Source organism: Oncorhynchus nerka, linkage group LG3 (assembly GCF_034236695.1).
Source record: "Oncorhynchus nerka isolate Pitt River linkage group LG3, Oner_Uvic_2.0, whole genome shotgun sequence".
NCBI lineage: Eukaryota > Metazoa > Chordata > Actinopteri > Salmoniformes > Salmonidae > Oncorhynchus > Oncorhynchus nerka.
Genome location: NC_088398.1, coordinates 50,400,649 through 50,544,827, shown reverse-complemented (window position 1 = coordinate 50,544,827; position 144,179 = coordinate 50,400,649). Strand labels below are relative to the sequence as shown.

The 144,179-nt window shown below is 43.1% G+C and overlaps 1 protein-coding gene across 1 annotated transcript; it reads right to left on the bottom strand.

The window, feature by feature from the left end:
* Positions 1 to 44,800: 44,800 nt before the first annotated feature.
* On the bottom strand, positions 44,801 to 143,525 carry pth2ra (parathyroid hormone 2 receptor a). The gene is made up of 13 exons (XM_029644094.2): positions 143,312 to 143,525; positions 138,360 to 138,459; positions 133,748 to 133,858; positions 133,415 to 133,542; positions 133,025 to 133,122; positions 104,618 to 104,801; positions 98,143 to 98,296; positions 74,909 to 74,969; positions 63,304 to 63,370; positions 58,674 to 58,768; positions 56,548 to 56,686; positions 46,852 to 46,893; positions 44,801 to 46,617 (listed from the first exon to the last, which is right to left on the bottom strand). The coding sequence occupies exons 1-13, from the start codon at positions 143,399 to 143,401 to the stop codon at positions 46,219 to 46,221; spliced, it is 1,668 nt and encodes a 555-aa protein (XP_029499954.1). The 5' UTR covers positions 143,402 to 143,525; the 3' UTR covers positions 44,801 to 46,218.
* Positions 143,526 to 144,179: the final 654 nt, after the last annotated feature.

Here is a 144,179-nt window from a genome sequence, read left to right as displayed (position 1 = left end):
TCGTTGTATCAAAGATAATTGCGTAATTATCGTATTTCGTCGTCTCCTATCTGTCGTCTCCTATCTGTCCAACACGTTCACCGTCTACCGTAGCACTGTAGTAACTATCACACTCAACTGAACGTCTTGATTAGTGTAGTGTTAGCTAGCTACATAGCTAGCTACATAGTTGTCTTTGCTGTCTTCGTATCCAAGATAATTGTGTAGCTTAGAGTGTGGAGTCTTAGAGTGACAATTGCGTTATTATCGTATTTCGTCGCCCTCCTATCTGCCTAGCAGCTAGCCAGCTAGCATACGTTCACCGGCTACCGTAGCACTGTAGTAACTATCACACTCAACTGAACGACTTGATTAGTGTAGTGTTAGCTAGCTACATAGCTAGCTACATAGTTGTCTTTGCTGTCTTCGTATCCAAGATAATTGTGTAGCTTAGAGTGTGGAGTCTTAGAGTGATAATTGCGTTATTATCGTATTTCGTCGCCCTCCTATCTGCCTAGCAGCTAGCCAGCTAGCATACGTTCACCGGCTACCGTAGCACTGTAGTAACTATCACACTCAACCGAACGACTTGATTAGTGTAGTATTAGATAGCTACATAGTTGTCTTTGCTGTCTTCGTATCCAAGATAATTGTGTAGTTTAGAGTGTGTAGTCTTAGAGTGATTATCTTAATTCACCGAGGTCAGCTAGCCAGCTATTTTGTCGTCCTTAACGTAGGAGACACTCCTAGCTAGCCAATAGCCAGCCAACGTCTACTGAATAGAACTTTCGCATTCCGGTCGCATTCGCGTCGCTCCACAGGTAGTATCACTTTTTCATTTCATTTCATTACAGTCCCAACGGTGTGATTTGTTTGATCGTAGCTAGCTACATAGCTAGCTACATAGCCGTCTTTGTTTCAAAGATAATTGTGTAGTCTAGAGCGATTTTCTAGGTTAGCTAGCCAGCTATTGTCGTTCTCCTAACGCAACGTAATGTAACCAACACTGCTAGCTAGCCAGCTAGCTCCCGATAAGCAGCACTGTAGAAACTTCACACTCAACGGTACGACTTGATTAGGGTAGTGTCAACAACGCAGCTAGCCTACCCCAGCAGTACTCTATCATTTTAATCATTTTAGTCAATTAGATTCTTGCTACGTAAGCTTAACTTTCTGAACATTCGAGACGTGTAGTCCACTTGTCATTCCAATCTCCTCTGCATTAGCGTAGCCTCTTCTCTAGCCTGTCAACTATGTGTCTGTCTATCCCTGTTCTCTCCTCTCTGCACAGACCATACAAACGCTCCACACCGCATGGCCGCAGCCACCCTAATCTGGTGGTCCCAGCGCGCACGACCCACGTGGAGTTCCAGGTCTCCGGTAGCCTCTGGAACTGCCGATCTGCGGCCAACAAGGCAGAGTTCATCTCAGCCTATGCCTCCCTCCAGTCCCTCGACTTCTTGGCTCTGACGGAAACATGGATCACCACAGACAACACCGCTACTCCTACTGCTCTCTCTTCGTCCGCCCACGTGCTCTCGCACACCCGAGAGCTTCTGGTCAGCGGGGTGGTGGCACCGGGATCCTCATCTCTCCCAAGTGGTCATTCTCTCTTTCTCCCCTTACCCATCTGTCTATCGCCTCCTTTGAATTCCATGCTGTCACAGTTACCAGCCCTTTCAAGCTTAACATCCTTATCATTTATCGCCCTCCAGGTTCCCTCGGAGAGTTCATCAATGAGCTTGATGCCTTGATAAGCTCCTTTCCTGAGGACGGCTCACCTCTCACAGTTCTGGGCGACTTTAACCTCCCCACGTCTACCTTTGACTCATTCCTCTCTGCCTCCTTCTTTCCACTCCTCTCCTCTTTTGACCTCACCCTCTCACCTTCCCCCCTACTCACAAGGCAGGCAATACGCTCGACCTCATCTTTACTAGATGCTGTTCCTCCACTAACCTCATTGCAACTCCCCTCCAAGTCTCCGACCACTACCTTGTATCCTTTTCCTCTCGCTCTCATCCAACACTTCCCACACTGCCCCTACTCGGATGGTATCGCGCCGTCCCAACCTTCGCTCTCTCTCCCCCGCTACTCTCTCCTCTTCCATCCTATCATCTCTTCCCTCTGCTCAAACCTTCTCCAACCTATCTCCTGATTCTGCCTCCTCAACCCTCCTCTCCTCCCTTTCTGCATCCTTTGACTCTCTATGTCCCCTATCCTCCAGGCCGGCTCGGTCCTCCCCTCCCGCTCCGTGGCTCGACGACTCATTGCGAGCTCACAGAACAGGGCTCCGGGCAGCCGAGCGGAAATGGAGGAAAACTCGCCTCCCTGCGGACCTGGCATCCTTTCACTCCCTCCTCTCTACATTTTCCTCCTCTGTCTCTGCTGCTAAAGCCACTTTCTACCACTCTAAATTCCAAGCATCTGCCTCTAACCCTAGGAAGCTCTTTGCCACCTTCTCCTCCCTCTTGAATCCTCCTCCCCCTCCCCCCTCCTCCCTCTCTGCAGATGACTTCGTCAACCATTTTGAAAAGAAGGTCGACGACATCCGATCCTCGTTTGCTAAGTCAAACGACACCGCTGGTTCTGCTCACACTGCCCTACCCTGTGCTCTGACCTCTTTCTCCCTCTCTCTCCAGATGACATCTCGCGTCTTGTGACGGCCGGCCGCCCAACAACCTGCCCGCTTGACCCTATCCCCTCCTCTCTTCTCCAGACCATCTCCGGTGACCTTCTCCCTTACCTCACCTCGCTCATCAACTCATCCCTGACCGCTGGCTACGTCCCTCCCGTCTTCAAGAGAGCGAGAGTTGCACCCCTTCTGAAAAAACCTACACTCGATCCCTCCGATGTCAACAACTACAGACCAGTATCCCTTCTTTCTTTTCTCCAAAACTCTTGAACGTGCCGTCCTTGGCCAGCTCTCCCGCTATCTCTCTCAGAATGACCTTCTTGATCCAAATCAGTCAGGTTTCAAGACTAGTCATTCAACTGAGACTGCTCTTCTCTGTATCACGGAGGCGCTCCGCACTGCTAAAGCTAACTCTCTCTCCTCTGCTCTCATCCTTCTAGACCTATCGGCTGCCTTCGATACTGTGAACCATCAGATCCTCCTCTCCACCCTCTCCGAGTTGGGCATCTCCGGCGCGGCCCACGCTTGGATTGCGTCCTACCTGACAGGTCGCTCCTACCAGGTGGCGTGGCGAGAATCCGTCTCCTCACCACGTGCTCTCACCACTGGTGTCCCCCAGGGCTCTGTTCTAGGCCCTCTCCTATTCTCGCTATACACCAAGTCACTTGGCTCTGTCATAACCTCACATGGTCTCTCCTATCATTGCTATGCAGACGACACACAATTAATCTTCTCCTTTCCCCCTTCTGACGACCAGGTGGCGAATCGCATCTCTGCATGTCTGGCAGACATATCAGTGTGGATGACGGATCATCACCTCAAGCTGAACCTCGGCAAGACGGAGCTACTCTTCCTCCCGGGAAGGACTGCCCGTTCCATGATCTCGCCATCACGGTTGACAACTCCATTGTGTCCTCGTCCCAGAGCGCTAAGAACCTTGGCGTGATCCTGGACAACACCCTGTCGTTCTCAAATAACATCAAGGCGGTGGCCCGTTCCTGTAGGTTCATGCTCTACAACATCCGCAGAGTACGACCCTGCCTCACACAGGAAGCGGCGCAGGTCCTAATCCAGGCACTTGTCATCTCCCGTCTGGATTACTGCAACTCGCTGTTGGCTGGGCTCCCTGCCTGTGCCATTAAACCCCTACAACTCATCCAGAACGCCGCAGCCCGTCTGGTGTTCAACCTTCCCAAGTTCTCTCACGTCACCCCGCTCCTCCGCTCTCTCCACTGGCTTCCAGTTGAAGCTCGCATCCGCTACAAGACCATGGTGCTTGCCTACGGAGCTGTGAGGGAACGGCACCTCACTACCTCCAGGCTCTGATCAGGCCCTACACCCAAACAAGGGCACTGCGTTCATCCACCTCTGGCCTGCTCGCCTCCCTACCACTGAGGAAGTACAGTTCCCGCTCAGCCCAGTCAAAACTGTTCGCTGCTCTGGCCCCCCAATGGTGGAACAAACTCCCTCACGACGCCAGGACAGCGGAGTCAATCACCACCTTCCGGAGACACCTGAAACCCCACCTCTTTAAGGAATACCTAGGATAGGATAAAGTAATCCTTCTCCCCCCCCCCCTTAAAAGACCTAGATGCACTATTGTAAAGTGGCTGTTCCACTGGATGTCATAAGGTGAAAGCACCAATTTGTAAGTCGCTCTGGATAAGAGCGTCTGCTAAATGACTTAAATGTAAATGTAATGTAAATGTAATGAGTTAAACAAAATCTCCATCTCTGAGCATTTCTATCAGTATATATACAGTGGGGCAAAAAAAGTATTTAGTCAGCCACCAATTGTACAAGTTCTCCCACTTAAAAAGATGAGACAGGCCTGTAATTTTCATCATAGATACACTTCAACTATGACAGACAAAATTAGGAAAAAAATCCAGAAAATCACATTGTAGGATTTTTAATGAATTTATTTGCAAATTATGGTGGAAAATAAGTATTTGGTCACCTACAAACAAGCAAGATTTCTGGATCTCACAGACCTGTAACTTCTTCTTTAAGAGGCTCCTCTTGTCCTCCACTCATTACCTGTATTAATGGCACCTGTTTGAACTTGTTATCAGTATAAAATACACCTGTCCACAACCTCAAACAGCCAAACTCCAAACTCCACTATGGTCAAGACCAAAGAGCTGTCAAAGGACACCAGAAACAAAATTGTAGACCTGCACCAGGTTGGGAAGACTGAATCTGCAATAGGTAAGCAGCTTGGTTTGAAGAAATCAACTGGGGGAGTAAATATTAGGAAATGGAAGACCACTGATAATCTCCCTCGATCTGGGGCTCCACGCAAGATCTCACCCCGTGGGGTCAAAATGATCACAAAAACGGTGAGCAAAAATCCCAGAACCACACGGGGGGACCTAGTGAATGACCTGCAGAGAGCTGGGACCAAAGTAACAAAGCCTACCATCAGTAACAAACTACACCGCCAGGGACTCAAATCCTGCAGTGCCAGACGTGTCCCCCTGCTTAAGCCAGTACATGTCCACGCCCGTCTGAAGTTTGCTAGAGAGCATTTGGATGATCCAGAAGAAGATTGGGAGAATGTCATATGGTCAGATGAAACCAAAATATAACTTTTTGGTAAAAACTCAACTAGTTGTTTTTGGAGGACAAAGAATGCTGAGTTGCATCCAAAGAACACCATACCTACTGTGAAGCATGGGGGTGGAAACATCATGCTTTGGGGCTGTTTTTCTGCAAAGGGACCAGGACGACTGATCCGTGTAAAGGAAAGAATGAATGGGGCCATGTATCATGAGATTTTGAGTGAAAAGCCCCTTCCATTAGCAAGGGCATTGAAGATGAAACGTGGCTGGGTCTTTCAGCATGACAATGATCCCAAACACACAGCCCGGGCAACGAAGGAGTGGCTTCGTAAGAAGCAGTGTGTGGAGACTTACAGAAAACATTTGACCTCTGTCATTGTGAAGACTTACAGAAAAAGTTTGACCTCTGTCATTGCCAACAAAGGGTATATAACAAAGTATTGAGATAAACTTTTGTTATTGACCAAATAATTATTTTCCACCATAATTTGCAAATAAATTAGTTAAAAATCCTACAATGTGATTTTCTGGATTTTTTTTCTCATTTTGTCTGTCATAGTTGAAGTGTACCTATGATGAAAATTACAGGCCTCTCTCATCTTTTTAAGTGGGAGAACTTGCACAATTGGTGGCTGACTAAATACCTTTTGCCCCACTGTATATACAAAATAATAATAATAAAGCTCAGCATTTGTGTTACTTAATTTATTGACTTTTTTTGCTCATCTTTATCAAAGGTGCCAATAGTTTTGAATCTAACTGTATATGCGCCATTTAGCATTTATCCTAATCAATTTACAGTCATGTGTGCATACATTTTACATATGGTCGGTCCAGGGAAATGAACCCACTATCCTGTTGCAAGTGCCAAGCTCCACCAACTGAGCTACAGAAGAACGAATAATTCAGTTGCTTACGTAAGCAGACAGCTAGAGATTCATGATTTGTATAGACAAATCTATTAATTCAATTATGTTCTTCAGTTTATATAAATTAATCATGATAAGTACATGTGCTATTCTGTCTGTCTGTGCTCATGTTTTTTCAAGGGTTTTTCAAAGCGTGCACAAATTGATCAACTTCAGGTTATTTTTGCGCACTCATCCAAAGACAGGCAAGATTGTCTGTGTCTGTCTGTCATTTTGTCAAAAATCATTGAAAGCATTTCTCAAGGTCATGTTAACACAACTTTTACATTTCTGTATGTTATCAAATGCTGCATCTCAATTCCTTCTGCTCTAACTCTTTGAAGTTCATGAAAAGTACAAGAAACATTTAGATGAAAACATGCCTTCAGACAATACAAAGTATTCTATCTCCATAGAAACAGTACCTATAGCCCCGTCTATGGTATTTTACACTTGCCCATGAGGGCCAATCTCTACCCTTAACCTTGTTCTGAACACCTCCAAAACAAAGGTCATGTGGTTTGGTAAGAAGAATGCCCCTCTCCCCACAGGCGTGATTACTACCTCTGAGGGTTTAGAGCTTGTGGTAGTCACCTCATACAAGTTCCTGGTGAGTGTGGCTAGACCGTACACTCTCCTTCTCTCAGTTAAATCTAGACTTGGTTTCCTCTATTGTAATCACTCCTCTTTCACCTCAGCTGCCAAACTAATTATTATTCTTGCCCTTTGTGCTGTTGTCTGTGCCCAATAATGTTTGTACCCTGTTTTGTGCTGCTACCATGTTGTGCTGCAACTATGTTGTGTTGCTACCAAGTTGTTGTCATGTTGTGTTGCTAACATGCTGTGTTGTCATGTGTTGCTGCCATTTTATGTTGTCGTCTTAGGTCTCTCTTTATGTACAGTCGTGGCCAAAAGTTTTGAGAATGACACAAATATTAATTTTCACAAAGTCTGCTGCCTCAGTTTGTATGATGGCAATTTGCATATACTCCAGAATGTTATGAAGAGTGATCAGACAATATTGTAATTAATTGCAAAGTCCCTCTTTGCCATGCAAATGAACTGAATCCCCAAAAGATATTTCCACTGCATTTCAGCCCTGCCACAAAAGGATCAGCTGACATCATGTCAGTGATTCTCTCGTTAACACAGGTGTGAGTGTTGACAAAGACAAGGCTGGAGATCACTCTGTCATGCTGATTGAGTTTGAATAACAGACTGGAAGCTTCAAAAGGAGGGTGGTGCTTGGAATCATTGTTCTTCCTCTGTCAACCATGGTTACCTGCAAGGAAACACGTGCCGTCATCATTGCTTTGCACAAAAAGGGCTTCACAGGCAAGAATATTGCTGCCATTAAGATTGCACCTAAATTAACCATTTATCGGATCATCAAGAACTTCAAGGAGAGTGGTTGAATTCTTGTGAAGAAGGCTTCAGGGCGCCCAAGAAAGTCCAGCAAGCGCCAGGACCATCTCCTAAAGTTGATTCAGCTGGGAGATCGGGCACCACCAGTACAGAGCTTACTCAGGAATGGCAGCAGGCAGGTTTGAGTGCATCTGCACGCACAGTGAGGCGAAGACCTTTGGAGGATGGCCTGGTGTCAAGAAGAATCTAGAAGAAAAATAAATGCACACCTATTTAGGCGAGGTGCTGGCTAGCGGAGTAGAAAACTTGAAAATAAAAGAGAGCCGCACAATCTAGGAGCTCAGATGCAAAAATTTAATTACCAGTAATTAAATTTCTGCATCTGAGCTCCTAGAGTGGGCGGCTCTCTTTTATTTTCTGGTGTCAAGAAGGACATCAAAGAAGCCAATTCTCTCCAGGAAAAACATCAATGACAGGTACAGAAGGTACCGGGATTGGACTGCTGAGGACTGGGGTAAAGTCATTCTCTGATGAATCCCCTTTCCGATTGTTTGGGGCATCCGGAAAAAAGCTTGTCCGGAGAAGACAAGGTGAGCGCTAACATCAGTCCTGTGTCATGCCAACAGTAAAGCATCCTGAGACCATTCATGTGTGGGGTTGCTTCTCAGCCAAGGGAGTGGGCTCACTCACAATTTTGCCTAAGAACACAGCCATGAATAAAGAATGGTACCAACACATCCTCCGAGAGCAACTTCTCCCAACCACCCGGGAACAGTTTGGTGAAAAACAATGCTTTTTCCAGCATGATGGAGCACCATGCCATAAGGCAAAAGTGATAACTAAGTAGCTCGGGGAACAAAACATCGATATTTTGGGTCCATGGCCAGGAAACTCCCCAGACCTTAATCCCATTGAGAACTTGTGGTCAATCCTCAAGAGGTGGGTGGACAAACATAAACCCACAAATTCTGACAAACCCCAAGCATTGATTATGCAAGAATGGGCTGCCGTCAGACAGGATGTGGCCCAGAAGTTAATTGACAGCATGCCAGGGCGGATTGCAGATGCACTATTGTAAAGTGGCTGTTCCACTGGATGTCTTAAGGTGAACGCACCAATTTGTAAGTCGCTCTGGATAAGAGCGTCTGCTAAATGACTTAAATGTAAATGTAAATGTCTTGAAAAAGAAGTGTCAACGCTGCAAATATTGACTCTTTGCATCAGCTCCCTGTAATTGTGAATAAAAGCTTCAGTATTCCATAGTAATATCTGACAAAAATGTCTAAAGACACTGAAGCAGCAAACTTTGTGGAAATTAATATTTGTGTCATTCTCAAAACTTTTGGCCACGACTGTAGTGTTGTGTTGTCTTTCTTGTCATGATGTGTTTTGTCCTATATTTGTATTTAATTTATTTTTATTTTTAATCCCAGCCCTCATCCCTGCAGGAGGCCTTTTGCCTTTTGGTAGGGCATTATTGTAAAGAAGAATTTGTTCTTAAGTTCTTAACGAACTTGCCTAGTTAAATACAGGTTAAATAATAATAATAAAATAATTGGATACTCTGTGTGTTGATCTTTGGACCCCAGCCCTCCCTATTAACTTTGTGGTGAATGACTGGAGTCTGAAAGATGAAAGGGGAGCGGGCCAGAGCTTTAACTCAAACAGCCTGGACAGGAGAGGACAGGGAGAGAAAGGGAGTGGAAGGGAAGCAGAGAGGGAGGAAGAATAAGAGAGAAGAGGGAGAGGGATAGAAAGAGTGTGAATGAGGTGAATGAATGGCTGATGAAATGACAGGAGAGGCTCACAGGTGCGCCTGAGGGAACACAGCTGGGGTGTCATTCCACCGACTCGGTGCATTTTGAGAAGTGTAACCCGGTCAAATAAAGAAAATCATTTCACATCATTTTAACATTCTGCCATGAAGAGCACATCTTTATATAAAAATAAAAAAAATTCCATCTCAAGAGGTTAAATGTAAAAAAATCTATAGTAAGTGCCTATTACAGTGTAAGTGCCACATGAAGTAACAGGGTTGACGATTTCATCTTATATAAGCCATACATCCTCTCATGACAAACTGCTGCTCCAGTTTCAACTGACCTGAGCCCTAGGACCGTGCCCCAGGACTACCTGACATGATGACTCCTTGCTGTCCCCAGTCCACCTGACCTTGCTGCTGCTCCAGTTTCAACTGTTCTGCCTTATTATTATTCGACCATGCTGGCTGGTCATTTATGAACATTTGAACATCTTGGCCATGTTCTGTTATAATCTCCACCCGGCACAGCCAGAAGAGGACTGGCCACCCCACATAGCCTGGTTCCTCTCTAGGTTTCTTCCTAGGTTTTGGCCTTTCTAGGGAGTTTTTCCTAGCCACCGTGCTTCTACACCTGCATTGCTTGCTGTTTGGGGTTTTAGGCTGTGTTTCTGTACAGCACTTTGAGATATCAGCTGATGTACGAAGGGCTATATAAATACATTTTATTTTATTTTATTTTATTTTATTTGGCAATTGAATGCAAGCTTCACAAAACAAAAAAAAAATCTAAAAGATTTGTAGACTCTCTATGTGTAACAAGGTTAACGTGTTTTGCTTGACCTGCTCAGTTTTCCACCACAAACACCAGAAAATGGCCAAAAATAGTAGAACCAGCTGACTTGCTTTTACACTATGATTTAACTATTGGATGTTAGAGTTCCCTCTATCCCTATCTCTCTCCGTAGCCCTCTGTGACTCTGTCTCCTCCCCTCTCTCTTTCTCCTCTCTCTCCCTCTCCCTCTCTATCTCAAGTGCCATAGCATACCTTCCTCTGTACCCACCTTATCTTTCATTATCTTTCATCAATCCAAATGAGTGTTAGGGCTGTTTCTGTTTTGGTTCATTTTGTTTTATTTTTGGTTCTCCACCAGCTGTAAGGAGCTGTGTGGCTGTGATAGGAGCATCTCGTCACGGTGGTGATGCTAATTCAATGGGGGAGAACTGGGAAGTGATTTTTGGAAGAGAGGAAGGAATGATGCATTGGTGTATTGGGGGAGGTTTCAGGGAGAGGAGGCTGGGGGATTACGATGGGGTGGGAGTAGTCAGAGACTTGATCAGGAGGACTCCCATCTGCCAGCGGTCCTACACTAACCCTGTTCCTGGATGATAAGGAAATACTTGCTTTCTGTGGAACAAAAAAATTACATATCTTTCAAAAGTCTAGCTGTCAAAGAGTGGAAAAACAGTTTGAAGTGCGTTGTTCTTGAGGAGAGAGAGGAAACCCTAAGGAATTAAAAAGATGTGAAACTGCTTATCAGCTTCTTATCAGCTTCTTATCTAAGGGTTAACTGAGGAACTGTAAATAATAAAGGCTATACTTATTAATAATGTACTTTGAACTTTGACGAAAAGCTCGGCACACGCATACTCAGGCTGACTGGGTCTCGTTCAGGCAAATGAGAAATAAGGGCACTCAGGCTATCCGGAAGGCCAAAGTTAGTTACTTTATGGAGCAGTTCTCTCTCTGTGGGTCTAACCCCAAGAAGTTCTGGAAAATGGTTAAAGACCTGGAGAATAAACCCTCCTCCTCACAGCTGCCCATGTCTCTTAAAGTTGATGATGTGGTTGTTACTGAAAGGAAGCACATGGCTGAGCTTTCTAATCACTGCTTCATTGAGTCAGGATTCCTATTTGACTCAGCCATGCCTCCTGGCCAGTCCAACATTTCCTCTTCTACCACCACTTCTAATGCGACTATCCCTGATGCTCCTCCCTCTTTTCCCCCTGCCCCGTTACAAAGTTCACTGAGTCCGAGGTGCTAAAGGAGCTCCTTAAACTTGACCCCAAAAAACATCTTCTTTAAGTTTAGACCCTTTCTTCTTTAAGGCCCCTATAATCATCATGCCTATCTCTGACCTTTTTAACCTGTCTCTCCTCTCTGGGGAGGTTCCCATTGCTTGGAAGGCAGCCACGATTCATCCTTTATTTAAATGGGAGATCAAGCTGGTCCTAACTGTTATAGGCCTATTTCTATTTTCCTCTGATTTTCAAAAGTGTTGGAAAAACGAAATAATCAACTGACTGGCTTTCTTGATGTCTACAGTATTCTCTCTGGTATGCAATCTGGTTTCCGCTCAGGTTATGGATGTGTCACTACAACCTTACAGGTCCTCAATGATGTCACCATTTCCCTTGATTCTCAGCAATGTTGTGCTGCTATTTATATTGACTTGACCAAAGCTTTTGATACGGTAGACCATTCCGTTCTTGTGGGCCGGCAAGGAGTATTGGTGTCTCTGAGGGGTCTTTGGCCTGGTCTTCTAACTACCTCCCTCAAAGAGTGCAGTGTATAAAGTCAGAACATCTGCTGTCTCAGCCACTTCCTGTCACCAAGGGTGTACCCCAAGGCTCGATCCTTGGCCCCACACTCTTCTCAATTTACATCAACAACATAGCTCAGGCAGTAAGAAGCTCTCTCAACCATTTATATGCAGATGATACAGTCTTACACGTACTCAGCTGGCCTCTTCCCTTATTTCGTGTTAAACGCTCTACAACAAAGCTTTCTTAGTATCAAACAAGCTTTCTCTGCCCTTAACCTTGTTCTGAACACCTCCAAAACAAAGGTCATGTGGTTTGGTAAGAAGAATGTCCCTCTCTCCACAGGTGTGATTACTACTTCTGAGGGTTTAGAGCTTGAGGTAGTCACCTCATTCAAGTACTTGGGCGTATGGCTAGACGGTACACTGTCCTTCTCTCAACACATATCAAAGCTGCAGGCTAAAGTTAAATCTAGACTTGGTTTCCTCTATTGTAACCACTCCTCTTTCACCTCAGCTGCCAAACTAACCCTGATTCAGATGGCCATCCTACCCATCCTAGATTACGGAGATGTAATTTATAGATCGGCAGGTAAGGATGCTCTCGAGCGGCTAGATGTTCTTTACCATTCGGCCATCAGATTTGCCACCAATTTTCCTTATAGGACACATCACTGCACTCTATACTCTTCTGTAAACTGGTCATGTCTGTATACCCATCGCAAGACCCACTGGTCGATGCTTATTTATAAAACCCTCTTAGGCCTCACTCACCCCTATCTGATATATCTACTGCAGCCCTCATCCTGCAACAAACACTCAAACTGGACAGTTTTATTTCAACCTCTTCATTCAAAGACTCAATCATGGACACTCTTATTGACAGTTGTGGCTGCTTTGCGTGATGTATTGTTGTCTCTACCTTCTTGCCCTTTGTGCTGTTGTCTGTGCCCAATAATGTTTGTACCCTGTGCTGCTACCATGTTGTGATGCCATGTGTTGCTGCCATGCTATGTTGTTGTCTGAGGACTCTCTTTATGTAGTGTTGTTTTGTCTCTCTTGTCGTGGTGTGTTTAGTCCTATATTTTTATTTAATACATTTATCTTTTTAATAACAGCCCCCATCCCCTGCAGGAGGCCTTTTGGAAGGCCGTCATTGTAAATAAGAATTTGATCTTGACTGACTTGCCTGACTAGTGGTGTGGGTGCTGTGCTTTGGCAAAGTGGGTGGGGTTATATCCTGCCTGTTTGGCCATGTCCGGGGGTATCGTCGAATGGGGTCACAGTGTCTACCCTACCCCTCCTGTCTCAGCCTCCTGTCACGACTGCTGCCGAAGTCGATGCCTCTCTTGTTCGGGCGGTCCTCGGCGGTCGACGTCACTGGTCTTCTAGCCATCATTGATCCATTTTTCATTCTCCATTGGTTTTGTCTTGTCTTCCTACACAACTGGTTCCAATCCTATTCATTACATGTTGTGTATTTAACCCTCTGTTTCCCCGCATGTCCCTGTCAGAGATGGTTTGTTTGTATATTTGTGTATTATGTATTGGTGCGCGACGGGTTCTTGTACCACTTTTATTTTATATTGTGTTTTTGATTATGGAGTTTTGTCAAGCCTATTAAACGACTCCATTTATACCAAGTTCGATTCTCCTGCGCCTGACACAGCCAATCTCCACCTGGCACAGCCAGAAGAGGGCTGGCCACCCCTCATAGCCTGGTTCCTTTCTAGGTTCTGGCCTTTCTAGGTAGTTTTTCCTAGCCACCATGCTTCTACACCTGCATTGCTTGCTGTTTGGGGTTTTAGGCTGGGTTTCTGTACAGCACTTTGAGATATCAGCTAATGTAAGAAGGGCTTTATAAATACATTTGATTTGATTTGATGTGTAGCTTCACCATTGTTTCTGTGTACGTATGGTGCCTTGGCACTGTAATTTAAATCAATGCTCTGTCCCCCTGTTACCATTACTTTCTTCCTAATTTCAGTATAGTTTCTGTCTACCTTACTTTTACTTCTAATATAGTTTCACCATAATTTCCACAGTATGTACCTACAGGGCAAAGGCACTGTATACTAAAGCAATGCTCTTCTCCGCAGTTACCGTGTTAATTACCATTAATTTCTTTCTAATGTCATCATAGTTTCCGTGTACCTTACTGTTAGTTTCTTTAGATTTTCTCAGATAGATCAACACCACAATAACAAGTCATTTTGTTTGTTATCTCCATAGATAATACTTTCTACTTAAGCACAAGAAACATTCATAATATACTCCGTTAATATAATGGCAATTCACAACACTTGAATAAAAGGATTGTACAGTACATACACTGAGCAAAAATATTAAGCACAACATGTAAAGTGTTGGTCTCATGTTTCAAGAGCTGAAATATCAGCCTATTTCTCACACAATTTGGGCACAAATTTGTTTACATCCCTGTTAGTGAGCATTTGTCTGTTGCCAATATAATCCATCCACCTGGTGTGGCATATCAAGAAGCTGATTAAACAGCATGATCATTACACAGGTGCACTTTGTGCTGAGGACAATAAAATACCTCTCTAAAATGTGCAGTGTTGTGACACAACACAATGCCACAAATGTCTTAAGTTTTGAGGGAGTGTGCAATTGACTGCAGGAATGTCCACCAGAGCTGTTGCCAGAAAATGTCATGTTAATTTTTCTACCATAAGCCGCCTCCAACGTTGAGAATGGTGTGTAGAATTTGGTTTCTAGAATTTGGGGTGCGGAGTCAATCACCACCTTCCGGAGACACCTGAAACCCCACCTCTTTCAGGAATACCTAGGATAGGATAAAGTAATCCTTCTCACCCCCCTTAAAAGATTTAGATGCACTATTGTAAAGTGGCTGTTCCACTGGATGTCTTAAGGTGAACGCACCAATTTGTAAGTCGCTCTGGATAAGAGCATCTGCTAAATGACTTAAATGTAAATGTAAATGTAATATGGGGTGTAGGCTATGATAGACAGTCTCTCCTGGACAATTTGGCCGACTACAATTTTATTTACTTTTTTTATCGGCAATTACTGGCTAACGAAAACCCTGGCGCATTTTCCCATCAGAGTTGTGTTTCCATCAAATTGACGGAATTGCGGAAAAGAGTCTGTGCATAAATACATACTGCAAATAAAATGAACTTTTGCAGTTATATTCCCATGAACCAAATAAAAATACATGTTAAATAGGTTTCCATCGCATTTTAAACTCCAGGCCTACTGATGTTCCGTAGGTATAGCGAATGTGCCAACTCTGGTATTGGCACGTGCGCTCGAGCCAACAGCTCGTAGTGCGGGTAGAAACTCCTGCAAGCGGTTAGACAAGTGAAAATTATGGTCAGTAAAGAAAACTTTAAGCTCGTCTCTCAATTTTAAAAAACGTGTCAATACTTTGCCTCTTGATAACCAGCGCACTTCTGTATTTTGTAAAAGCATTACATGGTTGCTGCCCATATCATTGCATGGTACAGAAAATACACGAGAGTTCAGGGGCCTTGCTTTAACAAAGTTAATCATTTTCATTGTAGTGTCCAAAATGTCTTTCAAGCTGTCAGGCATTCCATTGGCAGCAAGAGCCTCTCGGTGGATGCTGCAGTGTTCCCAAGTGGCTCGGGAGCAACTGCTTGCACGCTCATTAACGCTCCACTATGTCTCCCTGTCATGGCTTTTGCGCCATCAATACAGATACCAACATGAGCAGCAGCTACGTTTGGCTACATACGGACCGTTAGTGGATTTCTTGCAAGAGAGTAACGGTTAATGTGATTGGATGTTAATTATTTGACTAGGCTACCTGTATTTGACATTGTGCTGTTATTTCGCTGAACACTAGATGGTTTAATTTTATTTTTGCAGTGAAACGAGGCTACTTAGGCGAGAGAAAAACCTCCCCCAAATGTGTAGCCCCAACTGTTTGCGAATGTGAAGAATCACATTTTTATTTGGCATACCCCAGACGGCATACCCAAGTTTGGGAATACCTGGCCTAATGGACCAACTTGAAAAAAATCAGCTCCTGCACTTCTTTCATCCCAAGTCAAGCACTGTTTAAGTAAGTTACAACAGTGGCCAACTAGGACACTGTGCCTTTTTAAAATCTATTAAACCTTTATTTAACTAGGGAAGTCAATTAAGAAGAAACTCTTCTTTTCAATGACAGCCTAGGAACAGTGGGTTACCTGCCTGTTCAGGGGTAGAATGACAGATTTGCACCTTGTCAGCTCAGGGATTTGAACTTGCAACCTTGTGGTTACTAGTCCAACACTCTAACCACTAGGCTACCCTGCCACCTATTCAAGTGGCCTGCCCTAAAAACAATGGAGAAAATACATATCATAACATTTTAACATGGAAATAGCTGTTCTATCATTCAGCCCACAGTAGCAGCCAATGTGTGGTGTTCAATGTAGGCCTACATTCCATGAGATTTTAGAAAAAAACATTAACCTTTTTATTCACTTGTACTTCCTTCAAGGCGGTGACTGAAAATATTGTGTTGTTTGATGCAAGAAACCCTTTACAAAATAAAATAAATTATTATTCCCATACCATAATACAGAGAATCAGACAAATGATGCTACCCTCTACCTATAGACACTGTTCCAGTACACGACACACTGAGGTCACGTACAGATACGCATGACTCTTGGCTGCCGTAAGAAAGCCATTGCCGTCTGTGCCCATTCAACAAAATGTACGTTTGTATTACTTTTGATTCTTGCTTGAACAGTCGCTGAGATTATATTTGGTTGTGATCTTCGCTAAATAACTATTTTGGATGCACCACTTGTTAGCTAGAATGCTAATGCTCATTGACATAGGCTGTAGCAAAAGCTAGCCATAGAGCCATTTTACTGGTTGAAGTTGAAGTGTTTTTTAAGTATAATGCAGTTGATTTGCGATGTTGACCCAAACATTATATTAGGCAGAACATTCATACGAGCCTTAAAATCCAATTATAATCCAAAAGTAGTGTGAAATGCACTCGTAAGCAAGATGTAAATAGATGAATTTTTTTGCTGGCGTTCTATAAGAACTCCCCCGTGTTCTGCCACCAACGTGTGGCAATGTTTGCAAACACAGAAAGGGGTCTATTGGCTACATAGCTGATTCAAGCCTGTCTCAAAATACAACACTGCCCCATTCAGACAGAAAAAAAGCTCTTGACCTGACTTGCTTTTCAAAGATGGCTAAAAATGCACACGTTTTGTGCTATGTAGGAAGCAATCACTCCCCCATTGCTGACAAGAAATTAGCTATAACCTGGCTAATAACTCACTTACTAGCAAAGAATATGAACAAATGTATACACGTGGCGACATGCAGCTCTTCCTGTAAACACAAATTCAAAGTGAAATGCACAGAACAATATATGGCAATGGTCTATTTGCATAAAGGGATACTCCAGCTCTGATTGGTTATGGTCCAACTGTCTGTGTAGAGTATGGTCCTGAGTCGTGCCTGTCAATGCAATAGAATCCTACTCCAATGCGCTCTGCCAACAAGAAAATCTATTTGTTTTGTTTTGGTGTGTTGCGTTGAAAGTGTCTCATATTGCGTTGATTTGATTATGAAACGTTTATAGTGTTATCTAAAGGGGAAAACTAGAAAGTTGAGTGAATTTCAATCTCATGCTTTTTTGCACAGTCCTGGGGACATTGCTCTCAGCCCAGGGGCAAAATGTATGAATTTATGGTTGGATCAGAATCATTTTTATAATCATTGGCTGGTACGAGTAATTAAGTAAAACCACAAGTCTTTTCATCCATGGCTAATTTAAGAAAGGGACGAGTTTAGCTAGCTAACTAACCACCGGAGGATAATGTTAGAGCAAGATGCAACAATGCAACTTTTTTTTTTTGCTGAATCATCAAGTTTGCTGACAACATAACAGTGGTAGGCCTGATTACCATCAATGACGAGACAGCCTATGGGGAGTAGGTGAGAGCTCTGGCAGAGTGGTGCCAGGAAAATGATCTCTTCCTTAACATCAACAAAATAAAAGAGCTGATTGTGGACTACAGCAGAGAGAGCAAGCTCCCATCCACATCAACGGGGCCGCAGTGGAGAGGGTCAAAAGCTTCAAGTTCCTCTGCATGCAAATCACCGAGGACCTGAAATGGCCCCTCCACACCGACAGCATGATGAAAAAGGCGCAATAGTGCCTCTCCAACCTCAGGAGGCTGAAGAAATTTCGCTTGGCCCCTAAAGACCTCACAAACTTCTACAGATGCATCATCGAGAGCGTTCTGTCGGACTCATAGAGATAGATAGAGGACTCATCTTTGTATCTCTGCCATTATACCGTCTATGAAAGCATTGGAACACCATTGTGACGATCTCCATTTTCTTCATAATTGGCTGATCCCTCCTCATGACCCCAGTTGGACATGACTCTAACAAGGTCACCAGGAGGGATCAGCCAATGAAGTTGGAAGTCCCACCCAGTTGACTACTGGGCTCTGCCCATGCCAATATGTCCTTTTGGCACTAGAGGCCTCTATCACTCTCTATGGTCGGGCTGTATCATCACCTGGTAAGGAAACTGCACCGTACACAACCGCCGGGCTCTCCAGAGGGTGGTGAGGTCAGCCCAACGCATCATCGGCCAAGAAGATCATCAAGGACCTCAGCCACCTGAGCTACGGCCTGTTCACCCCGCTACCATCTAGAAGGCGGAGACAGTACTGGTACAGCAAAGCTGGGACTGAGAGACTGATAAATAACTTCTATCTCCTGGCCATCAGACTGTTAAATAGTCATCACGGCCCAGTACCCTGCCTTGAACCTAAGACACCGTCGCTAGCCGGCTACCACCCGGTACTCTACTCTGCACCTTAGAGACCGCTGCCCTATTAACAAAGAGTCATTGAACGCTGGTCATTTTAATAATGTTTACATACTTTATATGTATATACTGTATTCTAGTCAAGGCCCATCTTATATACTGTAAATACTGCTTTTTTATTCATATACTGTCCATACTGTCTATACACACCATTTATATATATTTATATTCCGGTCTCTGACATTGCTCATTCTGATGTGTCTTAATTTCTTTTTTAAATTATTATTATTTTAAAAAATTACTTTTGGATTATGTGTGTATTGTTATTATATTTCTAGATATTACTGCACTGTTGGAGCTAGAAACACAAGTATTGCACTGCACCTGCGATAACATCTGCAAATCTGTGTACGCAACCAAAAAACGTTGATTTGATTTGATTTTGTGATGTGATTGGCTTCCCTTGCTATTGAATTCAATGCTATGGGTGGCAACAATGCAACAAACGTGCTTGGCTCCGCCTGATTATACAATCCTAGCAAGCAATGTAAAAGTAAACCCTTCCAATGACCGGAAGCCACATAGTGCTGGTGACACCCTGAGTTCCCCTTCCTGTCAGTGGATGTAACCCCCTGTGACTCTGGGCCGTCTGCAAAACACTCAGCATGCCCCCCTATACACATGATCATTAAATCAACCTTGGGGTGAAGGAGAACATTACAAATAGCTTGCTGTGAGACAGAGAGAACAAGAGTGATGCACAACCTCTTATCTGTCATGGAGTGACAGCTCATTTTTCATTACAGCCCACTCCAGTTCAATCACAGTAAATGGGAATGAACAGGAGGAGTAGCTGTCTGTTTTGACATTGAAAAGACTAGATCACAGACACTAGATAGGTAATCGAGGACGCAGAAGCAGCTCCTCTGTCATTTATCCTTGCCTAACGCTCCACTGTTTCCTGTAGGTGCCACCTGTTCCTCTATCTCCTCATACCTGTCAGTCTAGCTCAATACACATATTTAGTCTCGGCAGGGGAGATGATGACAACCATGCTCAGACACAAGGTTCATGGAGAGGAGAGTCTTGGGGGTATCAACATGATCTCCACACTCAAGGAGGAGATAGGAGAGGCACGTTCTTCCACTCGGGCTGCCCACCCCAGGGACTGAGTATGTGCATTTACACTGGCAGCTCAATTCTGATACTTTTCTTCCTAATTTGTTTTTTGAACAATCAGATTTTCTCTTAAAAAAAAGATCTGATGTGAAAAGATCTGATGTGATTCGTCAACGCAGCCTTAGTGTTTTCCAAACTGTAAGAAAATGGTCTCTGATTGTATTCCGGAACCACAGATTTCCATGAACCTCAGGTATCCAGTTTACTGGAGGATAGGATGCTTGGGTTCCTGTATGAGTTTACAGAAGTTATTCAGGATTAGTTTCTAAATGCATACAGTGGCTCCGGAAAGTATTCAGACTCCTTTACCTTTCCCACATTTTGTTAGGTTACAGCCATATTCTACAATATATTAAATAGCATAATAATTCAGCAATCAACACACAATACCCCATAACGACAAAGCGAAACAGGTTTTATACATTATTGCAAATGTATTCAAATTAAAAAACAGAAATAATATTCAGTAACTATTCAGACCCTTTGCTATGATACTTTAAATTGACCTCAATTGCATCCTGTTTCAATTGATCATCCTTAAGATGTTTCTACAACTTGCTTGGAGTCCACCTGTGGTAAATCCAATTGATTGGACATGATTTGGAAAGGCACACACCTGTCCATATAAGGTCCCACAGTTGACAGTGCATGTCAGAGCAAAAACCAAGCCATGAGGTCGAAGGAATTGTATGTAGAGCTCAGAGACAGGATTGTGTTGAGGCACAGATCTGGGGAAGGATACCAAAACATTTCTTTAGCACTGAAGGTCCCCAAGAACACAGTGGCCTACATAATTCTTAAATGGAAGAAGTTTGGAACTACCAAGACTCTTCCTAGAGCTGGCCGCCTGACCAAACTGAGCAATAAGGGGAGAAGGGCATTGGTCAGTGAGGTGACCAAGAACCCAATGGTCACTCTGACAACGCTCTAGAGTTCCTCTGTGGAGATGGGAGAACCTTCCAGAAGGACAACCATCTCTGCAGCACTCCACCAATCAGGCCTTTATGGGAGAGGGGCCAGACGGAAGCCACTCCTCAGTAAAAGGCACATGACAGCCCGCTTGGAGTTTGCCAAAAAAGCAACTACAGACTCAGACCATGAGAAACTAGATTCTCTGGTCTGATGAATCCAAGATTGAACTCTTTGGCCTGAATGCCAAGCGTCACATCTGGAGTAAACCTGGCAACATCCCTACGGTGAAGCATGGTGGTGGCAGCATCATGCTGTGGGGATGTTTTTCAGTGGCAGGGACTGGGAGACTAGTCAGGATCCAGGCAGAGATGAATGGACCAAAGTACAGAAAGATCCTTGATGAAAATCTGCTCCAGAGTGCTCAGGACCTCAGACTGGGGTGAAGGTTCACAATCCAACAGGACAATGACCCTAAGCACACAGCCAAGGCAACGCAGGAGTGGCTTCGGGACACGTCTCTGCATGTCCTTGAGTGGCCCAGCCAGAGCCCGGACTTTAACCCGATCTAACTTCTCTGGAAAGACCTGAAAAGAGCTGTGCAGCAACGCTCCCCATCCAACCTGACAGAGCTTGAGAGGATCTGCAGAGAAAAATGGGAGAAACCTCCTAAAAACAGGTGTGCCAAACTTGTAGTGTCATACCCAAGCAGACTCAATGCTGTAATCACAGAGCTTGAGAGGATCTGCAGAGAAAAATGGGAGAAACCTCCCAAATACAGGTGTGCCAAGCTTGTAGTGTCATACCCAAGCAAAAACTACTGAGTAAAGGGTCTGAAAACTTAGGTAAGTGTGATATTTCTATTTTTATTTTTTATAAATTTCTAAACATTTCTAAACCTGTTTATGCTTTATTATTATGGGACATTGTGTGTAGATTGATGAGGGGGAAATTCATTTAATACATTTTAGAATAAAGCTGTAACGTAACAAAATGTGGAAAAAGTCAAGGAGCCTGAATACTTTCCGAAGGCACTGTGGATTGTAAAGCAGCAAATATTATGCTCGATCGGCACTCATACAGGAACCCAAGGGGGAAATCAAACAGCGGCTCCAGTGAAGGAGCAGCAGGCCACCTCTACCGTCTGTGATCCTATGCAACACACGTTCTCTGAAGAATAAAATGAGCTCCGACTCAACACCCGAGCATGCTCTGAGTACAGTGAGTCCTGCATCATGACATTTACTGAGACTTGGTTACATCAAGACATCCCTGACTCTCTTATTAAAGTAGAGGGGTTTACGCATGTTTTTTGTATTTTGTATTTTACTAGGCAAGTCAATTAAGAACAAATTCTTATTTTCAATGACGGCCTAGGAACAGTGGGATACTGCCTGTTCAGGGGCAGAACGACAGATGTGTACCTTGTCAGCTCGGGGATTTGAACTTGCAACCTTTCGGTTATTAGTCTTGTGTATTGTAAATAGAATCTGAATTTGGGAACATTCTTATCTGCTCTGGGTACGCCAGCCCAAGTGGCCGACTGTGTCCATCAACAACTACAACGCACCACAGCAGCCTATATTTTCATTTTGGGGGACTTCAATAATTGCAAACTGGAAATGTACCACTACCTGGGTATGAACAATATGTTAAATGTGACACTCGAAATAACAGAATTCTTGATAAATGTTACGGAAATGTTAAAAATGCATACACAGCTTGAGCCAAACCATCCCTGTCTAACTCTGATCACAACACTGTCCAGCTCATTCCCACCTACCGCTCAGCTCTCGAGCAGTAAACCACTTGTGAAATCTGGGAATGTGTGGAAAGCATAGAATCACCTAAGGGATGTTTTTTGTTTAGAGATTGGGACATTTTTCATGAGTTAGATGTGTACAAGTCAACACAGATTTTCACAGTCTTTATACATTTCTGTGTTGGCTCTGTGATAAAAAAGACAGTAACGGCCATTCCCAAACAACAAACCATACATCACCAGGCAAGCATAGAAAAACAAGGACAAAAAGGAGCTCAACCAAAATCTCACGAAGACAAGGAACCAATGGGAAAATAGTTCCTTACAATGAATTCCGAAGAACTGTGGGAGTCGATGAGAACAATTACCAGCATGAACCCTGCAAAAATAATCCTTGCACACACCAGATGAGCTGACCAAAGACAATTCATTATATGTTTTTTCGCGATATTTGATGTACATGACTTCTCTGTTGAGTGTGATAATGTGATTGACTCCATTGTTATTGATGGTTGTGTTCATAGGTTCGAAATCAACCCTATAGTTGTCACTAGAGTCTTCAAGCACACCTGTATGAATAAGGAAACAGGTCCTGATGGTATCTCTGCTTTTCTTCTAAAAACATGTGCAGTGGAACTGACTCTGGCTTGGTGCCCTTTCTTTCAGAGGTCTGTAGACTCCCATACTGTCCCATCTCTGTGGGAAAAAGGCCATTATCACTCCAGTCCTCAAAAAGCCTTGTCCACAATAAAGTAATGACTATAAACCTGTTGCCCTGACCCTCATCGTAATTAAGTGTTTTGAAAATATCATGGTGTGTGAGCTCCGTTCAGATGTGAACCCTGTGTTAGAGTCTTTGGCTATAAGCAAAGTCGTGGAACTCATGATGCAATCAACACTATTTACAATGTTGCACCTTATTGTCATTGGAAAATGTGCTAGACTGTAATATATTGATTTCAGTTCCGTGTTTAGCACAATACTACTCAGCCAGTTAAAGCAGATGGACGTTAACCCCTATAACATAAAGTGGTACCACTCGTTCCTGACTAGCCTACTCAGCAGGTTAGAGTTAACAGTACCCTCTCTGAGTCTAGAGACAATTGCACAGGGGCCCCGCAGGGTTGTTTGAGTTCACCCATCTTATGCACTAGCAGTAATCCTGATACCTATATTGTCAGGTTTTGTGATGATACCACCATTCTTAGTCTGCTGTATGTAAGATGGGTGAGCTGTAAGATGCTGATACTACTGTGTACAGGGCAGAGATTCAAAAGGTTTGTCAAGGGGTGTGAAGAGCACCATCTCATCCTTAATGTAAAGAAAACGGAGGATATGATGTTTGACCTCAAATCTGTCGGCGACCACAAGCCTGTGGCTGTCCACAATGCCAACATAGCGCAGGTTAGTCCATATAAGTACCTGGATGTACACATGGACAATGTGCTGAGCTGGAGGGTCCAAGTAGAGAGTGTCTGCTGCAGAGTTAAAACGCCTCTATTTCCTACAGAGTGTCCTGAGACACGGCATCACAGTCTGGTTTGGCAACGTATCAGTCCAACTGAAATCCCAAATTGCTCACCTGATACAAACTGCCATGAAGGTCATGAGTGTGAGGCAACATTCATCCCTGCAGACTATTTTTGAACAAACCGTTATCAGAAGCAGAAAATTATTTCAGATCACTATAGGGTCATTCCTCCCTTCAGACAGATGCTATATGGTCATTCCTCCCTTCAGACAGACGCTATAGGGTCATTCCTACCTTCAGACAGACGCTATAGGGTCATTCCTACCTTCAGACAGACGCTATAGGGTCATTCCTACCTTCAGACAGACGCTATAGGGTCATTCCTACCTTCAGACAGACGCTATAGGGTCATTCCTACCTTCAGACATACGCTATAGGGTCATTCCTACCTTCAGACAGACGCTATAGGGTCATTCCTACCTTCAGACAGACGCTATAGGGTCATTCCTCCCTTCAGACAGACGCTATAGGGTCATTCCTACCTTCAGACAGACGCTATAGGGTCATTCCTCCCTTCAGACAGACGCTATAGGGTCATTCCTACCTTCAGACAGACGCTATAGGGTCATTCCTACCTTCAGACAGACGCTATAGGGTCATTCCTCCCTTCAGACAGACGCTATAGGGTCATTCCTACCTTCAGACAGACACTATAGGGTCATTCCTCGCTTCAGACAGACGCTATAGGGTCATTCCTCCCTTCAGACAGACGCTATAGGGTCATTCCTCCCTTCAGACAGACGCTATAGGGTCATTCCTACCTTCAGACAGACGCTATAGGGTCATTCCTCCCTTCAGACAGACGCTATAGGGTCATTCCTACCTTCAGACAGACGCTATAGGGTCATTCCTCCCTTCAGACAGACGCTATAGGGTCATTCCTACCTTCAGACAGACGCTATAGGGTCATTCCTACCTTCAGACAGACGCTATAGGGTCATTCCTCTCTTCAGACAGATGCTATAGGGTCATTCCTCCCTTCAGACAGACGCTATAGGGTCATTCCTCCCTTCAGACAGACGCTATAGGGTCATTCCTACCTTCAGACAGACGCTATAGGGTCATTCCTCCCTTCAGACAGACGCTATAGGGTCATTCCTACCTTCAGACAGACGCTATAGGGTCATTCCTCCCTTCAGACAGACGCTATAGGGTCATTCCTCCCTTCAGACAGACGCTATAGGGTCATTCCTACCTTCAGACAGACGCTATAGGGTCATTCCTACCTTCAGACAGACGCTATAGGGTCATTCCTCCCTTCAGACAGACGCTATAGGGTCATTCCTACCTTCAGACAGACGCTATAGGGTCATTCCTCCCTTCAGACAGATGCTATAGGGTCATTCCTACCTTCAGACAGACGCTATAGGGTCCATCCTCATTTAACATTTACATTTAAGTCATTTAGCAGACGCTCTTATCCAGAGCGACTTACAAATTGGTGCGTTCACCTTAAGACATCCAGTGGAACAGCCACTTTACAATAGTGCATCTAAATCTTTTAAGGGGGGTGAGAAGGATTACTTTATCCTATCCTAGGTATTACTGAAAGAGGTGGGGTTTCAGGTGTCTCCGGAAGGTGGTGATTGACTCCGCTGTCCTGGCGTCGTGAGGGAGTTTGTTCCACCATTGGGGGGCCAGAGCAGCGAACAGTTTTGACTGGGCTGCGCGGGAACTGTACTTCCTCAGTGGTAGGGAGGCGAGCAGGCCAGAGGTGGATGAACGCAGTGCCCTTGTTTGGGTGTAGGGCCTGATCAGAGCCTGGAGGTACTGAGGTGCCGTTCCCCTCACAGCTCCGTAGGCAAGCACCATGGTCTTGTAGCGGATGCGAGCTTCAACTGGAAGCCAGTGGAGAGAGCGGAGGAGCGGGGTGACGTGAGAGAACTTGGGAAGGTTGAACACCAGACGGGCTGCGGCGTTCTGGATGAGTTGTAGGGTTTAATGGCACAGGCAGGGAGCCCAGCCAACAGCGAGTTGCAGTAATCCAGACGGGAGATGACAAGTGCCTGGATTAGGACCTGCGCTGCTTCCTGTGTGAGGCAGGGTCGTACTCTGCGGATGTTGTAGAGCATGAACCTACAAGAACGGGCCACCGCCTTGATGTTAGTTGAGAACGACAGGGTGTTGTCCAGGATCACGCCAAGGTTCTTAGCGCTCTGGGAGGAGGACACAATGGAGTTGTCAACCGTGATGGCGAGATCATGGAACGGGCAGTCCTTCCCCGGGAGGAAGAGCAGCTCCGTCTTGCCGAGGTTCAGCTTGAGGTGGTGATCCGTCATCCACACTGATATGTCTGCCAGACATGCAGAGATGCGATTCGCCACCTGGTCATCAGAAGGGGGAAAGGAGAAGATTAATTGTGTGTCGTCTGCATAGCAATGATAGGAGAGACCATGTGAGGTTATGACAGAGCCAAGTGACTTGGTGTATAGCGAGAATAGGAGAGGGCCTAGAACAGAGCCCTGGGGAACGCCAGTGGTGAGAGCGCGTGGTGAGGAGACAGATTCTCGCCACGCCACCTGGTAGGAGCGACCTGTCAGGTAGGACGCAATCCAAGCGTGGGCCGCGCCGGGAGATGCCCAACCGGGAGAGGGTGGAGAGGAGGATCTGATGGTTCACAGTATCGAAGGCAGCCGATAGGTCTAGAAGGATGAGAGCAGAGGAGAGAGAGTTAGCTTTAGCAGTGCGGAGGGCCTCCGTGATACAGAGAAGAGCAGTCTCAGTTGAATGACTAGTCTTGAAACCAGACTGATTTGGATCAAGAAGGTCATTCTGAGAGAGATAGCGGGAGAGCTGGCCAAGGACGGCACGTTCAAGAGTTTTGGAGAGAAAAGAAAGAAGGGATACTGGTCTGTAGTTGTTGACATCAGAGGGATCGAGTGTAGGTTTTTTCAGAAGGGGTGCAACTCTCGCTCTCTTGAAGACAGAAAGGGACGTAGCCAGCGAGGTGAGGTAAGGGAGAAGGTCTCCGGAAATGGTCTGGAGAAGAGAGGAGGGAATAGGGTCAAGCGGGCAGGTTGTTGGGCGGCCGGCCGTCACAAGACGCGAGATTTCATCTGGAGAGAGAGGGGAGAAAGAGGTCAGAGCACAGGGTAGGGCAGTGTGAGCAGAACCAGCGGTGTCGTTTGACTTAGCAAACGAGGATCGGATGTCGTCGACCTTCTTTTCAAAATGGTTGACGAAGTCATCTGCAGAGAGGGAGGAGGGGGAGGGGGATTCAGGAGGGAGGAGAAGGTGGCAAAGAGCTTCCTAGGGTTAGAGGAAGATGCTTGGACTTTAGAGTGGTAGAAAGTGGATTTAGCAGCAGAGACAGAAGAGGAAAATGTAGAGAGGAGGGAGTGAAAGGATGCCAGGTCCGCAGGGAGGCGAGTTTTCCTCCATTTCCGCTCGGCTGCCCGGAGCCCTGTTCTGTGAGCTCGCAATGAGTCGTCGAGCCACGGAGCAGGAGGGGAGGACCGAGCCGGCCTGGAGGATAGGGGACATAGAGAATCAAGGGATGCAGAAAGGGAGGAGAGGAGGGTTGAGGAGGCAGAATCAGGAGACAGGTTGGAGAAGGTTTGAGCAGAGGGAAGAGATGATAGGATGGAAGAGGAGAGAGTAGCGGGGGAGAGAGAGCGAAGATTGGGACGGCGCGATACCATCCGAGTAGGGGCAGTGTGGGAAGTGTTGGATGAGAGCAAGAGGGAAAAGGATACAAGGTAGTGGTCGGAGACTTGGAGGGGAGTTGCAGTGAGGTTAGTGGAAGAACAGCATCTAGTAAAGATGAGGTCGAGCGTATTGCCTGCCTTGTGAGTAGAGGGGGAAGGTGAGAGGGTGAGGTCAAAAGAGGAGAGGAGTGGAAAGAAGGAGGCAGAGAGGAATGAGTCAAAGTCCTCCCTTCAGACAGACGCTATAGGGTCATTCCTCCCCTCAGACAGACGCTATAGGGTCATTCCTCCCCTCAGACAGATGCTATAGGGTCATTCCTCCCCTCAGACAGACGCTATAGGGTCCCTCCTCCCCTCAGACAGACGCTATAGGGTCCCTCCTCCCCTCAGACAGACGCTATAGGGTCCCTCCTCCCCTCAGACAGACGCTATAGGGTCCCTCCTCCCCTCAGACAGACGCTATAGGGTCCTTCCTCCCCTCAGACAGATGCTATAGGGTCATTCCTCCCCTCAGACAGACGCTATAGGGTCCTTCCTCCCCTCAGACAGATGCTATAGGGTCCTTCCTCCCCTCAGACAGACGCTGTAGGGTCCTTCCTCCCCTCAGACAGACGCTATAGGGTCCCTCCTCCCCTCAGACAGACGCTATAGGGTCCCTCCTCCCCTCAGACAGATGCTATAGGGTCCCTCCTCTCCTCAGACAGACGCTATAGGGTCCCTCCTCCCCTCAGACAGTCCCTACATGTAAGTTCAACAGGTATATGCACTCCTTCATTCCCATGTCCATCAAATACCTAAACAGCAATCAGTAATGCTGAGCTGTGTTAGTACGCCTCTGACAGAATAAGGGAATATGCAAAGTTTTATGTATGTGGCTAAATGAAAAGGGTATGATGATAAGGATAACATGCAATGCATGTATTATGAATGTGTAATGTAGTTTCTATACTGTAAACAGCAGTACTGTGTGTCCAAGACAATTTCCCCATTGGGACATTAAAGTTCATCCTATACTATCCTATCACAGACATCACGAAATGGTCTACGTCCCAAATGGCATCCTATTCCCTTTATAGTGTAACACTATGTCCAGGGACCATAGGGGCTCTGGTCAAAAGTAGTGAACTATACTGGGAATAGGGTGCCATTTGGGGCGCACTCATTTAATTTGTTGCTCTAACTCCTCCTGACTCCTGCTGCCACACTTTGCCTTTCTATCACTGTTCCATCTCCAGCCTTGTTTACCTCTCTGTGTGTCTGAGACTTAATTGATATACTTTAATATCTTCTGCTCTTTGCTCCCTGCTCTGTATGACTTTCCGAGGCCTCTATAAGTGGCTGTTGTTGTCAGCGTGGGAAATGGAGATGATGTCCATTATGGATTTATCGTCATGATCGTCTTACCTTACGTCAGCACAGTTGTTGTTCTGTTTCCAAGAAACAGCTAATTAATGGCATAGTCTGTTTTTAGATGGCAGGCACGTCCATTTGAGTTAGCATGGCTTTTTACATTTTTTTCAATGCATGTTAATTGAGATGAAAACATGCATGAATGGCATTGTGTTTTGATGTGTGTAATATGTTCCATGTTAACAAGTAGCCTAGATGGGGATGCGAAACTAAACACACTTGATTAATGATTGTGTGATGTGAGAGGATGTTATGATTGCTATTGTGAGCGTGGTAGAGTACTTCTCTAATCACACACATACAGTTCCCTACATATTTATTTGGACTATTCATTTAGTTCTATACTCCACCAGTTTGGATTTCAGATTAAATGTGGTATGTAAGTCGACATTAGAGAACATCATGTTTTGTTTGACGGTATTTTCATACATATCTGTTTTACCATTTAGAAATGAATGCACACTATGTGTCTACTCCCCCCATTTGGATGTGTCTTAAGTATTTGGACAAATTAACTACTATTCTATTACATTTCGTTAAAAGTTTAGAATTTGGTTCCATGTTCCTAGCACACAATGACTACATCAAGCTTGTGACTCTACAAACTTGTTGGATGCATTTGTAGTTTGTTTTGTTGTGTTTCGCATTATGTTGTGCCCAATAGAAATGAATGTAAATGTATTGTTGGTACTTATATCCAAGATGGCGTAGCAGTTCAGACGTCTTAATGTCAATATTGTCCTCGTCTTGTCGTGTCCCGTATATATATATATTTTACAACTTTTTTTCACATACATTTTATTTTTATTTTCCATCAACTCATCTTCAAAACACTCTCCTGCAACCCGCCTCACCAATTTATATTTATAAAAAGTATTATTTACCTCAAATCTGTAATCCTGCAAGAAGCTAGCCAGAAACTCCAAGAAGCTAGCCAGAAACTAGCCAGAAGCTAGCCAGGAGCTAGCCAGAAGCTAGCCCAGAAGCTAATCCAGAAGCTAATCAGAAGCTAGTTCAGAAGCAAGTTAGCTTCTTTACTGACAAATCGTTAGTATTCAGCTAACCACGGTTTGTGGTCATCAGCTATCCTTTAGCTCGAAAATCTATCGCCAGTTTTGTACGGCGCGGCTCGGAACGGAACATACTGGACCAATTTTTCTCTCCATGTCTCTGGATTTCAACTGCTCTCTGGACATTCATACCTGGATCTCACAGCTAGCTAGCTGCTATCCGTGTGACTATCGGCTTTCGTCGATTCCGGAGCAAACATCAATTATTCCGGAGCTAGCCAGCTCCGTCAATCACTCCTGAGTTCCATCAATCACTCCTGGGCTGCAGTCACCTATCCGGACCCGTTTTACTGCCTACGCGGAGCCCCACCGGGCCTTCACAACTGGACTGCCGACGTTATCTACCCGAAGGAGTTATCCGGCTGGCTCCTCCGTCGCGACGTTACCTGAACGCCCATCTGCGGCCTGCTAACTGTTAGCTGTCTTACCGGCTGCTATCTGAATAGACAATCGGACAATTTATTTATTTATTTTTTATTATTATTATGTTTTCTTCTTGGGCCTCTATAACTATATCTATTGTTTTTATTTTTGTTGTTGTTGTGTGATTTGGATTAATCCCCTCTACCACACAGAACCCCACTAATCTACTGACGGAACGCAAGAGGTGGCTAATAACAGACCTCCATCCTATGCTAGCTTGCTACCGATGGCCTGGCTAGCTGTCTAAATCGCCGTGACCCCCAACCAACCTCTCCACTCACTGGACCCTTTTGATCACTCGACTAAGCATGCCTCTCCTTAATGTCAATGTGTCTTGTCCATTGCTGTTCTGGTTAGTGTTTATTGGCTTATTTCACTGTAGAGCCTCTAGTCCTGCTCACTATACCTTATCCAACATATTAGTTCCACCACCCACGCATGCAATGACATCTCCTGGTTTCAATGATGTTTCTAGAGACAATATCTCTCTCTTCATCACTCAATGCCTAGGTTTACCTCCACTGTATTCACATCCTACCATACCTTTGTCTGTACATTATACCTTGATGCTATTTTATCGCCCCCAGAAACCTCCTTTTACTCTTTGTTCCAGACGTTCTAGACGACCATTTCTTATTGCTTTTAGCCGCACCCTTATTCTACTCCTCCTATGTTCCTCTGGCGATGTAGAGGTGAATCCAGGCCCTGCAGTGCCTAGCTCCACTCCTATTCCCCAGGCGCTCTCTTTTGACGACTTCTGTAACCATAATAGCCTTGGTTTCATGCATGTTAACATTAGAAGCCTCCTCCCTAAGTTTGTTCTATTCATTGCTTTAGCACACTCTGCCAACCCGGATGTTCTAGCTGTGTCTGAATCCTGGCTTAGGAAGACCACCAAAAATTCAGAAATTTTAATTCCAAACTAAAACATTTTCAGACCAGATAGAACTGCCAAAGGGGGCGGTGTTGCAATCTACTGCAAAGATAGCCTGCAGAGTTCTGACCTACTATCCAGGTCTGTACCCAAACAATTTGAACTTCTACTTTTAAAAATCCACCTCTCTAAAAACAAGTCTCTCACCGTTGCCGCCTGCTATAGACCACCGTCCGCCCCCAGCTGTGCTCTGGACACCATATGTGAACTGATTGCACCCCATCTATCTTCAGAGCTCCATGGAGAATAAGAACACCTCCTCCCAGCTGCCCACTGCACTGAAGATAGGAAACACTGTCACCACTGATAAATCCACCATAATTGAGAATTTCAATCAGCATTTTTTTACGGCTGGCCATGCTTTCCACCTGGCTACTCCTACCCCGGTCAACAGCACTGCACCCCCAACAGCAACTCGCCCAAGCCTTCCCCATTTCTCCTTCTCCCAAATCCATTCAGCTGATGTTCTGAAAGAGCTGCAAAATCTGGACCCCTACAAATCAGCCGGGCTAGACAATCTGGACCCTTTCTTTCTAAAATTATCTGCCGAAATTGTTGCCACTCCTATTACTAGCCTGTTCAACCTCTCTTTCGTGTCGTCTGAGATTCCCAAAGATTGGAAAGCAGCTGCGGTCATCCCCCTCTTCAAAGGGGGACACTCTTGACCCAAACTGCTACAGACCTATATCTATCCTACCATGCCTTTCTAAGGTCTTCGAAAGCCAAGTCAACAAACAGATTACCGACCATTTCGAATCTCACCATACCTTCTCCCGCTATGCAATCTGGTTTCAGAGCTGGTCATGGGTGCACTTCAGCCACGCTCAAGGTCCTAAACTATATCTTAACCGCCATCGATAAGAAACATTACTGTGCAGCCGTATTCATTGATCTGGCCAAGGCTTTCGACTCTGTCAATCACCACATCCTCATCGGCAGACTCGACAGCCTTGGTTTCTCAAATGATTGCCTCGCCTGGTTCACCAACTACTTCTCTGATAGAGTTCAGTGTGTCAAATCGGAGGGTCTGCTGTCCGGACCTCTGGCAGTCTCTATGGGGGTGCCACAGGGTTCAATTCTTGGACCGACTCTCTTCTCTGTATACATCAATGAGGTCGCTCTTGCTGCTGGTGAGTCTCTGATCCACCTCTACGCAGACGACACCATTCTGTATACTTCTGGCCCTTCTTTGGACACTGTGTTAACAACCCTCCAGGCAAGCTTCAATGCCATACAACTCTCCTTCCGTGGCCTCCAATTGCTCTTAAATACAAGTAAAACTAAATGCATGCTCTTCAACCGATCGCTACCTGCACCTACCCGCCTGTCCAACATCACTACTCTGGACGGCTCTGACTTAGAATACGTGGACAACTACAAATACTTAGGTGTCTGGTTAGACTGTAAACACTCTTTCCAGACCCATATCAAACATCTCCAATCCAAAGTTAAATCTAGAATTGGCTTCCTATTTCGCAACAAAGCATCCTTCACTCATGCTGCCAAACATACCCTTATAAAACTGACCATCCTACCAATCCTCGACTTTGGCGATGTCATTTACAAAATAGCCTCCAATACCCTACTCAACAAATTGGATGCAGTCTATCACAGTGCAATCCGTTTTGTTACCAAAGCCCCATATACTACCCACCATTGTGACCTGTACGCTCTCGTTGGCTGGCCCTCGCTTCATACTCGTCGCCAAACCCACTGGCTCCATGTCATCTACAAGACAATGCTAGGTAAAGTCCCCACTTATCTCAGCTCGCTGGTCACCATAGCATCTCCCACCTGTAGCACACGCTCCAGCAGGTATATCTCTCTAGTCACCCCCAAAACCAATTCTTTCTTTGGCCGCCTCTCCTTCCAGTTCTCTGCTGCCAATGACTGGAACGAACTACACAAATCTCTGAAACTGGAAACACTTATCTCTCTCACTAGCTTTAAGCACCAACTATCAGAGCAGCTCACAGATTACTGCACCTGTACATAGCCCACCTATAATTTAGCCCAAACAACTACCTCTTTCCCAACTGTATTTAATTTATTTATTTATTTTGCTCCTTTGCACCCCATTATTTTTATCTCTACTTTGTACATTCTTCCATTGCAAACTACCATTCCAGTGTTTTACTTGCTATATTGTATTTACTTTGCCACCATGGCCTTTTTTGCCTTTACCTCCCTTCTCACCTAATTTGCTCACATTGTATATAGACTTGTTTATACTGTATTATTGACTGTATGTTTGTTTTACTCCATGTGTAACTCTGTGTCGTTGTATCTGTCGAACTGCTTTGCTTTATCTTGGCCAGGTCGCAATTGTAAATGAGAACTTGTTCTCAACTTGCCTACCTGGTTAAGTTAGGGATGATGCGAATTTTCGCAGCTTTTTGTTAAAAATCGCGCAACATTTCAAAGTCCTGCTACTCATTCCAGGAATATAGTATATGCATATGATAAGTATGTGTGTATAGAAAACACTCTGAAGTCTCTAAAACTGGTTAAATCGTGTCTGTGGCTATAACAGAACGTGTTTAGGAGTAAAAATCCCTGGGAAAACTGTTCACCAAAAACACAAAAAAAATATTCATCCGCCAGTCAATGTTTTGTCTAAGGCGATAGAAAATAGATGAGGTTCCCATTACAATGCCTACAGCTTCCACACGATGTCGCCAGTACTGGCATTTCATGGCTGGTTTATCCTTGGTGAGATGACGTATAGGCACTTCCTGTCTTGGGGCGCACCGGAGGAAGTTATGAAAGTGGAAAAATGGACGATGATTTCAAGACTTGCTGCTATCGAATACAGATCGCCCCGTGATCAATTTGATCGATTATTAACGTTTATTAATACCTAAAGTTGGTTTACAAAAGTAGTTTGAAGTGATTTGTAAAAGTTTATAGGCAACTTTTTTAATTTTAAAAAGTGACGTTGCGTCTTGTAAAGGTGAATTTTCCTGGATCAGACCGGCCTTCATAAAATGACATTTTGGCTATACAATGACGGATTTAATCGGGAAAAATACCCAATTGTGATGTTTATGGGACATATAGGAGTGCCAACAAAGAAGCTCGTCAAAGGTAATGAATGTTTTATATTTTATTTCTGCGTATTGTGTAGCGCCGGCTACCGCAAAATCTTTTGTTTAGGTCTCGTTCAGCTATTTCGGGGGGTGCATGCTATCAGATAATAGCTTCTCATGCTTTTGCCGAAAAGCATTTTACAAATCTGACATGTTGGCTAGATTCACAACGAGTGTAGCTTTAATTGAGTATCTTGCGTGTGTGTTTTAATGAAAGTTTGTGCAGGAACCAACATCCCTAACAGGTTTTAAATAAAGGTGAAATATATATATATATTTTTTAATTGTGTCATTTTGGAATCATTTTTATTGTAAATAAGAACATAATATGTTTTTGATCACTTCTACATTCATGTGGATGCTACCATGATTATGGATAATCCTGAATTAATTGTGGATAATGATGAATGAGAAAGTTACAGATGTAAAAAGATGATGCTTGCCGTGTCTGAATCCTGGCTTAGGAAGGCCACCAAAAATTCTGAGATTTCCATACCAAACTATAACATTTTCCATCAAGATTAGAACTGCATAAGGGGGAGGAGTTGCAGTCTACTGCAGAGATAGCCTGCAAAGTAATGTCATACTTTCCAGGTCCATACCCAAACAGATCGAACTACTCATTTTAAAAATGACTCTCTCCAGAAATAAGTCTCTCACTGTTGCCGCCTGCTACCGACCCCCCTCAGCTCCCAGCTGTGCCCTGGACACCATTTGTGAATTGATCGCCCCCCATCTAGCTTCAGAGTTTGTTCTGTTAGGTGACCTAAACTGAGATATGCTTAACACCCCGGCAGTCCTACAATCTAAGATAGATGCCCTCAATCTCACACAAATCATCAAGGAACCCACCAGGTACAACCCTAAATCTGTAAACAAGGGCACCCTCATAGACGTTATCCTGACCAACTGGCCCTCCAAATACACCTCCGCTGTCTTCAACCAGGATCTCAGCGATCACTGCCTCATTGCCTGTATCCGATACGGAGCCGCAGTCAAACAACCACCCCTCATCACTATCAAACGCTCTCTAAAACACTTCTGCGAGCAGGCCTTTCTAATTGACCTGGCCCGGGTATCCTGGAAGGATATTGACCTCTTCCCATCAGTTGAGGATGCCTGGTCATTCTTTAAAAGTAACTTCCTCACCATCTTAGATAAGCATGCTCCGTTCAAAAAATGCAGAACTAAGAACAGATATAGCCCTTGGTTCAGACCTGACTGCCCTCGACCAGCACAAAAACATCCTGTGGCGGACTGCAATAGCATCGAATAGTCCCCGCGATATGCAACTGTTCAGGGAAGTCAGGAACCAATACACGCAGTCAGTCAGGAAAGCAAAGGCCAGCTTTTTCATGCAGAAATTTGCATCCTGTAGCTCTAACTCCAAAAAGTTCTGGGACACTGTGAAGTCCATGGAGAACAAGAGCACCTCCTCCCAGCTGCCCTAGGTAACACGGTCACCACCGATAATTCCATGATAATCGAAAACTTCAACAAGCATTTTTCAACGGCTGGCCACGCCTTCCTCCTGGCTACTCCAACCTCGGCCAACAGCCCCCCCGCAGCTACTCGCCCAAGCCTCCCCAGCTTCTCCTTTACCCAAATCCAGATAGCAGATGTTCTGAAAGAGCTGCAAAGCCTGGACCCGTACAAATCAGCTGGGCTTGACAATCTGGACCCTCTATTTCTGAAACTATCTGCTGCCATTGTTGCAACCCCTATTACCAGCCTGTTCAACCTCTCTTTCATATCGTCTGAGATCCCCAAGGATTGGAAAGCTGCCGCAGTCATCCCCCTCTTCGTAGTGGGAGACACCCTGGACCCAAACTGTTACAGACCTATATCCATCCTGCCCTGCCTATCTAAGGTCTTCGAAAGCCAAGTCAACAAACAGATCACTGACCATCTCGAATCCCACTGTACCTTCTCCGCTGTGCAATCTGGTTTCCGAGACGGTCACGGGTGCACCTCAGCCACGCTCAAGGTACTAAACGATATCATAACCGCCATCGATAAAAGACAGTACTGTGCAGCCGTCTTCATCGACCTGGCCAAGGCTTTCGACTCTGTCAATCACCATATTCTTATCGGCAGACTCAGTAGCCTCGGTTTTTCTAATGACTGCCTTGCCTGGTTCACCAACTACTTTGCAGACAGAGTTCAGTGTGTCAAATCAGAGGGCATGTTGTCCGGTCCTCTGGCAGTCTCTATGGGGGTGCCACAGGGTTAATTTCTCGGGCCGACTCTTTTCTCTGTATATATCAATGATGTTGCTCTTGCTGCGGGCGATTCCCTGATCCACCTCTACGCAGACGACACCATTCTGTATACTTCTGGCCCTTCCTTGGACACTGGACACTCATTCCGTGGCCTCCAACTGCTCTTAAACGCTAGTAAAACCAAATGCATGCTTTTCAACCGTTCGCGGCCTGCACCCGCACGCCCGACAAGCATCATCACCCTGGATGGTTCCAACCTAGAATATGTGGACATCTATAAGTACCTAGGTGTCTGGCTAGACTGTAAACTCTCCTTCCAGACTCATATCAAACATATCCAATCTAAAATCAAATCTAGAGTCGGCTTTCTATTCTGCAACAAAGCCTCCTTCACTTACGCCGACAAACTTACCCTAGTAAAACTGACTATCCTGCCGATCCTCGACTTCGGCGATGTCATCTACAAAATAGCTTCCAATACTCTACCTAAAAACTGGATGCAGTTTTTCACAGTGCCATCCGTTTTGTTACTAAAGCACCTTATACCACCCACCACTGCGACTTGTATGCTCTAGTCGGCTGGCCCTCGCTACATATTTGTCGCCAGACCCACTGGCTCCAGGTCATCTACAAGTCCATGCTAGGTAAAGCTCCGCCTTATCTCAGTTCACTGGTCACGATGGCAACACCCACCCGTAGCACGCGCTCCAGCGGGTGTATCTCACTGATCATCCCTAAAGCCAACACCTCATTTGGCTGCCTTTCGTTCCAGTTCTCTGCTGCCTGTGACTGGAACGAATTGCAAAAATCGCTGAAGTTGGAGACCTTTATCTCCCTCACCAACTTTAAACATCTGCTATCTGAGCATCTAACCGATCGCTGCAGCTGTACATAGTCCATCGGTAAATAGCCCACCCAATTTACCTACCTCATCCCCATACTGTTTTTATTTATTTACTCTCTGCTCTTTTGCACACCAGTATCTCTACCTGCACATGACCATCTGATCATTTGTCACTCCAGTGTTAATCTGCAAAATTGTAATTATTCGCCTAACTCCTCATGCCTTTTGCACACAATGTATATAGACTCTTTTTTTCTTTTTTCTACTGTGTTATTGACTTGTTTATTGTTTACTCCATGTGTAACTCTGTGTTGTTGTCTGTTCACACTGCTATGCTTTATCTTGGCCAGGTCGCAGTTGTAAATGAGAACTTGTTCTCAACTAGCCTACCTGGTTAAATAAAGGTGAAATAAAATTTAAATGAATAAAAATGCCTACAAAACATGCTAACCTCTCACCATTACCAATAACTGGGAGGTTAGCATTTTTTGGGGGGTCTGACATTTATGATTATAACTTTTCACTCATCATCATTCACGATTCATTAATGGTTATCTGAAACACAGCCAAAACAAACTGCAAATGAATCTAACAAGTTTGTAGAGTCACAAAGTTGATGTTGCCATTGCGTGTTTGGAATATAGGACCAAATAGTGAATGTGACTACATTTAACACACTATAAGTGAATTTGTAAAAAATACTTATGATACTTTCAAATGGGGGAACTAAATACTTGTGAAGTGCTTTCATTTCTAAACATTACAATATGAAAATACCTTCCAAAAAGGTGACATTCTGTACTGTCGCCTCATATAAAACTTTTGATCTCAAATTCAAAATGTTTGAGTATTCAGACAAATTAAAAGTTTTACCTTCACTGTCCAAATAAATATGCAGGGGAGTGTATTTTGTCCTCATGTCCATTGTTTAAGGAGAAAAAATATATAGTAATTGTATGGAATTTCTACACTACACTAGTTTCACAGAACAGAAAGTGGTATTTTAAATGCATTTATCACAATTTTTGTGAATTGTATTGGAGCATTTCCATGTAAAAGGACCCATGAGCACTAACATGTGAAGTTCATAGGAGCACATCAGATTTCTTGTCAAATGAAAGGTAAAAGTTTATATTTTCTAGAGAAATGAAGGCATACAGTATAGACATTTTCAACCATTTTCCACCCTAAACATTTGGAATAAGCAGGCTTTTGTTTCTGGTCAAACAGATGGAAAAGGGGTTTAAGAAAACATCTAGCAGAAAAAGTCTTAAAAGGTATTAGATATGATTTAAGGATAAATGATATCAATCCACATCTCTCCTGATTGACCTTTGATACCTTTAGGATGGAATACAAATTCACTCCAGGGTTGTTGAACCTCAGCTAACGGGTCAAGTCAACGTGCTCGGCTCCGCTTGATTATGCAATCCTAGTGAGCAACGTAAAAGTCAACCCTTTCAACGACTGGAAGCCAGATAGTGTTGGTGACACCCTGAGTTCCCCCTATCCTGTCAGTGGATGTAACCCTTTGTGACTCTGGGCCACCTGCAAGACACTCAGCATGCCCCCCTCTGCACATTAAAGAGGTAAAAGCAAAACGGCGCGGAGGCAGAGGCTGCACGTCCCAAATGACACCCTATTCCCTCTATAGTGCACTACTTTTGACAAGGCTCTGGTGAAAAGTAGTGCACTATGTATTGAAAAGGGTGCTATTTAAGACACAGACATAGTTTAATGACTGAGAATATCAGGCAGTAAATGTCGCTAAAAGCCCTTTAAAAGCTGCCACCAATTTACCCGTTGTATGGTGAAATTCTAATACAACACGTTGAATCTTCACGCTGAGTCTCCTCCTGTGACTATAATAACTACTATTAAAGGAAGCATGACCAAGCTTTTAAAGTTTAATCATATGTTTTGTTGTTGTTTTTTCCCTGGCTCTGACTTTCATAAAATGTTCCTCTGTGGGGAATTAAGTTGTCTACACAAGCTACAGGCGGCTTAGGCTTACAGTAGCTAAAATATGGTAACACTTTACTTGACGTCCAGCGTTATAACACATTATGACACGATCATAACCATGTCGTATGTCATAACAGGTGACATAACTTGTGATAACACTGGTATTGTGATTACCATCATAACCATACAAGGCAGATAGGCCTATCAGGTACATGCCGTAATACAAAAGACAATATCAGCATGTAAAGTACAATATATTTACAAAAGTATGTGGACACCCCTTCAAATTAGTGGATTCGGCTATTTCAGCCACAACCGTCGCTGACAGGTGTATAAAATCGAGCACATAGCCATGCAATCTCCATAGACAAACATTGACAGTAGAATGTCCTTCCTGAAGAGCTCAGTGACTTTCAACATGGCACCGTCATAGGATGTCACCTTTCCAACAAGCCACTTCATAAAATTTCTGCCATGCTAGAGCTGCCCAGGTCAACTGTAAGTGCTGTTTTTGAGCATGGAAAACGTCTGGGAGCAACAATGGTTCAGCCGCAAAATGTTAGACCACACAAGCTCACAGAATGGGACCGCCGATTGCTGAAGCACGTAGTGTGTAAAAATTGTCTCTTGAAGCAACGTCAGCACAATAACTGTTCGTCTAGAGCCTCATGAAATGTTTTTCCATGGCCAAGCAGCCACACACAAGCCTAAGATCACCATGTGCAATGCCAAGCGTTGGTTGGAGTGGCGTAAAGCTCACCGCCATTGGACCTCTGTGCACAAAGCGAGGTCCATACAGAAAAGGTTTGTTGAGATCGGTGTGGAAGAACTTGACTGGCATGCACAGAGCCCTGACCTCAACCCCATCGAACACCTTTGCGATGAATTGGAATGCCGAGTGTCAGCAAGGCCTAATCGCCTAACATCAGTGCCCAACCTCACTAATGCTCTTGTGGCTGAATGGTAGCAAGTCCAGCAGCAATGTTCCAACATCTAGTGGAAAGCCTTCCCCAAAGTGTGGAGGCTGTTATAGCAGCATAGGGGTGACGAACTCCATATTAATCCCCATGATTTTGGAATGAGATGTTCGACAAGCAGGTGTCCACATACATTTGGTCACATATTGTATACTGTATAGCCACCCTTCCCCCTTCAGTCTATCGCACCAGAAGATGTTGTAATCAGCAATTTCAATGTCCTTATCCATGATACAACTCTTGAGCACAGGAGGTTGGTGGCACCTTAATTGGGGAGGACGGGCTTGTGGTAATGTCTGGAGCGTAATTGGTGGAATGGTATCAGATACATAAAACACATGGTTTCCATGTTTGATGCCATTCCATTCGCTCCTTTCCAGCCATTATTATGAGCCGTCCTCCCCTCAGCCCAAGATATGATTTGAAAACCAAGGGGGTCACCGTTTTTGTTCAATTCACAATAGAACTAATAGCACTTGTTGAGTTCATCACTAGCTGCCGGATTGGCAGAGGTATTCAGGGGAGTTAGAAGAACATAAATGAGGGTACTTACATTATCCACACTTGTACGGGACATAACATGCTTTCCATGTCCTCTGTTACTAATTATAATAGGGAGGACTGGAGCGCTAACAGACCCGGACCATCCGTCTCTAAAACAGTTTGCAATGTTGCTGGAAATATTCCTGGAATCCCTGCGGTTAGGGTGAATCGCGTCTCTTTAAAAAGCGTTGGTTGTTCCCATAGCAAAATAAAATTGTCACAAAAGGAAACATTCTTGTTATTGCAAAGTTCCTTGAGGTATTCATTTTAGGGCAGCGATCCAACTCCTTCGAGAGCACGGGAGGGGGCCAGAGATCATTCGTATCTTCCCTGTGCTAATGAGGGTGTTTAAAAGAGCATAACAATTGTTGACTGCTGAAAGTTGTTTGTCATAGAGTCGCTATAACAAGCTTCAGACCTCATACACTTTCCCTACTAATGGGTCACTGCGGTGAAGAGAGTACAGGAATTATAGGAATGTCAGTGACCTAGTCCTGGGCGCTCCACTTGTCTCCAAGTGACTTCTTTGTGGCATGAGTGTTTCATACACAGCAGTATACCGGAGCAAACAGGTAACCAATTAAGCTCATAATTGACACAAGAGAGAGCTGTGCTCCTTGCTGCCAAAGAGTAGATCCCTTCCTCTTTTTCTTTCTCTCTCTTTCATCTCTTGTCAATGCAATAATGGGAGGTCGGTACCTCAGCCCCCACTTTCCAGGGAGAGCAATTGGCACAGAACCCATCAAAACAGACTTGACATCGAGAGAGGTGAACCTTGCATGTGTGCTGTGTTGATGCGGGTGCTGCTTGCCAATGATGACAAGCAGAATTTGATGGCATTTGCATTTCTCTTTGATGTTGTGAAAACATATTTTCTCTCATTTTTTTACACGTATATATAGCTTTTTATCTCTGCCCCTACCGATGAAGGCTTTTGCCATAATGCTTGAAGAAACAGATACGTTTTTGAACAAAAGAGAACTTTGGTAAAAAGGCCTGGTTCTGCTTGTGCCCCCTAACCAGACATATTCCATGTCATGACGTTGGCCTGTTGGGGGAGGTTTATGACCCTCATAAATACCTTTCCCCTTTTCTCTTTCTCTACTTTATAGAACTGACTCTTGTAAAGCCTTTGTAACATAGAGAGTCTGGTAACATCAAAAGGTGGGAAACGGAACCATATTTTGGTAATCCAACCAGTTGAAAATATGCATTGGTACTTAATGAATATGATCTCAGATCAGTTGTTGCCTGAGACATTACTACTTACTACTACAGAATGACATAAACTGTATCTTGGAAAGTCGACACATTCTAGTTATCAGATTCACATGGAATTGTTGTGCAGTTTAAATGTTTAAATATGAAACTATTTGTGAAAATATGAAATGTAATTTTAGCTTCTTAAATGAGAGAACGGTTTGTCATAGAGAAACTCTGCTCACTCAGAGGCCCCGCCTAAGTGAACAGACATTGGTTGTAAACTATGAAAGACGCCCTTCTTTCACCACTATATATACCGGTTGACAAAAATTCTACTTTCTGTTCCAAGTACGAGAGGACGGCGGTCCCCACGTTAAAAGGACAAGATCACCAACAGAACTAAGCTAACCTCAGCGTGAGCTCTGGTTGAACGACAAGAACCTAACGAAATTAGCATCGAATTTCAACGTGAAGATGATGAGGACAAGAGATCCATGCTGGACAACCCGGCATTCTATCTACAACGAATCTACTGAAGCTCAGAGTAAACAATTATTGCATTTTCCTTTTTCAAATGGGCGGTTATTTAGAATGCATAAGATACTGTATTTAAGATAGCATAGCTGCCTACGGCCCGATGGAGACACAAAATCTTTTTGTTCCTCAGTCTTCCAGCTCTTTCATTCAAATCCCAAACCCCTTTCTTTGTGTAACCAGCCGTCATATCTGTTCCGTCCGCCAGGAACGTTTTCCTTTATGACATCATTTGTAATTAATGTATGATCCATTCCGTGTAGATGTAATTCTGTGTGATTATTTAGGTATTTAGTAAATAAATAATTAAACCAAATTTTGTATTGCTGATTCAACTTGTTAGCCAGGGTTCGTGAATATTACCAAGAATATACAACTTTCAGATGAGACTGAATAAGGTGAGGATTAAATATTGACTGCTACTGATGTAAAAGATTACTGGGTCTTTAAGAGTTTATTCGGAAGATAACAGCTCTATAAACATTCTTTCGTGGTGCCCCGACTTTCTAGTTAATTACATTTACCTGATTAGCTTAATCAGGTGATATTAATTACAGAGAAATTATTTTATAGAATAGCATGTCATATCACTTAATCAAGCATAGCCAAAGATACGACATCACGGTTCCCATTTTAGACATGAATGTAGTCTATTGGTTAGACCATAGAGAGATGTAATTTTCCAAAAGCCAAGGCTGTTTGGCTTTTTAGCTTAGCCTTTGGATCAATTCCATGCAATCGGTTCCAAGCTAAACTTCTTCTACTGTTATAGAAAACATTGATTCCATCCATTGTTCCTCTAGTCACACCGTTTTGGCTGGGACATTACTATTGTTCATTTCACCACAACTCCCCATGATTTTAGAGGTGCTGGTTCAATTACACTCACAGTTGGAGGGCCAGTGGCGCCAACCACTGTAATTGCGCATGGTGAACCACCCTAATCATAGCCTATTTTTCAGGATTTGTGGAATATTTTGCTGCATATGTTCAAAATGTGACTTTTGTGGACGTGGCATACCTATCGTCAGTGTTGACTTAAACACTTTGTGAAAACGTCATTGAAATCTGCTCACTCCAGTTTGTCCTTGTTGAACACACTTTTGTTTTTCATTTACTAAGTCCCTGTTATTTTCTATTTTTTTACAGTCAGGCGATATGGCCTCAACAGGACTTTACCTGTAAGTGCCCATAAACGAACTACCATTATTGATCCATTGGGCTTCTCTTGGCACCCTGTTAAATTGAGGGCCATATTTTTACAGGAACTAATATAGAATAGCTTTTGGTTTGCTTAAAGCAGGGGGTTCAATTTGGCCCTTGGGTGGTTTGAGTAAAAAAATATATAAAAAATAAACCAACTCAAAATACTTTAAAATTAGAAATATATAAAAATATACAAAAAATATCAGTGCAGCCCTCTGGACCTCATTGGAGACCGAATGTGTGAAAATGAGTTTGACACCCCTGAATGGACGTGCTCATACACATATACACTTACTAACATGATTAAACCATTTTGGCTTGTTTAGGAACTGTACAATTGAGAACCATATCTATATTGATGCATATAGGAATCAACCTTGGCTCGACTAAAATGACTTCCAGGAAATAGAATAGAATAGCCTTGTCTGTACAAACACAGTAATAGAGGTTTGATTTGATGAGACCCTCGTCTGTAAGAACGATAAAGTAAATACACAATACAGACCTGAGGGGGGAAAAAAGAGCCGTCTACAATACACAGTAAATTTACCAATCTCTCTGTACGAGTATTCTTTAAGGAATACCTAGGATAGGATAAAGTAATCCTTCTCACCCCCCCCCCCCCTTAAAAGACTTAGATGCACTATTGTAAAGTGGCTGTTCCACTGGATGTCATAAGGTGTTTGTAAGTCGCTCTGGATAAGAGCGTCTGCTAAATGACTTAAATGTAATGTAAATGTGAGTGACAGTAATGTAAGAAACTTTAAAAGACAGAAAGAATCGAGAACAGGGAGCAGTGAAATAACATTTATCACAAGTTAACAGAGAAGAGAACAACAAATATCACTGAGACATGACTGTAATCACTTAAGCCAACAACAAGCCAGACTCTGAGAGAAATGTGCTTTTTTTAAAGGTATTTTTCTAGACTGGATAGAACTCAGCTTGACAAGGGGGAAAACAAAATACTGTTGGCATCCAGACATCTGTTAGTCAGTCAAATGTAATTTTGGATTTGAAAAAAATCATGCTTTGCAGAAACGGACACATGATGCAGTCAGTTCCTCTAGCCCTTAGTACTGACTTTAGCCCTCACTTCCCCCAAAGGATGGAATGTCTGATTGTCAACAACTGGGGAGTGTTTGGCAGAAAACATGGATCCTTGACCCAAAATCACATGGATAAAGCAATAAACATTTGTATTTTTTGCTTGAAAATGTCATGCATTGGCTACAAAAAGGTCAGTCCATGATTTTGTACAAAGATGAGACATGTGTTTTATTGTTTGTTGTCTTACCCCTCAACTGTGGAGTGTTTCTGTGTGTTTGAGTCTGTAGCCTGCATATAGATCCACTGTATGTATCCTGTTCCTGATTCAAACAGTTGCTGTATCATTTTACTGCAAAAAATGCTTAATTCTGCAGGAGTTAATATTAAGGCTATGTGAGAGGTTATAGACCTACAGTCAGTGTCCAGATTTCCTTTTCCATTTAACCCATCTGAACAGTAGGCTACCATTCCATTGATGTGTCATAGGGCTATTTGAAGTCCCCATCTTGTGACTGTTGAATTTGTATAGCGGCTCACAATCATCACACAACACTGTTATCATCCTCTTTTACCACTTCACCAAATCTTTCCAAACATGACTTTTCTGGCCCTACCTTCTCTTTATTTTTAACTCTCCCCTGTGCAGCTTTTCTCTTATTGAATTAAAAAACTCTGACATTGTCCTTTTTGCCTCAGTGGATCGAGTTAACTTTCTCTGCCCGTTTCCAAAGGTTTTTGGCGATTGGTATGTAAGTTATGTGGCACACCTACAGCTTAGGTTTACGCACTAATTCCAGATTGCCTAAAATAATGAAAGAAAACCCTCAATGTAGCCTATAGATATAAATTGCACAAGAATGATACATTTATGGATTTTTCAAGGTATTGTTTTCTCTTTATTCAACCCGCCCGCAACCTACCCGCCCTTCATCCACACAATAATTAAGGACCCTAAACCCACCCGCCTTGCGGATATAACCGTGGGGGCTGCGGGTTATGAGTCAACCTGCACAGCACTACTACATTTGTATCTCTATGAATGTACATGTGGTTCCAAGCCTAGGGCCAGGAGTCTTTGGTCCCTATCCCAAAGGCCTGGTGTTTTTCCCAGCCAAGATATATATTATAAAGATTCAGGAAATCCTCCCATATCTCCCCTTGTCTACAGCGTCTCCTCATCATCATCTGCGGTCATGCTACTGTTGAGTACAGGCAGTGTCTCCTTCAGAGAGATGTCATCCACCTGCTTGGCACTGTCCTCCTCTGGTTCCTCAGGGATGGAGGGGTGGAGGCTGTCTGGGTCTGAGTTACTAATGACGTAGCCAGGCAGGGTGGCATGGGTGCTGAGTGTAGGGGGTCCGTTGCTCCGGTAGACCCGGCTGGAGAAGAGGGTGGTGGATCGGGTGGCAGGGCCAATCCCGGCCAGCTGGGACTGGCTGATGGTGCTGTTGTTGAGCACTGTGAGCACCGAGCCGTAGCGGTACCTGCCACACACCACCGGACCTTTCCAGTCAAACGCCAGGTTCCAACGAGTCCACGTCTTTTTGATCTCTGCCTGGACCTTTGGGGGAGATGAGGAGAGGGTGAGGGGGAGAAAGAGGGTGTAGGTGGGGTGGTTGGGGAGGAGGATGGGAAGAAATAGAGAGGAAAAGGGTTGGGGGGAATCTTAGCCCTTGTTTCTCATATGTCGAAAGAACAGAGATCTAAGGAGCCGCTCTAGGGATGTTCTCAACCTAGAGATGTCTTATGTTGAAGTTACACAACTTATACAGAGTGTAAAATCATCCGCACTCACCTCTCCATTGCAGTAGCAGTAGATGATGGATACAAAGAACCCCTGGAAGAGACAGAAGAGTGTGAGGTGAGAACCAACGTCATAAAGAAGATCAGTTTATTTCTGGGTTGCAGGGGCTTTGCAATTCAATGTTCATATTGTAAATCAATGGAAAGTGTATAGCATTGGGGCTGCAGGTAACCTAGCAGTTAAGAACAGAATAGGTGAAAAAATCTGTTGGTGTGCCTTTGAACAAGGCACTTACAGTAACCCTAATTGCTCTGGATGAGAGCATCTGCTGTAAATCACAAAGCCTTTGTCAATCTGGTGACATGTACAGTGCCTACAGAAAGTATTCCCACTCCTTGACTTTTTCCACATTTTGTTGTGTTACAGCTTGCATTTTAAATTGATTCACAGTTTTACTGCAGTGGGCTAAATCAGGGACACACAGAGTGATTCTTGGTAGTCTTAAACAAATCTACTTTGCAACAAAAGTATATACCTCACACACATACAGTGGGGCAAAAAAGTATTTAGTCAGCAATTGTGCAAGTTCTCCCACAGTTCTCCCCAAAAAGATGAGAGAGGTCTGTAATTTTCATCATAAGTACACTTCAACTATGACAGACAAAACGAGGGAAAAAAATCCAGAAAATCACAGGATTTGTAGGATTTTTAATACATTTATTTGGAAATTGGCTGCATCATGTTATGGGTATGCTTGTCACAGGTTTGACTTAAAATCGTCTTGAAAATCTATGGCAAGACCTGAAAATGGCTGTCTAGCAATGATGAACAAGTAACTTGACAGAGCTTGAATAATTTAAAAAATAACAAATGGGCAACTATCGTACAATCAAGGATTGCTGTAATCACTGCCAAAGGTGATTTTAACATCTATTGACTCTGGCAAGACCTGAAAATGGCTGTCTAGCAATGATGAACAAGTAACTTGACAGAGCTTGAATAATTTCAAAAAGAACAAATGGGCAACTATCGTACAATCAAGGATTGCTGTAATCACTGCCAAAGGTGATTTTAACATGTATTGACTCAGGCGGTTGAATACTTATCTAATCAAACTATATTAGTATTCTATTTTTCTATACATTTTTCTATTAATATTATTATTTTTCTATTAATCGATTTTCACATTACAGAGTATTTTGTGTAGATTGTTGACAAAAAATGACAATTTATTCCATTTTAATCCCACTTTGTAACACAACAAAATGTGGAAAAGTCATGGGGAGTTAATAATTTTGAAAGGCACTGTATTCCAGGGGGGAAAAGTGCCCTTCTCCCCTTTATTCTCTCTCTATTCAACACAACACAGACTTCTGAAATGCCATAAGAATGCATGAGATGTTTTGATAGGATTCATATGTTGATTTCAACCTTCATTTCTCAAATCATCATTTATAAGAATCATCAATCATAAGAAAAGGTCTTGCATTGATCGGCATCCCTTCTGGTATATCTCACAGCCCATTATATCTGTCCGTCTCTCTTTCAAATCTAGCCCTTTTCTCCACTCTTGCTTTCTTTATGTAAGCAGCAGCACCCTTTTCTGTTAAGGTTGCAGATCTATTGCAGTGGTTGGCTTTGCTGTAGACAGAGCTGAGGCATGCATGTGACTTGCTTAGTAAGCAGAGAGCACTAAACTTGCAAAGAACACATGGGGTAATTTACACTCCTTTATCTCATCACCACATTGAGCTGATAAATAGAGAAACGGAATGATGAGTAAAACTAAAATATTGTCACACTGTTAGTTCTCTGCTGTCAATGACTGGAACGAACTGCAAAAATCACTAAAGCTCTTACCTCCCTCACTAGCTCAAAGCACCAGCTGTCAGAGCAGCTGACAGATCTCTGCACCTGTACATAGCTCACCTGTAAATTAGCCCATCCAATCTACCTCATCCCCATAATGTATTTATTTATTTATCTTGCTCCTTTGCACCCCAGTATCTATACTTGCACATGCATCTTCTGCACATTCTACCATTCCAGTGTTTAATTGCTATATTGTAATTACTTCGCCACCATGGCCTATTTATTGCCTTACCTCTCTTATCCTACCTCATTTGCACATGCTGTATATGTAATTTTCTACTGTATTATTGATTGTATGTTTGTTATTTCCATGTGTAACTCTGTGTTGTTGTACGTGTCAAACTACTTTGCTTTATCTTGGCCAGGTCGCAGGTGTTAAGGTTCTTCCGATGAAGGAGAGGAGGACCAAAATGCAGCGTGGTTTTCTTCATACATCTTTAATAAAGATAATGACGAACAATACAAAAAACAATAAACGTAACGTGAAAACCCGAAACAGCCCTATCTGGTGCAAACAAACACAGAGACAGGAACAGTCACCCACGAAACACTCAAAGAATATGGCTGCCTAAATATGGTTCCCAATCAGAGACAACGATAAACACCTGCCTCTGATTGAGAACCACTCTAGGCAACCATAGACTTACCTAGACAACTCTACAATACCACAATCCCATAACCTACAAAAACCCCAACACAAAACACACCACATAAAATAACCCATGTCACACCCTGGCCTGACCAAAACAATAAAGAAAACACAAAATACTAAGATCAGGGCATGACAGAACCCCCCCCCCCCCAAGGTGCGGACTCTCGGCCTCACACCTAAACCCATAGGGGAGGGTCCGGGTGGGCATCTGTCCATGGTGGCGGCTCCGGCGCGGGACGTGGACCCCACTCCAACATAGTCTTAGTCCACTTGCATCGCGTCCTTAGATTGGCGACCCTCGCCGCCGACCTAGGCCTAGTAACCCTAACAAAGGGCCCCACTGGACTGAGAGGCAGCTCCGGACTGAGGGACAGCTCGGGACTGAGGTAGCTCGGGACTGAGGGGTAGCTCGGGACTGACGGGTAGCTTGGGACTGAGGGGTAGCTTGGGACTGAGGGGTAGCTCAAGACTGAGGGGTAGCTCAGGACTGAGAGGAAGCTCAGGACTGAGAGGAAGCTTAGGACTGAGAGGAAGCTCAGGCAGGTTGATGACTCTGGCAGATCCTGGCTGACTGGTGGCTCTGGCAGATCCTGGCTGACTGGCACATGATGCCACCTGTACATCTTCACGGTCCGGTCCATCCAGTGGCAGATCCTGGCTGAATGGCGGATCCTGGCTGACTGGCGGATCTGGAAGATCCTGGCTGAATGGCGGATCCTGGCTGAATGGCTGCTCCATGCTGACTGGTGGCTCTGGCTGCTCCATGCAGACTGGCGGCTCTGACTGCTCCATGCAGACTGGCTGCTCTGGCTGCTCCATGCAGACTGGCGGCTCTGGCTGCTCCATGCAGACTGGCGGCTCTGGCTGCTCCATGCAGACTGGCAGCTCTGGCGGCTCCTTGCAGACTGGCAGCTCTGGCTGATCCTTGCAGACAGGCAGCTCTGGCTGATCCTTGCAGACTGGCAGCTCTGGCGGCTCCTTGCAGACTGGCAGCTCTGGCAGCTCCTTGCAGACTGGCAGCTCTGGCAGCGCTGAACAGGCGGGAGACACCGGCAGCGCTGAACAGGCGGGAGGCTCCGGCAGCGCTGGACAGGCGGGAGGCTCCGGCAGCGCTGGACAGGCGGGAGGCTCCCAGCAGCGCTGGACAGGCGGGAGGCTCCGGCAGCTCCGGCAGCGCTGGACAGGCGGGAGGCTCCGGCAGCGCTGGACAGGCGGGAGGCTCCGGCAGCGCTGGACAGGCGGGAGGCTCCCGGCAGCGCTGGACAGGCGGGAGGCTCCCGGCAGCGCTGGACAGGCGGGAGGCTCCGGCAGCGCTGGACAGGCGGGAGGCTCCAGCCGACTAGCACGCACCTCAGGGCGAGTATGGAGAGCTGACCCAGGTGGCATCAAATCCCCGACACGCTCCGTCGGGCGAATTCCGTGCCTCATGCACCAACACAGCAACTCCCTCATAACGCTCTCTTCCAATTTCCCCATTAACTCCTTCACAGTCTCTGCTTCGCTCACCTCCAACACCGGCTCTGGTTCTGGTTTCCTCATTGGCTCCTTACAATAAACAGGGGGAGTTGGCTCAGGTCTGACTCCTGACTCTGCCACACTCTCCCTGTGCCCCCCCGATGACATTTTTGGGGCTGACTCTCGGGCTTCCATCCGCGCCGCCGTGCTCGTCTCTCCAACTCCATTCTCCTATAACCTTCCTCGCACTGCTCCAGCAAATCCCAGGCGGGCTCCGGCACTCTCCCTGGGTCGACCACCCACCTGTCTATTTCCTCCCAAGTCGTATATTCCATACTTCGCTGCCTGTCACCACGCCGCTTGGTCCTGTTGTGGTGGGTGATTCTGTTACGGTTTTCTTCCATCGAAGGAGAGGAGGACCAAAATGCAGCGTGGTTTTCTTCATATATATTTAATAAAGATAATGACGAACAATACAAAAAAAATAATAACCGTAACGTGAAAACCCGAAACAGCCCTATCTGGTGCAAACAGAGACAGAGACAGGAACAGTCACCCACGAAACACTCAAAGAATATGGCTGCCTAAATACGGTTCCCAATCAGAGACAACGATAAACACCTGCCTCTGATTGAGAACCACTCTAGGCAACCATAGACTTACCTAGACAACTCTACTATACCACAATCCCACACCACACAATGTCACACCCTGGCCTGACCAAAATAATAAAGAAAACACAAAATACTAAGACCAGGGTGTGACAGCAGGTTGCAGTTGCAAATGAGAACTTGTTCTTATATTTCCCTCACTAACTTTAAACATCAGCTATCTGAGCAGCTAACCGATCGCTGCAGCTGTACATAGTCCATCTGCAAATAACCCACCCAATCTACCTACCTCATCCTCATACTGTTTTTATTTACTTTCTGCTCTTTTGCACACCAGTATCTCTACTTGCACATCATCATCTGCTCATTTATCCCTCCAGTGTTAATCTGATAAATTGTAATTACTTCGCTACCATGGCCTACATAAACCACAGGATCATACTCAAACGTACAATATTAAATGGGCGGCAGGTAGCTTAGCGGTTAAGAGTGTTGGGCCAGTCCCTGATTAAAATCCCGAGCCGACTAGGTGAGAAATCTGTCATTGTGCCTTTGAGCAAGGCACGTAACCCTAATTTCTCATGTAAGTCACTCTGGATGAGGGTGTCTGCTAAACGACTAATGTTTTAATGTACAGAGGTTTCCACACTTCATATTGTGCTGTATGAAGAATAATGCCTCAGGGTAATGCAGCTATGATGTATGTAGAAACCGGAATAATATGAATGCCCTTTGCTAACTGGAGACAAGGGAAGGGAAAGATATTACAAAACACATCACAAACAAACGTGGAAACAAAAACAAATGGGAGGACAGCTCTTATCCTCTGGGCAATTCCATAGAAAGACAACCAGACAAATAAGACAGTTCTACATTGTGCGAGGAAACCCACGCTTTGTAGTCAAATAAAGTGTTTTTCCTTTTGCCTGTAGAACTACTATTAAAGATATAACAAGGAGGCTAAGATGCAATGAGCAGCTTATGAGGATTAACCAGAGATTTCTAATAATGCAGCTACCAAGCTGTCAGATGTAGCATTGCTCGTTAAAACAACAGTTTGGTGTCTCTATAATGAGCCACTTAAATCATTCAATTCAAAAGCATAAAAGTATGTTTTGAAGCTGAAATATTTCATTAGTAGAATGAGATGAAAATGCTTGGTGGTGAGCCACTACTAAGGCGTCCCACACACTATTACACTGTCTGGCACAGCTGTGAGAAACTGACTGAAAACAGAAGGCTCTCATGTCTGACAGAGTAAAGCTGATCCGAGTGAATTTACCAAGAAGGCATTGAATGTTCCTGAGTGGCCTAGTTGCAGGTTTGACTTAAATTGGCTTAAATCTATGGCAAGACTTGAAAATGGCTGTCTAGCAATGATCAACAAGTAACTTGACAGAGCTTGAATAATTTTTTAAAGAATAATGGGCAAATATTGTACAACCCAGGTTTATAAAGTTCTTAGAAACTTACCCAGAAAGATTCCGAGCTGTAATCACTGCCAAAGGTGATTTTAATCTCTACGGGATGGGGTGTCCCTGTCCTGGGATGGTTGAGCTAACATGCACTAATGTGATCAGCATGACAGTTGTAAGTAACAGCAAACTTTCCAGGACATAGACATGTCTTATATGGGCAGAAAGCTTAAATTATTGTTAATCTAACTGCACTGTCCAATATACAGTAGCTATTACTGTGGAAAAAAATACCATGCTATTGTTTGAGAGTGCACAGTTATGTACTTGAAAATGTATCAATTGACCAATTGGGCACATTTGGGCAGACTTGATACAACATTTTGAACAGTAATACAATGGTTCATTGGATCAGTCAAAAAATGTGCACATACACTGCTGCCATCTAGTGGCCACAATCTAAATTGCTTCTAGACTCCTAAGTGATATAATAGCCTTTCCCTTGTATTTCAAAGATGATAGAACAAAAAAGAAAATAGAAAATGCCTGTTTCTTTTCTTTCTATTACCTTTATCAGATCTAATGAGTTATATTCTCCAACATGAATTTCACATTTCCACAAACTTCAAAGTATTTCCTTTCAAATGGTATCAAGAATATGCATAGCCTGAGTCCTGAGCTACAAGCAGTTAGATTTGGGTATGTCATTTTAGGCCAAAATTGAAAAAAAGGGTCAGATCCTTCCACAAATCAGGCCTTTATGGTAGAGTGGCCAGGCGGAAGCCAATCCTCAGTAAAAGGCACATGAAAGCCCGCTTGGAGTTAGACAAAAGGCACCGAAAAACTCTCTGACAATGAAAAACAAGATTTTATGGCCCGCTTTTTCAGCAGCAGGAACTCTGAGACTAGTCAGGATCGAGGGAAAGATGAACAGAGCAAAGTAGAGAGAGAACATAGATGAAAACCTGCTCCAGAGTGCTCAGGACCTCAGACTGGGACAAAGGTTCACCTTCCAACAGGACATTACCCTAAGCACACAGCCACGACAACGGAGAAGTGGCCTCGGAAACAAGTCTCTGAATGCCTTTGAGTGGTCCAGCCAAAGCCTGGACTTGAACCCGATCGAACATCTCTGGAGAGACTTGAAAATTGCTCTACAGCGATGCTCCCCATCCAACCTGACAGAGCTTGAGAGGATCTGCAGAGAAGAATGGGAGAAACTCCCAAAATAAAAATGTGCCAAGCTTATAGCATCATACCCAAGAAGACGTGATTCTCTGATTGCTGCCAAAGGTTCTTCAACAAAGTACTGAGTAAAGGGTTTGAATACTTATGTAAATGTGATATTTCTGTTTTTAATTTCTAAAAACCTGTTATTGCTTTGTCATTATGTGGTATTGTGTGTAGATTGATGTTGAGAAAAATTGATTTAATACATTTTACGATATGACTGTAACGAAACAAAACCTTCGAAAAAGTCAAGGGGTCTGAATACTTTCCGAAGGCACTGTAACTGTGTACCACTCTTCATACTTTCAAGCATGGTTGTGGCTGCATTATGTTATAGGTATGCTTGTCATTGGGACTAGAGTTTTTTAGGATAAAAAGAGAAGAAGCTAAGCACAGGCAAAGTCCTAGAGGAAAACCTGGTCCAGTCTGCTTTCCAACAGACATTGGGAGACAAATCCTCCTTTCAGCAGGACAACAACTTTAACCACCAGGCCAAATATACACTTGAGTTACTTACCAAGACGGCATTGAAGGTTCCTGAGTGACCTAGATACAGTTTTGACTTAAATGGCTGTCTAGCAATGATCAACAAGTAACTTGACAGAACTTGAAGAATTTAAAAAGAACAAATGGGCAAATATTGTACAATCCAGGTTTACAAAGTTCTTAGAGACTTACCCAGAAATATTAAGAGCTGTAATCACTGCCAAAGGTGATTTGAACATGTTTTAACTCAGGCGGTTGAATACTTATCTAATCAAATTATATTCATGTTTCATTAATCGATTTTCACATTAGAGTATTTTGTGTAGATTGTTGCCAAAAAATGACAATTTAATCCATTTTAATCCCACTTTGTAACACAACAAAATGTGGAAAAGTCATGGGGAGAGAATACTTTCAAAAGTCACTGTATTCCAGGGGGGAAAAGTGCCCTTCTTCCCTTTATTCTCTCTCTATTCAACACAACACAGACTTCTGAAATGCCATAAGAATGCATGAGATGTTTTGATAGGATTCATATGCCTATTCATATGCCATATGACAGACAGAGTGCAGCTGATCCAAGTGAACCTGATCTGTCACTAGCACTTGGTCCGGAGAAAGACCTTCCCTGTCTTTATTGGCCTCAGCTAGACAGGCAGTAGCAGGAGGGAAGGGAATCTCCCCACCTGCCTGAGGACCCTGTCAAACCGCACCAGTCTGAGTGAACTCAACGGAGCGAATGATACGTAGCGAATGCTACACAGCAAAGTAGCTTTCACTGGTTCAGGTCAAACTCCTGTTCCAACTTATTTTAGTGGGATACAACTTCAAAGCTTTCTTTAAAAATTGGATCCTACTTTATTTAATTGGATACTGTTGTATCAGCTTTCGTAGCTACATGTACATTCAACCTTGAGGACCGGTTCTATTGTAGAATTCAAACTGTGTTCTTCAAGAAACAAAGAAAATGTGTAATATTTTTCCCTAATTTAATTTAGCGATTTGGCTTCAACTTTCAGGATATAGTGGCTTATTCTGCCACATTAGCAATTAAAGTAACTATTATGAGCTAGGCCTACAGAACACAGTAAATACCATCTTCCATTCACAGTGGATGCTATTCAAAAGGAATTATTTAGTACAGAATGTGATTATAGGTGCCAAAAGAGGGTGGGACCCATACGTTATTGACACCACATTTTAGCCATTCTCATCCAGAGTGACTAACAGTGATGCATAATTGTTCATACTTTTGTGTATTGGTCCCCTGTGGGAATAGAACCCATAACCCTAGCGTTGCAAGCGCCATGTTCTACCCAACCGAGCCACACAGGACTTATCATATGATTCAGAGCCCATTATTAGCATTACCTGTGGGCCAGGGTTACTGTAAGTGTTGCTACTAGAGTACACTAAAGCAGCCTCAATTTTATCAGTCCTAGTAGATTGGCCTTTCTTCAGGGAGAGGAATGCAGGACTAGAATAGAGTAAGAGTAATCTTTCACTATCACCTCAGTAGGAGTATCTCTAGTAGAAACACATTTTCCTCATTTTCCCCCAGGTACTGCATCATTTCTCATACAGGTCTAGACAGTGAGGGCCAGGGAGAGCCAAGGACAAAGATGATAATATAGAAAGTACAGTAGCAATCAGTTGTATTGATCCTCTCCCAATGCTTCTGGCAGAGTTTTGAATCGATTAAGTGTCACCGACCTGTGGTGATAGATAAAAGTAGAGTTGAAGAAGCTAAATCATAATTTCATTGCCTGATTATTTGTGATGAATGTTGGTGGGACCACAAACAGCCTCACTTTACAGAATAAAGTTCAAGGGGTGTTGAAAAGTAAAGTTCTCCCTGAAGTTATTGAAGTCTCCCTGAAGTTGATCAAAAATGTATTCAACAATATAAGTGAAATACACAAAAAACAAAGTAAAAGTATGCCAGCTTGATAAACCTGAGGGATGTGTACCTCATATCATACATGTCAAGTAACAAATAACTAATTTTCAAAAGATAGTTCGTTACCTGGAAGGAGTTGAAGAAGAGCTCGAAGTACATCCTGACCTCCCAGCTGAGGCCCTGGAAGGTGTGAGGCATCCCCACAAACACAATGTAGTGGACCCCAAACACCAGCACCAGCACTAGGGTGGACTTAGCTAGCTTCCTGTGGATACAGACAAAAACAGAGGATAGGAGGGGATCAGTTTGAGCAAGACAAGACGAGATGTAGAATTGCTGAATCTTTATCTCATAATAGGTCATTATCTGGGATGGAAGGTGACCAGTAATTGTGCGCAGCCCGACTTCAATGCAATTGTTTTTCTCACAAAAAACAAAAGCTGAACATCACCAGTCTTTATATCACAGTGGATTCAGTCATGACATCGACACTCACCAACACTGTTTCAAGTTTCACAGATGGCCATTAGTCATTTCACATTTGCTGCCTTCTGATCTCCTCTCCAGAGGGGTCTCTGGTGGTTCTTCCCCTCAGATCTGTTCTGCATTAATTATCTATCCAACCAATCTCCTGACCCATCAGTGAAAATGCCAATAAGCAACAAAATCTACCGGTAATTATAAAGCATTTTTAAATAGCATGTAGGCCGACGTTCCGAACGGAGAATGATGTAAATGGATTGTAAAAATGGCACATTTAGTTCAGTGCCTCGTATCAACAGCCATCATCAGTCATGCTACAGTTCAGTGAACACATGACTGACTCCCACAGCAGGGTTGACAGTCTCCAGCAGAGTGATGTTATCTGCGTGTGTGTGTTGTGCCTGTGCATGTGTGTAAACGTGCATGTGTGTGCCTGTGCGCTCCTGTGTGTGTGTGTGTGTGTGTACGTCGGCCTCAATGCCTGTGTTGTGTGTGTGTGTGTGTGTGTGTGTGTGTGTGTGTGTGTGTGTGTGTGTGTGTGTGTGTGTGTGTGTGTGTGTGTGTGTGTGTGTGTGTGTGTGTGTGTGTGTGTGTGGATGTGTGTGTGTGCAAACATGAGACATCCCTGGCATCATGTCAGCTGTTAACCGGCCACCTGGTGCCCAGCACTGCACTGTGGTACGCTGCTCAGCAGGGGAGGAGAAGCAGAACCAATTGATCACTGACTATTATTAAGCCTAGCAGTGACGTGGGGTTTGGCCCAACTGCGACCCTGGTGGAAACACTCTGGATCAGTCCCAAATGGCATCCTCTTCCCATTATAGTTCACTACTTTTGACCAGAGATTATGGGCCCTTGGCCAAAAGTGGTTGACTATATAGGGAATACTAGAGTGTCATTTGAGATGCACGCTCTGAACGAACCCCTGAATAACTATTACCTCCCCAACACACAGCCCTATCATTACAGCGGCTTTCAACATCCACTGTGGATGTTGTTTTTTACCATCATGGGTAATAACAACAAGGCTGATGAGTACATTTTCTAAATGTAAGGATATAGTTAGTACTGAGTATAGGAATTCAACATCCAAATATTATATGGATAAATATGGATAAAATCACAAGGCTTTGGGCCAGGGGCAGACTTTCTCAAAGCATAATGTTCAATTAAGCTTAATTGGTTTTGGTCAAATATACACTGGTACCATAAGTTCCCTGAGGCCTAGAATAAAGAAGTTGAAGGCATGGATCTTGCCTGAGGCATGGACCTTGCCTGTGCTCTTCTGTATGCTTTATGACCTATCATCCTATTTTGTAATGTTAAGGGGGCACAGAGGAGATTTCAGACAGAACATGAATTGTAAACTAGAGGCAAGACATTTTACACCCTAGACAAAATGTACACCTATCAAGTTATTTTCAAAAGGGAACATGAAAGGAGGAACTAAAGGTCAAATCAAATACAAAACAAAATGCAGAGCAGAGTAAATAGCATATTTAATTTCAAATGTGCAACTCTACAGCCTAAAACACATTGTGCATTTAGAAATAATTCAAGGTAGAATGCCTTCTCTACAGTTGACTTTCATTGGGAAATTCAATTTCACATTTGAATCCATAGCGATTCAAATAACTAGTAGGTCCTTACAGACATCTTACAGAAATATTTGCACTAACTGTAAATCGCTCTGGATAAGAGTGTCTGCTAAATGACTAAAATGTAAATGTAAATGTAAATCTTTGCCAATGTCACATTGATCTACCCACCTGTACTGCTTTCTTGTGTCGTATCTCCCTGCATTGGTCTCCCTGATCTTTGTCGCCAGCACTCGCACAATGTTCACAAAAAGGATAAAGTTGAGCTGAAAGGACAATTGGAAAAAGTTCTAATTAGCCGAGCCAGAGATAGTAGCCACTTCATTGCAGAGAGTACAACTCCTCTGCTTGAAACTAATTGCCTCACTTCTTTAATCTCTTCTCAATTCTCTGCATTCTTGAGCTCTATCTGAAAAGCCTATTTTCTTAGCACTTAATATCTCTTCATAATCCCATTATAGAGAAAATGGGTTTAACTGTCAGGAGGCAGTTGATAGATTATAGACCATACAGTGGCTGCACTGATAACACAGGTTCTATCTACCATGTTAATGTACAGTGCAGTACCTTCGGAAAGTATTCAGTCCCCTTGAATTTTTCCCGTCACAGCCTTATTATAAAATGTATTAAATTGTTCGTTTTTTTCCTCATCAATGGACACACAATACCCCATAATGACAAAGTAAAAACTGATTTTTAGAAATGTTTGCAAATGTATGGAAAAAATCAAATGAAATTTCACATTTACGTAAGTATTAAGACTCTGTACTCAGTACTTTGTTGAAGCACCTTTGGAAGCAATTAGAGCATCAAGTCTTCTTGGGTATGATGCTACAAGCTTGGCACACCTGTATTTGGGGAGTGTCTCCCATTCAGCATCACTGGACAGCTATTTTCAAGTTTCTCCAGAGATGTTCAATCGGGTTCAAGTCCAGGCTCTGGTTGGGCCACTCAAAGACATTCAGAAACTTGTACCGAAGACACTCCTGCATTGTCTTGGCTGTGTGCTTAGGGTCGTTGTCAAGTTGGAAGGTGTACTTTCGCCCCAGTCTGAGGTCTTGAGCGCTCTGGAGCAGGTTTTCACCAAGGATCTCTCTGTACTTTGCTCCGCTAATATTTTCCTTGATCTTGACTAGTGTCCCAGTCCCTGCCACTGAAAAACATCCCCACAGCATGATGCTGCCACCAACATGCTTCACCGTAGGGATGGTGCCAGGTTTCCTCCAGACATGTCACTTGGAATTCAGGCCAAAGAGTTCCATCTTGGTTTCATCAGACCAGAGAATCTTGTTTCTCATGGTCAGAGTCCTTTAGGTGCCTTTTGGCAAACTCCAAGTGGGCTGTCATGTGCGTTTTACTGAGGAGTGGCTTCTGTTTTACTGAGGAGTGGCTTCTGTTTCACCACTCTACCATAAAGACCTGATTGATGGAGTGCTGCAGAGATGGTTGTCCTTCTAGAAGGTTCTCCCATCTCCACATAGGAACTTTGGAGCTCTGTCAGAGTGACCATTGGGTTCTTGGTCACCTCCCTGACCAAGGCCCTTCTCTCCCAATTGCTCATTTTGGCCGGGCTGCCAGGTCTAGGAAGAGTCTTGGTGGTTCCAAACTTCTTCCATTTAAGAATGATGGATACCACTGTGTTTTTGGACTTTCAATACTTTTTTTTGGTACCCTTCCCCAGATCTGTGCCATGACACAATCCTGTCTCGGAGCTCTACGGACAATTCCTTCGACCTCGTGGCTTAGTTTTTGCTCTGACATGCACTGTCAGACAGGCGTGTGCCTTTCCAAATCATGTCCAATCAATTGGATTTACCACAGGTGGACTGCAATAAAGTTGTAGGAACATCTCAAGGATGATCAATGGAAACAGGATGCACTTGAGCTCAATTTCAAGTCTCATAGCCAAAGGTCTGGATACTTATGTAAATAAGGTATTTTTGTTTAGTTTTTTTGTATACATTTGCAAAAATGTCTAAAAACCTGTTTTTGGTTTTGTCATCATAGGGTATTGTGTGTAGATTGATGATGAAAAAAAGTAATTTGATCAATTGTAGAACAAGGCTGAAATGTAACAAAATATGGAAAAAGTCAAGGAGTCTAAATAACTTTCCGAAGGCACTGTATATCATTACATAAAGCAATTCAGCACAAGAACGAGTGTGACTTATAGAACTCCACATCTAATATAAGGGAGACTATAGGCTTTGTAATGGGCTTCAAGGAATGTTCCGAGTGTTGAGGCAGCATTCGATTCCAAACTCAGAAATATACCTGACTCATAAACGGAATCAGGTCAATGTTCCATTTATGATGAATGATCGTTTCTCTTTGAGGAAAACCTCTCAGTGACTGGTGAGAATAGCGTTAAGAAAATGATTACTTTGGACATATGTGGCAATCAGTTGAATGCCTTTGCCACAATAGAATTAAATAATTGGAAAAATGCAAATTGTCGTTTATGTATTTAGGCATTTGGTTCTGAGAGGGCTTTTGGATTGGGGTTTCTAATGAAACCTAACATCCATTAAACACCATTCTATCACTTTGCATGAGAAACATCATGGCAATATGAATACAAAATACATTCAACAGTAGTCTCATTTTAGAGTGATTGGTTATTGTGCCATCCATTGCAGTGGGAACAGACTGCAATGGATGGAATTTTAATTTGATCATCTCAACCATCTTGGTGAGACTGTTGGGGCTTAATTTGTTTCACCATTCATGTAGCGTGTATATGTGACTAATGACATCTAGACAAGCTATATGATAGGCCTTTGACAGCTCATTCTCACCATATGAGTGAGAATGTTTTCCAAATCCCATACTGGAGAGCTAGCCAGCCCTGAACTAACACACTTTCATTCAAATATTCAACTTCTCTAACTATTTAACTAAAAAGTATTCTCCCTGGACCATAATTAAATGACGAGTAGCAGGGCTGGACGGAAAGCCTTCAGACCCAGATCCAGTATATTCTCAGAACAGATATAATCTTTTCAGACAACCAATCTCAACCTCAGTTCATTCCTTCCAGACAGATTATTTTAGTACGTCCCAAATGGCACCCTATTTATTTGATAGTGCACTACTTTTGACCAGGTAAAAATGGAACAGGGTGCCATTTGGGATTTAACCTTGATCTCTTATTCATTCCACCTTACTTATAGATTCAGATCACCCTCCTCAGATCCCAATCACTTCATACTCCTTCATTTCAAATCAGTGTAATTGTATACATTCCCTCCAGTCTCAGACCCAAAGGGAACAGAGACTGAGACCAAAGCTGCTTACTGGCAGGAAGGATGGGAGAACAACTGATTAAAACAGACAGTCACGAGGCAAAATTCATTTGAATGTAACATTTAACAACGCACCTGCTTTAGAATACATAGTAAGTGAAATGTGAACAGAAACAACATAAGGATTTAAATGATGTACAGTATGTTATTAATCCCACATGATCCGATCGGGCATTGTGAACTCCCATCGCAAAGGATAACACTTCAAAGTCAGTCAGACAGTCAGTGGAGTGGAAGCTGCAACTGGCAAATTGGCTCTTATGATAAGATACTGTAAGTGTGCCTCCAAAGGAGTTACAATTGCTCACATGGCAGTCTGCATATGATTTCCCAGAGTTAACACAGAGTTAACACAGAGATGGCGGGGAAATGGGGGGCAGAGTTGGATGTTTAAACTCCATCAAAATCGATCATATTTTGCCAGAGTGCAATTTTCTTCCAGTTAAAGATTCTCAAATTTCACTAGCGGGCTTCATTCATGCGAGAGACCCCCATAGACAGTGTAAGAAGCAGACATCGTCATACTGTGTCTGTTTCTTCAGCTTCCGAAACAACTTCGCTTGGTGATGTGTCTCAGCAGGCAGGTCTGTGTGTCTAATCTTTAAAGCTCCCGATAACCCACACACTGACAAAAAAAGTAGGTCGTCTTAACTAAATAAATACTGAGGCTGTAAACATACAGTATATACTTCATTGGTTGTCTATATTTTCTCCCAAGGATTTGTGTGCACTGTAGTCATAATTATAAAGTAAGAACAACTCTATAACAAAGGTTTGAACCAATCAGTGAATCAAATTACACAACAAGACTTACTAAACATCATAATCATTATGTGTATATTATATACTCATGCCTACGATAGACCTAAAGTCCCATTATATTCTGGGAATTCGAATGATCTCTCATCTCCATTTCCTGCCTCTCTCTGGCCTCTGTCCTGTAGTGTTCGCAATTGTAACACCATGGTCACCAAGGTCATTAGAGACTGCTGAGCTCATGTTGTCCCTGTCTGACATTCATTAGATGCTGCTCAGCTCCTTGTATGGATTTGCATATTAGTGACAATGTTGTTGTTATTTTTCTGGTAATGATATTATTAGACATTCGATTCCAACTGTCAGGGAAAGGAGGTGTATTTTTATACTTCATTGTGGGTGTTATCTGCTGAATAATTGGTGGGATCGTCAGATAAGCACATGCACACATGTATACATGCACAAATGTACGCCCACACATACCCACACATAAACAGACGTACACCTGCACACGCGCACGAGAGAGAAAGAGCAATTATCATGTGAAATGAGTTTGCCTTTCCTGCTCTCATATCAGTCCGTGTCCCTGCCACAGGGGTGTTCAGCTGTGTATTATGAAACAGAGAGAAAAGTTAGGGGGGATAGTTGATCTATTTTCCTGAGGAAGCGTGTCATCCTTAAGCTGCACCAACCCTGAGACTGAGATTGCAGGCAAAAAGCAAAGCATTTCTCTGACTTACTCCGATGGCTGTCAGAATGGGAACCTGGTATATCCACTTAATGTTCCCAGCACTTAACTCCCAGCACCTAGAAAATAGGAGAGTAAAATAGATGGTTAGAAAAAGACAAACCATCAGGATAAAGTTAGAGGGAGTGAAGGAATAAATATGGGGTGATCAAAACAAAGAAACGGAAAGAGAAGTGGAGGGATGGAGAGAGTGAAACAGGTGAAGAGAGAGAGAGATGCAGTGAGCTGGAGAAAGAGGAGAACTGCACTTAACATTCCTGGGATAGGATAATGAACTCCATTAAGAGACTCCTCCATATTCATTACAGTGACAGACAGGGCAGTTAAAGAGAGCTCCATTGAGTTCCATCAGGGCCAATGGCAAAGGCTATGCCTGCCTACCCATTCAATGTGAGAACGTGTTTAGCTTATTCTGTCAAAGGTTTGTTTACCCGCTATTTGAGCACACTTAATCCGGTTAGGGGTGTTTACATCATGAATCGCAGAACGACAAGCTCTGAAAATAAAACGCCCATCCAAAGTGGAGTCATGCTGAGAACCAAGGGAGATTCTGGGTAGACATTCTGCAAACATGATTTGGAAGGTTTTTGAACACACATTAGATAGGAAGCTGTTTGAAAAAGTCTGCAAAGGTCTTATTTTCACTCCAAAAATGTGCCACATTTAGGTATGATAGCTGGCCATAATTGGTATGATAGCTAGCCATAATTGGTATGATAGCTAGCCATAATTGGTATGATAGCTAGCCATAATTGGTATGATAGCTAGCCATAATTGGTATGATAGCTAGCCATAATTGGAATTTGTAGGCGATTTGAGGTATTCAACCTTGCAGTTGTGTTTTTTTCTGCACTGAGCAGCAGTGTGTCTCAAATGGACAGAGTTGACACTTGATTTAGAACTAGGCGGTCTCATTTAAAACTGACAGTGAAGCTGGCTGCAAGTAATCCATGACAGAAAAATCCTTAAAGATGGAATCCGCAGTAGGGGGAAACAGCGCCACTGGCCGCCCCAACACAAACAATGATGTTCGAGGGGGAAAACAGCGTTTGTTGTTTGCAGTAACTTCGTTGTTGTTGTAATATCGCAAACAGATGTGGCTGTTTCACTACTAAGGATTCTATCTTTAATGTATTGTTAACTATGATGATACATCTAAAAAGTTGTGTATTAAGTACATCATCTATAAACATACCAAGAATACAGAAATTAAAATGATCCATTTACACAGCCTTGTTCAAAAGCTGGCTCTTTTTTCTAAATGATTGCCCTTTCTACAAATGCTTACTCTCTTAAGGTTGCTTACTGAGAGAATAATTGATGAAAAACATTGAGAGAGAGAGAGAGAGAGAAAAAAATAATATAGCCCAGGGTGTCATTTAGGTTTAAATAAATATAAAGCAAGCACTTTCAGATTTCCTCAGCTAACATTTGCAGCAGGCGGCCAATTCCCAGCTCCGGTCCTTAATTAAGGAAGGTGCTAAGTAACAACAGGGGGAAATTAATTTCCATGACTAATAGACAAGCAGAATAGGATTCATATTCCTTTTGGGACATTTATGTAAGCTTGTGTGATGATAACTGCCTTGACACTCACTGTAGGGCACAAACCAACTATTTTGTTTAGCTAATTGGCTACAGGTAAACTGTGTGACCCTTAAAAGGGGGCTTAGACCCCTCAGTTGAAACTTTTCCGACTAGTTTTATGTTCCTATATGTCATTTAGCAGATGCCCTTATCTAGAGCGACTTACAGGATCAATTAGGGTTAACTGCCTTGCTCAAGGGCACATCGACAGAGCACACACACCTTGTTGGCTCGGGGATTTAAACCGGCGACGTTTCAGTTACTGGCCCAATGCTCTAACCACTGGCGTGAAATCTGTATCTCCACTGCGCTGTATCAGCACCATGGACAGAATGTGGAGTGTGTGCGTGTGTGTATGGGTGCTATGGAAAGTCACTGGGTGGTTAGGTATGACTCCTTTTGGTTTTCATAAAAAGTGAGAAAAACGCTGGTAGGCTATGTGAATAATGTGATATAATGCATCCACCTGTAATTATCTTTCTTTAAAAAGCATTAGCTCTAAGAACCTACAGCACCCGATGTCACATGAAGGCCAAAAAGATCATCAAGGACATCAACCAACTGAGCCACGGCCTGTTCACCATCCAGAAGGCAAGGTCAGTACAAGTAGTCAAAGCTGGGACCGAGAGACTGAAAAACAGCTTCTATCTCAATCAGACTGTTAAATAACCACCACTAGCCGGCAACCATCCGGTTACTCAAACCTGCACCTTAGAGGCTGCTGCCCTATATACATAGACATGAAATCACTGGTCACTAGTTACTTCAATAATGTTTACATGCTGCTTTACTCATTCCACTCCGACATTGCTCGTCTTAATATTTATATATTTCTTAATTCCATTCTTTTACTTTTAGATTTGTGTGTATTGTTGTGAATTGTTAGATACTACTGCACTGTTGGAGCTAGGAACACAAGCACTTCGCTACACCCACAATAACATCTGCTAAATACGTGTATGTGACCAATAATATGTGATTTGATTTGAGAGCAATGAACAGCAGTAGCAGCATCAAACCACCAAAGCCTCTGCCAAGCCCAGCAGCGATGAAGCTGTTGAGCTCCAGCTAGCTCTGCGTACCACCCCCCATTATCCTGGCGCTGCCAGGATAATTGCAACACAGCCCCCTCCGCCTCCAACCGTTCCTGACGATCTTGGAACAGAAGAGCATCCTACCCTAGCTACATGTTTTCTGTCCAAAAACATTTATTAGCAACCGATTCATAGGAAGAGAGTGGCTGGAATACTCGCTTTTTGCAGATGCAGCACTTTGTTTCCCATGTCGAAAGTTCTGTATTGGGTCCAATGCAAACACAGACAAGGCCTTCACCCAAGCTGGGAATTCTAACTGGAAGCATGCGATTCATATTACCAAAGCATTCGCTAGGCACGCATAAAGCCAGGAGCATTTGTAATGCACTGCACTATTGAAAGAAAAACAAGTTCAAAGTGCTGTGGGAACTGAGGTATCGACACTTGTTAAGGTTTGGGCAACTGGCAAGAAATTGCATGCATTTGTCGGCGATTGTGGACATTATTGAGTTCCTTGTTTTAAACCAGCAACCAATGAGGGGGACATTGGACGTGATAGAGTCCAGAGGGGAGGCGGACAGGGGACTTTCTATGTCTACGTCCAATCATATTCTCCTGAAGGAAATTAAACTCGCCCAACGGGCCAATGGATGCCAAGCCCTACATCAGAAGCCCCGCCTTCCTGGCGATAATACCAGGGCTCGCATTAATTTCCTCAATTCAGTACCGCTCTTCAGTGAGACCAAACCCCTGATGGCGCAGGGCAAAAATATGTTAAACCTCGTTCCATCCTTCAGAGTTCTATTCATAATTGTACCTTCGCTTTCAGTCGGTCACTCATTATAACATACTATGGGGACGTATAATCACGCCCCAAGCTGACTCAGAGGGTACCAAACTAGGAGGCCCATGGCAGCACAAGCACATACAGGTTCTACCAGCTCCAAAAAGTGGTTACAGAAGCCACTTTTCCCTAATACTTACCGGAGCAGCCTGAACTGTCAGAGCCCCATATAGGGAACCATAACCTTCTGCAACTTGGCGCACGGACACACTCCTACTGCAGCCCAAGTCCATAGACCCTACGTTTACAACAACAATCACAAGTCAGAACAGAACATCGTGACTTGGTAAAATATACAGGCGTAAAGAGCGCACCAGACACAGGTCACGCAACCCCTGCTATTCACTAGAAGCAATTGGAGGAGGTGTGAAAGGGAACAGCTCGAAAGCCAGGGCGTAACCTTGGAAGAAAGAGCTGCATTAGGACATAACATCACTTTGGAGTCGCCAAGCGCAAACTCCAAAGAGGAAGGGTGTACTGATAGCACGTGGAGATCCCCAACGTGCTTGGCCGATGCCAAGGCCATGAGGAGGACAGTCTTGTAAAACTACACACGTCAGCTACTACAGTGACTGAAATGACTGCAACACTTAACACTACACACGTCAGCTACTACAGTGACTGAAATGACTGCAACACTTAACACTACACACGTCAGCTACTACAGTGACTGAAATGACTGCAACACTTAACACTACACACGTCAGCTACTACAGTGACTGAAATGACTGCAACACTTAACACTACACACGTCAGCTACTACAGCGACTGAAATGACTGCAACACTTAACACTACACACGTCAGCTACTACAGCGACTGAAATGACTGCAACACTTAACACTACACACGTCAGCTACTACAGTGACTGAAATGACTGCAACACTTAACACTACACACGTCAGCTACTACAGTGACTGAAATGACTGCAACACTTAACACTACACACGTCAGCTACTACAGCGACTGAAATGACTGCAACACTTAACACTACACACGTCAGCTACTACAGCGACTGAAATGACTGCAACACTCAACAAAGAGCTGCAGTTGGTTTCAGAATAGGTGGCAGGGAATAAGTTATTCCTAAATATTTAAACTTAAAGCATTGTATTTGGGACAAAACACTCACTAAACCCTAAACCTCAACTAAATCTTGTAATAAATCATGTGGAAACTGAGAAAGTTGAGATGACTGTCATGGTCAAAACATATTGATGCAGTTGTAGCTAAGATGGGGAGAAGTCTGTCTATAATAAAGCGATGCTCTGCCTTAACAACACTATCAACAAGGCAGGTCCTACAGACTCTAGTTTTGTGGCACCTTGACTACAGTTAAGTAGTGTTGTCAAATTGCAATTGGCTCAGAACAGGGCAGCACGGCTGGGCCTTGGATGTACACAGAGCAGAGGTCAACCGATTATGATTTTTCAACGCCAATACCTATTATTGGAGGACCCAAAAAAAAGACGATACCGATTAATCGGTCGATTTATATATATATGTTTGTAATAATGACAATTACAACAATACTGAATGAACACTTTGAACTCCTCCGCTCTCTCCACTGGCTTCCAGTTGAAGCACGCATCCGCTACAAGACCATGGTGCTTGCCTACGGAGCTGTGAGGGGAACGGCACCTCAGTACCTCCAGGATCTGATCAGGCCCTACACCCAAACAAGGGCACTGCGTTCATCCACCTCTGGCCTGCTCGCCCCCCTACCACTGAGGAAGTACAGTTCCCGCGCAGCCCAGTCAAAACTGTTCGCTGCTCTGGCCCCCCAATGGTGGAACAAACTCCCTCACGACGCCAGGACAGCGGAGTCAATCACCACCTTCCGGAGACACCTGAAACCCCACCTCTTTCAGGAATACCTAGGATAGGATAAAGTAATCCTTCTCAACCCCCCTTAAAAGATTTAGATGCACTATTGTAAAGTGGCTGTTCCACTGGATGTCTTAAGGTGAACGCACCAATTTGTAAGTCGCTCTGGATAAGAGCGTCTGCTAAATGACTTAAATGTAAATGTAAATGTCTTGTAGGAAAGGATCTTCAGGTCTACAGACTCCAATGGATCAAACGGAGGCTTACACAGAGCATCCAGGACCAAAGCCATGTCGGTGCCATAGGCACCAGAGGATGTGAACCCGGGGTAGAGCCATTAATCCTTACATGACATGTCGAGATGCCTGCCATATAAACCTTCAATGTGGCGAATGAAAGGCCCTTCAATGTGGAAATGAGCTCTTGCAAGAAAAGCCAAATGTCCACCAAAGAGCTTTGAAAAGGAGATACTCCTTTAAAACCTTTTCACCCGTGAGTTCCAAATATCTCTAATGGTTGCACCAGCCGGAGTTTTTTATGCACGTTATGTCGGAATGCACTCATTGTACTAAAATGTGATTGTTACGCAACAGGACAGTTAACCCACACGGCCCTCAAACCAAGACACACTGCCTGCTAATGTTTCAACTTGTCCATTTCAAATGATTCTTTTTTATAACAGTTTGAATTGAAGTGTCTTCCGCCTCCTCATTAATCCACTTAGAAGTAGCCCATTTCACTGTTGCAGACAATTTATGTTTGAGGCGTGCGTTACTGAGCCAGAAAAACTTCTCTCTTCCATGAAAGCCCAAGCACTTCCCCAGTGGTTCCCCAGATCAAGTATGCAGACATTTGCACATTCTTGCAAAAACATTTTCCCACCGGCAAATTTTCCGGCTGGCGCTCAGATTGCCTTCATTGTTGTTTTCTTTACAAATAATAACTTTGGACATGTATGCATGCCTATCAAAGTAAGTTAATCATTTTCTGTGTATCGTGTTGTCATTCCTACTGTAGCATACCTACCGTATAATGCATAATGTATTCACTGTTTTTTTCACGTTTTCAAGTACTGATTACAATGGACACATATGTGTGTAACATACTTTTTTGCAGGTTGTACTGATTATGATGAGCTAATGCTAAGATATTTGCCAGCTATGTGTGGAGCCATGTTTGTTAACATTATGCAATGCATTCGTGTTGTCATGTAAACGTCTGTTAGAACAAAGATGCTATAACAAAATGAGGTGAAGGGATCTTTCGAGTAAACATCCGGAAGTGAATGAAGGGAAGTGAATGATGGTGTCACGTCTACTCCCGCTCCCCTGCGCTCAACATTGCCGGTCTACTAACCACCGGTCCTGGCAACCCATCTTAACGCACACCTGCGTCTCATCATCAGTCACACCTGGACTTCATTACTTCCTGATTACTTACCCTTTATATAGCACTCTTTTGTTATCAGGTAGTATTGGTTATTTTTTCTTGGCAGATGTTTCACTTGTTTTGTATCGTTCTATGTTCGTTATGATTAAATTCACCAATGGCAACTGCTTCCTGACTCCCTGCGTCGACATTAAAGATGGGAGAAGACACACCCCCATCAATATGAATACTGCAGACCAAACTCATCTTGTCTCCTCTTATCTTCATTTGACATGAAAAAACAAATATGGTGGCAAGCACACACTATCTATCGTCAAATTACTTTCGAATTTTTAGAAAGTGTTTTACTCAATTATTTTTTATTAATGGTGAGCTCACCCGTGATGATATGAATTGTAAATAGTAATTGCTATTAGCTAATTCATATGGTTTCTGTCAGCCGAACAAGAATAGACTGATGGGTTTCAGAAGAAAGTCCTTTGTTTCTGGCCAATCGAACCCATAAATGCTGATGCTTCAGATACTCAACTAGTCTAAATAAGGCCAGTTTTATTGCTTCTTAAATCAGGACAACATAATTGCAAAAGGGTTTTCTAATGATCAATTATCCTTTTAAAATGATAAACTTGGATTAGCTAACACAATGTGCCATTGGAACACAGGAGTGATGGTTGCTGATAATGGGCCTCTGTAAACCTATGTAGATATTCCATTAAAAAAATAAGCTACATTAACAATGTCTGCAATGTATTTTCTGATCAATTTGATGTTGTCACATTCATAGTATTGATGAGACCAAGGCGCAGCATGATATGAATACATACTTATTTTAACCTCTTCAACCTATGGGGGCGCTATGTCATTATTGGATAAAAAAAAACGTGCCCGTTTTTGTCACGAAAAGATGCTTGACTATGCATATAATTGCCAGCTTTGGAAAGAAAACACTCTGATGTTTTCAAAACTGCAAAGATATTATCTGTGAGTGCCCCAGAACTGATCTTACAGGCGAAACCAAGATGAAACTTCAAACAGGAAATGAGCAGGATTTTTGACGCTCTGTTTTACTATCGTCTCCTTATAAGGCTGTGAATATGCTGTGAACGAGCTTATGCGCTCTGCCGTTCGTCCAAGATGTCTGCAGTATTGTGACGTGTTTGTAGGCATATCATTGGAAGATTGACCATAAGAGACTACATTTCCTGGTGTCGAAATTATTGCGTAATCTGTAGGTCCATGCGCGTTCCATTTCTTCAGAAGAGAAAGTCAACTGCCACGAAGGATTTATCGTCGATAGATATGTGAAAAACACCTTGAGGATTGATTCTAAACATCGGTTTGCCATGTTTCTGTCGATATTATGGAGTTAATTTGGAAAAAAGTTCGCGTTTTAATGACTTAATATTTTCTTTTTTTTTTTTTTTTTTCTTACCCAAACGTGATGAACAAAACGGAGCGATTAGTCGACACAAATAATATTTTTTGTAAAAACGGAACATTTGCTATCTAACTGAGAGTCTCCTCATTGAAAACATCTGAAGTTCTTCAAAGGTAAATGATTTTATTTGAATCCTTTTCTGGTTTTTGTGAAAATGTTGCATGCTGAAAGACAGGCATAATCCTATGCTAGGCTATCAATACTGTTACACAAATGCTTGTTTAGCTATGGTTCAAAAGCATATTTTGAAAATCTGAGATGACAGTGTTGTTAACAAAAGGCTAAGCTTGAGAGCAAATAGATTAATTTCATTTCATTTGCGATTTTCATGAATAGTTAACGTTGTGTTATGCTAATGAGCTTGCGGATAGATTTACACAATCCTGGATACAGGTTTTTTTCGTAGCTAAACGTGACGCAGAAAACGGAGCGATTTGTCCTAAACAAATAATCTTTCAGGAAAAACTGAACATTTGCTATCTGAGAGTCTCCTCATTGAAAACATCCGAAGTTCTTCAAAGGTAAATGATTTTATTTGAATGCTTTTCTGGTTTTTGTGAAAATGTTGCCTGCTGAATGCTAAATGCTACGCTAAATGCTACGCTAGCTATCAATACTGTTACACAAATGCTTGTTTTGCAATGGTTGAGAAGCATATTTTGAAAATCTGAGATAACAGTGTTGTTAACAAAAGGCTAAGCTTGAGAGCAAATAGATTCATTTAATTTCATTTGCGATTTTCATGAATAGTTAACGTTGCGTTATGGTAATGAGCTTGAGGCTGTAGTCACGATACCGGATCCGGGATGGCTCGACGCAAGAAGTTAATAAAGAAAGAACACTAAACAAACTAACAAAATAACAAAACGAACGTGAAGCTATATAAACCGAGTGCTGACAGGCAACTACACATAGACAATAACCCACAAAACCAAAACAATAAACAACTGCCTCTGATTGGGAACCAATTCAGGCCACCATAGACCTGCATTACCTAGACATACAAAAAAACATAAATATACAAATATACAAAAACCCTAGACAGGACAAAAACACACATACCCACCCTCGTCACACCCCGACCTGACCAAAATAATACATAAAACATAGATAACTATGGTCAGGGCGTGACAGATGTTATTATAATTGGCTTTTCTTTCAAAAACAAGGACATTTCTTAGTAACCCAAAACTTTTGAAGGGTAGTGTATATATATTTTACCCCCTTTTTCTCCCCAATTTCAATCTTGTCTCATCGCTGCAACTCTATAACGGGCTCGGGAGGCAAAGGTCAAGTCATGCATCCTTGGAAACATGACCAGCCAAACCGCACTTCTTAACACCCACCCGCTAGCTGCATGTGTTGACGGAAACACTGTTCAACTGACAACCGAGATCAGCCTGCAGGCGCCCAGCCCACCACAAGGAGTCGCTAGAGCACGATGAGCCAGGTAAAGCTCCCCCTCCAGCCAAACCCTCCCCTAATCCAGATGACACTGGACCAATTGTGCACCACCCTATGGGACTCCCGGTCAAGGCCAGTTGTAATACAGCCCAGGATTGAACCCGGGTACGTAGTGCGATGCAGTGCCTCAGTGCCGCTGCACCACTACGGAGGCTGGAAAATTAGTTTTTTTATTTCATGCTTGTTTTCATATCCACCACTCTTGACAACCATGTGTCTGAACGTGGGGAATGAACTGTGTTTATTATTCCCACACCTAGATGATACTGCACTCTCGATACCCCTGAATAATCTGCTTTCGTGGTACTGCCGTTCTGATCCCCGGCCCACACTGGGTTTGGGGACTTCGGCAACTAGTAACTTGTCCCCATTGACCGAGCCACTTGTGAGCACTGTTGCCACAGTTAATGCTTGGGCAGGAAGGCCCAGAGAACATGCCCCCTCCCCTGGCCTCCAGCTAGGGTCGCAAGGTCTGCTACACTCCCCGCACCATGGAAGAATCTGCTTTCACCATGCTCTCCTTCAACCCAGACATATGCCGTTGCCCAGAAGCACCAAGATGGTCATAAACTGACCTCGAAGCCACCCCCTGGCCCGGGGAAACCCGCTTCTGGCCTGGACCTTTTCCTTCATGCCTCGGGAACTGCCGAGATGTCTCCGCAAAGGATTTTCATGGGAAAAGTCACGGAAGAGCTGCGTCCTGTTTATGTTTCTCCTCAAAATGGACAGTAAGTACTCCATAGCCGAGCCAAACAACCTTGCTGGGGAAACTGGCTCATTCAAATATTGCAACCCCTTCTCCTCCATACCCTCTACATTCATGAACTCGCCATAACCTGGTAGCACCAGATGGCTAAATGAAGGGATTCCCAGGAAATATTTTTGAACTTACTCTTACCACTGGCCATCTTACTCAAGCACTGGCTACGCAAGCAGAGCAGAAAGTAGTGAGCTTTTAACAAACACAAAAAACAATACCAAGACCAAACTCGCAACATCTAGGGGGACGAGTACGCTCTCCCCACTAACAAACACCTAAGTCGGAGCTGAATCTAGTCTTCGAGTACTTAAAAAGTGTTTAAATTGCTCGACACATTCTTCCTTCAGGCGAGCTGAAGAGCGAAGAATTAAGGTAATGAATTATAGCCAGGAAGGCGGGGCTTCAGAGGGCAGGCTCAGCATTGAATGGCCTGTTGGGTGTGATTTTAGTTTTCCTCAGGTTTTGATAATTAAATATCATTCCAATGCAAGAACCCCAAAATATTGTGCCCACTCGCAGATTTCAACTGCTCCCTTAGTCACTATCCTGGCACCAGGTCTGAATAAAACCTGTTGCCCAGCCAGCAGAATTTGTCTCGTACATATGTTGTTTCGCACATGGCCCTGACCTCACTCTCCGAGGGTGTCTCAGGGGGAATGGGATATGCACTTGTACATGTGTGAAACAGGACAAATATAAGCACCCCTAATTGACCTTTGATGACTCAAAGCATAAAATAGTTTGTCTAGATTCATCCAACATATCATGCTGGTACAGATGATCAAATGAAGGCTGAGGGTGTGACATGGCAACACCTGGAGCGGAGAGCAAAATAATGAAAGGGATGGAGGTGATACATCGATGGCCTATGTTCCACAAAGAACAAAAAGGCCTATATAAGTAAGTACAAAATGCTCAAACCAATATAATTATCTAGAAAGCTATGAAACAGGTAAATCTATTTACTACGGTGATGTTAATTTAAATGTATTCACTATTGTGATGTTGAATATTATGATGTTTTGCATCCCAATTCCTTGGAGGAGATATGGTGCACTTGCTACTGGTAAGGGCACTCTACATAAATTCATATTTATATAGTGCATATGAAGATGTATAATGGAAGCCTGCCAAGGTGCTTGCAAGGGCCATAGCTGGAGGATTCCATCTGGTGAGAAGATCATTGAAGATAGTTATTAGATACTGTATCTACATTAATTACCTAAATACTGAATTTGGACTAGTGTCTCACTCACCTTCCATCTGCCAGTGTTGCCCGGACAACTGCCCATGTTGCCACGAACAGAGCTGGAAACCCTGAAATTGTACATGAGGAAAAGAACATCATCTCTCTACAAATGTTCTAAACACTTACTAAACATAATGCAATTACTTAATTACTTGTTGCATTATTCTGTTCTTAGCTCACTAATAGCATCTCTAATACCTCAGGAACAGGCTAGTTAGACAAACAATGAGTTACTCAACTCAGAAATGGCACTCTGAGCATAATATTTGAAAGCAGGATAATTGAGTGCGTAGGATTTCTCTTCCAGTGAAGGTATTTTAGAGCCAGCTAGAAAGCAGGAAGTTGTGACTCATACTCAACAAATATGTCTCTCTTCCCGTTGGAGCTGAAACGTGCGAATAAGGACAATGCTAGGCCTAAATAGTTATACGATTAGAGCATAAAGGTCTAAGTCATTTTTTGCATTAGAACAGCAAGTATTTATATAATGCGAGTGTAAAAACTATTGAAAGAGAGAAGATTTTCAGAGGACAAATTTAATCTTGGAATCTTACATAAGCAATCACATTTGCATTTTTTTAAACTTCAAACAAGAAAACATGCCGCTCTGCTGAACATAACAGTTCCATCATAACTTCTTTACTCCAATAACCTCATATTTCCTTCATATAAATGTAATTACATGGTTCGCTGGATTGACATGGATTGCAATTTTGTGGTTTAACCAAAGAGACAAAATCACACTGATTGACTGTGATAGAAAGGATTGTTTGTCTGTTTGTTTGTTTTTGTGTGTGTGACTGTGTGTAAGTCAGTGTAAGTGTTTGTGCCTGCCTGCTTGCCAGCTATCTGCATGTGTTGGGTTTGTCAACAACAGGGTTTTCGAGGGCCACAGATTTTTTTCAGACCAATTTGTTTGTCAAAACAATAGAAAATATATATACAGGTCCATTATAACTTCTACATACTGGAAATCTAAACTCAGTAAATATTTGTATGAACATAACAAGATTCAATAACTGAGACATAAACTGAACAAGTTCCACAGACATGTGACTAACAGAAATGGAAAAATGTGTCCCTGAACAAAGGGGGGGTCAAAATCAAAAGTAACAGTCAGTATCTGGTGTGGCCACCAGCTGCAAGTACTGCAGTGCATCTCCTCCTCATGGACTGCACCAGATTTGCCAGTTATTGCTGTGAAATGTTACCCCACTCTTCCACCAAGGAAGGTCCAAGCCCTCACCCTCCGATCCAACAAGTCCCAGATGTGCTCAATGGGATTGAGATCCGGGCTCTTCGCTGGCCATGGCAGAACACTGACATTCCTGTCTTGGTGGCATTGTCATGCTGGAGCGTCATGTCAGGATGAGCCTGCAGGAAGGGTACCACAAGAGGGAGGAGGATGTCTTCCCTGTAACGCACAGCGTTGAGATTGCCTGCAATGACAACAAGCTCAGTCCTATGATGCTCTGACACACCGTCCCAGACCATGATGGACCCTCTCTAACCAATGTGAAATGGCTAGCTAGTTAGCGGTGGTGCGCTCTAATAGCGTTTCAGTCGGTGATGTCACTCACTCTGAGACCTGAAGTAGTTGTTCCCCTTGCTCTGCAAGGGCCGCGGCTTTTGTGGCGCGATGGGTAACGATGCTTCGTGGGTGTCAGTTGTTGATGTGTGCTGGTTCGAGCCCAGGTTGGGGCGAGGAGAGGGACGGAAACTATACTGTTACACCTCCACCTCCAAATCAATCCCGCTCCAGAGTACAGGCCTCGTTGTAACGCTCATTCCATCGACGATAAACAGCAGGGCATCTTTCTTTTGGTGTTTTTCAGAGTCCGTAGAAAGGTCTCTTTAGTGTTCTATGTTTTCCTAACTGTGACCTGAATTGCCTACTGTCTGTAAGCTGTTAGTGTCTTAACGACCGTTCCACAGGTGCATGTTCATTAATTGTGGTTTATTGAACAAGCACGGTAAACAGTGTTTAAACCCTTTACAATGAAGATCTGTGAAGTTATTTGTATTTTTACTAATTATCTTTGAAAGACAGGGTCCTGTAAAAGGGACGTTTCTTTTTTTTGCTGAGTTTCGTCTTAGACATTCAAGAGTGGCCTGGAGTTTTTTTTCAAATCCCAAATAATTGTTTCCCTCCAAAATACACAAACCTCCGGAGCACACCCATAGGCCACGTTTCTCGTTAGCGATGGGATTTAGGCTTACGAGTGTTTTTAGGCTTACGAGTGTTTTAACGATGCATCTTTACTACAAAGATGTACATAAAATGTGTTTCCCAAAACACCACGCAGAAAGAACGTTCGTTAAGTGCGTCGCTGGACCATGTACTATACCGATACTGATAGGATTGAAAGAAAGGCAGAGCTGCTCTCTGATAAGCTTTCTTCAGTCAAATCTTAATTTAACGTTCTAATCATTCCACAATTCTGCCGATGGTTCAGCTCCTAGAGAGATATCACCTTTTTTTAGGGGCTATATCAGCTTTAATATTGCAGATAGATTGTGGCTTCCATGAATATAATTGTCTGCATCATTTCCAATTGCGCACATTGTAACACATCATGAAATATAGAGGAAAAAATGTGACAGTGTAGCATACAAAATAGAACTCAATTGACTGAACATTATATTTATTTCAATATGACTGAAATATACACTGAATGTACAAAACCTTAGGAACTGTCACACTCGTCTGAATGAGTGGACCAAGATGTAGCGTGGTATGGTTCCATCCTCTTTATTTTGAAGTGAAATTCAAAGAAAACAATAAATACAAAACGAAATGTGAAGCTGCTATAGTACTCACATAGTCAAGATCCCACAAAGGGGAACTGGCTGCCTAAATATGATCCCCAATCAGAGACAACGATTAACAGCTGCCTCTGATTGGGATCCATACCAGGCCAACATAGAAATATAATTACCTAGATGACCCACCCTAGTCACACCCCGACCTAACCAACATAGAGAATAAAAAGCTCTCTATGTTCAGGGCGTGACAGGAACATGACCTGCTCTTTTCATGACATAGACTGACCAGGTGAATCTACGTGAAAGCTATGATCCCTCACTGATGTCACCACCTGTTAAATCCACCTTAATCCGTGTAGATGAAGGGGAGGAGACAGGTTCATTTTAAGCCTTAATACAATTGAGACATGGTTTGTGTATGAGTGCTATTCAGAGGGGGAATGGGCAAGACAAAATATTTAAACGTCTTTAAAAGGGGTATGGTTGTAGGTGCCAGGCACACCAGTTTGAGTGTGTCAAGAACTGCAATGGTGCTGTGTTTTCCAACGCTGCTGTGTATCAAGAATGGCCCACCACCCAAAGGATATCCAGCCAACTTGACACAACTGGGAAAAGGAAAGGGGGATACTTAGTCAGTTGTACAACTGAACGCATTCAGCTGAAATGTGTCTTCCGCATTTAACCCAACCCCTCTGAATCAGAGAGGTGCGGGGGGCTGCCTTATTTGACATCCACGTGATCGGCACCTGGGGAACAGTGGGTTAACTGCCTTGCTCAACTGTGGGAAGCATTGGAGTTAACATGGGCCAGCATCCCTGTGGAATGCTTTTGACACCTTGTAGCTTATGCCCCGATGAATTAAAGCTTTTCTGGGGACAAAAGAGGATGCAACTCAATATTAGGAAGGTTTTCTTAATGTTGTGTACACCTAGTGTACGGTGCATTCGAAAAGTTATTCAGACCCCTTGACTTTTTCCACATTTTGTTATGTTACAGCCTTATTCTAAAATTGATTAAACTATTTTTTTCCCTCATCAATCTACGCACAATACCACACAAAGCAAAAACAGGCTTTTAGAAATTTTTGCTCATTTCTAAGAAATTAAAAACAGAAATACCTTATTTACATAAGTATTCAGACCCTTTGCTATGTAATTTGGAAAGGCACACATCTGTCTATTTAAGGTCCCACAGTTGACAGCGCATGTCAGAGCAAAAACCAAGCCACGAGGTCGAAGGAATTGTCAGTAGAGCTCCGGGACAGAATTGTGTCGAGGCATCAATCTGGGGAAGGGTACCAAAACATTTCTGCAGCATTGAAGGTCCCAAAGAACACAGTGGCCTCCATCATTCTTAAATGGAAGAAGTTTGGAACCACCACCTAGAGCTGGCTCTCCGGCCAAACTGAGCAATCGAGGGAGAAGGGCTTTGGTAGGGGAAGTGACCAAGAACCTGATGGTCACTCTGACAGCACGCCAGAGTTCCTCTGAGGAGATGGGAGAACCTTCCAGAAGGACAACCATCTCTGCAGCACTCCACCAATCAGGCCTTTATGGGAGAGTGGCTAGAATGAAGCCGCTTCTCAATAAAAGGCACATGACAGCCTGCTTGGAGTTTGCCAAAAGGCACCTAAAGACACTCAGAAAATTAGAAACAAGATTATCTGGTCTGATGAAACCAACATTGAACTCATTGGCCTGAATGCCATGCGTCACATCTAAAGGAAACCTAGTACCATCCCTACGGTGAAGCATGGTGGTGGCAGCATCATGGTGTGGGGATATTTGTCAGCGGCAGGGACTGGGAGACCAGTCAGGATAATGCCACTTTAAGAATATTTACATCGAGGGAAAGACAAACGAAGCAAAGTACAGAGAGATCCTTGATGATAACCTGTTCCAGAGAGTTCAGGACCTCAGACTGGGGCGAAGGTTCACCTTCCAACTGGACAATGACCCTAAGCACACAATCAAGACAATGCAGGAGAGGCTTCGGGACAAGTCTCTGAGTGGGCCAGCCAGAGCCCAGACTTTAACCCAATCGAACATCTCTGGAGAGACCTGAAAATAGCTGTGCAGCGACGCTCCCCATCCAACCTGACAGAGCTTGAGAGGATCTGCAGAGAAGAATGGGAGAAACTCCCAGAAATACAGGTGTGCCAAGCTTGAGGCGTCATACCCAAGAAGACTCGAGGCTGTAATTGTTTCCAAAGGTGCTTCAACAAAGTACTGAGTAAATGGTTTGAGTACTTATTTAAATATGATATTTCATTCGTTGTTTGTTTTATAAATGTGCCAAAATTTCTACAACCAGTTTTTTCGTTATCATTATGGGGCATTGTGTGTAGATTGATGAGAATTTAAAAAAAAATACGTTTTAAGGGATTTAAACGTATTCTACAAGAACCAATATCACTCCCTAAAAAGAAAACCCTATGGAACAATCCTTGGAAAGCTTTTCAGAATTCACGGATAAATTGGTCCACTTGGAAAACTAAAGGCATTGAAAGCATAAATGACTTGGCCATAGGAAATACATGTATTTCCATGACAGCATTAAAAATACATTTTGGATTCACCAATGCAGTTATTTTCAAATACATGCAACTTAAAAGTTTTATATCTGTCAGCACTCATACATCTATTTCCCAAAGACAACCTCTGGATATGACGCTGAGCACGTGCACTCAAATTCTTTGGTCGACCATGGCAAGGCCTGTTCTGAGTGGAACCTGTCTTATAGCCCAGGCCATCTTTATGTAGCGCAACAATTTTTTTGTCAGATCCTCAGAGAGTTCTTTGCCATGAGGTGCCATGTTGAACTTCCAGTAACCAGTCAGTGTGAGGGAGTGTGAGAGCGATGATACCAAATTTAACACACCTGCTCCCCATTCACACCTGAGACATTGTAACAATAACGAGTCACATGACACCGGGGAGGGAAAATGGCTAATTGGGCCCAATTTGGACATTTTCACTTAGGAGTGTACTCACTTTTGTTGCCAGCGGTTTAGACATTAATGACTGTGTGTTGAGTTATTTTGAGGGGACAGCAAATTTACACTGTTATACCAGCTGTACACTCACTACTTTACATTGTAGCAAAGTGTCATTTCTTCAGTGTTGTCACATGAAAAGATATACTCAAATATTTACAAAAATGTGAGGCGTGTACTCACTTTTGTGATATACTGTGATATACTGTGTGTGTATATATATATGTATATATATATATATATATATATACCTTATAAATACCTTAAAAAGTTTGGGGTCACTTTGAAATGTCCTTGTTTTTGAGAGAAAAGCACATTTTGTTGTCCATTAAAATAACATCACATTGATCAGAAATACAGTGTAGACATTGTGAATGTTGTAAATGACTATTGTAGCTGGAAACGGCTGATGTTTTATGGAATATCCACATAGGCGTACAGAGCCCCATTATCAGCAACCATCACTCCTGTGTTCCAATGGCACGTTGTGTTAGCTAATCCAAGTTTATCATTTTAAAAGGCTAATTAAACCATTTTGCAATTATGTTAGCACAGCTGAAAACTGTTATTCTGACTAAAGAAGCAATAAAACTGACTTTCTTTAGACTAGTTGAGTATCTGGAGCATCAGCATTTGTGGGTTCGATTACAGATTAAAAATGGCCAGAAACAAATACATTTCTTCTGAAACTCATCAGTCTATTCTTGTTCTGAGAAATGAAGGCTATTTCATGTGAGAAATTGCCAAGAAACTGAAGATCTAGTACAACGCTTCACAGAACAGCGCAATCTGTCTCTAACCAGACTAGAAAGCGGAGTGGGAGGCCCCGGTGCACAACTGAGCAAGAGGACAAGTACATTAGAGTGTCTAGTTTGAGAAACAGATGCCCCACAAGTCCTCGACTGGCAGCTTCATTAAATAGTACCTGCAAAACACCAGTCTCAACGTCAACAGTGAAGAAGCGACTCCGTGATGCTGGCCTCATGGCAAGCATACACCAGATTCACAGACTAGTGCAAATAAACTTAAACAAAGCAGAATCAGGATATGATTGCCTACACTCCATTGTTATTCACTTCAGATCCCGCCTTCATTCCGCTTTGACCAACTTTTTTGACTGTGTGTGATTCCAGGCTGGTGATAGGCTACTTTGCTTTACAGAGGTGCCGGTATGCATTTCCCGAAAAAAAGGGAGGCACTGGTAGGGGCTCTGGACAGCTCCGCCCCAAGTCAAGCACTGCCTTTCCTTCTGAAAAAAGTATTTATTCAGCATCTACATTTCAAAGGTGTCTTTCATGCCTCCTGCTCCCTACCAGGAGGAACACATCAAACGAGGATGGGCATGAATAAAGCACAATTTACCATAAGAGACTTCTTATTACTCATGCCCCATCCTTGTTTGATGTGCTATATTCATGCCCCATCCTCGTTCTGATGTATAAAAACAAACAGAGCAACAGTCAGAGGAGGTTGTAAGCGGATTTGTATCGATGCTGCTTCTGATGATTGTTTTCTGAATGTGCTTCTTACACAGCATTGGTGAGAAGAAACTACTCTAATAGTAGAGTTGTGAGATCAACAATCAATTCTCCCTGGGGCAGGACTCACTATCTGAGCATTTTATGAAATACCGACTAAAAAGAGTGTGAAGAAAAATGCTCCAACAAATGATATTCAGTGTGAATAGAGGAGTGCGGTTACAAAGTAGGGAATAAGTTTAAGTTAGGAGAGAATCTTCATGCCAGTAGACTTGCTTATGCTCAGATAGCTTTGCTGTATGTGTTGTTAGAGTTGTCTCCCTGCAGAGACAGAGGCATGCCTTGAGTTTCTGTGATGCTCACCGATTAAGAACAACATTGAAGTGTCCTATGGAGGGTCCTTTGGGGTCATAAAGTATCGTGGTTCTAGGATCATAAAAGTAAGGATTTGATATTGGCCACAATTTCAGTGGCCGGGCGCCCTAAGGGGCCAGGGAAAGGTTCTCAACATCTCCCCTTGTCCTGTGGGTATTGTGGTTCCAATGATAAAATGAAGACCAAGATAATTATTTCATATTATGTTGAAAAAAATAGAAAGGAATATTAGTTCTTAAGATCTACACCACGTCCAACCAACTTCATAGTCTCATATCCAATTAGCAACGTGAGACAGGCGAAAAAGAGAAGTTTGCCTCAAGCTAAATAACCAACACCACTATAACCATAATTGCCACAACACACCTATCTGAGCAGCACACCTGAATCCCAGTGGTAGAGTAGAGTTTTAAAACCACAATCATCCTGTCTCAGTTATAGTAACTCTACTCAGAATGTTTTTTTTCCCTTAAAATGGAGTCCAACCTTTACTTCAATAGAGAAACTAGTAGGACCTGATCCTATAGTACTAGGGACTCAGTGGGAATCTATGTTATGAGTACTTGTCATCAGCAGGTGGAAAACACACACATAGTGGGAGAGATGATGACCTTGGAGTCTGTGATTCAGATGCGTCGGCGACAGGCTGGCGTGGGAGCACAGAGTGATGATTCAATCACAATTTATGGCATTGTCCCAATGGCTGGCCATATTATGTTTGCTATCACAGGAGGGAAGCACACCTCCACTGTGGCATTTCCCAGAGAAGAACGTTCCCACAGACCTTGGGAGTACGGATACCGTCTGAAGTGTGAAGATTGATGAAAACTTGAATCGACAAAATTAATGTTACTGTTTGAATGAAACTGTTGTGTTTGGATTGTTTCAAGAGTTCATAAAGAGCTGTACATTTTTACATGTCTAATTACATTGTATCTTTTACGGTTGATGCATTTTCAGAGAGACAGGGCTGAAATTGTATGTTGGGTTTTTCGGTTTTCAGGCACATTTCTGTTGTCCTTAACATTCGAATTGAATTGAGTTGATTCGATTTTAATCTGGGTGTGATGTCCTGCCTTTTGTCTTCCCCCAGAAATGTGCAAAGTAATGTTAATTCATGTTGGGGGTGAGTTTCCGTTTGGTCTAAGTTTAATTGTGAACTTGTTTGCAAGCTCCATGTGTGTGCAGACAGACACACATTCAACTTTTTCACTTGGAGATGATAAAAAAAAAAACTTGGAACCACGTACGTCTTATTAGTAGAGTTATTTACTCTGTCTTATATACTGTAATGAATGCTCCACTACATGTACACTGGAAGTGTCAATTCATTTGTGACTAGTACAACGTATTAGTTGATTGGAGTAAATGCATGCCTCATTTAAAGAGTAAACTCTTTGATTGAATATATGTTAAAAATTGTATTGGTCTATTGGTAAATGTGATTTACACTATACACATAGCATTATGCATAGGTTTTAACTTTACATCTCTGGCTAAGATAGATTTCATAAATTAAAGCTTGGACTGTGGTCGCTATAAACAGCTCATAAGTCCGATAATCACATAAAGTTATGTTAGAATACAGGTACTTAAAATATCTGAGTGGGGATGCCGAAACTCGCAAAATGGTTATGTCTATTTTGGTTTACGTTTGACCTATGGCATTTATTCAGTCAGATGAATGTAGTTTATTGTTACAATGTGCGCTGAAAGTTGGGAAGCAAGTTCAGGGAGTGAGTGTTGTAATAAATAAATACAACGTAATACAAAACAAGGAAAAACGAATGACGCACAGACATGACACTGGAACAGAAACAATGACGCCTGGGGAAGGAAACAAAGGGAGTGACATATACAGGGAAGGTAATCAGGGAAGTGATGGAGTCCAGTTGCAGGACGCCGACCAAAATGATGATCCCAGGGATCAGGAGCGGAACGGTCACCCCTGCTGATGCGTGGGAACCTGACAGACCAGCTGAGGCATGAGAGCCTGGCGAGCCGGCAGAGGCAGAGGCAGGGGAGCCTGGCGAGCCGGCAGAGGCAGGGGAGCCTGGCGATCTGGCTGAGGCATAAGAACCTGTAGCGGCTCCCGGACCCAACGTCATTCCCACTGACACAAAAAAAATAAACACTCTCTGATGCTTCCCTTAGGTGAGGAAAGTGCAGGGAGTGAGTGCTTTAATAAATAAATACAACATGATACAAAACAAGGAAACACGAACAGCGCATAGAGGCCGGAGAGGGAGCACGTGACATTTACAATTATCTACAATCTTTTTAATCTCAACCACACATGCACACACAAAACTATACAAAACTATATGTACTTATGCGCACACAAACACACACACACACACACACACTAGGGCTGGCACAATTACCGTTTAATAACCATGTAACCGACGGTTTAAGACTGTCATGACCCTTTTTTGTTGTTGCGTGGAACGAACAGCTGACTGTAGACGGGGCGGCCGTGCGGTTGAGTCTGTTTCTGCTGTAACATGGACTCTACAACGTGACTAAACTTTGTTGCTCTTGGCTGAAACAAGCACAGTGTTGCAGCAAACAAGTCTTTGGTTACCAGTATTTAAAAAGAAAAGTTATTAGGGGGACCGCAGTCACTTGGCTGACAAATAACCATCATCCAAAATTGCATGACCGTCACAGCCCTAATAAACCCACCCACCCACACACACACAAACAAGCATGTTATTTTAAGGGTTGTCATGGTGGACTGAAGTGTGGTTCAATTCAACTCTGCTTGAACCACGCTGTCACTGGTAAATCGTTTGGGCTGGACACAGCAGAGGGGTATAATACGATGCACGCTAGATCTACTCAGCGTCTTCTAAAGCTAGCCAGCTCCGTATCTCGACGGTGGATACTGCTCGTCTGTCTTCTGCTAACTCTATCAGGCTTGGAATTGTGCAATCATGTTGCACGTGAATAGCCGAATGCCAAACTCAAATCAAATTAACCTCTTCAGTCGACCCTCTACTTTTTTGAACATTTTGTTAAAAATCGCGCAACATTTCAGCGCCCTGCTACTCATGCCAGGAATATAGTACGTTCATATGGTTAGAATGTGTGGATAGGAAACCCTCGGACGTTTTTAAAACTGGTTAAATCACGACTGTGGCTATTACATAACGTGCGTTACATCGGAAAGCGCAGGAAAACCTGATCACAGAATATGGAAATAAATATCCTTGCGCCACTTCCAGCAATTGTTAACAGTGAGCCGAATTAGATAAGACCGAGCATTCAACTCCCACAGCATCCCCATGTTGTCTAGAGTCTTGTGAATTGAATCCTCTTTGATTCTTGGTTGAACCGAAAGAGGGGCACGACTTACCTCCGGTCTCCGCCCAGATCATTCCGGAAGAGCTCTCTCCTGAAATGTTTTCCAAGACGACAGCTAATGATTTCTACATCGCCTATGGATGATTTTTATCGCTTATTAACGTTTACTAATACCTAAAGTAGCATTACAAACGTATTTCGAAGTGATTTGTGAAAGTTTATCGTCTACTTTTTGAATTTTAAAAAATTACGTTACGTTGTGAAATCGCTGTTTTTTTCGTTTATCACACAGTCTACATATAACGATATCTTGGCTTTATATGGCCCGATTTAATCGAAATAAAGACCCAATAGTGTTTATGGGACATCTAGGAGTGCCAACAAAGAAGATGGTGAAAGGTAATGACTGTTTTCTATTTTATTGTGCGGTTTGTGTAACGCCGAAATGCTAATTATTTTGTTTACGTCCCCTGCTGTGCTTTTCTGTTGTAGTGTATTGGTGCATGCTATCAGATAATAGCTTCTCATGCTGTCGCCGAAAAGCATTTTAAAAATCTGACTTGTTGCCTGGATTCACAACGAGTGTAGCTTTAATTTGATACCCTGCATGTGTATTTTAATGAACTTTTGAGTTTTAACTAATACTATTAGCATTTAGCGTAGCGCATTTGCATTTCCAGAGCTCTAGTTGGGACGCAAGCGTCCCAACTAGAGGCAAGAGGTTAAATTAAATTAAATTGTCATATGCGCCGAATACAGATGTAGACCTTACAGTGAAATGCTTACTTACAAGCCATAAACCAACAATGCAGTTTTAAGTTAAGAAAATAACAACAAAAAATACATAATTAAAGAGCAGCAGTAAAATAACAATAGCGAGGCTATAGACAGGGGGTACCGGTACAGAGTCAATGTGCAGGGGCACCGGTTAGTCGGTAATTGAGGTAATATGTACATGTAGGTAGAGTTATTAAAGTGACTATGCATAGATAACAGAGAGTAGCAGCAGCAAAGAAGAGGGGATTGGGACACTGCAAAAAGTCTGTGTAGCCATTTGATTAGATGTTCAGGAGTCTTCTGGCTTGGGGGTAGAAGCTGTTTAGAAGCCTCTTGGACCTAGACTTGGTGCTCCGGTATCGCTTGCCGTGTGGTAGCAGAGAGAACGGTCTATGACTAGGGTGGTTGGAGTCTTTGACAATTTTTTGGGCTGACACCGCCTGGTGTAGGAGTCCTGGATGGCAGGAAGCCCGGTGATGTACTGGGCCGTACGTTCTACCTTCTGTCGTGCCTTGCGGTCAGCGGCCAGGCAGTTTCCATACCAGGCAGTCATGCAACCCGTCAGGATGCATCTGAGGACCCATGCCAAATCTTTCCAGTCTCCTGATGGGGAATAGGTTTTGTCATGCCCTCTTCAGGACTGTCTTGGTGTGCTTGGACCATGTTAGTTTGTTGGTTATGGGGACGCCAAGGAACGTAAAGCTCTCAACCTGCTCCACTACAGCCCCGTCCTGTAGTCCACAATCATCTCCTTTATCTTGATCACATGGAGGGAGAGGTTGTTGTCCTTGCACCACACAGTCAGGTATCTGACCTCCTCCCTATACAGTAGGCTGTCTCGTCGTTGTCAGTGATCAGGCCTACCACTGTTGTGTCATCAGAAAACGTGCAGTCATGAGTGAACAGGGAGTACAGTAGGGGACTGGGCACGTACCCCTGAGGGGCCCCCGTGTTGAGGATCAGCGTGGCGGATGTGTTGTTACCTACCCTTACCACCTGGGGGCGGCCTGTCAGGAAGTCCAGGATCCAGTTGCAGAGGGAGGTGTTTAGTCCCAGGGTCCTTAGCTTAGTGATGAGCTTTGAGGGCACTGTGATGTTAAATGCTGAGCTGTAGTCAATGAATAGCATTCTCACACAGGTGTTCATTTTGTCCAGGTGGGAAAGGGCAGTGCGGAGTGCAATAGATATTCCATCATCTGTGGATCAGTTGGGGCGGTATGCAAATTGGAGTGGGTCTAGGGTTTCTGGGATAATGGTGTTGATGTGAGCCATGACCATCCTTTCAAAGCACTTCATGGGATGGCGTATTGCTGCAGAATGATGTGGTAGCAATATTGTTTAAGTGTGCCTTGAATTCTAACTAAATCACAGACAGTGTCAGCAGCAAAGCACCCCCACACCATAACTCCTTCTCCTCCATGCTTTACGGTGAGAAAAACACATGTGGAGATCATCCGTTCACCCACACTGCGTCTCAGAAAGACATGACGGTTGGAACCAAAAATCTCCAATTTGAACTGCAGACCAAAGGACAAATCATTTCCACCAGTCTAATGTCCATTGCTCGTGTTTCTTGGCCCAAGCAAGTCTCTTCTTATTGGTGTCCTTTAATAGTGTTTTCTTTGCAGGAATTCGACCATGAAGGCCTGATTCACACAGTCTCCTCTGAACCGTTGATGTTGAGATGTATCTGTTACTTTAACTCTATGAAGCATTTATTTGGGATGACATTTCTGAGGATAGTAATTAATGAACGTATCCTCTGCAGCAGAGATAACTCTGGGTCTTCCATTCCTGTGACGGTCCTCATGAGAGCCAGTTTCATCATAGAGCTTGATGGTTTTTGCGATTGTACTTGAAGAAACTTGGCATTTTCCGTATTGACTAACCTTCGTGTCTTAAAGTAATGATGGATTGTCATTTCTCTTTGCTTATTTGAGCTGTTCTTGCTATATGGACTTGGTAATTTACCAAATAGAGCAATCTTCTGTACAGTGAGGGAAAAAAGTATTTGATCCCCTGCTGATTTTGTACGTTTTCCCACTGACAAAGAAATGATCCGTCTATAATTTTAATTAAAATACAAATCAATTTATAACATTTTTGACATGCGTTTTTCTGGATTTTTCTGTTGTTATTCTGTCTCTCACTGTTCAAATAAACCTACCATTAAAATTATAGACTGATCATTTCTTTGTCAGTGGGCAAACGTACAAAATCAGCAGGTGATCAAATACTTTTTCCCTCACTGTATACCCCACCACCTTGTCACAACACAACTGATTGGCTCAAACGCATTAAGAAGGAAAGACATTCCACAAATGAACTTTTAACTAGTAACACCTGTTAACTTAAATGCAGTCCAGGTGACTACCTCACGAAGATTGTTGAGAGAATGCCAGGAGTGTGCAAAGCTGTCATCAAGGCAAAGGGTGGCTATTTGAAGAGCCTCAAATATATTTTGATTTGTTTAACACTTTTTTGGTTACTACATGATTCCATATGTGTTATTTCATAGTTTTGATGTCTTCACTATTAATCTACAATGTAGAAAATAGTAAAAAATAAAGAAAACCCTTTAATGAGTAGGGTTGCGGAACTGGTGGCAGTGAAGTCAGACGCAGGAGAGCAGAAATAGGTAATAGCCGGAGCAGTAAAGGGGTCAATGGAACGCACATTCAACATGGAATGCACATTCAACATGTCTAATCTAACAAAGTGGATATTCGTCAAATCCGTCATGATATATCTATTGTAACAGGTCCACAATGTGGTTACTCAAGTCCGATTTTGATATATTTGGCTGTTTTCACGGCATAACATTTCGAAGTTGTCCCTTTTCAGGTTTAGAAAAAGTGACTGTTAAATGCTTACTCCCGTTCATATAATCTGGTTAGAATAGATGGTCATCATAGTCGTTTCAAAGTAATTTTTTAAGGTTTAAGGTTTAAAGTGACATGAACATGAACATGTGTTGGGGTTAACATCCATACAAGCGTTATACTATTTTTACCTCAACATAGTGTGAAATACACAGAAATAATAGCCAAAATGTAGGCTAATTCTGCTGGGGAGCAATGAGGATATTCGGGATCTTTCCCCAACGGCCCACACATTTTCATTGCAAATCGATTGCTTTGGTCGAGTTTGACTGACTGGGTTTATATACATCATTGCAAGATCTGCGCAACACACTCAAAATAACGACGACCTCGAACATGCCCCCATGTATTGACACTGATATCATGCAAAGGTGAGAAGGTCAGTGAAGGTTGGGTCGAGATGGTCAGTGGGCAAAATCCAGACATGAAAGATTGCCTTGAAAGAGACAGTGTTGTAGGTCAAAAACGTCAACACAGGAGAGAGAAAGCAGATTTTGCTTTCTTGGATACATGAATTCTGCTGGACGATTTAGCATAGGTAGCTGGAGTCCAAATATAGAGGACAAGGATGGGAGGTTGATAGGCATCAGGCACAGAAATTGAAAACCATATTTCAGTAGCTCGGAAGAAAACAGGAAGAAAGCGGAAAAATTTATGAAATATGAAGATGTGTCCAGGGCGATTGATCCTAAGAGACTACCAATGAATAGGCCGAGGCCAATAGAGAGTGATAGGAATAACATTCTTCACTAAGGTTGGTTTCTTAGCATTCACAACCATGGTTATCAACTGTACCAATGAAATGGAAAGTAAAATCACAGAAAATATATGTTGTGGTGGCAGCTGCAGAGAGGTACTTAGGTGTAAAAGATTTTACTGCAGAAGAGTTACAAGGTGTGTTGAACGACAGTGTCCCATCCTCCCAGGCTGCCAGCCTGGTGTATGATCAGATAGGGCCAAGTAGTGAAATAGTGGTGAGGTTTTAACCCATAAGAATATAAACTCTGCCTAAGCCGGAGGAGTAGTGGTGGTGGTGGTGGGGGGAGGGGGTGTCTACTAATTATATGGAGGATCATTTAGCTATTTGAATTTGAATTTTAAGACCCCTTGAAGTATCCCCCCTCCAAAAATCTAAAATTATTTTTGGCTTTACCACTATTAGCCCATACAAATGGAATAACATAATCACTACTTGGAACAACAGAAAGTCCCCCCAAACAATCTAATGGAAGTTTGTTCTGAAGTGTCTGTCCTGTATCTGAGAGATGTAAGAAAGACCAGGAAACATTTGTTATTTTGTATTTAACCCCTCATATTTGGCACTAAACAGTCTCTGTTCTGTATATACTTCCATAATCTTTTAAAAATGGTACCGGGGGACCTTTAAACGAGTCTAGTGAGTCTTGTGCACATCCTAGATCAAAAGAAGGTGAGAGTCTCACGTTTCCACAGATGGGGCCTATTAGTGCGTAGCCCAAACTGTTTGGACGCTACAGACGATTTTGTGAAAAGACCGATTTTTGGGATGTCTCATGGTCTGATAAACACCTCTCTACTGTAGCTCTGTGAACTTTTACCGGAGATATGGAAATGAGACATAGGTGCATGAGGTGGATTGAGATGCATCCAACGCAAAAAAAACATCTCTAGCTTAAACTGACGGATTTCTAAGGGGATTGTTGTATTAATCTAATTAGATTTCCGCGGTGAGTGAAGACATCAACCTTAATTATCGACCTTAGTAGGGTTAGTTGGTAAGGCATTTTTCTTCCCCCTTCTCCATCCTTTTCCCCTTCCCTTTTTGTGTCACTAATTGTAATGAATTCACATTCCAGAACAGTAGGTGGAAACCAAGTGCTAGATAAGAGAATTTGATGAATAGGGAGGCCGTGACCTGCTTCACACTGCAGTACAGTAGGTGGTGGTGTATGCACCTCTCGGTTGCGATCCGTCAATACAAATTTAAAGAAGAAGCTTTGCTAGCTAGCCTAGTGTTGGTTAGCTAGCAAACGTTCACTTGCATTTTTATTGGGCCTACCAACTAGGCTATCTAGTTCTTATCTTCCCTGAACCTTGTTCTCAGGGTATTACTTTAGACACACCCAGCATAACAATGTTAGCTAGCTACCTACTTGTGTCAACACATTATGAGTAACATGAGTTCCTTTTCAATGTAGCTAAACACTAGCTAACTTTTTATTGTTAGTAAGCACTATTATTGCCAGCTGGATAACACAATAACTAGCTATATGCCTAAACTATAGAAATCATGATGATGATAACTAGGGGTAATGTAGAGTGTCTATACTAAATCATCATACATTGTTATTCTCTACCACAAACTATTAGACTCCAGGATGGGAAAATGCTTACAAAAAAGAAACAGATGAAGACAGAGTCCGAGACTGAGTTGTCAATTTCCCTTGTTACTTGTAATGCTAAAAAGGGAAGAAAAAGACAATTCTATTTTTCTAAATTAGCTATCTAAGCTACTCACCATACTATAGGCTACAGATTTGAGTCAACACTAGAATAGTTATTTTTATGTTATTGAGTAGGACAATATCTTTGTTTAATCTAATTAATCAAATTATTAATCTAACAATAAAAATCCTGTAAGGTATTTTACATTGCAATAAAATTGTTTGTAAGTATTTTCACTTGGTACTGAGTAATAAGTAAATATATAGAAATTGCTCATAGGTAACTATAAAGTTACACTTTTTAAAAATAGTTTAATCCTGTGTAACAACTAGAGACAACCTTGTACTTATTCAGATATTACAGATATGTACTCTGTGGTGTATTAGTGTGTTTATTTTCTCACTTGGCGCGCAAAACAGGCCAATCAAATCAAACTGTGCACACAAACTGAACGATAATGAAGATATTCAAAAATACAAAAATAATTTAGATAGTTAGAGAGACATAGAGACGGAGTAGAGCTATCCAGGAAGACGAAGAGAAGCATCTATGGCGGCATTTCAGTGACCAGGGCTCCTTTAAGTACAGGAGAGGCGAGTGTGTAATCATGCAATGCAAGCTGCATACCCAGGATGGCGGAGTTGACTTCCTGCTAAAACAGAGGTAAGATAGCTAGATAATAATAAAAAATGTAGCAGTTAGTAGCTAGCTATCCTTGCAGCTAAGTTAGCCAACTAGCTGCATGGCTAACCACCAACCAATGATAATAGCCATTATTGTGGCTAGCACGTCAGTAATTGAACTAGCTAGTTAATGTTAGCTTGCTTGGTCATGACATACAGTATTTAGAGAGACCTAAGATTTTTAGCTATGCACTTTGTCTGTGTAAATAAGGATAACGTTCATTTAAAAGCCTCAGTAAGTCTCAATAGAATAGCCTCAGTAAGTCTCCGATAGAATCTGGGTCAAATTGTATTCTTCTTTTAGCTAATTATATTTGGTTAGATCATGATGTATGAAATCATACATGATGATGTATGGTCATTATACATGATGATGATGAATACATCAATCATGAAGGTTAATGTAATGAATGATAGGCCTACTTCAACTCTCATTAAGGTTTCTTGAACGGCTTCATAACGGTGTTATGAATACTTATGTAAAGTTTAGGCTTCAGGCCTCAGTTAATGTAACGTTTTACCCAGCAAACATTCATTCTATGTGATTGAATGTAATGAATGTGATATTGAGCTATTCTATGATTTCACACAAGTAAAGTTTTGTCTACGCCTCGTCCAAATGTTATTGTGTGTGTGTGTGTGTGTGTGAGAGAGAACAATAGATGGGCTGGTTTAAATGAATTAATCTGGCATATAACTGTGTGAGTTTACATAATAGGTACAGCGAGATATGAATTCATCTCAAAATTAGACATCTTTTTAGGTCTGAGAACATCTGACAAACTCACTACATTCTCAGTTACTGAGAACAATAAGTACGTACGGTCTGTGTTTGGGCTATTGTAATCAAATCAAATGTGTTGATTGCGTACACATATTTGCAGATGTCATCCCAGGTGCAGTGAAATGCTTATGTTTCTAGCTCTAACAGTGCAGTAATATCATGGAGTCTACAAGGTGTCGAAAGCGTTCTACAGGGATGCTGGCCATTGTTGATTCCAATGCTTCCCACATATGTGTCAAGTTTGCTGGATGTCCTATGGGTGGTGGACCATTCTTGATACACATGGGAAACTGTTGTAACGGCAGATCTCCTCTTCGTCTGAAGAGGAGTAAGGATCGGACCAAGATGCAGCGTGGTAAGTGTCCATAACTTTAATCAAAAAAAGTACTGAACACTGAATATAAAAATAACAAAAGAAACGAAACCGAAACAGTACTGTGTGGCGGGAAACAAACACCCACAAACCAACAGTGAAACCCAGGCTACCTAAGTATGATTCTCAATCAGAGACAACTAACGACACCTGCCTCTGATTGAGAACCATCCTAGGCCGAAACAGAAACCAAACATAGAAAAACTTGGACTGGGGACCCACGCCACGGGTCCCGAATGAACGTGAGACTCCGGCAGCGCCGGACAGGCGTGAGACTCCGGCAGCTCCGGAGTGAAGGACGATTCTGGCATCGCCTGGCTGGCTGACGGCTCTGGCGGCTCCTGGCTGGCTGACGGCTCCTGGCGGCTCAGGACAGACGGGAGACTCCTGGCGGCTCAGGACAGACGGGAGACTCCTGGCGGCTCAGGACAGAGGGGAGACTCCTGGCGGCTCAGGACAGAGGGGAGACTCCTGGCGGCTCAGGACAGAGGGGAGACTCCTGGCGGCTCAGGACAGAGGGGAGACTCCTGGCGGCTCAGGACAGAGGGGAGACTCCTGGCGGCTCAGGACAGAGGGGAGACTCCTGGCGGCTCAGGACAGAGGGGAGACTCCTGGCGGCTCAGAAAAGAGGGGAGACTCCTGGCGGCTCAGGACAGAGGGGAACACCTGTAGGCAGAAGACAGAGAGACAGCCTGGTGCGGGGGGCTGCCGCCGGAGGGCTGGTGCGTGGAGGTGGCACTGGATAGACCGGACCGTGCAGGCGCACTGGAGGTCTTGAGCACCGAGCCTGCCCAACCTTACCTGGTTGAATGCTCTCGGTAGCCAGGCCAGTGCGGCGAGGTGGAATAGCCCGCACTGGGCTGTGCTGGTGAACCCGGGGACACCATGCGTAAGGCTGGTGCCATGTACGCCGGTCCGAGGAGACGCAAGGGAGACCAGATGCGTAGAGCCGGCTTCATGGCAACTGGCTCGATGCCCACTCTAGCCCAGCTGATATGAGGAGCTGGAATGTACCGCACTGGGTTATGCACACGCACACTCCACCGCATAACACGGTGCCTGCCTGGTCCCTCTTGCTCTCCGGTAAGCATGGGAAGTTGGCGCAGGTCTCCTACCTGCCTTCGCCACACTCCCCGTGTGCCACCCCCCCAAGAAATTTTGGGGCTGCCTCTCGGGCTTCCTCATAATGCCGCCTCTCGATATTCCCCTGGCTGTTCCCAGGGTCCTTTTGCTGTCCAAAATCTCCAAGTCCATTTCTCCAAATATCGCTGCCTCTCCTGCTGCTGCTGCTGCTGTCCTTTACCACGCTGCTTGGTCCTTGGTTGGTGGGTGTTTCTGTAACGGCAGATCTCCTCTTCGTCTGAAGAGGAGTAAGGATCGGACCAAGATGCAGCGTGGTAAGTGTCCATAACTTTAATCAAAAAAGCACTGAACACTGAATACAAAAATAACAAAATAAACCGAAACAGTACCGTGTGGCGACAAACAGACACGGAAACAAACAGTTAAACCCAGGCTACCTAAGTATGATTCTCAATCAGAGACAACTAACGACACCTGCCTCTGATTGAGAACCATCCTAGGCCGAAACAGAAACCAAACATAGAAAAACTTGGACTGGGGACCCACGCCACGGGTCCCGAATGAACGTGAGACTCCGGCAGCGCCGGACAGGCGTGAGACTCCGGCAGCTCCGGAGTGAAGGACGATTCTGGCATCGCCTGGCTGGCTGACGGCTCTGGCGGCTCCTGGCTGGCTGACGGCTCCTGGCGGCTCAGGACAGACGGGAGACTCCTGGCGGCTCAGGACAGACGGGAGACTCCTGGCGGCTCAGGACAGAGGGGAGACTCCTGGCGGCTCAGGACAGAGGGGAGACTCCTGGCGGCTCAGGACAGAGGGGAGACTCCTGGCGGCTCAGGACAGAGGGGAGACTCCTGGCGGCTCAGGACAGAGGGGAGACTCCTGGCGGCTCAGGACAGAGGGGAGACTCCTGGCGGCTCAGGACAGAGGGGAGACTCCTGGCGGCTCAGAAAAGAGGGGAGACTCCTGGCGGCTCAGGACAGAGGGGAACACCTGTAGGCAGAAGACAGAGAGACAGCCTGGTGCGGGGGCTGCCGGAGGGCTGGTGCGTGGAGGTGGCACTGGATAGACCGGACCGTGCAGGCGCACTGGAGGTCTTGAGCACCGAGCCTGCCCAACCTTACCTGGTTGAATGCTCTCGGTAGCCAGGCCAGTGCGGCGAGGTGGAATAGCCCGCACTGGGCTGTGCTGGTGAACCCGGGGACACCATGCGTAAGGCTGGTGCCATGTACGCCGGTCCGAGGAGACGCAAGGGAGACCAGATGCGTAGAGCCGGCTTCATGGCAACTGGCTCGATGCCCACTCTAGCCCAGCTGATATGAGGAGCTGGAATGTACCGCACTGGGTTATGCACACGCACACTCCACCGCATAACACGGTGCCTGCCTGGTCCCTCTCGCTCTCCGGTAAGCATGGGAAGTTGGCGCAGGTCTCCTACCTGCCTTCGCCACACTCCCCGTGTGCCACCCCCCCAAGAAATTTTTGGGGCTGCCTCTCGGGCTTCCTCATAATGCCGCCTCTCGATATTCCCCTGGCTGTTCCCAGGGTCCTTTTGCTGTCCAAAATCTCCAAGTCCATTTCTCCAAATATCGCTGCCTCTCCTGCTGCTGCTGCTGCTGTCCTTTACCACGCTGCTTGGTCCTTGGTTGGTGGGTGTTTCTGTAACGGCAGATCTCCTCTTCGTCTGAAGAGGAGTAAGGATCGGACCAAGATGCAGCGTGGTAAGTGTCCATAACTTTAATCAAAAAAGCACTGAACACTGAATACAAAAATAACAAAATAAACCGAAACAGTACCGTGTGGCGACAAACAGACACGGAAACAAACAGTTAAACCCAGGCTACCTAAGTATGATTCTCAATCAGAGACAACTAACGACACCTGCCTCTGATTGAGAACCATCCTAGGCCGAAACAGGAACCAAACATATAAAAACAAACAGACTGCCCACCCCAACTCACGCCCTGACCATACTAAATAAAGACAAAACAAAGGAAATAAAAGGTCAGAACGTAAAAACTGTTGAGTGTGAAAAACCCAGCAGCATTGCAGTTCTTGACACACTCAAACTGTTGCTCCTGGCAACTACTACAATACCCCATTCAAAGGCACTTAAATATTTTGTCCTTCCCATTCACCCTCTGGATGGCACACATAAAGTACAGCTTCCATGTCTCAATTGTTTCAAGGCTAACATCCTTCTTTTACCCGTCTCCTCCTCGTTACCTACACTGATTAAAGTGGATTTAACAGGTGGTGACATATGTAAGGGATCAAAGCTTTCACCTGGATTCACCTGGTCAGTCTATGTGTAAGGGGTGCATACTGGCGGCAGAGAAGTCAGGCGCAGGAGAGAAAAAACTGTGTTACAACGGCGCAGTTTAATAATAAAAATCACCGTAAACAAAACAATCAAATACAATGGGTTCAAAACCCGTCGCACACCAGACATAACGTGCACAAGCACTTACAATAAACAAATCCGGACAAGGATATGGGGGGAACAGAGGGTTAAATACACAACATGTAATGATGGAATTGAAACCAGGTGTGTGGGAAGACAAGACAAAACAAATGGAAAATTAAAAGTTGATCAATGATGGCTAGAAGACCGGCGACTCCGACCACCGAAAGCCGCCCGAACAAGGAGAGGAACCAACTTCGGCGGAAGTCGTGACACTATGTCATGGAAAGAGCAGGTTTTCCTAATGTTTTGTACACTCAGTGTATTTCCTCTCTTCTTTTTTCTATGTATTGCATGGAAAAGATCATGTGGAACAACAACAGCGAAGGTAAAAACAATTATACAAAAGTAGCTACATTATTTTTAATCTGCATACTTTTTTAACAAACTACATTTTACTTAAGTAGTTTTCACACCATTAGTTTGCCTTCTACTTTAGTAAAATGAATATTATAGTAACAGTACATCTACTTAAGTAGGATACTTCAGTACTCTTTCCACTTCTGGTTATCCCGAGTTGAACTCAGAGTTGATCAAAGTTAACACGCTAACTCCTCAAACCAAGCACGTAGTATAGGTCTCTGGTGTCAGAGTGCATTATCAATGTGTACTGGCATTTAGATAACAAATATTACAGCATGATTACCAAAGCTCTTGATGAAATGAAGTAAACAACAATTTGGGTACTACATTTGTTTTTAGAATGCACACCAACCCAATCAAATCCCATAAATGCTGCAGTCCTACAATGACATCCTCACACACAGGTCTCCCTTGCAAAATAGTTTTCATCTCAATGAGAATAACCGCTAGCGACATAGGTAAATTAAAATAAAATCATGACACACACTCACCCCATCCGATGAGGGTGAAACCCCACAGGTACTTTGTGTCAGAGAGGAAGGCCATGAAGATGAGACTATGGAGGTACAGGCCCTCCACTAGGATCCAGTAGTAGTTAGTCGCCAAGAAATAGATGAACAGCAGCACTGTCACTTTACAACCAATCTGTAAAAAGAGAGAGAGACAGACAGGGAGACAGAGACAGTGAGAGAGATAGGGGGAAGAGATGGAGAGAGAGAGACTCAAAACAATTGAGAAAGAAGAATGTCTAATAAATAAATGACAATATAGGAACGCAATAAAGCTTTGGAATTGCCCAAGGTTTCACTGTCTGAAACTCATCCTTCCCCCAAAAAATGACTTGTTCTCACTGCAGGTACTTTATAAAAGTTCCCTTCTTCTGTAGAGAGAACTGGTTCTGGTTCTGTGATTTCCTTGTATCAGGGAGGCCTATACTGTCTCAGATGTTGAGACGCAACACTCACATTTTCAGCGTCTGCAAAAGGTCTGTTAGGTGCCAGAGGAAGCTAGAGTCTAAATGGAAATAACAGCGCCCAAGAAACACTATAGACATGTCTATCACAGTGGGAGACAGCGGAAACATTACAATGTGACATTTCTCTAAATGGCTTCCCTGCCAGCCCACGTTCCAGTAATGCCAAGCCATTCGAAAAGAAAGGGACACATTACTGTTGCTCATTGGCTGCTACCAGTGATGACTTCTCTAGTAAACTATACTAGTCATTGATCAGGGTTGGGTAAGTGACTTACTAAATGTCATCCGTTACAGTCAGGGGATGGTTGGAACTGAAATTATTTTCAAAATGGTTTCCTTATGAACAGAACCATTATTTTTTAAATTCCATTCCACTGTTTCGACCAGCAAAATAAATGTCCGAACCGATTAGAAACCCCCCAAAAGTATTGGTTTATTCCCATCCTTCCTGTTTCTTTTTAAACCTCTGAAATCGTATTTGTTTTTACATTTAGCGCAACAGTAAATTACTTCGCCAGTCACGCAATGAACGGCTTGCTATGGGGCGGGCAAGCTATGTCTCAGCAAGTTGTTTAAGACAAGTGTAGGTTGGGTAGAAAGGGAGTGAGGGGGGGAGAGGAAGTGAGGGGGGAGAGAGTGAGTGAGGGTGGAGGAGGAGGCTTGGCTTGAAGCGCTGGGCATCTTGTGATGAATTATACCTACGGAGGAACTTTGAACGTCTTTTAACTTCAGAGTTGGCTTAACTTCTTTGGGACAGGGGCAGTATTGAGTAGCTTGGATAAAAAGGTTCCCAGAGTAAACTGCTTGCTACTCAGTCCTAAAAGCTAGAATATGGATATAATTAGTAGATTTGGATAGAAAAAAACTCTGAAGTTTCTAAAACTGTTTGAATTGACAGCTTTTCAACGATTGACAGCTGCCTCTGATTGAGAACCATACCAGGCCAAACACAGAAATCCCAAATCAAAGAAAAAAGAACAGACTGCCCACCCCAACTCACGCCCTGACCATACTAAAACAAAGACAAAACAAAGGAACTAAGGTCAGAACGTGACACACATGTTACAATGAGAATATATATTGTATTAATATAGTTTTTTTTTTAAATAGCTATGAGAAAAAAATGGGGGATTCATTGCCAAAAAAATTAACTAATTAGTCTTCCAGAGGACAACATGATCAGTTCATTAACAGGTTTGTTAGAACCTGTTTATGTCTCTGTTTGTGTCTCTAATCTAACTATGCCACAGTGCTTTTAAGTTTGTTTTAGGATAATTGCTGAGGAGAGGTCAGATGATGATCCCATAAGAGAGGACAAGTACCTGGATTAGGACCTGCACCGCGTCACATCATCATTGGTCTACCTCTTTTCAGACTAGAACAGTGTTCTTTTGTCATGAGACTTCCACTCACACAATAGAACCACACATAACTGTTCAAGCTGTATACATTAGCAAATGTGTCATTTTACCAAGTCAGTGCAATCAGACAACGACATGCTGTTTGAATAGTGAGGACATGGAATTCAGGTATTCACTTCAGTAAGAGCTCAAAGGATAAGGAAATGAAATTCTGAGAAGATGGACTTCTCACATTGTAACGGCCGTTGTTGGTGGTAGAAGGTGAGGACCAAAGCGCAGCGTGGTATGTGTTCATGATAATATTTAATGAATCAAACTGAACACTGAAATACAAAACAACAAAGTGAACGAACGAAACCGAAACAGTTCTGTCTGGTGTAGAATACAAACACTCAACAGAAAATAATCACCCACAACTCAAGGGTGAAAACAGGCTACCTAAGTATGGTTCTCAATCAGGGACAACGATTGACAGCTGCCTCTGATTGAGAACCATACCAGGCCCAACACAGAAATCCCAAATCAAAGAAAAAATAATATAGACTGCCCACCCCAACTCACGCCCTGACCATACTAAAACAAAGACAAAACAAAGGAACTAAGGTCAAAATGTGACACACATCTTACAATGAGAATATATATTGTATTAATATAGTATTTTTTTAAAATAGAATAGCCATTAGAAAAAAACGAACTAATTAGTCTTCCAGAGGAAAACATGATCAGTTCATTAACAGGTTTGTTAGAACCTGTTTGTGTCTCTAATCCAACTATGCCACAGTGCTTTTAAGTTTGTTTTAGGATAATTGCTGAGGAGAGGTCAGATGATGATCCCGTAAGAATTGGTGCCTGTGGCCTCCTTATGAAATGGCAAATAGCTGCTGCCTGACAAATAAGAGTAGAAGCATTCCTCTGTGTTGTCTTAACGACCCCAGGGGAGCCTATACTTTGTAATGTGTTCAGTTCGCAATATTCTCTCCCTCTGTTTCTCCACAAACTGTTGATGGAGCTCTCCCTCTCTCTCTTTTCCTTTCTCCCTCTCTCCCCCCTACCTCCCTTTCTCTTTCTCTCTCGCTCTCCTTTTATCTCACTTAATTTCTTTGTTCCCTCTGTCTCTGCTGACACAGTGCTACTAGAGACCTTGAACCTTTTTCTCACATTTTATATTACCCAGAAAGTTTGAGTTTTGAAGCTCTCTGACACCCCTTTCATTATCACAACAAACTATGGTGAATGAGGAGTTTGCCCCACCGTACAGAAGATCAGACTGAAGACTCGGATTACTCAATACAGTGGCCTACAAACACCACACTAAGACATTCAATCTCTCTCTCTGTCCTCCCACTTACTCTGTTCCACTGTTATAAATATACTGTATAATATGTTCCAACGGCTGCCTCTGACAGTTGATCTGCAGCATTCAGAATAGCATACAGTATCTTTGCAACTTTCAGTAACTATTTTTCCTCACCAATCTGAGGTAGACAAGTCATCAAAAGTGTCACTCATACAGTATGTTACACCTCTCTGAGGCATGGTCAGTACGGTCTCTCTGATCAACCTGGGCTGATAGCTGCTTCTCCACACACTTAGGTCAGTTTCTCTGTCAGGGAGGAAGAGGACCCAGGCAGTTGAATTTATCCTCAAAATAATGGGGTGTCAACATCTGAGGCTCGCTTCTTGGGTGTTTCATGTTAGTGATATGTGAACGCTCAGCTTTTTGAAGCTGGCAGGTATGATGTGATATAAAAGTGTGTCATTGCACATGACATCTGATATGAAAAAACTGCATCCTTGCAAGGAGCCTTTAAGTATAAAACAGGGTAGAGGAGGACGAGGAGGGAGGAATAGAAGGAGCTGAACGAGGGGTAGGAATGGGAGGAGGAGGGGGGGAAGAGAGAGGGAGGAGATTAAATTTAGCTGATTCTGCTGTTAATCACCAAAGTCAAATCAGTCAAATCATTTGACAAACTTCCTTCTTTGAAGTCTCAAACAAAAGCCTACTCACAATTCAGCCAGAGATGAAATCGAATCACAAATGAACTAAAAACAATTGTCTTCTCTCAATAGACTGCTGTCACATTGTATAAATTATTGGAGACAAGTGCCGGGTTTTAATACTCCACCCAAAAATACAACATGCCATGAAAGACACAGGGACGAAGCCCAAAACAAATACGTTTACAAAAACACAAGGATGTAACCAAAACACATTAAACACACGGGACAAGAACAGTAATAACAATACACGGGACGAGACCCGTAATAACAATACACGGGACGAGACCCGTAATAACGAGAACAAAATACACGCAGCACGAAAGCCAAAACAACAAAGCACAGGTACTCACAAGACCAACGGACATGGTAACAATAACCGACAAGACAATGGTGAACAGAGTGCACACATATACAATTACTAATCAGGGGAATTGGAATCAGGTGTGCGTAATGAGACAGTTCAGTGACGCCTAGAGGCCGGTGACGTAGAGCTCCGGAACTGGTGCATGGAATGAGCATTAGTACCGGGGAATCCGTGACAGCTGCAGCAATGCACATTTAATCACAGGGTAAACAAAAAGCATAGAAGTTTAATCAAGATGCACATACCATGGGAAGAACCATTGAAACTGCTTTGTTAGCCAAGCTCTGAGCAAAAGCACTGCGACATGAGCATGTCACGCTGTGCCATAGTGCTAATAAAAGTTCAGCTGGTTTCTCACACTTGAAAGGAAAACGCCTCTGTAAATATATCTTGTTATGTTCCAGCCCTCATTAGACATGCAACAGACAGCCTTAAGGCTTAATGACTTAAGACAAAACAGAAAACAAAATACGGCACAGTAAGAAGCACAAACCATTTGAAATGGTCCTGAGGAACTACTATACAAAGGAAATAGATTTAAGTAAAACATGGCAGTCTCTATAGCTTTGAACTCTTTGAACCAGCTATCCCTTATAGAAAATACACATTTTCTGTGTAACACCTGTAAAGCCTATGGCAGCGGGCTAGCAATCTATAGCGCTAAGCTAGTGCTCCCTGTGGTATATCCTCCCTCGCATGTTTGCTGTATTTATTCCTGTCTATACAGCAATTACAGAGCAGAGGAGGCTACAGTAGGGGAACAGACAGACTGACAGAGCATTTTCAGAGCTGGACAATTAAAATCACAGACAAGTGGCGACTATAGCCTTGGGGTACTGAGCATAGCCAGTCTGATTAGCTTTTTGAGTGCAACAGCATGCATGATCTTGAGGTGTTGAGGAAAGACCAGGAAAAATGAAATAGCCCCCTGGCTCGAGCTCTTCATTAAATGTGCAGTGGGTTGAATGGGCATGAGTCATGGAAGACTAGTCTGTATATTCAAACGCACATCACAGGCATAGTGGACTGAAGAAAACATCTAGGAATGAAGTAGGTCCCTCACACAGGGTTGCATTTACTAGCCTAGTTAATGGTATGTGTTGGAGCAATCGTGTGTCCAGGTTAGGGAAGTGACAAAAACACATTTTCGTTTAAACTGCCAGTTTTTAACCAGTTTTCTGTTAAAACCTGAAAAAAATCATCATAATTCCACGCGAATTCACAATGCACCTGCGCTGTTGCCAGCAATGGTTTGGGTCTCATGGTGCGTCCCTTTCAGATGGTTAAGCATTGCACCTGTAATACCATTACTGTACCTCAATTCCACCTCGCAAAGTTTGCATTTCCTTCTCTTTTAACTTCTCAAAGTATTACCATACAGGACTTTGCTGCTGTTGCTTGCCTTCTCTGCAATTTTTCAAACTGTTAACAACGTATTTTTGGAACAGAGGAGACTGATTAGTTGCGATACTTCCGAGAACACAAACAATCGCATCTTTCATGGCGAGCTAGTGAGGGATAGAGAGAGAGGGTAAGGGCACACTATAGGCAGGTCAGCCACGAGGCAGACAGAGTCAAAATCATGCACTAGGCCTATGTATCGGCAATCAATCTGTATTTCTCAATGGAATACTGTATCTCGCAGTTTCCTGGCTTGCTATGTCTCGCAACTTCAGTAAAACAGGCCCTATCATCAATGAATAGGCTAGGATATTTTACACACAAAAGACTGAAGACTGAACACAAACTTGCTTCATTAGCTAAGAGAAAGAGCAGGCTAACCAGCATGAAGGAAAGAGAGGAGGGGGCAGGCAGAAAGAACTGTGGTGTGCATATACAGTATCTTGGTAATCTGTATCTCTTGTCTTGCATGCCTCACAAATTCACCAAAATTGCCTATAGTTCACCTCTGTGGTTTTATTTAAATTACACAACTTTCCCCAGGCGTTCATAGCGTATTATCTAGTTAGGCTATAACACGGAAAATGATCTGTTTTGTGATAACTGCACTATGAATGAAATTTTGTGGTGGGGGGGACCAAAAATGTATGTTTTGTTTAGGGATTTTTCTTAACGTTAAGGATCCCAATTTCATTAAAATATTTTACTCTATTTCACTATTTAATTTCTTCATGAGTCCTGTAAGAGCAGGGTTTATTGGGATCTTTAGGGAGAATTAGTGGAGGAGGGCAGGAGTGGATGCAGAGGAGTGGAGGAGAGGAGGAGTGGGATGCGCTGGCAGGAGGTGCAGCACCACTACTCACATATTGAGAGTTGTCCAGTGGCGCCATGGCCACAGTCTTGAAGTTGTCCATGAGCACCGCATCAAACTCCTGCAGGCCGGCGCTGGCGTACACCACCCGGTCCTTGACGAAGATGCTGATGGCTCGGAGCATGAAGGAGACAAACAGGTGGATGTGGATATAATTCCTGGTACAGTGGAGACGCCTGAAAGAGAACACAGACCCAGGAAAAGTTAGCAATAGTCCTTAAAGTCTCTTATAGCTGAGACAAAATGCAAGTAAGAACGTTGAAAAGCAGCGGGTGGCTGCGGTGTTAGCGATCACTTGCTGGGTGTTGACTAACGGTCATGATCCAACATATAAAATCGCCTGGAAATGAACAGAAAATTACAGCAATATTCTTGTCAGAGGCCTGCTGGTTTTATCTGTTTGCCGTCACGGTGTGTCTCGTCTTGTAGCCCTTTCCTGCAGTCAATGACCAAAAGTGCCTTCTTTGGCCTTTATTTAATATTAATATGTTATTAATATTTTTCAAAATGTAATCATTCATAAAGATTATTTCGAAGAAACAGATGAAAATCTGGTGTTTCTATGTCAAAACAGTTTTGTTATATTTCAGTCTTCTGTGATGTATATAATGTCAAATTTGGATGCAAATTCAAAATTGAATACATTTCAACTCTATATCTGATATGGTACAGATGTCTTAATTTTTTAAACCCATAACCATGTGTGTGAGGTGTATACTTTTGTTTCAAAGTAGATTTGTTTAAGACTGATTTAGCCCACAGTAAAAGGTTAAGGCCAAGACTTAAAGCCATTTCATCTCGGCTATTAAATCTGAACAAGGCATAATAGTCTCCCACACAATTTAGCGGGATTATAGACAAAATCGGTTACTCTTTGCTCAGAGGAAAGATACACTTTCCAAGCCACCCACTCACATTGATTCTGGGGACCGTTGAGTCAGTCCCTGAGTGTTCTCTCTGCAGTCTCTTTTTCACTCTGTTCAAAAGCTCCATTAACTGGAGAAAGAGTATTCTTTCATCCAGAACTACTCTTAATAAAGAGATGTCTCCCACATCCATATAGTCCATATAAGCACTGGTCTTATACACTTATCATTCAAAACACCTCTTTACATGACATAGACTGACCAGGTGAAAGCTATGATCCTTTATTTGTGTCACTTGTTATATCCACTTCAATTAGTGTGGATCAATGGGAGGATACAGGTTAAAGAATGATTTTTAAGCTGAGACAATTGAGGCATTATATTTTTTACCTTTATTTAACTAGGCAAGTCAATTAAGAACAAATTCTTATTTACATCAACAGCCTACCCCAGCCGAACCCTAACCTGGACAATGCTGGGCCACCCTATGGGACTCCCAATCACGGCCTGCTGTGATAAAGCCTGGAATCGAACCAGGGGTTGTAGCGATGCCTGTAGCACTGAGCTGCAGTGCCTTAGACCACTGCCCCACTCAGGAGACATGGTGCGACGAGAATGTTTATCCCACTGTCCTAACTGAACTATTTTATAAGTTTGAAAGACCCTGGTTAATGAAGAATTAGACAAAGCCCCCAGTCTGCAATAGATCAATCCTTTACTCAGAGAGTACTCTGACTTCAAAATGAGAACCCAGTCTTTTTATAACACACACACACACACACACACACACACACACACACACACACACACACACACACACACACACACACACACACACACACACTGAATTCTTATCAATTGAAACTCCACCTTTCTTTTAGGTGGGCTGTATTTTTCCCACCATTCACATTCCTAGTTTATCACTTTTCTCCCGGCCTGGCAGTTTCTAGCCATTCCTCTCCTCCCTAGATTAGAGGGGCCTTTCTTTCCTGTTGTCAGTTTTCAGAGTTATAACTAGGTCATCTGCAGTTCAGTTGTCCTTTGTTGTCTCAACTATACATTTCTCACCTTGCTACATAGTAACACAATGTTTTTTGTCTTAACTTGTTTTACACACACATTATTGGATTATAGTCTTATAATTCTAATACATTTCATACAGTTATACAGTTTCAGAGTGGAACACTTTAGCCATTATCTTATAACATACAAATGATTCTATCACATGGATTGTGTATGTTTGCCATTCAGAAGGTGAATAGGTAAGACCAAAAAATGTAAGTGCCTTTGAACAGGGTAGGCTGCTGGATTTTTCACACTCAACCTTTTCCTGTGTGTACTGTATCAAGAATGGTTCATCACCCAAGGGACATCCAGACAACTTGACACAACTGTGGGATGCATTGGAGTCAACATGGACCGGGAGGTACAAGTCAATATTAGATAGGTGTTCCTGGAGACTTCCAGGTGGCACAGCGGTCTAAGTGCTTGAGGCGTCACTACAGACTAGGGATCGATCCCAGGTTGTGTCACAGCCGGCCGTGATCGGGAGACCCATGAGGCGACGCACAATTGGACCAGTGTCGTCCGGGTTAGGGGAGGGTTTGGACGGCCAGCCGGGATTTCCTTGTCCCATTGCGCTCTAGCGACTCCTTGTGGTGGGCCGGGTGCCTGCATCCTGACTCGATCGCCAGCTGCACTGTGTTTTCTCCGACACATTGTTGCGGCTGGCTTCTGGGTTAAGTGAGCAGTGTGTCAAGAAGCAGTGCTGCTTGGCAGGGTTGTGTTTGGGAGAACGCATGGCTCTAGAACTAACTACCAATTGTGGAGAAAAAGGTGTAAAAGTAAGAAGAAAAAAAGATAAAGGCTGGGCATTCACATGCAATCCAATAATTGGAGTTCCTCTGTCCAGTGTTTGTGTTCTTTTCCTCATCATAATCTTTTCTTCTTATTGGCGAGTCTGAGATATGGCTTTTTCTTTGCAAATCTGCCTAGAAGGCCACCATCCCGGAGTCGCCTCGTCACTGTTGACGTTGAGACTGGTGTTTTGCTGGTACTATTTAATAAATCTGCAAGTTGAGGACATGCGAGGTGTCTGTTTCTCAAACTAGACACTCTAATGTACTTGTCCTCTTGCTCAGTTGTGCACCGGGACCTCCCACTCCTCTTTCTATTCTGGTTAGAGCCAGTTTTTGCTGTTCTGTGAAGAGAGTAGTACACAGCGTTGTACAAGATCTTCAGTTTCTTGGCATTTCCTCGCATGGAATAGCCTTGACTTCTCAGAACAAGAGTAGAATGATGAGTTTCAGAAGAAAGTGCTATCTTTCTGGACCTTTTGAGCCTGTAATCGAACCCACAAATGAAGATGCTCCAGATACTCAACTAGCCTAAAGAAGGACAGTTTACTTGCTTCTTTAATCAGGACAACAGTTTTCAGCTGTGCTAACATAATTGCAAAAGGGTTTTCTAATGATCAAAAAGCCTTTCAAAATTATCAACTTGGATTAGTTATCACAACGTGCCATTGGAACACAGGAGTGATGGTTAATTATTAATGAGCCTCTGTACGCCTATGTAGATATTCCATTAAACATAAGCCACTTACAGTTATAATAGTCATTTACAACATTCACAATGTCTATACTGTATTTCTGATACATTTTCAATCATTTTAATGGACAAAAAATGTGCTTTCTTTAAAAAACAAGGAGATTTCTAAGTGACCCCAAACTTTCGAACGGTAGTGCTGCACTGCTCAAAAAAATAAAGGGAACACTAAAATAATACATCCTAGATTTGAATGAATGAAATATTCTTATTAAATACTTTTTTCTTTACGTAGTTGAATGTGCTGACAACAAAATCACACAAAAATTATCAATGGAAATCAAATTTATCAACCCATGGAGGTCTAGATTTGAAGTGACACTCAAAATTAAAGTGGAAAACCACACTACAGGCTGATCCAACTTTGATGTAATGTCCTTAAAACAAGTCAAAATGAGGCTCAGTAGTGTGTGTGGCCTCCACGTGCCTGTATGACCTCCCTACAACGCCTGGGCATGCTCCTGATGAGGTGGCGGATCGTCTCCTGAGGGATCTCCTCCCAGACCTGGACTAAAGCATCCACCAACTCCTGGACAGCCTGTGGTGCAACGTGGCGATGGTGGATGGAGCGAGACATAATGTCCCAGATGTGCTCAATTAGATTCAGGTCTGGGAAATGGGTGGGCCAGTCCATAGCATCAATGCCTTCCTCTTGCAGGAACTGCTGACACACTCCAGCCACATGAGGTCTAGCATTGTCTGGCATTAGGAGGAACCCAGGGCCAACCGCACCAGCATATGGTCTCACAAGGGGTCTGAGGATCTCATCTCGGTACCTAATGGCAGTCAGGCTACCTCTGGCGAGCACATGGAGGGCTGTGCGGCCCCCCAAAGAAATGCCACCCCATACCATGACTGACCCACCGGCAAACCAGTCATGCTGGAGGATGTTGCAGGCAGCAGAACGTACTCTACGGCGTCTCCAGACTCTGTCACGCCTGTCACGTGCTCAGTGTGAACCTGCTTTCATCTGTGAAGAGCACAGGGCGCCAGTGGCGAATTTGCCAATCTTGGTGTTCTCTGGCAAATGCCAAACGTACTGCACGGTGTTGGGCTGTAAGCACAACCCCCACCTGTGGACGTCGGGCCCTCATACCACCCTCATGGAGTCTGTTTCTGGCCGTTTGAGCAGACACATGCACATTTGTGGCCTGCTGGAGGTCATTTTGCAGGGCTCTGGCAGTGCTCCTCTTGCTCCTCCTTGCACAAAGGCGGAGGTAGCGGTCCTGCTGCTGGGTTGTTGCCCTCCTACGGCCTCCTCCACGTCTCCTGATGTACTGGCCTGTCTCCTGGTAGCGCCTCCATGCTCTGGACACTACGCTGACAGACACAGCAAACCTTCTTGCCACAGCTCGCATTGATGTGCCATCCTGGATGAGCTGCACTACCTGAGCCACTTGTGTGGGTTGTAGACTCCGTCTCATGCTACCACTAGAGTGAAAGCACGGCCAGCATTCAAAAGTGACCAAAACATCAGCCAGGAAGCATAGGAACTGAGAAGTGGTCTGTGGTTACCACCTGCAGAACCACTCCTTTATTGGGGGTGTCTTGCTAATTGCCTATAATTTCCACCTGTTGTCTATTCCATTTGCACAACAGCATGTGAAATGTATTGTCAATCAGTGTTGCTTCCTAAGTGGACAGTTTGATTTCACAGAAGTGTGATTGACTTGGAGTTACATTGTGTTGTTTAAGTGTTCCCTTTATTTTTTTGAGCAGTGTATATATATACACCATTGAGACCGTGTCTGCTCCTCGACCTGGGTTGGGCAAAACTAAACATGGCGGTGTTCGCCTTAGCAATCTCACTAGGATAAAGACCTCCTCCATTCCTGCCATTATTGAAAGAGATCGTGATACCTCACATCTCAAAATAGGGCGACTTAATGTTAGATCCCTTACTTCAAAGGCAGTTATAGTCAATGAACTAATCACTGATCATAATCTTGATGTGATTGGCCTGACTGAAACATGGCTTAAGCCTGATGAATTTCCTGTGTTAAATGAGGCCTCACCTCCTGGTAACACTAGTGACCATATCCCCCGTGCATCCCGCAAAGGCAGCGGTGTTGCTAACATTTACAATAGCAAATTTCAATTTACAAAAAAAAAAGGCGTTTTCCTCTTTTGAGCTTCTAGTCATGAAATCTATGCAGCCTACTCAATCCCTGTTTATAGCTACTGTTTATAGGCATCCTGGGCCATATACAGCGTTCCTCATTGAGTTTCCTGAATTCCTATTGGACCTTGTAGTCATAGCAGATAATATTCACATTTTTGGTGACTTTAATATTCACATCGAAAAGTCCACAGACCCACTCCAAAAGGCTTTCGGAGCCATCATCGACTCAGTGAGTTTTGTCCAACATGTCTCTGGACCTACTCACTGTCACAGTCATACTCTGAACCGAGTTTTGTCCCATGGAATAAATGTTGTGGATCTTAATGTTTTTCCTCATAATCCTGGACTATCGGACCACCATTTAATTACGTTTGCAATTGCAACAAATAATCTGCTCAGAACCCAACCAAGGAACATCAAAAGTTATGCTATAAATTCCCAGACAACACAAAGATTCCTTGATGCCCTTCCAGACTCCCTCTGCCTACTCAAGGACGTCAGAGGACAAAAATCAGTTAACCACCTAACTGAGGAACTCAATTTAACCTTGCGCAATACCCTAGATGCAGTTGCACTCCTAAAAACTAAAAACATTTCTCATAAGAATCTAGCTCCCTGGTATACAGAAAATACCCGAGCTCTGAAGCAAGCTTCCAGAAAATTGGAACGGAAATGGCGCCACACCAAACTGGAAGTCTTCCGACTAGCTTGGAAAGACAGTACTGTGCAGTATCGAAGAGCCCTTACTGTTGCTCGATCATCCTATTTTTCTAACTTAATTGAGGAAAATAAGAACAATCCTAAATTTATTTTTGATACTGTCGCAAAGCTAACTAAAAAGCAGCATTCCTCAAGTGAGGATGGCTTTCACTTCAGCAGTAATAAATTCATGAACTTGAAAATATCATGATTATTAGAAAGCAAATTATGGACTCCTCTTTAAATCTGCATATTCCTTCAAAGCTCAGTTGTCCTGAGTCTGCACAACTCTGCCAGAACCTAAGATCAAGAGAGACACTCAAGTGTTTTAGTACTATATCTCTTGACACAATGATGAAAATAATCATGGCCTCTAAACCTTCAAGCTGCATACTGGACCCTATTCCAACTAAACTACTGAAAGAGCTGCTTCCTGTGCTTGGCCCTCCTATGTTGAACATATGTTGAACATAATAAACGGCGCTCTATCCTCCAGATGTGTACCAAACTCACTAAAAGTGGCAGTAATAAAGCCTCTCTTGAAAAAACCCAGCCTTGACCCGGAAAATGTAAAAAAATATCGGCCTATATCGAATCTCCCAGTCCTCTAAAGATTTTAGAAAAAGCTGCCTTCCTGAAGACAAACAATGTATAAAAAACGTTTCAGTCTGGTTTTAGACCCCATCATAGCACTGAGACTGCACTTGTGAAGTTAGTAAATTACATTTTAATGGCGTCAGACCAAGGCTCTGCATCTGTCCTCATGCACCTAGACCTTAGTTCTACACGGACAAGTACTTTCGGAAAGATATCAGTTTGTCTCTATGGATGGTTTGTCCTTTGGCAATCAATTACACGTTTCAGTGTTACTCAAGGTTTCGTTTTAGGATCACTATTGTTTTCACTATATAAAGTGCATTCGGAAAGTATTCAGACCCCTTGACTTTTTCCAAATTTTGTTATGTTCAGCCTTATTCTAAAATGGTTACGTTACAGCCTTATTCTACCTCTTGGTGATGTAATTCGGAAACGCAATGTGAAATTAAAAATATTTTTAAAAGAAATTACCAAGACTTCGCCAGAGAATAACAAATCCCCTGCGTGGAATGTCCCATCCCTCTGCAGATTCAAGCCCTCAATGGACGCCCCATCGGCCAGGTGGAATATTAGACCAAGCCCTATGCGACGACACACAGCTGTACATTTTGATGAAACATGGTGAAGCCCCAAAATTGCCTACCCAGGAAGACTGTGTTTCAGATAGAAGGAAGTGGAAAGCAGAAAATGTTTTACTTTTAAACTCAGACAAAACAGAGATGCTAGTTCTAGGTCCCAAGAAACAAAGAGATCTGCTGTTGGATATGACAATTAACTTAACCATTTTTTTACCCACATTTTCTCCCCAATTTCGATCTTGTTTCATCGCTGCAACTCCCCAACAGGCTTAGGAGAGGCAAAAGTCGAGTCATGCATCCTCCAAAACATTTTCAAGTGTACTGTGATCCTGCCGCTACTGTTTCTCAGTAAAGTATTATGTTTATCCTTAACCACTGATTCCTCGTCTGGTCTCTTCTCTACACCTGAGTCCAACCTCACCAGGTCACAGCAAGCTTCTTCCTCAACATGGACCCAGCAGAGATCACCCAGATCCAGAATGCTATCACCCAACAAGGAGCACTGCTGGGGCAAGAACAACTCTCCCAAATATCAGAGACCCTCCTGGCACTTACCGGTTCCCTCCAACCACGGCCCAACCCCAACCCAGGAGGAGCCAATGCCCAAGTCTCATCGCCCAGTGCTACAGTCGTCGACGTATTTCCTCCAGGGTCCCAGCCTCTATGGCCTATTTATTGCCTTCCCTCCCTACTCTTCTACATTTGCACATACATAGATTTTTCTATCGTGTTATTGACTGTACGTTTGTTTATGTGTAACTCTGTGTTGTTGTTTTTGTCGCACTACTTTGTTTTATCTTGGCACGGTCACAGTTGTAAATGAGAACTTGTTCTCAACTGGCCTACCTGGTTAAATAAAGGTGAAATTAAAAATATTTTTAAAAGAAATGACCAAGACTTCGCCAGAGAATAACAAATCCCCTGCGTGGAATGTCCCATCCCTCTGCAGATTCAAGCCCTCAATGGACGCCCCATCGGCCAGGTGGAATATTAGACCAAGCCCATTCTACTGCAGGTTGGGGTGAACCACTCAGAGACTTAGTTTTCTTTGAATCACTGCTCCCAAGATCCCCCGTATCCTAGGGTACCCCTGGCTAGTGCTGCATAACCCATAACCCTCCGACTGCCTCCCTTCCTAAGTCTCTTCCAGAACCTGAACCCATGCAGCTCAGCCGCGCCTGTCTCTCACCTGAGGAGAGGCAGCAACAAATCAGCACTAGGAGCTGCCTATACTGTGGCCAGGTTGGTCACATCATCTCCACTTGTTCCCCAGCAAAGGGAGGTGGCTCGGCAGTAGTGGGGCAGCTCCCCCCAGACCCTTGCTAGACGGCACCCTTGTGTGGCAGAGCCAGGCTTTTCCTCTGCCTTCCCTCATCAACTCGGGAGCCAACAAGAGTTTCCTGGACTGAGGTGTCGTTATCCAGTAGGGCCTGGACACTGTTCCACTCGATTCACCCCTCGATGCCAACGCTCTCAATGGACAGCTCCATGCCCGTGTCTGTGAGAGAACGATCCCTGTCATCCTGCGTCTCTCTGGGAATCACCAGGAAAGAATCCGTCTCCACATAATCAACTGCCCTCGCTCTCCCCTGGTCCTGGGTCATCCTTGGTTAAATCTGCACAATCCACAGATCGACTGGACCACTGGAAAGGTAACCACTTGGAGTACATTATGTCACTCAAAGTGTCTAAGTTCTGCCCTTGCCCCTGCCTTGTCTGTGCCCCAGTCCATTCCAGAACCTCCGGACCTGTCATCAGTTCCTCTCGAGTATCACGATCTAGCTACTGTGTTCAGCAAACACCATGCCCCATCGCTGCCGCCTCATCGGCCATACAACTGTGTCATTGACCTCCAGCCTGGAGCTCCTTTCCTCTGTAGCCGGTTGTATAACCTCTCTCGCCCCGAGCAGGAGGCCATGGAGGGGTACATCCAGGATTCCCTGTCCGCAGGACATGTCAGGCCTTCTTCCTCTTCGGTGGGTGCTGGGTTTTTCTTTGTGAAGAAAAAGGATGGGTCGCTGAGGCCATGCATAGACTTCCGTGGGCTGAAAAACATCACTGCGAAGAACAAGTACCGCTTGCCACTCATCAGTTCTGCTTTTGCCCCCCTCAATGGTGCTGTGGTGTTCACCAAACTCGACCTCCAGAATGCTTATCATCTGGTCTGCATCAGAGAGGGGGACGAGTGGAAAATGACATTCAACACACCACTTGGACACTTTGAGTATTTGGTCATGTCTTTTGGTCTCACTAACGCCCCTGCTGTTTTTCAGAGCCTAGTCAATGATGTACTGAGGGATGTGATTAGATGCTTCGTTTTTGTCCATGTGGATGACATTCAGATTTTTTTGAAGGACTCTGAGGCTCACCAGCAACACGTTCGCCAAGTTATCCAACGGCTGTTGGAGAATATGCTTTTTGTTAAATAAAGCTGAAAAATGTGAGTTCCATCCTTCCTCTGTGTATTTCCTGGGTTACATTATTGCACAGGGACATTTACGCATGGATCCCACCAAGGTCAGGGCAGTCACAGTGGCCTGCGCCGAGTTAAGAATTTGTTCTTAACTGTCTTGCCTAGTTAAATAAAGGTTCAATTAAAAACATTTAAACCTGAAGCAACTACAACATTTCCTGGTGTTTGCAAATTTTTACAGATGATTCATCCACAACTACAGCCATCTGGCAGCACTTCCCACCACTCTCACCTGCACCTCCACTCCGTTCCACTGGACCCCTGAAGAAGAGGCAGTGTTCCTGGAACTCATGTGCCGCTTCACTTCCGCTCCAGTCGTCACTCAGCCAGAACCCAGAACTCCAGTTCATCGTGGAGGTGGATGCCTCCGTCAACGGGGTAGGTGCTGTTATGTCCCAACTCTGATCAGAAGCTCCATTCTTTTCCCGTAATCTCTCACCTTCCGAGATCATTTTTGACATCGGTACCCAGGAACTCCAGGCAGTTAAGCTAGCTCTTGAGGAATGGCGTCACTGGATGGTTCTATTCTCCACTTCATTGTGTGGACGGACCACAAAAACCTGTCCTACATCCAGACCGCCAAGCGTCTAAATTCCCGGCAAGCCAAGTGGGCATTGTTCTTCGGGAGATTCAACTTCATACTCACTTATCGCCCCGGTTCAAGGAATACCAAGCCTGACGCCCTTTCCTGCCAGTTCAACACCGACAAGACTGGTTCCGAGATCGAGTCCCGCATTCACCAGGCTCAGCAGAACCAGCCTGACCCCAGTAACGATCCTAGAAATGCTCTGTTTGTTCCAGATTCAGTTCGCCCATTCTACTCACCTGTCACCGGACCATTGCCTTCCTGCATCAGCGCTTTTGCTGGTCCAACATGGAGAGAGAGATGTCCGGGAGTTTGTCTCAGCCTGCTCGGTCTGTGCCCGGAATAAGACCTCCACTAAACCCACGCCTGGCCTGCTTCACCCTCTTCCCATACCCAGTCGCTCCTGGTCACACACAGCTCTGGATTTCGTCACTGGCCTTCCCCCATCCAATGGTAAGTCAGACATCCTCACCATAATTGACAGATTTTCCACAGCGGCATTCCGTCCTCCAGGGAGACTGCGGAACTGCTGGTGTCCCATGTGTTTTGTCTGCATGGCATTCCTAATGACATTGTTTCCGACAGGGGACCCCAGTTCACATCCCAGGTATGGAGATCCTTCTGTTCAGCATTGGGTATCACCCCCAGACCAATGGCCAGACCGAACGGGCCAACCAGGAGATGGAGACTGCCTACGCTGCGCAACTTGGGATAACCCTTCCTCCTGGAGTGCTCAGCTACCCTGGGTGGAATATGCCCACAACACCCTCACCAACACCTTGTCAGGTATGTCACCCTTCGAGTGTGCTCAGTTATCAACCCCCCTTATTCCCCGCCCAAGAGTTTGAGGTGGCGGTTCCTCAGTCCATGACCATATGCGCCGTTGTCATCGCACCTGGAGGAAGGCCTGGGCTGCCCTTCTTCGTGCCGCCACCAGGATCCAGTCCAAAGCCAACCGTTGCCGTGCCTCAGCCCCAGTCTACACTCCAGGCCAAAAGGTATGGCTCTCATCGAAGGACCTGCCATTGAAGATGGCTTCTAAGAAACTTTCCCCGATTCATTGGTCCCTTTGAAATTTATAGTACCACTAACCCCTCTGCTATGCGCCTGAAACCCCCAGCCTCTCTCAAGATCCACCCTACCTTCCATGTATCCCTGTCAGTTCCAGTCCCCTGTCTCCTCCTGCAACCGCTCCTCCACCCCCTCAGCTCATCAATGACCATCCTGCCTGTATCATCAGCAGCTTCTGGACGTGTGCCGTCGGGGCCACGGCTGGCAGTACCTAGTGGACTGGGAGGGATATGGGCCTGCGGAGCGGAGCGCCTTCCTCTTACGTGCTTTCAACACCTCACACCCAGATAAGCCTGGTCAGGCACCAGGTGGCACCCATAGAGGGGGGGTACTGTTACATCTGCTCCTGCCCTGCCCTCTACTTCTCATCCTGTGTCCCCCTAAACTGCCGCCACTCCCCCAGTGCTCTCTTCCTCTGTGTGTGTGTTTGTGTTTGTGTGTGTGTGTGTGTGTGTGTGTGTGTGTGTGTGTGTGTGTGTGTGTGTGTGTGTGTGTGCGTGCGTGTGAGTCACCGTGCCCCAGCCCCAGTCTACACCTGGAGGAAGGCCCACTCCACTGCCATTTCCACGCTGCCAGATCGTAATCTCTGCTCAGTCAGTCTGCATTTGTTTTAGCCGTTTGTTCCTGCTTAGATCCTGTTTTTGTGTCATGCCTGTTTTCCCTTGCCTTACGCTGTTTTTCTCTCCGCTATAGTTCTGCCCGCTCTGACTTTGGCCCCTGTCTCTAGTCCCACGTCTCATCAGTCCTGATACCCTGTCCTGGACACCCCACTCTACTGCTTCCTTGGATTCCTCTCCGGACGTGCTTACCCAGTCCAAACTCCCCTCGCTCCAGCCTCAGCTTCAACATCTGGCTTCCTGTATTCCGCTCAAGCTTCCCGCTGTGTTTCCTTAAATAACTTGGTTACCTCATCCCAGCCTCCTCGTCTGAGTCTGCTCTTGGGTTAACCTCACTAGGGTATGTGTGACGCGTCCCACCTGGCCAACTTCCAGTGAAATTGCAGAGCGCCAAATTCAAATACAGAAATACTCATTATAAAAATTCAGAAAACATACAAGTATTTTACATAGGTTTAAAGATTAACTTCTTGTGAATCGAACCACGTGTCAGATTTCAAAAAGGCTTTACAGCGAAAGCATACCTTACAATTATTTGAGAACATCACCCAGCAGACAAATAATTACAAACAGTAATCAGCCAAGTAGAAGAGTTACACAAGTCAGAAATAGAGATAAAATTAATCACTTACCTTTGATGATCTTCATATGATTGCTCTCAGAAGACATTAATTTACTCAATAAATGCTTGTTTTATTCGATAAAGTCTCTTTATATCCAAAAACCTCCGTTTTGTTTGCGTGTTTTCTTCAGTAATCCACAGGCTCAAACGCAGTCACAACAGGCAGACAAAGAAAATCAAAATTGTATCCGTAAAGTTCATAGAAACATGCCAAACGATGTTTATATTCAATCCTCAGGTTATTTTTAACCTAAATAATCGATAATATTTCAACCGGACAATAACGTTGTCAATATAAAAGGTAAACAAGAAAGGCACTCTCTCGGTCGTGTGCATGAAAAAGGATCTGTGACACTGCAGGGTCCACTCATTCAGACTGCTCTTACTCCCTCATTTTTCAGAATACAAGCCTGAAACAATTTCTAAAGACTGTTGACATCTAGTGGAAGGCAGATGAACTGAAATTTGAGTCCTAAGTCAATGGATACTGTAATGGCATTGAATAGAAAACTACAAAACAATAACAAATCCTACTTCCTGGAAGGATTTTCCACCTGCCAAATAAATTCTGTTATACTCACAGACACTATTTCAACAGTTTTGGAAACTTTAGAGTGTTTTCTATCCAAATCTACCAATTATATGCATATCCTACCTTCTGGGCCTGAGTAGCAGGCAGTTTAATGTGGGCACGCTTTTCATCCAAAATTCCAAATGCTGCCCCCTACCCTAACTTGTTCCGCTTAACGTGACACAAGGTTTTCATGCAGATGGCAACTCGTTAAACTGGCTACACAGTTGACATCAGAAAGACAGAGCTTACACCGAGGTACAATTTATTTTACAGTGCATTTGGAAAGTATTCAGACCCCTTGACTTTTACCACATTTTGTTACGTTACAGTCTTTTTGTAAAATTGCTTGTTTTTTCCCCTTCACAAATCTACACACAATACTCCATAATGACAAAGCAAAAACAGATTTTTTGAAAAGTTTGCTAATTTATAAAAAATGAAACTGAAATATGACATTTACATAAGTATTCTGACCCTTTACTCAGTACTTTGTTGAAGCACCTTAAACAGTGCTTACAGCGTTGCGTGTTTTTGGGTATGACGCAGCAAGCCTGGCACACCTGTATTTGGGGAGTTTCTCCAATTCTTCTCTGCCGATTCTGTCAGGGTGGATGGAAAGCGTTGCTGCACAGCTATTTTAAGGTCTCTCCAGAGATTATACGTTGGTTTCAAGTCCGAGCTCTGGCTGGGACATTCAAGGACATTCAGAGACTTGTCCCGAAGCCACTCATGCAATGTCTTGGCTGTGTGCTTAGGGTTGTGGTCCTGTTGGAAGGTGAACCTTTGCCCCGTGGTGAGGTCCTGAGTGCTCTGGAGCAGGTTTTCATCAAGGATCTCTCTGTACTTTGCTCTGTTCATCTTTCCCTCGACCCTGACTAGTCTCCTAGTCCCTGCCACTGAAAAACATGCTGCCACCACCATGCTTCACCATAGGGATTGTGCAAAGTTTCCTCCAGACGTGACACTTGGCATTCAGGCCAAAGGATTCAGTCTTGGTTTCATCAGTCCAGAGAATCTTGTTTCTCATGGTCTGAGATTCTTTAGGTGCTTTTTGGCAAACTCCAAGCGGGCTGTCATGCACCTTTTACTGAGGAGTGGCCAGAGCATCCGCCTGATTGGTGGAGTGCTGCAGAGATGGTTGTCCTTCTGGAAGGTTCTCCCATCTACACAGAGGAACACTAGAGCTCTATCAGAGTGACCATCGGGTTCTTGTTCACATCCCTGACCAAGGCCCTTCTCCCCCGATTGCTCAGTATCGTGAACAATTATGCCGCTGGGGGCTTCTATCCTTAAGACATACCCAGGGTCTACATGCAAGACGTTTGATCTATCCATGGAATGAAAACTTACGGAAGGTGGAATGTGCGGGATATCCAGCGAGCAAGAGAGCCTGTCTTGACGATGGTGATTTGGAAACGGATGGATGTCAGGGCTAACCCTATAGCTGGCCCCTTCATCTGTAAGAAAATAATAGTCAAATTGTTTGTACTAATTATAGCATGTTTTAAAAGGTCTGTACTAAACATGTTGAATTAAATAAAGGGTTTTAAAATTGTATCTCACCTTTAACACCTGGAATATCACGCTCCCTCTCTCCCTGTGTGTCTCAGAATAAAGGCTTTCAGGACAGGTGTGTGTGCGTGTGTGTGCGTGTGCGTGCGCATGCAGGCATGTATATGTGTGTGTTTCATAATTACTGAGTTTTTCAAGGGTGTGTGTCTGCATGGGGTGTTTGAAACCAGGTAGGCACTTTCGTGTCATTAACACATAAGCCTCTCAAATCCAAATGTATTTCCCCCCAGTGGATGTGGTGGCTCAAAAGTCAAACCCCACAGCCACAATATAATCGGTCTAGACACCCCCTAAGGTTTAAAAACAATGTTATTTCTAATCAACACAGGTACTAACGGTTCATTATGCATTCTGGGTTTCACCAAAAACAGCAGGTGTAATATCCCCCGAGGATGTAGGAAGCAAAAGACAATCCAGCCAAATCTGCATATAAAAGGTCTAGACAGCCCCCTAAAAACAATGTTTATTTCAAAACAATACCGTTACTATCAGTTCATTTTTGCATAGAGGATGTCGCTCGAAAAACACTAAACTTACTCATCGCTCTGTAAATTCCTCCCAGCTGAAAACTCCTTTCCTGCTTTTCTGCAAGCCTATACACATGGAGAATTTTGAAGGTGAGGTAGTGAAAATAATATTTTCACTTTTGGGTGTTAGGTATTGTTTGAGAATTGTTTGATCTTACGAAATTAATGCACTGTTGGGAACTATCTCTCTCTCTTTCTAATATTAAACCGGTGTTATATGTTTTTACAGATATTCTAAAACGGGTGGACATCAATTTTTCAGGCATGTATTTATGACAATTGCACTTATTTTTACATTTGAAAATGTATATATTTCATATAAAAATATGTTAAGATTATTTAACGTCTATAGGATACCCAGCTGCTACCGGGACTAAATTATTTGGATCATTCAAAACGTCTGGATTCCCAGTTGATACTTGGCATAATTGATTTGGATCATCCCCATAAAATGAGGAAATCGCAATCGCCCGATCTCACTGCTTTCTCTTCCTTAACTTGTTGAGGATAGGGGGCAGTATTTTCACTTTGGATGAATTGCGTGCCCATAGTGAACTGCATCCTACTCTGTCCTAGATTGCTAATATATGCATATTATTATTACTATTGGATAGAAAACACTCTGAAGTTTCTAAAACTTTGAATTATGTTTGTGAGTATAACAGAACTCATAGGGCAGGCAATCTTCCAAACAAGAAGTGAAATTCTGAATGTGGGGCAACTTTAACGTCATCGCCCCCTCCTTTCCCAACAAGATATGGATCTGGTAGCACTTCCTACACCTTCCACTAGATGTCCTCATTCAGTAGAAAGTGGAATGGAGCATTTGCTGTGAACTTTGACCGAATGGGAGGGGAAATAGTCAGTGGCCTGACAGAATGCCATTTTCCTGTGGCGCATTTCTCTGTGGGTGCTACCGCCGTTCCTTTTGGCTGCAGCTGAAAACATATGATCCGGTTGGAACGTTATTGGATATATATGATAATAACATCCTGAAGATTGATTCACTACTTAGTTTGACCAGTTCATTCGACCTGGAATATATCTTTTTGAAGTTTTCGTGCGAGTTATCCTGGACCAGCAGTCCGTTTTTGGGCACGTGATCTGAAAGTGATAGCAAATGCAGCTAATTGGACACTAGTATTGGACATTATGGAAAAAAACATCGATTTATTGTGGAACTAGGACTCCTTGCACTACATTCTGATGAAAGATCATCAAAGGTAAGGGAATATTTCTGTTGTAATTTCGTATTTCTGTTGACTCCAACATGGCGGAGAAATACTTTTACGTCTGAGCGCTGTCTCAGATTATTGCAATGTTAGGCTTTTTCCGTGACGTTTTTAAAAAATCTGACACAGCGGTTGCATTAAGAACCAGTGTATCTTTAATTATATGTAGAACATGTACAGTGGGGCAAAAAAGTATTTAGTCAGCCACCAATTGTGCAAGTTCCCCCACTTAAAAAGATGAGAGAGGCCTGTAATTTCCATCATAGGTACACTTCAACTATGACAGACAAAATTATTTTTAAAAATCCAGAAAATCACATTGTAGGATTTTTAATTAATTTATTTGCAAATTATGGTGGAAAATAAGTATTTGGTCACCTACAAACAAGCAAGATTTCTGGCTCTCACAGACCTGTAACTTCTTCTTTAAGAGGCTCCTCTGTCCTATATTCGTTGCCTGTATTAATGACACCTGTTTGAACTTGTTATCAGTATAAAAGACACCTGTCCACAACCTCAAACAGTCACACTCCAAACTCCACTATAGCCAAGACTAAAGAGCTGTCAAAGAACACCAGAAACAAAATTGTAGACCTGCACCAGGCTGGAAAGACTGAATCTGCAATAGGTAAGCAGCTTGGTTTGAAGAAATCAACTGTGGGAGCAATTATTAGGAAATGGAAAACATACAAGACCACTGATAATCTCCCTCGATCTGGGGCTCCACGCAAGATCTCACCCCGTGGGGTCAAAATGATCACAAGAACAGTGAGCAAAAATCCCAGAACCACACAGGGGGACCTAGTGAATGACCTGCAGAGAGCTGGGACCAAAGTAACAAAGCCTACCATCAGTAACACACTATGCAGCCAGGGACTCAAATCCTGCAGTGCCAGACGTGTCCCCCTGCTTAAGCCAGTACATGTCCAAGCCCGTCTGAAGTTTGCTAGAGAGCATTTGGATGATCCAGAAGAAGATTGGGAGAATGTCATGTGGTCATATGAAACCAAAATATAACTTTTTGGTAAAAACTCAACTCGTCGTGTTTGGAGGACAAAGAATGCTGAGTTGCATCCAAAGAACACCATACCTACTGTGAAGCAATGGGGGTGGAAACATCATGCTTTTGGGCTGTTTTTTTGCAAAGGGACCAGGACTACTGATCCGTGTAAAGGAAAGAATGAATGGGGCCATGTATCGTGAGATTTTGAGTGAAAACCTCCTTCCATCAGCAAGGGCATTGAAGATGAAATGTGGCTGGGTCTTTCAGCATGACAATGAACCCAAACACCCCGTCGGGCAACAAAGGAGTGGCTTCGTAAGAAACATTTCAAGGTCCTGGAGTGGCCTAGCCAGTCTCCAGATCTCAACCCCATAGAAAATCGTTGGAGGCAGTTGAAAGTCCATGTTGCCCAGCAACAGCCCCAAAACATCACTGCTCTAGAGGAGATCTGCATGGAGGAATGGGCCAAAATACCAGCAACAGTGTGTGAAAACCTTGTGAAGACTTACAGAAAACGTTTGACCTCTGTCATTGCCAACAAAGGGTATATAACAAAGTATTGAGATACACTTTTGTTATTGACCAAATACTTGTTTTCCACCATAATTTGCAAATAAATTCATTAAAAATCCTACAATGTGATTTCTGGATTTAAAAAAATAATTTTGTCTGTCATAGTTGAAGTGTACCTATGATGAAAATTACAGGCCTCTCTCATATTTTTAAGTAGGAGAACTTGCACAATTGGTGGCTGACTAAATACTTTTTTGCCCCATTGTATCTTCAGTCAAAGTTTATGATGAGTATTTCTGTTAACTGGCGTAGCTTTCTATAATTCCTCCGGATATTTTGGAGGCAGTTCGGAACATTGCGTCAATGTAAACCGAGATTTGTGGATATAAATATGCATATTATCGAACAAAACATAAATGTATTGTGTAACATGTCATATGAGCGTCATCTGATGAAGATTTTCAAAAGGTTAGTGATTCATATTTATCTCTAATCCTGCTTTTGTGACTATCTTTGGCTGGAAAAAATGGCTGCGTTTTCCCTTTGATTTGGTGGTGGTCTAACATAAATATATGTTGTGTTTTCGCTGTAAAACATTTTAAAAATCGGACATGATGGGTAGATGAACAAGATGTTTATCTTTCATTTGAGGTATTGGACTTGTTAATGTGTGAAAGTTAAATATTTCTAAAGAATATTTTTGAATTCTCTGCGCCACCTTTTCAGATGAATGAGGGGGGGTGGAGTTCCCTGAGGGGAACAGGTTTAACTCCGTCTAATCCAGAAGTTCTGTACATCCATGAATCCACGTAATCGGGAGAGTGGGCCATCAGTTATTGTTTATAGTTATTACCACGGAGAGCGGCTTGGAGTGCACGCTTCAAATCTATTGTGTAATGTGAATGGTCCATGATCACGGCCCTACGGATCATCACAGGCCAATTAGGCCAACGATATATGGTTAATATGTCATTAAATTACATGTACACATGAAGACACTTGAAAGGGTGAAATATGAAATGTCATTGTCTGCTGAACTGATCAATTCTGATATCAAACTAATGGGGATTATAGATTGAATAACCGATCACTGTATGTATTATTCTTCTCATGATTATGATAAATAGTTACGAGCATAAATGACTCAAGGATGATTCCTATTGCCTTCTTAATGAACTGGATTGTTGAATTCCCTAAATATGGGAATAATGAATGATTGTTATGATTTGATCTTTGTGATTATGAATTTGATTGGATACATGTTTTGAATTTGATTGGATACCTGTTATTCTGTTTCCTGTGTTATGCAGCACAGACTACTCAGTAAATATACCACTTTATGGTTAAAGGAATTCCTGCCTCAGTCTCATCCATTCCTCTGTCACCTGTTCACCTTCACTGTCAGTCATACTACCTGTCCAGCTACCAACACAGATTCCACTAATCTTTCAATTATTTAAAACATCTATAGGAACCCAGCTGAGACCGGGAATAATTGATATGGGTCATCTAACATTAACGGTTGTAACTATTGAAGAAATACATTTGTTTCATTGACAGATACGTATTATTATAAATAAATAAATAATATAACATTATTATTATTATCATAATCTTTATTATTATTATTATTATTATTATTATTATTATGTTACATGCAAGACATACCCAGAACCAGGCAGTGATGAAAAGGAGCTCTAATTCAAACATGCAAAGATATATATTTGATACAATTACCCCATGAAAAACTGTTGTTATAATATCACTTCTCATTGTGTACATTTCAAGGTTTCACAAACATAAAACAACTATCTAATTAATGTTTCTCAGACTAAAACACTGTTGAGTTTCCTATTTACTAAAGAACAATCACTAAGACAAAAGACAAAAAGTTGTAATATAATCTGTATACATGTCATTCTATATTGAAAACAGGTACATTCTGTAAGATTTTGATGTTGATGTGATAAAACTTTTTTTTAAATTAATCTCGCAATTTAGGATAATACTGTTTATTTGATACTTTACTTAAATTGTATTATTTATCTTGTCTCATACCATGCTAATACACTACCAAGCAATGCAAACAGATGTGGAATTAACCCCATAACAGGTGTGTGTCTTTTTGGATCAATAATTGATCAAGAATACCAATAGGGGTGATCAGATCCTCTTCCCTATTACGGCATCATATAATGCACAGTCATATGCAAATCCATAAAACTCTGTCAATAAAACATTTCAAACCTTACAGGACTACCATGCATATCCTACCTTCTGAGCCTGAGTAGCAGGTAGTTTACTTTGGGCACCTCAGTCATCCAAACCTTTGAATATTGCCCCCTATCCCTAACAAGTTAAAGGTTTTGTAAGTTGTAACAGGTCTCATTCAGCAGTCTAGAGATCAGATAAAAAGGGCTTCCATCTAAGGAATGCCCCACTTACTAAAAACAATCTCTTGTCATAGACCACCTTGCCCTTTGGCTACTTACGTATGTTACAAACCCCATGTGTCTTAAAGCTTAAGATATAATGGCTGCTGTAGAAGGATTTGACCCCAGTTTGCAACTACCATTTTTGGCCTTAATCGCAGGCCCATCCAATAGCGGTAAAACTTGTTTTGTAAAAAGTATTTTAGAGAATTCTGAACATGTATTATCTCAGAAACCTGAAAATATTGTGCGGTGTTATTCATGTTATCAACCTTTGTATGATGAGCTGTTGAAGAAAATAAAAATCAAGTTTGTTGAAGGAATACTCGCATCCCTGTCTGATGATTAACTTTGACCTCCTTATAAAAACAATCTGCTGGTTTTGGACGATATGTTATTTGCAGGTAGCGAACATCCTGAAATTGCACAAGCTTTTACCCAATATACTCATCATAAAAACCTGTCCGTGCTTTACTTGGTGCAGAATGTGTTTCACCATGTAAATGCAGTAAATGCAATAAGGTGTTGTTGAGGTCCAGATAGTTGTCACTGTGGCCTGGTATGAAAAATGATATAGGACCGTTTCTATAATGGCAGAGAGTGGGGCTATCTCCACATAAGAGGACCTATCTATTGAAAATTGGGTTATGGGGGAAGTGAAAAGTTTGAGCTCTGTCTTTATAGCTTCAGAGGACATGTGGTGTAAAAGAGCCATGTTGCTTGTACTGTTAGAAAATACTTCAGAGTATTCTTTTTGTCGTTTTTGGTCCAGACCTCCACACTTTACCACGTCTTTCACTTACTGAGTTTCTTTTAACGGTTGACCTCCGCTTTTTAGGGGCTGGCCTGCGCCTTATACCCGGAGGTCTCTTTTTTGGTCTTCAAGAAAACAGCATAAGCCCCGAGCCTTCTTGATGCTCGGCATCTGATATATATATTTTAGCCGCTGATTTTAAACGTGGTTTGGCTATGCTGAGGCCTCTCTTCATAAACGGTAAAACCATCCTAAAGAGTTTACAAAATATGCGTCCTATCCCTGAACCGTACATGGTCGGGGATCCATGATAGCCGGGTAATCCATTACCCACCTGATCAACATAATATGAGGCATAGCGGTTAGGGTCCAGATGTTGGTTATGTTACATAACCATTTTAATTTAGCTGTATTATGTATATTAAAAAAATATTTATATAATACTAATAACATTGTCGTTTATTGTTTTTGTATTGTTCGTTATTATCTTTATTAAAGATGTATCGAAATAACCACGCTGCAGTTTGGTCCTCCTCTCCTTCGACAGAAGAAAACCTTAACAAATATATTAGATATGTAGAGAGGTTTTGGTGGGTCTAAAGTGGAGTTTTACAATCGTTTTACCATAAGTAAATTCAATGTTTTCATTTTCGATCCGTTTTAAGCTCAACCAGAATGTTTTCAATATATTTTTGCTTACAGGTACATAGTGTGGTTTGTCATAGTTAACACTGACTACATCACCATCCTTTCCTTCTATATGAACTGTTCTCAGGAGGGGCACATAACTGTCTCCTACCCTTTGATAGGATATGATGTTGGTATACACAAATATGTTGTAAAACCCTGCATGTATATCCACAGGGAATGGGAATCATTTATCTCAAATCAAATCAAATCACATTTTATTTGTCACATACACATGGTTAGCAGATGTTAATGTGAGTGTAGCGAAATGCTTGTGCTTCTAGTTCCGACAATGCAGTAATAACCAACAAGTAATCTAGCTAACAATTCCAAAACTACTACCTTATAGACACAAGTGTAAGGGGATAAAGAATATGTACATAAAGATATATGAATGAGTGATGGTACAGAGCGGCATAGGCAAGATACAGTAGATGGTATTGAGTGCAGTATATACATATGAGATGAGTATGTAAACAAAGTGGCATAGTTAAAGTGGCTAGTGATACATAAAGATACATAAAGATGCAGTAGATGATATAGAGTACAGTATATACATATACATATGAGATGAATAATGTAGGGTATGTAAACATTATATTAGGAAGCATAGTTTAAAGTGGCTAGTGATATATTTTACATAATTTCCCATCAATTCCCATTATTAAAGTGGCTGGAGTTGAGTCAGTGTGTTGGCAGCAGCCACTCAATGTTAGTGGTGGCTGTTTAACAGTCTGATGGCCTTGAGATAGAAGCTGTTTTTCAGTCTCTCGGCCCCAGCTTTGATGCACCTGTACTGACCTCACCTTCTGGATGATAGCGGGGTGAACAGGCAGTGGCTCGGGTGGTTGTTGTCCTTGATGATCTTTATGGCCTTCCTGTGACATCGGGTGGTGTAGGTGTCCTGGAGGGCAGGTAGTTTGCCCCCGGTGATGCGTTGTGCAAACCTCACTACCCTGTGGAGAGCCTTACGGTTGTGGGCGAGGCAGTTGCCGTACCAGGCGGTGATACAGCCCGACAGGATGCTCTTGATTGTGCATCTGTAGAAGTTTGTGAGTGCTTTTGGTGACAAGCCGAATTTCTTCAGCCTCCTGAGGTTGAAGAGGCGCTGCTGCACCTTCTTCACGATGCTGTCTGTGTGGGTGGACCAATTCAGTTTGTCTGTGATGTGTACGCCGAGGAACTTAAAACTTACTACCCTCTCCACTACTGTTCCATCAATGTGGATAGGGGGGTGTTCCCTCTGCTGTTTCCTGAAGTCCACAATCATCTCCTTAGTTTTGTTGACGTTGAGTGTGAGGTTATTTTCCTGACACCACACTCCGAGGGCCCTCACCTCCTTCCTGTAGGCCGTCTCGTCGTTGTTGGTAATCAAGCCTACCACTGTTGTGTCGTCCGCAAACTTGATGATTGAGTTGGAGGCGTGCGTGGCCACGCAGTCGTGGGTGAACAGGGAGTACAGGAGAGGGCTCAGAACGCACCCTTGTGGGGCCCCAGTGTTGAGGATCAGCGGGGTGGAAATGTTGTTGCCTACCCTCACCACCTGGGGGCGGCCCGTCAGGAAGTCCAGTACCCAGTTGCACAGGGCGGGGTCGAGACCCAGGGTCTCGAGCTTGATGACGAGCTTGGAGGGTACTATGGTGTTGAATGCCGAGCTGTAGTCGATGAACAGCATTCTCACATAGGTATTCCTCTTGTCCAGATGGGTTAGGGCAGTGTTGTGCAGTGTGGTTGAGATTGCATCGTCTGTGGACCTATTTGGGCGGTAAGCAAATTGGAGTGGGTCTAGGGTGTCAGGTAGGGTGGAGGTGATATGGTCCTTGACTAGTCTCTAGTAGTCGTTTAGCTCAGTTACCTTAGCTTTCTTGGGAACAGGAACAATGGTGGCCCTCTTGAAGCATGTGGGAACAACAGACTGGGATAGGGATTGATTGAATATGTCCGTAAACACACCAGCCAGCTGGTCTGCGCATGCTCTGAGGGCGTGGCTGGGGATGCCGTCTGGGCCTGCAGCCTTGCGAGGGTTGACACGTTTAAATGTTTTCCTCACGTCGGCTGCAGTGAAGGAGAGTCCGCATGTTTTAGTTGCGGGCCGTGTCAGTGGCACTGTATTGTCCTCAAAGCGGGCAAAAAAGTGATTTAGTCTGCCTGGGAGCAAGACATCCTGGTCCGTGACTGGGCTAGTTTTCTTTTTGTAATCCGTGATTGACTGTAGACCCTGCCACATACCTCTTGTGTCTGAGCCGTTGAATTGAGATTCTGCTTTGTCTCTATACTGACGCTTAGCTTGTTTGATTGCCTTGCGGAGGGAATAGTTACACTGTTTGTATTCGGTCATGTTTCCGGTCACCTTGCCCTGATTAAAAGCAGTGGTTCGGGCTTTCAGTTTCACACGAATGCTGCCATCAATCCACGGTTTCTGGTTTGGGAATGTTTTAATCGTTGCAATGGGAATGACATCTTCAACGCACGTTCTAATGAACTCGCTCACCGAATCAGCGTATTCGTCAATGTTGTTGTCTGACGCAATACGAAACATATCCCAGTCCACGTGATGGAAGCTGTCTTGGAGTGTGGAATCAGATTGGTCGGACCAGCGTTGAACAGACCTCAGCGCGGGAGCTTCTTGTTTTAGTTTCTGTCTGTAGGCAGGGAACAACAAAATGGAGTCGTGGTCAGCTTTTCCGAAAGGAGGGCGGGGCAGGGCCTTATATGCGTCGCGGAAGTTGGAATAGCAATGATCCAAGGTTTTTCCAGCCCTGGTTGCGCAATCGATATGTCCATTTATTAGAACTCATCCCCAACATGTAGGCTAAATTACCGCTGGTCTTTATACCCCCATCAGCAGCCCCTGAGATTTGTACACGTTTATGAACAGGGTTGTAGTTCAAGAGTAGTATATTGTTCAGGGTTAGGAGTTCGTTCAACTCTGAGACGATAAGTTTCGGGGGTTCCGATATCCTTTTGCAATCAAAATCATGGTCCTTATCCTTGATATTATACCAACTATGGGGGTATGTAATCTCTCTGAGACCTACTTCCCAGGCCTCTGATAACTCTATACGCTTTGGAAAATTGGTTGTATAATTCGAATTTTGGATTTTCATATATATATGTGCAGACGCATTACTGGAGAGAGTCAGGTAGAAGCCGTTGTGTTCCATGATGCATTCCGGTGTTTTTCAACATCTGCTCCGCCATCCTTCTTGCCTCTCTGGTGTACAATAACGTTAATGATGAGCCCCTTTCAAATAACGAGAACATTTCATTTTCATTTTGAATTTTTATTTTTGCAAACATCAAGTATTACGTATACAGACAATTCAGGATACGTAGCAGGATATTAGTCCCAGTTTTCTCAACGATCCATGCATGTAACGCCCTGTATATTTGTTATTGATTTACAGGCTTGTGTCGCTGAATTAAAAAAAATACACATCTGTTATATAAGTATATAAACAACAAATATGATACATGTTACAATTAAACGGTGTTTCAAACAAATAAAGTAAAATCTTAGACAAGGTTGTTTCTAGTTCTTCAGAATCATCCACAAGACGGGATACCAGTTGTGTCCATTGTAGACTCTCGCCCGAATGTCGTACATGATTCAAAATTTTATCCATTTTTAGCACACGCTCTGCATTAGCCCATGTATTGTGGGTTGTGTAGAACGATACATTGTTCACCTTATTTTCAATAATTTGCTGCATAACATTTGTAAGTTCTCTCAAAATAAATGTTTTATTTATTCTCTCTAACATCGTATGCATATTGCTTTACATCTAAAATGTATTGCTCTACATAAAAAATGTGTATTGTTACTCGGTCTCTTGCGGTTTATTGAGCAAGAAAGTCGCCACATCCGCCACCAAAGCTTCCTTGTATTTGTTGTCGTCCACCAGGGTGTGCCGGATTCCTTTGAGGTTCTCGTGGATGTAGATCGCCTCCTTCAGTTCATGTAGGAAAGCCTCGGTTACCCAGTAAACTCTGGGAATAGACGGCACAAGACCGATAGATTCCAGGGCTCTGACCATCAAAGGTATAAACCTGCAGGACCGAAGTCTTTTCACCAGATCCTCAAAATGGTTGAAGAAGTAGTACCGTGGGGGGTCGTATAAACACAAATGTCGTCGTTGGCTGGGGTGATTGATCTCACAACCGATGCATTTTTCTCTTATATACTCTCCAATAACCACATCTAAAAGTGTGGCTACAGAGGCCTTGATGGTGTCCACAAAAATAGTATTGACCACCCCATCAAACACATCCTCAGGCGGTGTACATGTGGGGGGTGTCGGGGGTCTTGCCTGGGGGCAGTAGAATGGAGGGCTGTGAGGCATAGAGTCCTTAGGGTCTGGTACCCTTGACGTATCGGAGTCCTGGTATGGTATATGAATATCCATGGTATATGCTGAAATGAAGAACCGGAGGCTTTATGGGGACTCCTTTTATTGTTGAACCAGTCATTTGGTATCGGGGAGTGGTTAACGCAGCAGACGCGTACTTAGTTTTCTTAGGGGGCTGACCCTTCTTGAGGTTCCTTTGAATCATAATCCTCAGGATTCACATATATTATGCACTTCCTTACGTGAACAATGCTCTGCCATTGTTGGCTCTGTACAAAGAGAGCATCCACCAACTCTAACATTTTCAATTCCATTAGGTCTCAACTTTTAAAAGGAATAAGCATACGCAACCTAAAATCCCCAGGCCACCATCACGAATGTTTTGGTTACAGATTTCCTCATTGCTGATAGAGAACTCCACGCACCCACATGGAAGTCCATTCTTTCTTTGTATTTTCACCCTCTGAAATATTATTCATGAGGAGTCAGGGGCACCTTCCCAACGGGTCTCGTAGCCCGTGAACACGCTATACCCCTTTGTGATAACTCTAAGTTCGGGACACACCACCTTGCGAAAAACCTGCCAGTCTTCAAGCCTGTAGTCTACTTCTAAAGTCTGGTCTGTATATTCTTCTCCTTCGGCTACGGTATAGAGTTTCACTCTACAGGCCGGGTAATCAAACAGATAACCCCATTGCTGTCCATTAGGCATCATCACTTGATCTTTCAGCGCAGTTGCGGGCGGTATTTGGGTTCTATACATATTTAGAAACCGCATCGTATATTGATGCTTTATACTCGTACCTTTCTCTATGTTTCAACCGAGGTCCTGCTTCCGTTGTTACGGTCATCACGGGTGTGTCACTGATCACAAAATCCATGTTTAATTTCTTTAGTGGTTTATCGTGGGTGCTTGGGGTGTTCTGGGGCTGCCCCCCCCAATATCCCTGGACATTCCTGTTTCATAGACAACAGCCCTAAGGTCACTAAAACAGGGTGGGGGCCATACTCTTTGAAATGTTCAAACACATCCCCCAGTTCAACGAGGTCCCTACACATCAATCATCATGACAGCTTCAAAGGAACAGATGAAATATATGCATAAATTAACACCCATTCTAAAGCGTGAGAACAGGAACAACAGCATGCCCATATAGGTGCACTCCCTAGAGCACGTGATAACTTACCGCCAGGATGTCCTGACAGGATGCCCATATATGGGCATACACACGTGACCCGTGACATAGGGTCATAAATCACACGTTTGATGTGTGCCGTCTACTGTATTCTCTCTTGCACTGTACCTCCAGTCTCTCCTATCTCTCTCAGAGTATAACGGAATCACACACAGTAGCCTTAGAATCACTGGATATATGAGCTGTTTGGAATGAGCACTCCCTCGCCTGCTTGGCTTCTACAGGGTAAAGAGATATCAGTTTGCCCTGGAGAGAAACAACTGTCCACAGGTGTCAGAGAAGGGGACTGTCAGTTACGACATATCAGTGATTTATATCTGCTGCAGAGTACCTTAGTGGAATGGTAAAGTGTTTAAATACTTATGGAAATAAGGTATTTCTGTTATTTTATTTTTAATACATTTGCAAAAAATGTGGCTTTCATTTTGGATTACTCTGCAGTCTGCATTTACATGTTGACAAATATATTTTCACCCTTGCAGTGCACAGCCACGGAACAGCTATATAGTGCTCAATTGCACAAGTCAAACCAACATTGGTTTGGCACAGTGTTTGTTTGCTAAACTGAGTCTTTATTGATCAAATGATTATAACTGGCAGCCTCTCACACTCTTTCAGAAAGACACACACACATACACACACACACACACACACACACACACACACACACACACACACACACACACACACACACACACACACACACACACACACACACTCACCTGAAGTATCCAATGATGAAGATAGCCACTAGTAGAGAGCTGAAGGACACAGCATAGCCCACAGTGTACATGACATACAGCCGCTCAAAGAAGTCCTGCTGGAAGAAAGGGAGGGATGTATAACCGTAAAGCTGCCCATACAGAGGTGTTACTAGATAAGCTGAAACTGTCATGTAGTGGTTCCAGTGGGTTTGAGCATGGTTCTGGCAACACTAGGGTTGTGGGTTTGTTCCTCACATGGGCCACATATACTGATATATTCTATGTGTCACTGTCAACTATAAGTGACTTTAAATGAAAGCACATGATTTTACATGCAATATATGGTGACATGGAGGGTTTATGTTTGGGTTTAAGATTAATCTACAGTAGCTAAAGAACAGTACCCACTTTCCCTCTCTCGTTGCTTGGCTTCATAAACCCAGGGCCCAGACACTCTGAGTAGTTAGGCCACGTCCTGTTCAGGCTCTCCACAAACACCCACGACCCATTGATGTCACACTTCCTGTAGGTGTGACCTGGAACATATCAACAACACACTGTAGCGCTTCACTTGGTTCCACATGTTACATGTGAGATAATACATATGGTAATTCAAGCATTAAAATTCACAAAAAATGTACAATATTATCAATAATTCACTGGTACAGAGATATTGTGTTCTAATCCTATTTATATGTGCAACCCATTCTTCCATGCATGCAGAGGCGAGTTGGGCGTTACCTTTGTGGTTGAAGTCGTAGACATAGCTGGGGCAGGGGACCTTGGTGACAGCTCCTGGGTAACCCTGAGGCCAGCAAACCAGGCCGTCCCAACCAGGGGGGCAAAGGACATCTGGAGGAGAGGTAGAATGCTTCAAATTCAGAGTTTACTCATTTCAACTACAGTATGTGACCGGTGTACAACCTCAGAAATATGAACACGTTGGGAATGGAGGTTGTTCGGAATACTGATACTTTACTGTATTGATATATCAGCACACTTCCCCATGCAACACAAGGAGTGCACACTTTGGCTGATTTTATGCCTCGATCATAACGGTTAAATTGTTTACCTGTAAAACTTAAATTAATAGCCTGGGTGTTTATTTGCTTCAATCACTGAACATAAGTGTTTTAATGTCATGTAATATTTAAAATTGTATATAACTGCCTTAATGTTGCTGGACCCCAAGAAGAGTAACTGCCGCCTTGTGGATGCTTAATAAATAGAAATACATAACTGCCGCTTATTGGAGACAGGCTTGTATTTCAGGTAGGTGTCTATTCCCTTAATGCACCCACCTTGCAGTCTCGCCTTCTTCTGATACACCACAGACAAATGTTGAAGCCTGACTTTTTTTTACATCTCTCACTTGTTTTAGATCAATTCCTAAATGTCTGGCTGTTGCCTCGCCCACATTTTGCTCTGCACATGTGATCACTGCGAGCTTGAATTTGATGTTTTGTTTTCTTTTTGGTGGCACCATGGCTAGCAACAATGACAGCTTTAAAATATATATATAATTGAATGCATAATGAATTGACCGTGGGAGTATAATTAATTGACCGTGGGAATATCAAAGCGCATCTAACCACTAGGCAGGTAACCTAGTGGGAAGAGTGTTGTGCCAGTAACCAGAAGGTTGCTGCATCAAATCCCTGAGCTGACAAGATAAAAATCAGTTGTTCTGCCTCTGAGCAAGGCTGTTAACCCACTGTTTGTTGGGTACTGTGGATGTTGATTAAGACAGCCCCCCACACCTGTCTGATTCAGAAGGTTTGGGTTAAATGCAGAAGACACATTTCTGTTGAATACATTCAGTTAGACAACTGACTAGGTACTTCCCTTTCCCTACATTTGAAAATTAAAAAGGTTTATGAATGAATTACTATTAGTCAGACAAAACCTGCCGAGTTTAGCAATAAATAGTGGTTGAATTTATCCTTAAACTTACTACTTTGATGTGTAATTTTTATAATAACTTGGTAAATAGCACCTAAATCGTAGCAAAAAATGTTTTTTTTATTTTAACCTTAATTTAACTAGGCAAGTCAGTTAGAACAAGTTGTTATTTCCAATGACGGCCTACCCCGGCCAAACCCTAACCTAGACAACGCTGGGACAATTGTTCACCGCCCTATGGGACTCCCAATCACGGCTGGTTGTGACACAGCTTGGAATCAAATCAGGGTCTGTAGTGATGCCTCTAGGACTGAGATACAGTGCCTTAGACCGCTGTGTCACTTGGGAGCCACCAATCTTGCAGGCCAGAGCTCCATCTTGGTTGTTCTTCTTCCGAGACTGTTCATGTATCTCGACGGCCTTCTCTGGTTACAGACAGTATATACAGTACAGTGCCTTCAGAAAGTATTCACATCCCTTGACTTTTTTCAAATGTTGTTGTGTTACAGCCTGAATTTAAAAGCATAAAATGTTGTTGTAACTGTCCTGTACACAATACCAGATAATATCAAATTGGAATTATGTTTTTTAACATTTTTACAAATTAATACAAAATAAAAAGCAAAAATGTCTTGAGTCAATAAGTATTCAACCCCTTTGTTATGGCAAGCTTAAATACATTTAGGAGTAAAAATGTGCTTAACAAGTCACATAAGTGGCATGGACTCACTCTGTGTTCAAAAATAGTGTTTAACATGATGTTTGATACCTCATCTCTGTACCCCACACATAAAATTATCTGTAAGATCCCTCAGTTAAGTAGTGAATTTCAAACACAGATTCAACCACAAAGACGAGGGAGGTTTTCCAATGCCTCGCAAAGAAGATCTATTGGTAGATTTAAAAAATGTAATATCCCTTTGAGCATGGTGAAGTTATTAATTACACTTTGAATAGTGTATTAATTCACCCAGTCACTACAAAGATAGAGGCGTCCTTCCTAACTTGGTTGCTGGAGAGGAAGGAAACCGCTCAGTGATTTCACCATGAGGCCAATGGTGACTTTAGAACAGTTACAGAGTTTAATGGCTGGGAGAAAACTGAGGATGAATAAACAACATTGTAGTTATTCCACAATACCAACCTAAATGACAGAGTGAAAAAAGGAAGGCTTTTCAGAATAAAAGTATTCCTAAACATGTATCCTGTTTGCAAGAAATGTGGCAAGCTGGACAATAAACTAAAACACAAAGCCAAATCTACCCTGGAGTTGCTTACCAAGAAGACAGTGAATGTTCATGAGTGGCTGAGTTACAGTTTTGATTAAAATGTACTTGAAAACCTATGGCAAGACCTGAAAACAGTTGCCAATTATGACCAATTTGAAATAGCTTGAAGAATTTTGAAGAATAATGAGCAAATGTTGCACAATCCAGGTGTGGAAAGCTTTTAGAGACTCACCCAGAAAGACTCACAGTTGTAATCGCTGTGCTTCAGCGAAGCTGATTACTTTGGTTCTGCAAAGTATTGACTCAGGGGTGTGAACACTTACACCATCTTAGTCTTTTCTTTTTATTGACCAGTCTGAGATATGGCTTTTTCTTTGCAACTCTGCTTAGAAGGCCAGCATTCCGGAGTTGCATTGGCACTCTAATGTACTTGTCCTCTTGCTCAGGTGTGCACCGGGGCCTCCCACTCCTCTTTCTATTTTGGTTAGAGCCAGTTTGCGCTGTTCTGTGAAGGGAGTAGTACACAGTGTTGTACGAGAACTGCAGGTTCTTGGCAATTTCTCGCATGGAATAGCCTTCATTTCTCAGAATAAGAATAGACACGAGTTTCAGAAGAAAGTTCTTAGTTTCTGGCCAGTTTGAGTCTGTAATCGAACCCACAAATGCTGATGCTCCAGATACTCAACTAGTCTAAAGAAGTCTTGTTTTATTGCTTCTTTAATCAGCCTAACAGTTTTGAACTGTGCTAACATAATTGCAAAATTGTTTTCTAATGATCAATTAGCCTTTTAAAATTATAAACTTGGATTAGCTAACACAACGTGCCATTGGAACACAGGAGTAATGGTTGCTGATAATGGGCCTCTGTACACCTATGTAGATATTCCATAAAAAATCTGCCGTTTCCAGCTACAATAGTCATTTACAACATTAACAATGTCTACACTGTATTTCTGATCAATTTGATGTGATTTTAATGGACAAAAACGTGTGTTTCTTTCAAAAACAAGGATGTTTCTAAGTGACCCCAAACTTTTGAATGGTAGTGTATGTAATTTTGGTATTGTTGTATTTAAGTTTCCATAAACTTGTAAACATTTCTAAAAACATGTTTTCACTTGACATTATGGGGTATTTTGTGTGTAGACGGGTGAGAAAAAAAATATTTAACTCATTTTGAATTTAAGCTGTAATACAACAAAATGTGACTTGCTTCTGGGAGCTAGGCGTATATGTCGCACGTTATTACTTCATAAGAGAGACATTTGAATTATTTTGGGCAGAAATGCATTCTGGAACATGTGAACTTTCATGTGCCTTAATAACAAATGTGTATGCCATCTGTAAATACGAATACAATTGCTAAATTACAAGCCTAGTTGGTTTAGCCACGGAAAAAGGCAGGAAACATCTCGCTAGCCATGAATGGCTGAGATAATGGATGGGCTGGACATGCCTAGAGATGAGTTCGGATTGGTCTGCCATGTAGCACACTTCTGTCTATAACATGAGCTGCACCGTATGTGTAGGTTATCCTTTTTCACACAGCTTTTTTTAAAGATATCATGATGAACTGTTAGCTAGCTAGCTAACGTTAGCTGGCTGGCTCGCTAGCTAATGTTACGTTAATGATCTGTGTAGTAATATTATTCGTATCTCAGAGCCATTGGCATTGCTAGTTATAGCCTAATGTTAGCTAGCTAGCTAACGTTGAACCTAGTTGGTTAGCTACCTGCAGATTCATGCAGGGTAGTAACTTTATGAGTTGGGATTATGGTTCATTGTTTAACTAGCTAGCTACATGTCTAAACAAAAGACTCCACTATGCAAGTATCCATTACACTACAATTTACACCTTCTGTATCCTGTGCATGTGACAAATAATCTTTGATTTGATTTGATATAGTGTGTAGAGACGGTAATGTCAAGAACAACATGACCTGCCCCAAAGTCAAATTAGGATATAACGTTTGGCCAACGAGACAGTGTCCATACTGCATACTGATTTACTATTTCCTTGACTTGCATTGTAATTCTGGAAGTCAGTCAGGAGGCAGACGTCTTATTTTACCACATGCACGTTGGTTTCAGGGAAAACGTATTTACTTAGAGTATGTCTGCTGAACTATGACTCACAGAAGCAATACAGCATCACAGAGATATGTCAAGTTAGGGCAGGTTTAAGGTTACAGTCCACAGTCCACAGTATATGTTGTTATTACCTGCAGGGTCGCGGGTGGAGAGGTTCTGGTGGCATTGGAGTTTAATGTCATACAGAATGTACATCTGCTCCTCTGCTGTCAGACTCTCATCAGATCCACCCTGCAGACGACAAGCAGTGGCTAGTGTCAGTCTCACATTCTTCTGAGATAAATAGAGGTTTACAAGTTACAAGTTTCTGACAAAAAAAATACTAAGAATACCTCTTCTGAGTGGTTGTCTAATGTTCTCAAAGACCTATGTTCTGATTACGGCCTTACAGTATTTCACACAGCGAAATAAAGGTTGGTCACAAGTAATGAAAGAGATTGGAAATGCAAAGAGATTGGAAATGGTTAACATGAAGACAACATTTATAACAATGCACCCACATAACAACCAGACCTGGGTTCAAATACAATTTCAAATATATGAATTTCTTTCATGTACATTCAAAGTAAGTACTCAGATACATTTTATTTGAAAAGGCAAGTGGTTTAATATTTTAAAATACTCAAATACATTGACTCAAATACACTCCCATGCATTTAATGTATTTGAAAATAGTATTTGAAATAAACATTCGAAAATACTCTTCAATACAATTTTGTAAGATATATATATTTAAGTATATATATATATTTTATATATATATATTTTTTTTTACAAATAACCAGTCAAATACTCAAATAAAAGTACTTGTTTTGGGGTGTGGTTTTGAAAATACTAGTATTTTAAATACCAGATACTCAAATACACATGTATTTGAACCCAATAACAATTAAAGTAATGCTTCCCTTTCAAATCCCACACAAAATATTGAACCGTGTTCAAACAATACAGAATGCACAACCATTACCATATTGTGAAGGATATTTACTTCAAATGTTCTGGGACTTGTTATGTTGTTATATTTGTGCCTTATGGAATAACAAACATATTCTAAGTATGTGTATGCTTTCCTCAATTATTTTTCATTAGAATTTAACCTTTATTTAACTAGGCAAGTCAGTTAAGAACAAATTCTTATTTACAATGACGGCCTACACCGGCCAAACCTGGATGACGCTGGGCCTATTGTGCGCCGCCCTATGGGACTCCCAATCACAGCCTGTTGTGATACAGCCTGGATTCAAACCAGGGTGTCTGCAGTGATGCTTCTAGCACTGAGATGCAGTGCCTTAGACCGCTGCGCCACCTGGGAGCCCAAAGTAGCCTAAAGTACTTTGAATGACTCTATGCCCTTTTGAGTTCAGTTACTGTACGGTGTCTTCAAATGCCATATCACTTTTGAGTTAAGAAAACGATTTGTGGATGGGGATGACTCATTGAATGGCATGAACCAGAGTCAAGAGAAATTATCCATTTATTTTCATTTTGATAATAGATTTTTCTCAGAAAGTAAAGTTTGGTTGTTGCCATGACATACAGACAAGGAAGGAGTTGCAAGAGTTTGCCTTTTTGTTTGTGGTTGTATATCCTTTTAAAATAACATTATGAATGTGTTTTATATTACCATGGAAATCACTATTTAGATGGTGTATGTCCTCATACAGAACACATTTTTCAATGGCACACAGTCCACATGCATATCTTCAAATTTGATTTGAATTGCAAGCATATTCCTGAAAAAATAACTGACATTGTCCATCAAGGCCTGGAGCTGAATGGCCCTTCACATCTCACTGGCAGTCTGCATTACATGTACACCTACAGTAAATGATTGAATGGTGTTGACCAGGGGTCAACCTCATAGATGCTAACAACTTCAACAGTTACAGACACAGACACATTAGGAGCATCTAATGGAAATGGAAATGATAGGAAGGCGAATGTGTGCTATCTGTGATGAACATCTCTTGCTCAAGGGGCATGTGGAGCACTGGGGTGCATTGGGACCATAAACCTTCATTGATGAGCAGATGGAATGGATAGATATTAGAATTACAGGCTGTGACGATATGTGGCATATCCCACTGTCTATCACAATTGCCACTTTGCCCCTGCACCCCTCTCATGCTGATGTTACAGTCTCCTGCACGCTACACTACTGTTTTAGCCTTAAGCATTAACTTGGGGAGAGAATTCAAGTCTTCAGGTTTCAGGCAAGGTTACTCATCATAGCCTGGACCCAAGGTCACTCATCATGCGAGAGTGGTTCATTGAACCCTCGCCATTCCACTAAGGTACTCTGCAGCAGATATAAATTACTAATATGTCATAACTGACAGTCCCCTTCTCTGACACCTGTGGACAGTTGTTTCTCTGCAGGGCAAACTGATATCTCTTTACCCTGTAGCAGCCAAGCAGGTGAGGGAGTGCTCATTCCAAACAGGTCATACATTCAGTGATCCCAAGGCTACTGTGTGGGATTCCGTTATACTGTGAGAGAGATAGGAGAGAGCAGAGGTACAGTGCATTCGGAAAGTATTCAGACCCCTTGATTTTTCCACATTTTGTTACGTTACAGCCTTATTGTAAAATGTATTGAATTATTTTTTTCCTTATCAATCTATACACAATACCCCATAATGACAAAGCGAAAACAGGTTTTTAGAAATGTTTGCAAATGAATTAAAAATTAAAAACAGAAATATTTTATTTACACAAGTATTCAGGCCCTTGCTATGAGACTCGAAATTGAGCTCAGGTGCATCCTGTTTCCATTGATCATCCTTGACATGTTTCTACAACTTTATTGGAGTCCATCTGTGGTAAATGCAATTGATTGGACAAGATTTGAAAATGCACACACCTGTCTATATAAGGTCCCACAGTTGTCAGTGCATATTAGAGCAAAAACCAATCCATGAGGTCGAAGGAATTGCCAGTAGAGCTCCGAGACAGGATTGTGTCGAGGCACAGATCTGGGGAAGGGTACCAAAACATTTCTGCAACATTGAAGGTCCCCAAGAAAACAGTGGCCTCCATCATTCTTAAATGGAAGAAGTTTGGAACCACCAAGACACTTCCTAGAGCTGGCTGTCTGGCCAAACTGAGCAATCGGGTGAGAAGGGCCTTGGTCAGGGAGGTGCCCAAGAACTCGATGGTCACTTTGACAGAATTCCAGAGTTCCGCTGTGGAGATGGGAGAACCTTCCAGAAGAACCACCATCTCCGCAGCACTCCACCAATTAGACCTTTATGATTGAGTGGCCAGATGGAAGCCACTCCTCAGTAAAAGTCACGACAGCCCGCTTGGAGTTTGCCAAAAGGCACCTAAAGGACTCTCAGACCACGTGAAACAAGATTCTCTGGTGTGATGAAGCATGGTGGTGGCAGCATGATGCTGTGGGGATGTCTTTTAGTGGCAGGGACTTGGAGACTAGTCAGGGTCAAGGGAAAGATGAACAGAGCAATGTACAGAGAGATCCTTGATGAAAACCTGCTCCAGAGCACTCAGGAATTCAGACTGGGGCGAAGGTTCACCTTCCAACAGGACAACAACCCTAAGCACACAGCTAAGACAACACAGGAGTGGCTTCGGGACAAGTCTCTGAATGTCCTTGAGTAGCCCAGCCAGAGCCCAGACTTGAACCTGATCGAACATCTCTGGAGAGACCTGAAAATAGCTGTGCAGCAACGCTCCCTATTCAACCTGACGGAGCTTGAGAGGATCTGCAGAGAAGAATGGGACTAACACCCCAAATACAGGTGTGCCAAACTTGTAGCGTCACATCCAAGAAGATTTGAGGCTATAATCGCCCCCAAAGATGCTTCAACAAAGTACTGAGTAAAAGGTCTGAATAGTTATTTTAAATGTGATATTTAAGTTTTTTTTTTTCATATGTATTTGCAAAAATGTCTAAAAAACTGTTTTTGCTTTGTCATAATGTGGTATTGTCTGTAGATTGATGAGAAAAATAACAATTGAATCAATTTTAGAATATTAGAATTTTCAATATATATACTTCTTCAGCACCAGTACCTCTTATAGAATACTCAGAGGGGAGTTCATACGTAATAAATATTGTGTAGGAGGATGGTTAACAAGGGTTATCATTCTGTTACGTGAGATGCATAGAGGCAGAATGAGAGACTCTGCAGTCACCAAGGTGGGGGAGAGGTGGTACTGGTTGATCAGATGTGAGAGGTGGTACTGGTTGATCAGACATTACAATTATTACGGTTTAATATGAGTACATATCCTACACTCATCTATGGCCTATTCTGTATCTTTTCTATTTCCAGATGTGTGCCTGAAAAGTTGATCTCTCATGTGTCTTAAGAAACGTATTTGAGATCATGAGGAGAAGTTGTACTCCATTCTCTACAGTGCATGGCTGATAAGTTTGAAGCACAACTAAACCACACTACTGACTGACAGTGAGCACAGATAATTATATACACCACAATCCCTTAATTAGATGCATCATACACACTCTAAGCAAAAATACGGGGTATCTATCCTGCCTTTTATTTGAGTAAACATCACAAATGTTGTAATTACATGTAGAAAAACATAAGGAAACAACATCCTTCACAGCACTGTACAATAGTGAGTCACACACTGCATTCAGTGAGGTGGGGAATATCAACACTGTTAAGGGGTCTCCATAATGGGGTCTCTAAATTGAACAAGATCAGTGAGCCTGCTGCCCGCTGATGACGAATTTCAGATTTCTCATTGTATGAATGAGATGACAAATGGAGTGAATTTTCACAACTGAATGACAACCCACTGGGCACAGACTGGTTGAATCAACGTTTTTTCCACGATCATTTCAATGAAATTACGTGGGATATACATTGAATTAACGCCTGTGCCCAGTGGGAACGGAGTCTATTAAATATTTGATTCATTGTGAAAACATAAATATGATTTTCCACAGCTGATAAAAATTGTTTGCCGACTCAATGTTCAACTTTGGCAATTTATACTATTCTAAACATAATGCACTAATTAAAAAAAATCGGACATTTCCTGTCCTATTCTGAACACAGCTGAACAATTAGGACTACGTTTTGTTTCTTACCTGTGCGTTAACACATGTCCAGCACAGGGCGAATGAGACCAAGTTCCATAAGATCCACTTCACCATACTTCCAAACAGGGCAAATGTCATAACTGTTTGTAGAAAAAGCGTCACCTATCTATTTGAAACTCTAAATGTAGTTAGGTTAAACGTAATTTCAAGTAATAATTATTTGCTATTCCGACTCCAATAGTCGTTGTCTGGTTCACCTTTCCATATAATAGGGCACATGACAAAGGTCTGACTTTTTTTCGACTATGACTGAAAAATCTTCAAAACACGTTTTTACGATAATAAATATAAGGTAACATGTTCATACAATGTCAATAACAAGCGCAAAAAAATATGAAAAGGTCAGCGAGAGCTCGCAAACACATTTAACAATAATTCCTTAATCATATTTTTTTTCCATATAGTAGGCTAAAGCATATGCATTCTGCCACGACTTCTCAGAACAAGTTTGTACATTCCAGTTGTCTTTTCAGAGAGAAGGGCGCGAATTCTCTTTCCGTCCTCAACAAGCTTAGTGAAGACGTGAAAAGGCACGTGCTGTTGATACCGCTAAACTAAAGCGCATGGATCTTTTGGTGGTTCGGCAAAATCACCCGTACTCTTCTTTAATTTCCAAAGAGTCCTTGTACATATCAGCATCCAAATGACTGAACAGTAAATTAACAGCGTTGCATATCCTGACACGAAATTCCACCTAATACATATATCACATTGCAGGTTTGATCGCGCAATGCATCGTAAACAGAAACACAATTTGAAGCAACTCTTGACTAGTGAAATATTTCAGTAATCGCAGTAAAATATCGCGTAATTTGGTCAAATGCGCAGAATCTTCCCACATGAGATTATTATTTCA

Bases quoted from the DNA above. Each gene is read 5' to 3' on its own strand.
- pth2ra (XM_029644094.2), bottom strand. From the start codon at position 143,401: ATGACATTTGCCCTGTTTGGAAGTATGGTGAAGTGGATCTTATGGAAC. The intron at 56,687-58,673 runs GTGGGTAGATCA...CTGTATCCACAG, and splicing joins GACACAAGAAAGCAGTACAG to GAAGCTAGCTAAGTCCACCC. The intron at 46,618-46,851 runs GTGAGTGCGGAT...TCTCCCCCAAAG, and splicing joins ACTGCTACTGCAATGGAGAG to GTCCAGGCAGAGATCAAAAA.